The sequence below is a fragment of the Schistocerca gregaria genome, chromosome 6 (genome assembly GCF_023897955.1).
Source record: "Schistocerca gregaria isolate iqSchGreg1 chromosome 6, iqSchGreg1.2, whole genome shotgun sequence".
NCBI classification, from domain to species: Eukaryota; Metazoa; Arthropoda; class Insecta; order Orthoptera; family Acrididae; genus Schistocerca; species Schistocerca gregaria.
In genome coordinates, this window is record NC_064925.1 from 19,516,982 (window position 1) to 19,632,977 (window position 115,996).

At 26.6% G+C, this 115,996-nt stretch overlaps 2 long non-coding RNA genes across 2 annotated transcripts; one reads left to right on the forward strand and one right to left on the reverse strand.

Moving 5' to 3' along the window:
- Nucleotides 1–4,646: 4,646 nt before the first annotated feature.
- LOC126278647 (uncharacterized) lies at nucleotides 4,647–98,118 on the reverse strand. Its single transcript, XR_007550759.1, has 2 exons — nucleotides 97,872–98,118; nucleotides 4,647–4,860 (listed from the first exon to the last, which is right to left on the reverse strand). It is a non-coding gene; the product is annotated as an uncharacterized LOC126278647 (long non-coding RNA).
- On the forward strand, nucleotides 37,247–51,070 carry LOC126278642 (uncharacterized). Its single transcript, XR_007550750.1, has 2 exons — nucleotides 37,247–38,051; nucleotides 50,826–51,070. It is a non-coding gene; the product is annotated as an uncharacterized LOC126278642 (long non-coding RNA).
- Nucleotides 98,119–115,996: the final 17,878 nt, after the last annotated feature.

Below are 115,996 nucleotides of genomic sequence, written 5' to 3' on the forward strand. Positions count from 1 at the left end.
AACAGGTCAAATCTTAACAATTATTTACTTCACATATTTCTTAGTTAATGTCCATGTTGCAAACGCATGAGATAAATTAATTAAGGAATAAAGTTAATTAGCTTAGGAAAAGCATATGTTTTGAAAACATAAAATTAGAAGTTTAACTCTTCCATTAACTTTTCTCAAATAAATTTCACTAAACAAATGAGATAAATAAAATCTTTAAACCAACAAAGAAAATAAAAAAATTCAAAGATAAAGGTAAAAAACTTTTTCAAGCTAAGTACATTAATTTATCATAACGGAACCGTGGTAATGTTCCACGAACCCAAATAAAACCAAAAGATATAATAGCAAGCTTAATAAAAAATATAAAAGAATAAAAATCACCGCCCAAAAAAATTAAAGCCAATAACATTCTTATGAAGACAATTCTAGTATATTCAGCTAAAAAAATTAAAGTAAAACCACCCGCACCATACTCAATATTAAATCCTGAAACTAACTCAGATTCCCCTTCAGCAAAATCAAAAGGAGTACGATTAGTTTCAGCTAAGCAAGAAGCAAAACAAGCTAAAGCTAAAGGAAAAGAAATAATAATAAATCAACAATAAAGCTGATAGTTTATAAAATCAAACATATTAAAACTACCAATTAAAATAATTAAAGACAATAAAATTAAAGCTAAACTAACTTCATAAGAAATTGTTTGAGCAACAGAACGAAGAGAACCTAATAATGAATAATTTGAATTAGAAGATCAACCAGCAATTATAACAGTATAAACACCTAATCTAGTACAACATAAAAAAATAAAAATCCATAAGAAAAAGAACACATATAAGTTAAATAAGGAAAAATTACTCAAACGGCTAAAGAAATCATTAAATTAAAAACAGGGGAAAAATAATAAAGTAGGTAATTAGATATAATAGGAATTGGCTGCTCCTTACAAATTAACTTAATAGCATCTCTAAATGGCTGAGGAATTCCAACAAAACCTACCTTATTTGGACCCTTTCGAATCTGAATATAACCTAAAACCTTACGCTCTAATAAAGTTAAAAAGGCAACACTAATTAAAACACAAATAACCAATAAAATAAAATTCAAAATAAATATAAATAAATCATAAAGTATCAATACTATTTGTAGAAAAAATCTACATAAATGAATTCTAAATTCAACACATTAATCTGTCAAAATAGTAAATAAATTAATATTAATCAATATAACAAAAAATATTTTAACCATATGGTCCTTTCGTACTAATATGGATTAACAATCTTAGGATAAAAACCGACCTGGCTCACGCCGGTCTGAACTCAGATCATGTAAGAATTTAAAGGTCGAACAGACCTAATCATTGGGCTCCTGCACCCAAAATTTTTCTTAATCCAACATCGAGGTCGCAATCTGCTTTGTCGATATGAGCTCTCAAAAACAATTACGCTGTTATCCCTAAGGTAACTTAATCTTACGATCATAAATTATGGATCAAAATAACAAACATAAATAAATGATATAATAATGAGGAGTTTATCTATTCTTCATGTCACCCCAACAAAACATCATCATTAAATATAGAAAGACAAACAAAAAACTATATAAAAGTAAAATGTCAAGCTGTATAGGGTCTTCTCGTCCTAAAGAAGAATTTAAGCCTTTTGACTCAAAAGTTAAATTCAAAAATTTATTAAGAGACAGTTGATTTCTCGTCAAGCCATTCATTCCAGCCACTAATTAAGAGACTAATGATTATGCTACCTTTGCACGGTCAAAATACTGCGGCTCTTTAAAAATACGCTCAGTGAGCAGGCCAGACCTCAAAATATAAACAAGAGGACATGTTTTTGATAAACAGGCGGAAATCAATTTTGCCTAGTTCCTTATAATAAGTTCACAAGGTAAAAATTTCATACAAATAAATATACTAATTCTATCATTATTACAAAAATTTTAAAATTAAATTAATAATCTTAATAAAAAACCTAAAATATTTATAAAATCAAAATAAAAAATAATGAACTAAAACGTAATGTTAAAGATAGCTGGTTTAAAGCTTACTATTATATTTCTATAAAATAAATTAATGGTTATTAACTTCAAAGCTTATCCCTTAAAGAATAAATAAGTTAATATTTTTACTTAAAAAATTAAATAAAAACAAATAACTTTAAAAAATTAAATTTTTTCTTAAGAAACTAGATATCTTGGGAAACGATTAACATCTCATTTCTATAAATAATTTAATAATAATTATGATACATTAACTATAAATTATTTATAAATCAACCCAAATCGAGACAAGTAAAATAAATACTAAAATTTTGATAAACCCTGATACAAAAGGTACAATAAATAAAATCTACTTAAAAAAAATTAAAATAATATTTCATAAAACACTTACAATACACCAATAAACTATAATTTAAAAAATCAATTCTATAAAATATACTAAGACAAAAATACAATAAAATTATTTATATTAAATAATTAAATAAACAAAAAATAAATATAATAAAATAAATAATCAAGATATCCTGATTTGCACAGAAAAATTTTCAGTGTAAATGAAACACTTTACTAATAAGTTATATCTTGAAACTCTTCCTAGATACACTTTCCAGTACATCTACTATGTTACGACTTATCTCATCTAAATTGAAGCTACTTTAAAATAAAATAGAATAATCAATAATGAGAGTGATGGGCGATGTGTACACATCTCAGAGCCAATATCAGTTAAATTAAATAAATTAAATTACTATCAAATCCACCTTCATTAACAGTATTTCACTATCAAATCCGTTATAAACAAAAATCTACTGTAACCCACCTCCTCTTAACTATAAGCTGCACCTTGACCTGAAATATTTTATAATTATAAATCTTGAGAATTATTACTCTAAAAAGATTCTCTGATAACGGAGATATACAAACAAATAAATTAAGTAGAGTAAATCGTGTATTATCAATCATGGGGTAGGTTCCTCTGAATGGAATGAGATACCGCCAAATTCTTTGGGTTTAAAGACCTTAACTAATAGTACCCTGGTAAATATAATTAACATTTAAAATAATAGGGTATCTAATCCTAGTTTATTATTTAAATTTCACAGATTCATAAAAAGGGCCACAAATATATTTTAACATTTCACCTTACAAATTTATATTTCAACCCTAATAATATAAACAACTGTTTTAACCAATAATATTCACTTGTATCAATCGTATAACCGCGGCTGCTGGCACGAATTATGCCGATACTAAATCAATTGCTAAATCCAAAATCACTTGATAATTAAATCAAATTACTACAAAAAGAACATTTAGTCTAACAAAACTTACATATAATACAAAGAGAAAGTGAATAAAACAAGCAAGAATAAACTTTTTAAAAATAAAAAATAAGAAAATTTTAAATCTATTAATTCAGGAAAAATAAAAGATTCAAATATTTAAAGAAAAAAAGAAAAAAACCACAGACATTAACAAAAAAAAAGAACGCCCCTATGTATGACCACAACAACTTCTCTATTATATATAATTAAAGATTAATATGGAACATGTATAGCAATAAATGTATTATATTCTTTCTTATTTAATCTTTCTTTTCACTAATAAATAAAAAAGATTAAATAATATAATAAATATATTTTATATAATTATGTAATTTAATATAATTTGTTATTAAAATGAATTCTTTTTTTATATTAAGTTAACTTTCATATATATTAGTTAAATAATCTAATTATAGATAATTTACATAATTATATTATTATAATTAATATAATTATTTATATTAATTATAATATTTTATATTTAAATTAATAATTTTATTTATTATATCCAATTATAATAATATTAAATATTAAATTACATATTATTATAAATATTATATTATAATAACCTATTTTAAGCTAAAAACATAAGTAGCTATAATCCTAGGTAAATAATTGCATTAAAATAATCAATTGATAATGGTAAGATGAACTTATAATACTTTAATTTCAATTAAATGTAATATATTAATATAAATTATTTATTATATATATATATATAAAAAAAATAAAATGAGCAGGATAAATTAATCCTAATTAAACAAAATAATACATAAAAGAATTTCAAAAAAAAACTTTCGATTTATATATTAAAATAAATGAAGTGCCTGATTAAAGGGTTACCTTGATAGGGTAAATAAAGTAAATAAAATTACCTCATTAAAATTACATAAGATAGAATTAAACTACCTCCTTTAGTATCAAAAACTAATGTGCATCATACACCTTAATGTAAAAAGGTAAGCTAAACAAGCTAATGGGTTCATACCCCATTTATAGAGGTATCAATCCTCTCCTTTTTAATGACCAACAACTCTACAAAACTTCTCTTCCTATCAACATTAATGATAGGAACGATCCTGTCCATTTTCATCAAATTCCTGATTTGGGGTTTGAATAGGACTTGAGATCAACTTACTTTCATTTATTCCGCTCCTAACAAGAAATAAAAATATAATAATAAATGAATCATCAATTAAATATTTTATTGTCCAAGCAATAGCATCGACAATATTATTATTTTCAATTTTGCTGATTCAAATAAAAATATCCCATGGGATGGGAAACAGAATTTATCCCGTCAATAATAATTAGATCTAGTACTATTATTAAAGATTGGAGCTGCACCTTTCCATTTCTGATTTCCAGAAGTTATAGGAGCATCAAGATGAAATAATTGTTTAACATTAATAACATGACAAAAAATCGCCCCAATAATGGTCTTATCTTATTGTATTCAATTAAGAACTTTTATTTGAACAATTATTATCTTAAGAATTATTATTGGGGTAATAGGAGGTTTAAATCAAACATCCTTACGACAACTTTTAGCATATTCATCAATCAGACATCTAGGTTGAATAATTAGTTCATTAACAGTCAGAGAAAACATCTGAGAACTATACTTCATTATTTACTCACTATTAAGATTAATTATAGTTTTATTATTTAAGCAAATAAATTTATTTTTCATAAATCAAATTTATTCAGCCAGAAATATAAAAACCGAAATTAAATTCATAATATTCTAATCTTTAGGTGGACTACCACCATTCCTTGGATTCTTACCAAAATGAATTGTAATACAATCATTAATAGAAAACAATATAACAACCATTATAACTATTATAGTTGTATTAACTACAATTACACTCTACTACTATATACGTATTAGATTCTCAGCTCTAATTATATCATACACAGAAAATTCGTGATCTATAAAGATAAAGTCCCAAAAATCAAGAATCATTCTTCCTATAACAGTAATAATTTCAACAATAGGATTGATTTCAACATCAACCTTAATTTCATTATACTAAGGACTTAAGTTAATCAAACTAATAACCTTCAAAGTTATAATTAAAAGAATAATCTTTTAGGCCTTAGTAAAATTTTACACCTCTAGAATTGCAGTCTAGAATCATAATTGAATATAAGACCTAAATATGATAAGAGAGAAAACATCTCATAAGTAGATTTACAGTCTACCACCTAAAATTCAGCCATCTTACCGCAAAAATGATTATTCTCAACAAAGCATAAGGACATTGGTACTTTATACTTCATATTTGGAGCATGAGCAGGAATAGTAGGAACATCAATGAAGAATACTTATTCGTGCTGAACTTGGCCAACCCGGATCTCTAATTGGGGGATGACCAGATTTATAATGTTATTATTACAGCTCACGCATTCATAATAATTTTCTTTATAGTAATACCTATTATAATTGGTGGATTTGGTAATTGACTTGTTCCACTAATAATTGGTGCACCAGATATAGCATTTCCACGAATAAATAATATAAGTTTTTGATTACTACCACCTTCACTAACCCTTCTTCTTACATCTTCTATAGTAGATAATGGTGCTGGTACAGGATGAACAGTTTACCCTCCTCTAGCAGGAGCTATTGCACACGGGGGTGCATCTGTAGATCTAGCTATTTTTTCACTGCACTTAGCAGGTGTATCATCTATTCTTGGTGCAGTGAATTTCATTACAACAGCCAATTAATATACGATCAGAAAGTATAACTTTAGATCAAACACCTTTATTTGTATGATCTGTAGCTATTACAGCATTACTTCTCCTTCCTTTCACTTCCAGTTTTAGCAGGAGCTATTACTATATTATTAACAGATCGAAATTTAAATACATCATTCTTTGACCCTGCAGGAGGGGGTGACCCAATTCTATATCAACATCTATTTTGATTCTTTGGACACCCAGAAGTTTATATTTTAATTCTACCGGGGTTCGGAATTATTTCACATATTGTACTGTCAAGAAAGAGGAAAAATTGAATCATTTGGAACATTAGGTATAATTTATGCTATACTATCAATTGGACTAATAGGATTTATTGTATGAGCACATCATATATTTACAGTAGGAATGGATGTTGACACACGAGCATATTTTACATCAGCAACAATAATTATTGCTGTACCTACAGGAATTAAGGTATTTAGATGATTAGCTACATTATATGGAACCTAAATTCAAGTTCAATCCACCATTATTATGAGCTCTAGGATTTATTTTCCTATTTACAATTGGTGGATTAACAGGATTAGTATTAGCAAATTCATCATTTGATATTGTATTACATGATACATATTATGTAGTAGCCCACTTTCATTATGTATTATCTATAGGAGCAGTATTTGCAATTATAGGAGGTGTCATTCAATGATATCCACTATTTACAGGATTAACTATAAATAATACATGATTAAAAATCCAATTTACAATATATTCATTGGAGTAAATTTAACATTCTTTCCTCAACACTTCCTAGCATTAGCAGGAATACCTCGACGATACTCTGACTACCCAGACGCAGTATACATCATGAAACGTAGTATCAAGAATTGGGTCTACAATTTCTATTGTAGGAAATCATTATATTCATTGTAATTATATGAGAAAGAATGATTACAAACCGAGCAATTATATTTAGAGCTAACATAAGAAGATCAACAGAATGACTACAATATACCCTCCTGCAGAACATAGTTACTCAGAATTACCATTAATCTCTAGATTCTAATATGGCAGATTAGTGCAGTAGATTTAAGCTCTACAAATAAAGGTTTGACCTTTTATTAGAAAATATTTATTAATGGCAACATGATCAAATTTATCTCTTCACGATGGAGCTTCACCATTAATGGAGGCAATTATCATTCTTTCATGATCATACTATGGTCGTATTATTATTAATTACAGTAATTGTAGGTTATGCCCTAAGTTATATATTATTTATTGCCTATACTAACCGTAATATACTTCATGGACATTTAATTGAAACAATCTGAACAGCTTTACCAGCAATTACATTAATTTTTATTGCCCTTCCATCATTACGACTATTATATTTACTTGATGATTCAGTAGATGCAATAATTACAATTAAAACCATTGGACGACAATGATATTGAAGATATGAATATTCAGACTTCATAGACGTAGAATTTGACACTTATATAACACCAGAACAAGACCTAGAAAATGATGGATTCCGACTACTAGATGTAGATAAGCGAACAATCCTACCAATAAATACAGAAGTACGAGTAATAACAAGAGCATCAGATGTTCTACACTCATGAGCAGTTCCTGCTTTAGGGGTTAAAATTGATGCAACGCCAGGTCGGTTAAAATCAAGGAACATTCACAATAATCGACCTGGATTATTCTTTGGACAATGCTCAGAAATCTGTGGAGCAAACCACAGATTTATACCAATTGTAATTGAAAGAACTTCAGTAAATTTATTTATTAAGTGATTATCTAAGATAATTTAAGGAGTTAGTTAAAATAAATAACATTAGAGTGTCAATCTAAAGTAACTAAAAAAAATTAGTACACCTTGAAATTCATCAGATGACTGAAAGTAAGTAATGGTCTCTTAAACCAAAATAATAGTAAATTAACGACTACTTCTGATGGGGGAAATGATATCCAAATCCCTCAAATATCCCCTCTTATATGATTCTCACTATTCATTATATTTTCAGCTACATTAATCTTGTTTAATCAAATAAACTTCTTCTCATTTAAACCTAACCTTATTAAAAGAGCAGAAAAAGGAACAATTGAAATAAAAAACTTAAATTGAAAATGATAACAAATCTATTCTCAACATTTGACCCATCAACTAACATCTTTAATTTATCATTCAATTGAACTAGAACATTTCTAGGACTATTATTAATCCCATCACTATTTTGACTTTACACATCACGAATTAACATTATCTGAAATAAACTAAATTTAACCTTACATAATGATTTTAAAACACTTCTTGGACCAAAATCATTTAATCGAACAACATTCATTTTCATCTCAATTTTTTATTATAATATTATTTAACAATTTCATAGGATTATTCCCTTATATTTTTACTAGAACATCACATTTAGCATTAACATTTGCAATTGCCCTACCTATATGGCTAAGATTTATATTATTTGGATAAATTAACCATACTAATCATATATTTACACACCTTGTACCACAAGGTACACCGCCTGCATTAATATCATTTATAGTACTAATTGAAACAATTAGTAATGTTATTCGACCAGGTACATTAGCAGTACGGTTGGCAGCAAATATAATTGCAGGACACTTATTATTAACCTTATTAGGAAACACAGGACCATCTATAGCAATAAACTTAATCTCATTACTAATTATTGGACAAATACTTCTATTAATTCTAGAATCAGCAGTAGCAATAATTCAAGCCTATGTTTTCTCAATTCTAAGAACTCTATATTCTAGAGAAGTATATTAAACCTATGTTAACAACTCACTCAAACCACCCATTCCACTTAGTAGACTATAGACCTTGACCATTAACAGGAGCAATTGGAGCAATAGTCCTAGTATCAGGACTAGCAAAATGATTCCACCTATTTAATATTAACTTATTCATAATTGGATTTGGAATTACCCTACTAACTATTATTCAATGATGACGAGATGTAGTACGAGAAGGAACATATCAAGGATTACATACAGGATTTGTATCAATTGGATTACGATGAGGAATAATTTTATTTATTGCATCAGAGGTATTATTTTTCGTTTCTTTTTTTTGAGCATTCTTTAGAAGAAGATTAGCACCAACAATTGAACTAGGAATACTATGACCTCCCATATGAATTCAACCCTTTAACCCTATACAAATTCCATTACTTAATACAGCTATTCTTTTAGCATCAGGAGTAACAGTAACTTGAGCACATCATAGTTTAATGGAATCTAGTCATACTCAAGCACTACAAGGATTATTCTTCGCAGTGTTATTAGGACTATACTTTACAATACTTCAAGCATATGAATATTGAGAAGCACCTTTTACCATTGCAGATGCAGTTTATGGATCAACATTCTTTGTTGCAACAGGATTCCATGGTTTACACGTAATTATTGGAACAATCTTTTTATCAACATGTCTACTTCGACACTCAATAAATCAATTTTCACCAAGACATCACTTTGGATTTGAAGCAGCAGCATGATACTGACACTTCGTAGACGTAGTATGATTATTCTTATATATCTCTATTTATTGATGAGGTAGATAATTGTTTTTCTAGTATAAATAGTACATTTGACTTCCAATCAGAAAACTTGATATAAATCAAGAAAAACAATTCTAATTCTATCAACAAGAGTTTTCATTAGATTTATTATTCCAATAATTGTTATAATCCTGGCAACAACACTATCAAAAAAATTAATTAATGATCGAGAAAAAAGATCACCAGTTGAATGTGGGTTTGATCCAAAAAGATCAGCACGAATACCATTCTCAATACGATTCTTCCTAATTGCAGTACTCTTTTTAATTTTTGATGTAGAAATTGCACTAATTCTACCAATTGTAATTATTTTTAAAACTTCAGACATTATAATCTGAACAGTATCAACAATATTTTTTATTCTAGTTCTATTAGGAGGACTATACCATGAATGAAACCAAGGAGCATTACAATGAGCAGAATAAAGGGTTGTAGTTAAATATAACATTTGGGTTGCATTCAAAAAGTATTGATATTATCAATCAACCTTAAATAGAATAAGAAGCGAAATATTGCAGTCAGTTTCGACCTGGAAGATTGGTATGTACTACCCTTATTCTTATTAATTGAAGCCAAAAAGAGGCGTATTACTGTTAATAATATAATTGAACTATAATAGTTCCAATTAAGGAAATGTAAAGCCAATATGAAAGCTGCTAACTTTTTATATTAGCGGTTAAACTCCGTTAACATTTCTAGAATTTATATAGTTTAAATAAAACATTACATTTTCACTGTAAAAATAATATATCTATATTTATAAATACTTAAAAGTAAAAATACTTCCTTAACATCTTCAGTGTCACGCTCTAATTATAAGCTATTTAAGTAAACGAAAAACAATATTACCAAAATAAATATTCAAAAAATAAAAGTTAAAAGATAAATCTTGAAATTAGAATCATATCAACCTTGAATATAACCAATTAAATAAATAAATAATCTATATAAACCTTGACCACCAAGTAATTCACCTCAACCATAATCAAATGACTTAGATGAATAATAACCTATTTTTAAAGGAATATATCTAATAAACTTAGTTGAAAGAAAAGGTATAAATCATATAGAACCAGCAAATCTAACAAAAGAAAGTATACTTAAAGAAAATAAATTATGAGAAAAATCAAAATTAGAAATAAGATAACCTAAATAAGCACCTAAAATAACAACTGTAATAGTTAAAAACTTTAAATAATAAGGTAAAGCAATCACATGAGGAATAGGAAAAATTAATCAAGATAAAAGACTACCACCAAAAACAGCAACAAACAATAGACCAATTATTCCAAATGAAATATAATAACCCTTATCATCAAAAGAAAATCTAGAATAAAAATTATTATCACCAGATATTGAATAATAAAACAAACGAAAAGAATAAGAAGCAGTTAAACCAGTAGAAAAAAATAAAGAAAAAAATTAAACAATTAATTCATCTTAAACAAACCATCTCAAGAATTAAATCCTTTGAATAAAATCCCGCTAAAAAAGGTATTCCACACAAAGATAAACTAGAAACTGAAGTTAAAGGTATGAAATTAACAATTGATCCTATAAAACGAATATCCTGAGAATCCTTCAAATTATGAATTATTGAACCTGCACATATAAATAATAATGCCTTAAATAAAGCATGAGCCAATAAATGAAAAAATGCAAGCTTTGGATAACCTATAGTCAAAATTCTTATTATTAAACCAAGTTGTCTTAAAGTAGAAAGAGCAATAATCTTCTTTAAATCAAACTCAAAATTAGCGCCCAATCCAGCCATAAATATAGTTATACAACCAATTAAAAGTAAAAATCAACCACAATTATAAGTATCCAATATTGGTCTAAAACGAATTAATAAATAAACACCAGCAGTAACAAGAGTAGAAGAATGAACTAAAGCAGAAACAGGAGTAGGAGCTGCTATAGCAGCAGGAAGTCATGAAGAGAAAGGAATCTGAGCTCTCTTAGTTATAGCTGCTAAAACAATTAATATAGTAATGAGCTTTATTTCAAAAGAATTAGAAATAAAATCATAATAATAAATATAATTTCAACCACCAAAATTTAACATTCATGCAATAGAAATTAAAATAGCAACATCACCAATACGATTAGAAAGTGCAGTTAATATACCAGCACTATAAGATTTTACATTTTGATAATAAATAACTAAACAATAAGAAATTAAACCTAAACCATCTCAACCTAATAAAATTCTAATTAAATTAGGACTAATAATTAAAAAACCTATAGAAAGAATAAATATTAAAACAATAATAATAAAACGATTTATATTCTTTTCACCAGATATATAATCCTCTCTATAATAAATAACCAAAGAAGAAATATATATAACAAAAGATATAAAAATAAGAGATATTCAATCCAAAATTAAAGTTATAACAACTATAGAACCATTTAATTTGAAAAGCTCTCACTCAACAAAAACTCTATAATCAATTATTAAATAATAAATACCTAAAATAAAAATTATAGTTCTCGAAATAAACAAAGAAAAAAAAACTCAAAGATACAAATAGAAAATAAATTCACGGCCTAAAGATGAAAAACTTCATATCATTGATTCCACAAAACAATATTAACACGCGATCTAGTGTCAAACTAAACAAAGAAATATTCACCCTTTAAACAGAGAATATTTAAAGGCAATCAATGTAAAAGTAAAAGATGATATTCACGAAAATAACCAAGAGAACAAGTATAAACACCAGAATAATAATTCCCATGCTGAGAATAAGAATATATATACAAAGTATAAACAGCTCAAAAAAAAGATAAAAAAATCAAAGCAAAGAATCTAAAAGAAGATCAAGATATAATTCTATTTAATAATCTAATTTCACCTACCAAATTTAAAGAAGGAGGAGCAGCCATATTTGATGATCTTAAAAGAAATCATCATAAAGCCATTCTTGGCATCAAATTAATTATACCCTTGTTAATTAATAATCTTCGTCTACCTAAACGTTCATAAATAATATTAGATAAACAAAATAAACCAGAAGAACATAAACCATGACCAACCATTAGAGAAAGAGAACCTACACAACCTCATCAATTCATAGTCATCAATCCACCAATAACCATTCTTTTATGAGCAACAGAAGAATATGCAATTAAAGACTTTAAATCAACCTGACGAAAACAAATAAATCTTACAATAACACCCCCAGATAAACCTAAAGACAATCAAAAATAATTAAACTTTAAACCCAAATAAGAAATAACCTTTATAACACGAAAAATACCATAACCACCTAACTTTAATAAAACACCAGCAAGAATGATTCTACCTGAAATAGGGGCCTCTACATGAGCCTTAGGAAGTCATAAATGAACCAAAAACATAGGTATCTCAACTAAAAAAGCGCAAATTATAAATACATAAAACATAAAATAATAAGAACCAAAATCAACCAATAAAGGAAAATATAAAGTATTAGAAAAATCATAAACCTTAAATAAAACTAATAATAAAGGTAATCTAGCAACCAAAGGATAAAAAATTAAATAAACACCAGCCTGCAAACGCTCAGGTTGATAACCCCAACCCAAAATTAAAAGTAAAGTAGGAACTAATCTAGCCACAAAAAAAAATATAAAAAGAAAGAAGACTTAATCTAGCAAATGAACAATAAAGCATAATTATTAAAATCAAAACCATAAAAACAAAAAATTAGAATGATATGAACTTAAATAAACTGAACCTCTAGCAGTGATTATTAAAGAACAAATCCAAAAACTAAATAAAATTAAACTAAAAGAAAAATAATCAATACCAAAATAATATCTAATTATATTCAAATCAGCATATGAATAAACACAAATTATAAAAACAAAACCCGACAGAAACATTAAAGAATGAACCAACCATCAACAATTATTTAATAAACAAAGAGGGATCAAAAAAATAGTTATAAATAAATACTTTAACATAAAGATAAACCAAAAGAATTAAAAAAATCATTACCATGAGAACGAATTATTGAAACTAAAATAGAAAGACCTAAAGCACCCTCACAAACAGAAAAAACTAAAAAAAAAACAGGAAAAAAATAATCATAATCAAACTCAATAAGAAAAACAATAAGTAACATAAATAAAGAAAGAACAATATATTCTAATCTCAAAAGAACCATTAATAAATGTTTACGTTTAGAAGAAAAAACACAAACACCAACAAAATAAATCAATAAAGAAGTAAAAATAGAGAATATAATCATTAGTTTTAATAGTTTAAAAAAAAACGCCGGTCTTGTAAACCGGAAATAAGTCCAGCCCCCACTTTTAAAACTTCAGAGGTGGCAAAAGCTTCCATCATCGGTCCCCAAAACCGGTATTTTAAATAAACTAACCCCTGAAATGATCAAAATAATAATTATATCATTATCAAATGTAATAAATATTAATTTTATTAATTTAAGACACCCAATATCAATAATGCTTTTTAGTATCCTTCAAACCTTCCTAGTTGGATTAATAACAGGAACAATAATAGAAAGATATTGATTATCATATATTTTATTTTTAACATTTCTTGGTGGTATACTAGTATTATTTATTTACATTACAAGAATTGCATCAAACGAAATATTTCAGCCTAAATCAATCACTATAATTATTACATTAATAATGTGAGTATTTATCATATTAATATTAATTATTCTAGATATATCTATATTTATAGACTTTTTCAAAAACACCGAAACTATAAATATAGATAATTCAATCAATTATCAAGAAATAACAATATCTTTAGAAAAATTATATAATAGACCAACATTCATTATTACAATAATAATAATAATTTATTTATTTTTAGCACTACTAGCAGTTGTTAAAATCACCAATATTAATCAGGGACCTATTCGTAAAATAAGATAATTACTAATGAATAAACCCTTACGATTAAGACATCCTTTAATTAAAATTATTAATAACTCTTTAATTGACTTACCTGCCCCAACAAATATTTCATTTTGATGAAATTTTTGATCCCTATTAGGGTTATGTTTGGTAATTCAAATCGTAACTGGACTATTTTTAGCTATACATTATACATCAAATATTGAAATAGCATTCAGTAGTGTAGTACACATCTGCCGAGACGTAAATAATGGTTGAATTATCCGAACCTTACACGCAAATGGAGCATCTATATTTTTTATTTGTATTTACTTACATGTAGGACGGGGAATTTACTATGGATCTTATATATATATATATATACATACCTGAATAATTGGTACAGTGATTTTATTTTTAGTTATAGCAACTGCATTTATAGGATATGTCTTACCCTGAGGCCAAATATCTTTTTGAGGTGCAACAGTAATTACTAATTTATTATCAGCAATCCCATACTTAGGAACAGATTTAGTCCAATGAGTATGAGGAGGATTCGCTGTTGATAATGCAACATTAAATCGATTCTTCACATTCCATTTTGTATTACCATTTATTATTGCTGCTATAGCAGCAATTCATTTATTTTTTCTTCACCAAACAGGAACTAATAATCCTCTTGGACTAAATGGAGATATTGAAAAAATTCCATTCCATCCATACTTTACCTTTAAGGATTCTATTACATTTGTAATAATAACATCATTATTAATTATACTATGTTTAATTAATCCTTACCTATTAGGAGATCCAGATAACTTTGTACCTGCCAACCCATTAGTAACACCAGTTCACATTCAACCAGAATGATATTTCCTATTTGCATATGCAATTCTACGATCTATCCCTAATAAGTTAGGAGGTGTTATTGCATTATTTTTATCAATTAGAATCTTAATAATTTTACCATTTTATAATAAAACACCATTCCGAGGCATTCAATTTTACCCTATTAATCAAATTTTATTCTGAATTATAGTAGTTGTTGTATGCTTACTAACGTGAATTGGTAAACGACCTGTTGAAGAACCTTATATTATAACAGGTCAAATCTTAACAATTATTTACTTCACATATTTCTTAATTAATGTCCATGTCGCAAACGCATGAGATAAATTAATTAAGGAATAAAGTTAATTAGCTTAGGAAAAGCATATGTTTTGAAAACATAAAATTAGAAGTTTAACTCTTCTATTAACTTTTCTCAAAAAATTTCACTAAACAAATGAGATAAATAAAATCTTTAAACCAACAAAGAAAATAAAAAAATTCAAAGATAAAGGTAAAAAACTTTTTCAAGCTAAGTACATTAATTTATCATAACGGAACCGTGGTAATGTTCCACGAACCCAAATAAAACCAAAAGATATAATAGCAAGCTTAATAAAAAATATAAAAGAATAAAAATCACTGCCCAAAAAAATTAAAGCCAATAACATTCTTATGAAGACAATTCTAGTATATTCAGCTAAAAATATTAAAGTAAAACCACCCACACCATACTCAATATTAAATCCTGAAACTAACTCAGATTCCCTTTCAGCAAAATCAAAAGGAGTACGATTAGTTTCAGCTAAGCAAGAAGCAAAACAAGCTAAAGCTAAAGGAAAAGAAATAATAATAAATCCACAATAAAGCTGATAGTTTATAAAATCAAACATATTAAAACTACCAATTAAAATAATTAAAGACAATAAAATTAAAGCTAAACTAACTTCATAAGAAATTGTTTGAGCAACAGAACGAAGAGAACCTAATAAAGAATAATTTGAATTAGAAGATCAACCAGCAATTATAACAGTATAAACACCTAATCTAGTACAACATAAAAAAAATAAAAATCCATAAGAAAAAGAACACATATAAGTTAAATAAGGAAAAATTACTCAAACGGCTAAAGAAATCATTAAATTAAAAACAGGGGAAAAATAATAAAGTAGGTAATTAGATATAATAGGAATTGGCTGCTCCTTACAAATTAACTTAATAGCATCTCTAAATGGCTGAGGAATTCCAACAAAACCTACCTTATTTGGACCCTTTCGAATCTGAATATAACCTAAAACCTTACGCTCTAATAAAGTTAAAAAGGCAACACTAATTAAAACACAAATAACCAATAAAAGAAAATTCAAAATAAATATAAATAAATCATAAGGTATCAATACTATTTGTAGAAAAAATCTACATAAATGAATTCTAAATTCAACACATTAATCTGTCAAAATAGTAAATAAATTAATATTAATCAATATAACAAGAAATATTTTAACCATATGGTCCTTTCGTACTAATATGGATTAACAATCTTAGGATAGAAACCGACCTGGCTCACGCCGGTCTGAACTCAGATCATGTAAGAATTTAAAGGTCGAACAGACCTAATCATTGGGCTCCTGCACCCAAAATTTTTCTTAATCCAACATCGAGGTCGCAATCTGCTTTGTCGATATGAGCTCTCAAAAACAATTACGCTGTTATCCCTAAGGTAACTTAATCTTATGATCATAAATTATGGATCAAAATAACAAACATAAATAAATTATATAATAATGAAGAGTTTATCTATTCTTCATGTCACCCCAACAAAACATCATCATTAAATATAGAAAGACAAACAAAAAACTATATAAAAGTAAAATGTCAAGCTCTATAGGGTCTTCTCGTCCTAAAGAAGAATTTAAGCCTTTTGACTCAAAAGTTAAATTCAAAAATTTATTAAGAGACAGTTGATTTCTCGTCAAGCCATTCATTCCAGCCACTAATTAAGAGACTAATGATTATGCTACCTTTGCACGGTCAAAATACCGCGGCTCTTTAAAAATACGCTCAGTGAGCAGGCCAGACCTCAAACTATAAACAAGAGGACATGTTTTTGATAAACAGGCGGAAATCAATTTTGCCTAGTTCCTTATAATAAGTTCACAAGGTAAAAATTTCATACAAATAAATATACTAATTCTATCATTATTACAAAAATTTTAAAATTAAATTAATAATCTTAATAAAAAACCTAAAATATTTATAAAATCAAAATAAAAAATAATGAACTAAAACGTAATCTTAAAGATAGCTGGTTTAAAGCTTACTATTATATTTCTATAAAATAAATTATAGGTTATTAACTTCAAAGCTTATCCCTTAAAGAATAAATAAGTTAATATTTTTACTTAAAAAATTAAATAAAAACAAATAACTTTAAAAAATTAAATTTTTTCTTAAGAAACTAGATATCTTGGGAAACGATTAACATCTCATTTCTATAAATAATTTAATAATAATTATGATACATTAACTATAAATTATTTATAAATCAACCCAAATCGAGACAAGTAAAATAAATACTAAAATTTTGATAAACCCTGATACAAAAGGTACAATAAATAAAATCTACTTAAAAAAATTTAAAATAATATTTCATAAAACACTTACATTACCAATAAACTATAATTTAAAAAATCAATTCTATAAAATATACTAAGACAAAAATACAATAAAATTATTTATATTAAATAATTAAATAAACAAAAAATAAATATAATAAAATAAATAATCAAGATATCCTGATTTGCACAGAAAAATTTTCAGTGTAAATGAAACACTTTACTAATAAGTTATATCTTGAAACTCTTCCTAGATACACTTTCCAGTACATCTACTATGTTACGACTTATCTCATCTAAATTGAAGCTACTTTAAAATAAAATAGAATAATCAATAATGAGAGCGACGGGCGATGTGTACACATCTCAGAGCCAATATCAGTTAAATTAAATAAATTAAATTACTATCAAATCCACCTTCATTAACAGTATTTCACTATCAAATCCGTTATAAACAAAAATCTATTGTAACCCACCTCCTCTTAACTATAAGCTGCACCTTGACCTGAAATATTTTATAATTATAAATCTTGAGAATTATAACTCTAAAAAGATTCTCTGATAACGGAGATATACAAACAAATAAATTAAGTAGAGTAAATCGTGTATTATCAATCATGGGGTAGGTTCCTCTGAATGGAATGAGATACCGCCAAATTCTTTGGGTTTAAAGACCTTAACTAATAGTACCCTGGTAAATATAATTAACATTTAAAATAATAGGGTATCTAATCCTAGTTTATTATTTAAATTTCACAGATTCATAAAAAGGGCCACAAATAAATTTTAACATTTCACCTTACAAATTTATATTTCAACCCTAATAATATAAACAACTGTTTTAACCAATAATATTCACTTGTATCAATCGTATAACCGCGGCTGCTGGCACGAATTATGCCGATACTAAATCAATTGCTAAATCCAGAATCACTTGATAATTAAATCAAATTACTGCAAAAAGAACATTTAGTCTAACAAAACTTACATATAATACAAAGAAAAACTGAATAAACAAGCAAGAATAAAACTTTTAAAAATAAAAAATAAGAAAATTTTAAATCTATCAATTCAGGAAAAAATAAAAGATTCAAATATTTAAAGAAAAAAAAAGAAAAAAACCACAAACATTAACAAAAAAAAAGGAACGCCCCTATGTATGACCACAACAACTTCTCTATTATATATAATTAAAGATTAATATGTAACATGTATAGCAATAAATGTATTATATTCTTTCTTATTTAATCTTTCTTTTCACTAATAAATAAAGAAAGATTAAATAATATAATAAATATATTTTATACAATTATGTAATTTAATATAATATGTTATTAATATGAATTCTTTTTTATATTAAGTTAACTTTCATATATATTAGTTAAATAATCTAATTATAGATAATTTACATAATTATATTATTATAATTAATATAATTATTTAAATTAATTATAATATTTTATATTTAAATTAATAATTTTATTTATTATATCCAATTATAATAATATTAAATATTAAATTACATATTATTATATATATTATATTATAATAACCTATTTTAAGCTAAAAACATAAGTAGCTATAATCCTAGGTAAATAATTGCATTAAAATAATCAATTGATAATGGTAAGATGAACTTATAATACTTTAATTTCAATTAAATGTAATATATTAATATAAATTATTTATTATATATATATATAAAAAAAAATGAGCAGGATAAATTAATCCTAATTGAACAAAATAATACATAAAAGAATTTCAAAAAAAAACTTTCGATTTATATATTAAATAAATGAAGTGCCTGATTAAAGGGTTACCTTGATAGGGTAAATAAAGTAAATAAAATTACCTTCATTAAAATTACATAAGATAGAATTAAACTACCTCCTTTAGTATCAAAAACTAACGTGCATCATACACTTTAATGTAAAAAGGTAAGCTAAACAAGCTAATGGGTTCATACCCCATTTATAGAGGTATCAATCCTCTCCTTTTTAATGACCAACAACTCTACAAAACTTCTCTTCCTATCAACATTAATGATAGGAACGATCCTGTCCATTTCATCAAATTCCTGATTTGGGGTTTGAATAGGACTTGAGATCAACTTACTTTCATTTATTCCGCTCCTAACAAGAAATAAAAATATAATAATAAATGAATCATCAATTAAATATTTTATTGTCCAAGCAATAGCATCGACAATATTATTATTTTCAATTTTGCTGATTCAAATAAAATATCCCATGGGATGGGAAACAGAATTTATCCCATCAATAATAATTAGATCTAGACTATTATTAAAGATTGGAGCTGCACCTTTCCATTTCTGATTTCCAGAAGTTATAGGAGCATCAAGATGAAATAATTGTTTAACATTAATAACATGACAAAAAATCGCCCCAATAATGGTCTTATCTTATTGTATTCAATTAAGAACTTATATTTGAACAATTATTATCTTAAGAATTATTATTGGGGCAATAGGAGGTTTAAATCAAACATCCTTACGACAACTTTTAGCATATTCATCAGTCAGACAACTAGGTTGAATAATTAGATCATTAACAGTCAGAGAAAACATCTGAGAACTATACTTCATTATTTACTCACTATTAAGATTAATTATAGTTTTATTATTTAAGCAAATAAATTTATTTTTCATAAATCAAATTTATTCAGCCAGAAATATAAGAACCGAAATTAAATTCATAATATTCTTATCTTTATTATCTTTAGGTGGACTACCACCATTCCTTGGATTCTTACCAAAATGAATTGTAATACAATCATTAATAGAAAACAATATAACAACCATTATAACTATTATAGTTGTATTAACTACAATTACACTCTACTACTATATACGTATTAGATTCTCAGCTCTAATTATATCATACACAGAAAATTCGTGATCTATAAAGATAAAGTCCCAAAAATCAAGAATCATTCTTCCTATAACAGTAATAATTTCAACAATAGGATTGATTTCAACATCAACCTTAATTTCATTATACTAAGGACTTAAGTTAATCAAACTAATAACCTTCAAAGTTATAATTAAAAGAATAATCTTTTAGGCCTTAGTAAAATTTTACACCTCTAGAATTGCAGTCTAGAATCATAATTGAATATAAGACCTAAATATGATAAGAGAGAAAACATCTCATAAGTAGATTTACAGTCTACCACCTAAAATTCAGCCATCTTACCGCAAAAATGATTATTCTCAACAAACCATAAGGACATTGGTACTTTATACTTCATACTTGGAGCATGAGCAGGAATAGTAGGAACATCAATAAGAATACTTATTCGTGCTGAACTTGGCCAACCCGGATCTCTAATTGGGGATGACCAGATTTATAATGTTATTATTACAGCTCACGCATTCGTAATAATTTTCTTTATAGTAATACCTATTATAATTGGTGGATTTGGTAATTGACTTGTTCCACTAATAATTGGTGCACCAGATATAGCATTTCCACGAATAAATAATATAAGTTTTTGATTACTACCACCTTCACTAACCCTTCTTCTTACATCTTCTATAGTAGATAATGGTGCTGGTACAGGATGAACAGTTTACCCTCCTCTAGCAGGAGCTATTGCACACGGGGGTGCATCTGTAGATCTAGCTATTTTTTCACTGCACTTAGCAGGTGTATCATCTATTCTTGGTGCAGTGAATTTCATTACAACAGCAATTAATATACGATCAGAAAGTATAACTTTAGATCAAACACCTTTATTTGTATGATCTGTAGCTATTACAGCATTACTTCTCCTTCTTTCACTTCCAGTTTTAGCAGAAGCTATTACTATATTATTAACAGATCGAAATTTAAATACATCATTCTTTGACCCTGCAGGAGGGGGTGACCCAATTCTATATCAACATCTATTTTGATTCTTTGGACACCCAGAAGTTTATATTTTAATTCTACCGGGGTTCGGAATTATTTCACATATTGTATGTCAAGAAAGAGGAAAAATTGAATCATTTGGAACATTAGGTATAATTTATGCTATACTATCAATTGGACTAATAGGATTTATTGTATGAGCACATCATATATTTACAGTAGGAATGGATGTTGACACACGAGCATATTTTACATCAGCAACAATAATTATTGCTGTACCTACAGGAATTAAGGTATTTAGATGATTAGCTACATTATATGGAACTAAATTCAAGTTCAATCCACCATTATTATGAGCTCTAGGATTTATTTTCCTATTTACAATTGGTGGATTAACAGGATTAGTATTAGCAAATTCATCATTTGATATTGATTACATGATACATATTATGTAGTAGCCCACTTTCATTATGTATTATCTATAGGAGCAGTATTTGCAATTATAGGAGGTGTCATTCAATGATATCCACTATTTACAGGATTAACTATAAATAATACATGATTAAAAATCCAATTTACAATTATATTCATTGGAGTAAATTTAACATTCTTTCCTCAACACTTCCTAGCATTAGCAGGAATACCTCGACGATACTCTGACTACCCAGACGCATATACATCATGAAACGTAGTATCAAGAATTGGGTCTACAATTTCTATTGTAGGAATCATTATATTCATTGTAATTATATGAGAAAGAATGATTACAAACCGAGCAATTATATTTAGAGCTAACATAAGAAGATCAACAGAATGACTACAAAATAACCCTCCTGCAGAACATAGTTACTCAGAATTACCATTAATCTCTAGATTCTAATATGGCAGATTAGTGCAGTAGATTTAAGCTCTACAAATAAAGGTTTGACCTTTTATTAGAAAATATTTATTAATGGCAACATGATCAAATTTATCTCTTCAAGAGGGAGCTTCACCATTAATGGAGCAATTATCATTCTTTCATGATCATACTATGGTCGTATTATTATTAATTACAGTAATTGTAGGTTATGCCCTAAGTTATATATTATTTATTGCCTATACTAACCGTAATATACTTCATGGACATTTAATTGAAACAATCTGAACAGCTTTACCAGCAATTACATTAATTTTTATTGCCCTTCCATCATTACGACTATTATATTTACTTGATGATTCAGTAGATGCAATAATTACAATTAAAACCATTGGACGACAATGATATTGAAGATATGAATATTCAGACTTCATAGACGTAGAATTTGACACTTATATAACACCAGAACAAGACCTAGAAAATGATGGATTCCGACTACTAGATGTAGATAACCGAACAATCCTACCAATAAATACAGAAGTACGAGTATTAACAAGAGCATCAGATGTTCTACACTCATGAGCAGTTCCTGCTTTAGGGGTTAAAATTGATGCAACGCCAGGTCGGTTAAATCAAGGAACATTCACAATAAATCGACCTGGATTATTCTTTGGACAATGCTCAGAAATCTGTGGAGCAAACCACAGATTTATACCAATTGTAATTGAAAGAACTTCAGTAAATTTATTTATTAAGTGATTATCTAAGATAATTTAAGGAGTTAGTTAAAATAAATAACATTAGAGTGTCAATCTAAAGTAACTAAAAAAAATTAGTACACCTTGAAATTCATCAGATGACTGAAAGTAAGTAATGGTCTCTTAAACCAAATAATAGTAAATTAACGACTACTTCTGATGGGGAAATTATATCCAAATCCCTCAAATATCCCCTCTTATATGATTCTCACTATTCATTATATTTTCAGCTACATTAATCTTGTTTAATCAAATAAACTTCTTCTCATTTAAACCTAACCTTATTAAAAGAGCAGAAAAAGGAACAATTGAAATAAAAAACTTAAATTGAAAATGATAACAAATCTATTCTCAACATTTGACCCATCAACTAACATCTTTAATTTATCATTCAATTGAACTAGAACATTTCTAGGACTATTATTAATCCCATCACTATTTTGACTTACACCATCACGAATTAACATTATCTGAAATAAACTAAATTTAACCTTACATAATGATTTTAAAACACTTCTTGGACCAAAATCATTTAATCGAACAACATTCATTTTCATCTCAATTTTTATTATAATATTATTTAACAATTTCATAGGATTATTCCCTTATATTTTTACTAGAACAAGACATTTAGCATTAACATTTGCAATTGCCCTACCTATATGGCTAAGATTTATATTATTTGGATAAATTAACCATACTAATCATATATTTACACACCTTGTACCACAAGGTACACCGCCTGCATTAATATCATTTATAGTACTAATTGAAACAATTAGTAATGTTATTCGACCAGGTACATTAGCAGTACGGTTGGCAGCAAATATAATTGCAGGACACTTATTATTAACCTTATTAGGAAACACAGGACCATCTATAGCAATAAACTTAATCTCATTACTAATTATTGGACAAATACTTCTATTAATTCTAGAATCAGCAGTAGCAATAATTCAAGCCTATGTTTTCTCAATTCTAAGAACTCTATATTCTAGAGAAGTATATTAAACCTATGTTAACAACTCACTCAAACCACCCATTCCACTTAGTAGACTATAGACCTTGACCATTAACAGGAGCAATTGGAGCAATAGTCCTAGTATCAGGACTAGCAAAATGATTCCACCTATTTAATATTAACTTATTCATAATTGGATTTGGAATTACCCTACTAACTATTATTCAATGATGACGAGATGTAGTACGAGAAGGAACATATCAAGGATTACATACAGGATTTGTATCAATTGGATTACGATGAGGAATAATTTTATTTATTGCATCAGAGGTATTATTTTTCGTTTCTTTTTTTTGAGCATTCTTTAGAAGAAGATTAGCACCAACAATTGAACTAGGAATACTATGACCTCCCATATGAATTCAACCCTTTAACCCTATACAAATTCCATTACTTAATACAGCTATTCTTTTAGCATCAGGAGTAACAGTAACTTGAGCACATCATAGTTTAATGGAATCTAGTCATACTCAAGCACTACAAGGATTATTCTTCGCAGTGTTATTAGGACTATACTTTACAATACTTCAAGCATATGAATATTGAGAAGCACCTTTTACCATTGCAGATGCAGTTTATGGATCAACATTCTTTGTTGCAACAGGATTCCATGGTTTACACGTAATTATTGGAACAATCTTTTTATCAACATGTCTACTTCGACACTCAATAAATCAATTTTCACCAAGACATCACTTTGGATTTGAAGCAGCAGCATGATACTGACACTTCGTAGACGTAGTATGATTATTCTTATATATCTCTATTTATTGATGAGGTAGATAATTGTTTTTCTAGTATAAATAGTACATTTGACTTCCAATCAGAAAACTTGATATAAATCAAGAAAAACAATTCTAATTCTATCAACAAGAGTTTTCATTAGATTTATTATTCCAATAATTGTTATAATCCTGGCAACAACACTATCAAAAAAATTAATTAATGATCGAGAAAAAAGATCACCAGTTGAATGTGGGTTTGATCCAAAAAGATCAGCACGAATACCATTCTCAATACGATTCTTCCTAATTGCAGTACTCTTTTTAATTTTTGATGTAGAAATTGCACTAATTCTACCAATTGTAATTATTTTTAAAACTTCAGACATTATAATCTGAACAGTATCAACAATATTTTTTATTCTAGTTCTATTAGGAGGACTATACCATGAATGAAACCAAGGAGCATTACAATGAGCAGAATAAAGGGTTGTAGTTAAATATAACATTTGGGTTGCATTCAAAAAGTATTGATATTATCAATCAACCTTAAATAGAATAAGAAGCGAAATATTGCAGTCAGTTTCGACCTGGAAGATTGGTATGTACTACCCTTATTCTTATTAATTGAAGCCAAAAAGAGGCGTATTACTGTTAATAATATAATTGAACTATAATAGTTCCAATTAAGGAAATGTAAAGCCAATATGAAAGCTGCTAACTTTTTATATTAGCGGTTAAACTCCGTTAACATTTCTAGAATTTATATAGTTTAAATAAAACATTACATTTTCACTGTAAAAATAATATATCTATATTTATAAATACTTAAAAGTAAAAATACTTCCTTAACATCTTCAGTGTCACGCTCTAATTATAAGCTATTTAAGTAAACGAAAAACAATATTACCAAAATAAATATTCAAAAAATAAAAGTTAAAAGATAAATCTTGAAATTAGAATCATATCAACCTTGAATATAACCAATTAAATAAATAAATAATCTATATAAACCTTGACCACCAAGTAATTCACCTCAACCATAATCAAATGACTTAGATGAATAATAACCTATTTTTAAAGGAATATATCTAATAAACTTAGTTGAAAGAAAAGGTATAAATCATATAGAACCAGCAAATCTAACAAAAGAAAGTATACTTAAAGAAAATAAATTATGAGAAAAATCAAAATTAGAAATAAGATAACCTAAATAAGCACCTAAAATAACAACTGTAATAGTTAAAAACTTTAAATAATAAGGTAAAGCAATCACATGAGGAATAGGAAAAATTAATCAAGATAAAAGACTACCACCAAAAACAGCAACAAACAATAGACCAATTATTCCAAATGAAATATAATAACCCTTATCATCAAAAGAAAATCTAGAATAAAAATTATTATCACCAGATATTGAATAATAAAACAAACGAAAAGAATAAGAAGCAGTTAAACCAGTAGAAAAAAATAAAGAAAAAATTAAACAATTAATTCATCTTAAACAAACCATCTCAAGAATTAAATCCTTTGAATAAAATCCCGCTAAAAAAGGTATTCCACACAAAGATAAACTAGAAACTGAAGTTAAAGGTATGAAATTAACAATTGATCCTATAAAACGAATATCCTGAGAATCCTTCAAATTATGAATTATTGAACCTGCACATATAAATAATAATGCCTTAAATAAAGCATGAGCCAATAAATGAAAAAATGCAAGCTTTGGATAACCTATAGTCAAAATTCTTATTATTAAACCAAGTTGTCTTAAAGTAGAAAGAGCAATAATCTTCTTTAAATCAAACTCAAAATTAGCGCCCAATCCAGCCATAAATATAGTTATACAACCAATTAAAAGTAAAAATCAACCACAATTATAAGTATCCAATATTGGTCTAAAACGAATTAATAAATAAACACCAGCAGTAACAAGAGTAGAAGAATGAACTAAAGCAGAAACAGGAGTAGGAGCTGCTATAGCAGCAGGAAGTCATGAAGAGAAAGGAATCTGAGCTCTCTTAGTTATAGCTGCTAAAACAATTAATATAGTAATGAGCTTTATTTCAAAAGAATTAGAAATAAAATCATAATAATAAATATAATTTCAACCACCAAAATTTAACATTCATGCAATAGAAATTAAAATAGCAACATCACCAATACGATTAGAAAGTGCAGTTAATATACCAGCACTATAAGATTTTACATTTTGATAATAAATAACTAAACAATAAGAAATTAAACCTAAACCATCTCAACCTAATAAAATTCTAATTAAATTAGGACTAATAATTAAAAAACCTATAGAAAGAATAAATATTAAAACAATAATAATAAAACGATTTATATTCTTTTCACCAGATATATAATCCTCTCTATAATAAATAACCAAAGAAGAAATATATATAACAAAAGATATAAAAATAAGAGATATTCAATCCAAAATTAAAGTTATAACAACTATAGAACCATTTAATTTGAAAAGCTCTCACTCAACAAAAACTCTATAATCAATTATTAAATAATAAATACCTAAAATAAAAATTATAGTTCTCGAAATAAACAAAGAAAAAAAAACTCAAAGAACAAATAGAAAATAAATTCACGGCCTAAGATGAAAAACTTCATATCATTGATTCCACAAAACAATATTTTTAATTAAAATACTTAAGCAAACTAAACAAAGAAATATTCACCCTTTAAACAGAGAATATTTAAAGGCAATCAATGTAAAAGTAAAAGATGATATTCACGAAAATAACCAAGAGAACAAGTATAAACACCAGAATAATAATTCCCATGCTGAGAATAAGAATATATATACAAAGTATAAACAGCTCTAAAAAAAGATAAAAAAATCAAAGCAAAGAATCTAAAAGAAGATCAAGATATAATTCTATTTAATAATCTAATTTCACCTACCAAATTTAAAGAAGGAGGAGCAGCCATATTTGATGATCTTAAAAGAAATCATCATAAAGCCATTCTTGGCATCAAATTAATTATACCCTTGTTAATTAATAATCTTCGTCTACCTAAACGTTCATAAATAATATTAGATAAACAAAATAAACCAGAAGAACATAAACCATGACCAACCATTAGAGAAAGAGAACCTACACAACCTCATCAATTCATAGTCATCAATCCACCAATAACCATTCTTATATGAGCAACAGAAGAATATGCAATTAAAGACTTTAAATCAACCTGACGAAAACAAATAAATCTTACAATAACACCCCCAGATAAACCTAAAGACAATCAAAAATAATTAAACTTTAAACCCAAATAAGAAATAACCTTTATAACACGAAAAATACCATAACCACCTAACTTTAATAAAACACCAGCAAGAATGATTCTACCTGAAATAGGGGCCTCTACATGAGCCTTAGGAAGTCATAAATGAACCAAAAACATAGGTATCTCAACTAAAAAAGCGCAAATTATAAATACATAAAACATAAAATAATAAGAACCAAAATCAACCAATAAAGGAAAATATAAAGTATTAGAAAAATCATAAACCTTAAATAAAACTAATAATAAAGGTAATCTAGCAACCAAAGGATAAAAAATTAAATAAACACCAGCCTGCAAACGCTCAGGTTGATAACCCCAACCCAAAATTAAAAGTAAAGTAGGAACTAATCTAGCCTCAAAAAAAATATAAAAAGAAAGAAGACTTAATCTAGCAAATGAACAATAAAGCATAATTATTAAAATCAAAACCATAAAAACAAAAAAATTAGAATGATATGAACTTAAATAAACTGAACCTCTAGCAGTGATTATTAAAGAACAAATCCAAAAACTAAATAAAATTAAACTAAAAGAAAAATAATCAATACCAAAATAATATCTAATTATATTCAAATCAGCATATGAATAAACACAAATTATAAAAACAAAACCCGACAGAAACATTAAAGAATGAACCAACCATCAACAATTATTTAATAAACAAAGAGGGATCAAAAAAATAGTTATAAATAAATACTTTAACATAAAGATAAACCAAAAGAATTAAAAAAATCATTACCATGAGAACGAATTATTGAAACTAAAATAGAAAGACCTAAAGCACCCTCACAAACAGAAAAAACTAAAAAAAAAACAGGAAAAAAATAATCATAATCAAACTCAATAAGAAAAACAATAAGTAACATAAATAAAGAAAGAACAATATATTCTAATCTCAAAAGAACCATTAATAAATGTTTACGTTTAGAAGAAAAAACACAAACACCAACAAAATAAATCAATAAAGAAGTAAAAATAGAGAATATAATCATTAGTTTTAATAGTTTAAAAAAAAACGCCGGTCTTGTAAACCGGAAATAAGTCCAGCCCCCACTTTTAAAACTTCAGAGGTGGCAAAAGCTTCCATCATCGGTCCCCAAAACCGGTATTTTAAATAAACTAACCCCTGAAATGATCAAAATAATAATTATATCATTATCAAATGTAATAAATATTAATTTTATTAATTTAAGACACCCAATATCAATAATGCTTTTTAGTATCCTTCAAACCTTCCTAGTTGGATTAATAACAGGAACAATAATAGAAAGATATTGATTATCATATATTTTATTTTTAACATTTCTTGGTGGTATACTAGTATTATTTATTTACATTACAAGAATTGCATCAAACGAAATATTTCAGCCTAAATCAATCACTATAATTATTACATTAATAATGTGAGTATTTATCATATTAATATTAATTATTCTAGATATATCTATATTTATAGACTTTTTCAAAAACACCGAAACTATAAATATAGATAATTCAATCAATTATCAAGAAATAACAATATCTTTAGAAAAATTATATAATAGACCAACATTCATTATTACAATAATAATAATAATTTATTTATTTTTAGCACTACTAGCAGTTGTTAAAATCACCAATATTAATCAGGGACCTATTCGTAAAATAAGATAATTACTAATGAATAAACCCTTACGATTAAGACATCCTTTAATTAAAATTATTAATAACTCTTTAATTGACTTACCTGCCCCAACAAATATTTCATTTTGATGAAATTTTTGATCCCTATTAGGGTTATGTTTGGTAATTCAAATCGTAACTGGACTATTTTTAGCTATACATTATACATCAAATATTGAAATAGCATTCAGTAGTGTAGTACACATCTGCCGAGACGTAAATAATGGTTGAATTATCCGAACCTTACACGCAAATGGAGCATCTATATTTTTTATTTGTATTTACTTACATGTAGGACGGGGAATTTACTATGGATCTTATATATATATATATATACATACCTGAATAATTGGTACAGTGATTTTATTTTTAGTTATAGCAACTGCATTTATAGGATATGTCTTACCCTGAGGCCAAATATCTTTTTGAGGTGCAACAGTAATTACTAATTTATTATCAGCAATCCCATACTTAGGAACAGATTTAGTCCAATGAGTATGAGGAGGATTCGCTGTTGATAATGCAACATTAAATCGATTCTTCACATTCCATTTTGTATTACCATTTATTATTGCTGCTATAGCAGCAATTCATTTATTTTTTCTTCACCAAACAGGAACTAATAATCCTCTTGGACTAAATGGAGATATTGAAAAAATTCCATTCCATCCATACTTTACCTTTAAGGATTCTATTACATTTGTAATAATAACATCATTATTAATTATACTATGTTTAATTAATCCTTACCTATTAGGAGATCCAGATAACTTTGTACCTGCCAACCCATTAGTAACACCAGTTCACATTCAACCAGAATGATATTTCCTATTTGCATATGCAATTCTACGATCTATCCCTAATAAGTTAGGAGGTGTTATTGCATTATTTTTATCAATTAGAATCTTAATAATTTTACCATTTTATAATAAAACACCATTCCGAGGCATTCAATTTTACCCTATTAATCAAATTTTATTCTGAATTATAGTAGTTGTTGTATGCTTACTAACGTGAATTGGTAAACGACCTGTTGAAGAACCTTATATTATAACAGGTCAAATCTTAACAATTATTTACTTCACATATTTCTTAATTAATGTCCATGTCGCAAATGCATGAGATAAATTAATTAAGGAATAAAGTTAATTAGCTTAGGAAAAGCATATGTTTTGAAAACATAAAATTAGAAGTTTAACTCTTCTATTAACTTTTCTCAAAAAATTTCACTAAACAAATGAGATAAATAAAATCTTTAAACCAACAAAGAAAATAAAAAAATTCAAAGATAAAGGTAAAAAACTTTTTCAAGCTAAGTACATTAATTTATCATAACGGAACCGTGGTAATGTTCCACGAACCCAAATAAAACCAAAAGATATAATAGCAAGCTTAATAAAAAATATAAAAGAATAAAAATCACCGCCCAAAAAAATTAAAGCCAATAACATTCTTATGAAGACAATTCTAGTATATTCAGCTAAAAATATTAAAGTAAAACCACCCACACCATACTCAATATTAAATCCTGAAACTAACTCAGATTCCCTTTCAGCAAAATCAAAAGGAGTACGATTAGTTTCAGCTAAGCAAGAAGCAAAACAAGCTAAAGCTAAAGGAAAAGAAATAATAATAAATCCACAATAAAGCTGATAGTTTATAAAATCAAACATATTAAAACTACCAATTAAAATAATTAAAGACAATAAAATTAAAGCTAAACTAACTTCATAAGAAATTGTTTGAGCAACAGAACGAAGAGAACCTAATAAAGAATAATTTGAATTAGAAGATCAACCAGCAATTATAACAGTATAAACACCTAATCTAGTACAACATAAAAAAAATAAAAATCCATAAGAAAAAGAACACATATAAGTTAAATAAGGAAAAATTACTCAAACGGCTAAAGAAATCATTAAATTAAAAACAGGGGAAAAATAATAAAGTAGGTAATTAGATATAATAGGAATTGGCTGCTCCTTACAAATTAACTTAATAGCATCTCTAAATGGCTGAGGAATTCCAACAAAACCTACCTTATTTGGACCCTTTCGAATCTGAATATAACCTAAAACCTTACGCTCTAATAAAGTTAAAAAGGCAACACTAATTAAAACACAAATAACCAATAAAAGAAAATTCAAAATAAATATAAATAAATCATAAGGTATCAATACTATTTGTAGAAAAAATCTACATAAATGAATTCTAAATTCAACACATTAATCTGTCAAAATAGTAAATAAATTAATATTAATCAATATAACAAGAAATATTTTAACCATATGGTCCTTTCGTACTAATATGGATTAACAATCTTAGGATAGAAACCGACCTGGCTCACGCCGGTCTGAACTCAGATCATGTAAGAATTTAAAGGTCGAACAGACCTAATCATTGGGCTCCTGCACCCAAAATTTTTCTTAATCCAACATCGAGGTCGCAATCTGCTTTGTCGATATGAGCTCTCAAAAACAATTACGCTGTTATCCCTAAGGTAACTTAATCTTATGATCATAAATTATGGATCAAAATAACAAACATAAATAAATGATATAATAATGAAGAGTTTATCTATTCTTCATGTCACCCCAACAAAACATCATCATTAAATATAGAAAGACAAACAAAAAACTATATAAAAGTAAAATGTCAAGCTCTATAGGGTCTTCTCGTCCTAAAGAAGAATTTAAGCCTTTTGACTCAAAAGTTAAATTCAAAAATTTATTAAGAGACAGTTGATTTCTCGTCAAGCCATTCATTCCAGCCACTAATTAAGAGACTAATGATTATGCTACCTTTGCACGGTCAAAATACCGCGGCTCTTTAAAAATACGCTCAGTGAGCAGGCCAGACCTCAAAATATAAACAAGAGGACATGTTTTTGATAAACAGGCGGAAATCAATTTTGCCTAGTTCCTTATAATAAGTTCACAAGGTAAAAATTTCATACAAATAAATATACTAATTCTATCATTATTACAAAAATTTTAAAATTAAATTAATAATCTTAATAAAAAACCTAAAATATTTATAAAATCAAAATAAAAAATAATGAACTAAAACGTAATCTTAAAGATAGCTGGTTTAAAGCTTACTATTATATTTCTATAAAATAAATTATAGGTTATTAACTTCAAAGCTTATCCCTTAAAGAATAAATAAGTTAATATTTTTACTTAAAAAATTAAATAAAAACAAATAACTTTAAAAAATTAAATTTTTTCTTAAGAAACTAGATATCTTGGGAAACGATTAACATCTCATTTCTATAAATAATTTAATAATAATTATGATACATTAACCATAAATTATTTATAAATCAACCCAAATCGAGACAAGTAAAATAAATACTAAAATTTTGATAAACCCTGATACAAAAGGTACAATAAATAAAATCTACTAAAAAAATTTAAAATAATATTTCATAAAACACTTACATTACCAATAAACTATAATTTAAAAAATCAATTCTATAAAATATACTAAGACAAAAATACAATAAAATTATTTATATTAAATAATTAAATAAACAAAAAATAAATATAATAAAATAAATAATCAAGATATCCTGATTTGCACAGAAAAATTTTCAGTGTAAATGAAACACTTTACTAATAAGTTATATCTTGAAACTCTTCCTAGATACACTTTCCAGTACATCTACTATGTTACGACTTATCTCATCTAAATTGAAGCTACTTTAAAATAAAATAGAATAATCAATAATGAGAGCGACGGGCGATGTGTACACATCTCAGAGCCAATATCAGTTAAATTAAATAAATTAAATTACTATCAAATCCACCTTCATTAACAGTATTTCACTATCAAATCCGTTATAAACAAAAATCTATTGTAACCCACCTCCTCTTAACTATAAGCTGCACCTTGACCTGAAATATTTTATAATTATAAATCTTGAGAATTATAACTCTAAAAAGATTCTCTGATAACGGAGATATACAAACAAATAAATTAAGTAGAGTAAATCGTGTATTATCAATCATGGGGTAGGTTCCTCTGAATGGAATGAGATACCGCCAAATTCTTTGGGTTTAAAGACCTTAACTAATAGTACCCTGGTAAATATAATTAACATTTAAAATAATAGGGTATCTAATCCTAGTTTATTATTTAAATTTCACAGATTCATAAAAAGGGCCACAAATAAATTTTAACATTTCACCTTACAAATTTATATTTCAACCCTAATAATATAAACAACTGTTTTAACCAATAATATTCACTTGTATCAATCGTATAACCGCGGCTGCTGGCACGAATTATGCCGATACTAAATCAATTGCTAAATCCAGAATCACTTGATAATTAAATCAAATTACTGCAAAAAGAACATTTAGTCTAACAAAACTTACATATAATACAAAGAAAAACTGAATAAACAAGCAAGAATAAAACTTTTAAAAATAAAAAATAAGAAAATTTTAAATCTATCAATTCAGGAAAAAATAAAAGATTCAAATATTTAAAGAAAAAAAAAGAAAAAAACCACAAACATTAACAAAAAAAAAGGAACGCCCCTATGTATGACCACAACAACTTCTCTATTATATATAATTAAAGATTAATATGGAACATGTATAGCAATAAATGTATTATATTCTTTCTTATTTAATCTTTCTTTTCACTAATAAATAAAGAAAGATTAAATAATATAATAAATATATTTTATACAATTATGTAATTTAATATAATATGTTATTAATATTAATTCTTTTTTATATTAAGTTAACTTTCATATATATTAGTTAAATAATCTAATTATAGATAATTTACATAATTATATTATTATAATTAATATAATTATTTAAATTAATTATAATATTTTATATTTAAATTAATACTTTTATTTATTATATCCAATTATAATAATATTAAATATTAAATTACATATTATTATATATATTATATTATAATAACCTATTTTAAGCTAAAAACATAAGTAGCTATAATCCTAGGTAAATAATTGCATTAAAATAATCAATTGATAATGGTAAGATGAACTTATAATACTTTAATTTCAATTAAATGTAATATATTAATATAAATTATTTATTATATATATATATAAAAAAAAATGAGCAGGATAAATTAATCCTAATTGAACAAAATAATACATAAAAGAATTTCAAAAAAAAACTTTCGATTTATATATTAAATAAATGAAGTGCCTGATTAAAGGGTTACCTTGATAGGGTAAATAAAGTAAATAAAATTACCTTCATTAAAATTACATAAGATAGAATTAAACTACCTCCTTTAGTATCAAAAACTAACGTGCATCATACACTTTAATGTAAAAAGGTAAGCTAAACAAGCTAATGGGTTCATACCCCATTTATAGAGGTATCAATCCTCTCCTTTTTAATGACCAACAACTCTACAAAACTTCTCTTCCTATCAACATTAATGATAGGAACGATCCTGTCCATTTCATCAAATTCCTGATTTGGGGTTTGAATAGGACTTGAGATCAACTTACTTTCATTTATTCCGCTCCTAACAAGAAATAAAAATATAATAATAAATGAATCATCAATTAAATATTTTATTGTCCAAGCAATAGCATCGACAATATTATTATTTTCAATTTTGCTGATTCAAATAAAATATCCCATGGGATGGGAAACAGAATTTATCCCATCAATAATAATTAGATCTAGACTATTATTAAAGATTGGAGCTGCACCTTTCCATTTCTGATTTCCAGAAGTTATAGGAGCATCAAGATGAAATAATTGTTTAACATTAATAACATGACAAAAAATCGCCCCAATAATGGTCTTATCTTATTGTATTCAATTAAGAACTTATATTTGAACAATTATTATCTTAAGAATTATTATTGGGGCAATAGGAGGTTTAAATCAAACATCCTTACGACAACTTTTAGCATATTCATCAGTCAGACAACTAGGTTGAATAATTAGATCATTAACAGTCAGAGAAAACATCTGAGAACTATACTTCATTATTTACTCACTATTAAGATTAATTATAGTTTTATTATTTAAGCAAATAAATTTATTTTTCATAAATCAAATTTATTCAGCCAGAAATATAAGAACCGAAATTAAATTCATAATATTCTTATCTTTATTATCTTTAGGTGGACTACCACCATTCCTTGGATTCTTACCAAAATGAATTGTAATACAATCATTAATAGAAAACAATATAACAACTATTATAACTATTATAGTTGTATTAACTACAATTACACTCTACTACTATATACATATTAGATTCTCAGCTCTAATTATATCATACACAGAAAATTCGTGATCTATAAAGATAAAGTCCCAAAAATCAAGAATCATTCTTCCTATAACAGTAATAATTTCAACAATAGGATTGATTTCAACATCAACCTTAATTTCATTATACTAAGGACTTAAGTTAATCAAACTAATAACCTTCAAAGTTATAATTAAAAGAATAATCTTTTAGGCCTTAGTAAAATTTTACACCTCTAGAATTGCAGTCTAGAATCATAATTGAATATAAGACCTAAATATGATAAGAGAGAAAACATCTCATAAGTAGATTTACAGTCTACCACCTAAAATTCAGCCATCTTACCGCAAAAATGATTATTCTCAACAAACCATAAGGACATTGGTACTTTATACTTCATATTTGGAGCATGAGCAGGAATAGTAGGAACATCAATAAGAATACTTATTCGTGCTGAACTTGGCCAACCCGGATCTCTAATTGGGGATGACCAGATTTATAATGTTATTATTACAGCTCACGCATTCGTAATAATTTTCTTTATAGTAATACCTATTATAATTGGTGGATTTGGTAATTGACTTGTTCCACTAATAATTGGTGCACCAGATATAGCATTTCCACGAATAAATAATATAAGTTTTTGATTACTACCACCTTCACTAACCCTTCTTCTTACATCTTCTATAGTAGATAATGGTGCTGGTACAGGATGAACAGTTTACCCTCCTCTAGCAGGAGCTATTGCACACGGGGGTGCATCTGTAGATCTAGCTATTTTTTCACTGCACTTAGCAGGTGTATCATCTATTCTTGGTGCAGTGAATTTCATTACAACAGCAATTAATATACGATCAGAAAGTATAACTTTAGATCAAACACCTTTATTTGTATGATCTGTAGCTATTACAGCATTACTTCTCCTTCTTTCACTTCCAGTTTTAGCAGGAGCTATTACTATATTATTAACAGATCGAAATTTAAATACATCATTCTTTGACCCTGCAGGAGGGGGTGACCCAATTCTATATCAACATCTATTTTGATTCTTTGGACACCCAGAAGTTTATATTTTAATTCTACCGGGGTTCGGAATTATTTCACATATTGTATGTCAAGAAAGAGGAAAAATTGAATCATTTGGAACATTAGGTATAATTTATGCTATACTATCAATTGGACTAATAGGATTTATTGTATGAGCACATCATATATTTACAGTAGGAATGGATGTTGACATACGAGCATATTTTACATCAGCAACAATAATTATTGCTGTACCTACAGGAATTAAGGTATTTAGATGATTAGCTACATTATATGGAACTAAATTCAAGTTCAATCCACCATTATTATGAGCTCTAGGATTTATTTTCCTATTTACAATTGGTGGATTAACAGGATTAGTATTAGCAAATTCATCACTTGATATTGTATTACATGATACATATTATGTAGTAGCCCACTTTCATTATGTATTATCTATAGGAGCAGTATTTGCAATTATAGGAGGTGTCATTCAATGATATCCACTATTTACAGGATTAACTATAAATAATACATGATTAAAAATCCAATTTACAATTATATTCATTGGAGTAAATTTAACATTCTTTCCTCAACACTTCCTAGGTTTAGCAGGAATACCTCGACGATACTCTGACTACCCAGACGCATATACATCATGAAACGTAGTATCAAGAATTGGGTCTACAATTTCTATTGTAGGAATCATTTTATTCATTGTAATTATATGAGAAAGAATGATTACAAACCGAGCAATTATATTTAGAGCTAACATAAGAAGATCAACAGAATGACTACAAAATAACCCTCCTGCAGAACATAGTTACTCAGAATTACCATTAATCTCTAGATTCTAATATGGCAGATTAGTGCAGTAGATTTAAGCTCTACAAATAAAGGTTTGACCTTTTATTAGAAAATATTTATTAATGGCAACATGATCAAATTTATCTCTTCAAGATGGAGCTTCACCATTAATGGAGCAATTATCATTCTTTCATGATCATACTATGGTCGTATTATTATTAATTACAGTAATTGTAGGTTATGCCCTAAGTTATATATTATTTATTGCCTATACTAACCGTAATATACTTCATGGACATTTAATTGAAACAATCTGAACAGCTTTACCAGCAATTACATTACATTACCTCTGATGCAATAAATAAAATTATTCCTCATCGTAATCCAATTGATACAAATCCTGTATGTAATCCTTGATATGTTCCTTCTCGTACTACATCTCGTCATCATTGAATTATAGTTAGTAGGGTAATTCCAAATCCAATTATGAATAAGTTAATATTAAATAGGTGGAATCATTTTGCTAGTCCTGATACTAGTACTATTGCTCCAATTGCTCCTGTTAATGGTCAAGGTCTATAGTCTACTAAGTGGAATGGGTGGTTTGAGTGAGTTGTTAACATAGGTTTAATATACTTCTCTAGAATATAGAGTTCTTAGAATTGAGAAAACATAGGCTTGAATTATTGCTACTGCTGATTCTAGAATTAATAGAAGTATTTGTCCAATAATTAGTAATGAGATTAAGTTTATTGCTATAGATGGTCCTGTGTTCCCTAATAAGGTTAATAATAAGTGTCCTGCAATTATATTTGCTGCCAACCGTACTGCTAATGTACCTGGTCGAATAACATTACTAATTGTTTCAATTAGTACTATAAATGATATTAATGCAGGCGGTGTACCTTGTGGTACAAGGTGTGTAAATATATGATTAGTATGGTTAATTCATCCAAATAATATAAATCTTAGCCATATAGGTAGGGCAATTGCAAATGTTAATGCTAAATGTCTTGTTCTAGTAAAAATATAAGGGAATAATCCTATGAAATTGTTAAATAATATTATAATAAAAATTGAGATGAAAATGAATGTTGTTCCATTAAATGATTTTGGTCCAAGAAGTGTTTTAAATTCATTATGTAAGGTTAAATTTAGTTTATTTCAGATAATGTTAATTCGTGATGGTGTAAGTCAAAATAGTGATGGGATTAATAATAGTCCTAGAAATGTTCTAGTTCAATTTAATGATAAATTAAAGATGTTAGTTGATGGGTCAAATGTTGAGAATAGATTTGTTATCATTTTCAATTTAAGTTTTTTATTTCAATTGTTCCTTTTTCTGCTCTTTTAATAAGGTTAGGTTTAAATGAGAAGAAGTTTATTTGATTAAACAAGATTAATGTAGCTGAAAATATAATGAATAGTGAGAATCATATAAGAGGGGATATTTGAGGGATTTGGATATAATTTCCCCATCAGAAGTAGTCGTTAATTTACTATTATTTGGTTTAAGAGACCATTACTTACTTTCAGTCATCTGATGAATTTCAAGGTGTACTAATTTTTTTTAGTTACTTTAGATTGACACTCTAATGTTATTTATTTTAACTAACTCCTTAAATTATCTTAGATAATCTCCTTAATAAATAAATTTACTGAAGTTCTTTCAATTACAATTGGTATAAATCTGTGGTTTGCTCCACAGATTTCTGAGCATTGTCCAAAGAATAATCCAGGTCGATTTATTGTGAATGTTCCTTGATTTAACCGACCTGGCGTTGCATCAATTTTAACCCCTAATGCAGGAACTGCTCATGAGTGTAGAACATCTGATGCTCTTGTTAATACTCGTACTTCTGTATTTATTGGTAGGATTGTTCGGTTATCTACATCTAGTAGTCGGAATCCATCATTTTCTAGGTCTTGTTCTGGTGTTATATAAGTGTCAAATTCTACGTCTATGAAGTCTGAATATTCATATCTTCAATATCATTGTCGTCCAATGGTTTTAATTGTAATTATTGCATCTACTGAATCATCAAGTAAATATAATAGTCGTAATGATGGAAGGGCAATAAAAATTAATGTAATTGCTGGTAAAGCTGTTCAGATTGTTTCAATTAAATGTCCATGAAGTATATTACGGTTAGTATAGGCAATAAATAATATATAACTTAGGGCATAACCTACAATTACTGTAATTAATAATAATACGACCATAGTATGATCATGAAAGAATGATAATTGCTCCATTAATGGTGAAGCTCCATCTTGAAGAGATAAATTTGATCATGTTGCCATTAATAAATATTTTCTAATAAAAGGTCAAACCTTTATTTGTAGAGCTTAAATCTACTGCACTAATCTGCCATATTAGAATCTAGAGATTAATGGTAATTCTGAGTAACTATGTTCTGCAGGAGGGTTATTTTGTAATCATTCTGTTGATCTTCTTATGTTAGCTCTAAATATAATTGCTCGGTTTGTAATCATTCTTTCTCATATAATTACAATGAATATAATGATTCCTACAATAGAAATTGTAGACCCAATTATTGATACTACGTTTCATGATGTATATGCGTCTGGGTAGTCAGAGTATCGTCGTGGTATTCCTGCTAATCCTAGGAAGTGTTGAGGAAAGAATGTTAAATTTACTCCAATGAATATAATTGTAAATTGGATTTTTAATCATGTATTATTTATAGTTAATCCTGTAAATAGTGGATATCATTGCATGACACCTCCTATAATTGCAAATACTGCTCCTATAGATAATACATAATGAAAGTGGGCTACTACATAATATGTATCATGTAACACAATATCAAGTGATGAATTTGCTAATACTAATCCTGTTAATCCACCAATTGTAAATAGGAAAATAAATCCTAGAGCTCATAATAATGGTGGATTGAACTTGAATTTAGTTCCATATAATGTAGCTAATCATCTAAATACCTTAATTCCTGTAGGTACAGCAATAATTATTGTTGCTGATGTAAAATATGCTCGTGTGTCAACATCCATTCCTACTGTAAATATATGATGTGCTCATACAATAAATCCTATTAGTCCAATTGATAGTATAGCATAAATTATACCTAATGTTCCAAATGATTCAATTTTTCCTCTTTCTTGACATACAATATGTGAAATAATTCCGAACCCCGGTAGAATTAAAATATAAACTTCTGGGTGTCCAAAGAATCAAAATAGATGTTGATATAGAATTGGGTCACCCCCTCCTGCAGGGTCAAAGAATGATGTATTTAAATTTCGATCTGTTAATAATATAGTAATAGCTCCTGCTAAAACTGGAAGTGAAAGAAGGAGAAGTAATGCTGTAATAGCTACAGATCATACAAATAAAGGTGTTTGATCTAAAGTTATACTTTCTGATCGTATATTAATTGCTGTTGTAATGAAATTCACTGCACCAAGAATAGATGATACACCTGCTAAGTGCAGTGAAAAAATAGCTAGATCTACAGATGCACCCCCGTGTGCAATAGCTCCTGCTAGAGGAGGGTAAACTGTTCATCCTGTACCAGCACCATTATCTACTATAGAAGATGTAAGAAGAAGGGTTAGTGAAGGTGGTAGTAATCAAAAACTTATATTATTTATTCGTGGAAATGCTATATCTGGTGTACCAATTATTAGTGGAACAAGTCAATTACCAAATCCACCAATTATAATAGGTATTACTATAAAGAAAATTATTACGAATGCGTGAGCTGTAATAATAACATTATAAATCTGGTCATCCCCAATTAGAGATCCGGGTTGGCCAAGTTCAGCACGAATAAGTATTCTTATTGATGTTCCTACTATTCCTGCTCATGCTCCAAATATGAAGTATAAAGTACCAATGTCCTTATGGTTTGTTGAGAATAATCATTTTTGCGGTAAGATGGCTGAATTTTAGGTGGTAGACTGTAAATCTACTTATGAGATGTTTTCTCTCTTATCATATTTAGGTCTTATATTCAATTATGATTCTAGACTGCAATTCTAGAGGTGTAAAATTTTACTAAGGCCTAAAAGATTATTATTTTAATTATAACTTTGAAGGTTATTAGTTTGATTAACTTAAGTCCTTAGTATAATGAAATTAAGGTTGATGTTGAAATCAATCCTATTGTTGAAATTATTACTGTTATAGGAAGAATGATTCTTGATTTTTGGGACTTTATCTTTATAGATCACGAATTTTCTGTGTATGATATAATTAGAGCTGAGAATCTAATACGTATATAGTAGTAGAGTGTAATTGTAGTTAATACAACTATAATAGTTATAATAGTTGTTATATTGTTTTCTATTAATGATTGTATTACAATTCATTTTGGTAAGAATCCAAGGAATGGTGGTAGTCCACCTAAAGATAATAAAGATAAGAATATTATGAATTTAATTTCGGTTTTTATATTTCTGGCTGAATAAATTTGATTTATGAAAAATAAATTTATTTGCTTAAATAATAAAACTATAATTAATCTTAATAGTGAGTAAATAATGAAGTATAGTTCTCAGATGTTTTCTCTGACTGTTAATGATCTAATTATTCAACCTAGATGTCTGATTGATGAATATGCTAAAAGTTGTCGTAAGGATGTTTGATTTAAACCTCCTATTGCCCCAATAATAATTCTTAAGATAATAATTGTTCAAATAAAAGTTCTTAATTGAATACAATAAGATAAGACCATTATTGGGGCGATTTTTTGTCATGTTATTAATGTTAAACAATTATTTCATCTTGATGCTCCTATAACTTCTGGAAATCTGAAATGGAAAGGTGCAGCTCCAATCTTTAATAATAGTCTAGATCTAATTATTATTGATGGGATAAATTCTGTTTCCCATCCCATGGGATATTTTATTTGAATCAGCAAAATTGAAAATAATAATATTGTCGATGCTATTGCTTGGACAATAAAATATTTAATTGATGATTCATTTATTATTATATTTTTATTTCTTGTTAGGAGCGGAATAAATGAAAGTAAGTTGATCTCAAGTCCTATTCAAACCCCAAATCAGGAATTTGATGAAATGGACAGGATCGTTCCTATCATTAATGTTGATAGGAAGAGAAGTTTTGTAGAGTTGTTGGTCATTAAAAAGGAGAGGATTGATACCTCTATAAATGGGGTATGAACCCATTAGCTTGTTTAGCTTACCTTTTTACATTAAGGTGTATGATGCACGTTAGTTTTTGATACTAAAGGAGGTAGTTTAATTCTATCTTATGTAATTTTAATGAAGGTAATTTTATTTACTTTATTTACCCTATCAAGGTAACCCTTTAATCAGGCACTTCATTTATTTAATATATAAATCGAAAGTTTTTTTTGAAATTCTTTTATGTATTATTTTGTTTAATTAGGATTAATTTATCATGCTCATTTTATTTTTTATATATATATATATATATATAATAATTTATATTAATATATTACATTTAATTGAAATTAAAGTATTATAAGTTCATCTTACCATTATCAATTGATTATTTTAATGCAATTATTTACCTAGGATTATAGCTACTTATGTTTTTAGCTTAAAATAGGTTATTATAATATAATATATATAATAATATGTAATTTAATATTTAATATTATTATAATTGGATATAATAAATAAAATTATTAATTTAAATATATAATATTATAATTAATATCAATAATTATATTAATTATAATAATATAATTATGTAAATTATCTATAATTAGTTTATTTAACTAATATATATGAAAGTTAACTTAATATAAAAAAAGAATTCATATTAATAACATATTATATTAAATTACATAATTGTATAAAATATATTTATTATATTATTTAATCTTTCTTTATTTATTAGTGAAAAGAAAGATTAAATAAGAAAGAATATAATACATTTATTGCTATACATGTTCCATATTAATCTTTAATTATATATAATAGAGAAGTTGTTGTGGTCATACATAGGGGCGTTTCTTTTTTTTGTTAATGTTTGTGGTTTTTTCTTTTTTTTTCTTTAAATATTTGAATCTTTTATTTTTTCCTGAATTAATAGATTTAAAATTTTCTTATTTTTTATTTTTAAAAGTTTTATTCTTGCTTGTTTATTCACTTTTTCTTTGTATTATATGTAAGTTTTGTTAGACTAAATGTTCTTTTTGCAGTAATTTGATTTAATTATCAAGTGATTTTGGATTTAGCAATTGATTTAGTATCGGCATAATTCGTGCCAGCAGCCGCGGTTATACGATTGATACAAGTGAATATTATTGGTTAAAACAGTTGTTTATATTATTAGGGTTGAAATATAAATTTGTAAGGTGAAATGTTAAAATTTATTTGTGGCCCTTTTTATGAATCTGTGAAATTTAAATAATAAACTAGGATTAGATACCCTATTATTTTAAATGTTAATTATATTTACCAGGGTACTATTAGTTAAGGTCTTTAAACCCAAAGAATTTGGCGGTATCTCATTCCATTCAGAGGAACCTACCCCATGATTGATAATACACGATTTACTCTACTTAATTTATTTGTTTGTATACCTCCGTTATCAGAGAATCTTTTTAGAGTTATAATTCTCAAGATTTATAATTATAAAATATTTCAGGTCAAGGTGCAGCTTATAGTTAAGAGGAGGTGGGTTACAATAGATTTTTGTTTATAACGGATTTGATAGTGAAATACTGTTAATGAAGGTGGATTTGATAGTAATTTAATTTATTTAATTTAACTGATATTGGCTCTGAGATGTGTACACATCGCCCGTCGCTCTCATTATTGATTATTCTATTTTATTTTAAAGTAGCTTCAATTTAGATGAGATAAGTCGTAACATAGTAGATGTACTGGAAAGTGTATCTAGGAAGAGTTTCAAGATATAACTTATTAGTAAAGTGTTTCATTTACACTGAAAATTTTTCTGTGCAAATCAGGATATCTTGATTATTTATTTTATTATATTTATTTTTTGTTTATTTAATTATTTAATATAAATAATTTTATTGTATTTTTGTCTTAGTATATTTTATAGAATTGATTTTTTAAATTATAGTTTATTGGTAATGTAAGTGTTTTATGAAATATTATTTTAAATTTTTTTAAGTAGATTTTATTTATTGTACCTATTGTATCAGGGTTTATCAAAATTTTAGTATTTATTTTACTTGTCTCGAATTGGGTTGATTTATAAATAATTTATAGTTAATGTATCATAATTATTATTAAATTATTTATAGAAATGAGATGTTAATCGTTTCCCAAGATATCTAGTTTCTTAAGAAAAAATTTAATTTTTTAAAGTTATTTGTTTTTATTTAATTTTTTAAGTAAAAATATTAACTTATTTATTCTTTAAGGGATAAGCTTTGAAGTTAATAACCTATAATTTATTTTATAGAAATATAATAGTAAGCTTTAAACCAGCTATCTTTAAGATTACGTTTTAGTTCATTATTTTTTATTTTGATTTTATAAATATTTTAGGTTTTTTATTAAGATTATTAATTTAATTTTAAAATTTTTGTAATAATGATAGAATTAGTATATTTATTTGTATGAAATTTTTACCTTGTGAACTTATTATAAGGAACTAGGCAAAATTGATTTCCGCCTGTTTATCAAAAACATGTCCTCTTGTTTATATTTTGAGGTCTGGCCTGCTCACTGAGCGTATTTTTAAAGAGCCGCGGTATTTTGACCGTGCAAAGGTAGCATAATCATTAGTCTCTTAATTAGTGGCTGGAATGAATGGCTTGACGAGAAATCAACTGTCTCTTAATAAACTTTTGAATTTAACTTTTGAGTCAAAAGGCTTAAATTCTTCTTTAGAACGAGAAGACCCTATAGAGCTTGACATTTTACTTTTATATAGTTTTTTGTTGTCTTTCTATATTTAATGATGATGTTTTGTTGGGGTGACATGAAGAATAGATAAACTCTTCATTATTATATCATTTATTTATGTTTGTTATTTTGATCCATAATTTATGATCATAAGATTAAGTTACCTTAGGGATAACAGCGTAATTGTTTTTGAGAGCTCATATCGACAAAGCAGATTAAGAAAAATTTTGGGTGCAGGAGCCCAATGATTAGGTCTGTTCGACCTTTAATTTCTTACATGATCTGAGTTCAGACCGGCGTGAGCCAGGTCGGTTTCTATCCTAAGATTGTTAATCCATATTAGTACGAAAGGACCATATGGTTAAAATATTTTTTGTTATATTGATTAATATTAATTTATTTACTATTTTGACAGATTAATGTGTTGAATTTAGAATTCATTTATGTAGATTTTTTCTACAAATAGTATTGATACTTTATGATTTATTTATATTTATTTTGAATTTTCTTTTATTGGTTATTTGTGTTTTAATTAGTGTTGCCTTTTTAACTTTATTAGAGCGTAAGGTTTTAGGTTATATTCAGATTCGAAAGGGTCCAAATAAGGTAGGTTTTGTTGGAATTCCTCAGCCATTTAGAGATGCTATTAAGTTAATTTGTAAGGAGCAGCCAATTCCTATTATATCTAATTACCTACTTTATTATTTTTCCCCTGTTTTTAATTTAATGATTTCTTTAGCCGTTTGAGTAATTTTTCCTTATTTAACTTATATGTGTTCTTTTTCTTATGGATTTTTATTTTTTTATGTTGTACTAGATTAGGTGTTTATACTGTTATAATTGCTGGTTGATCTTCTAATTCAAATTATTCATTATTAGGTTCTCTTCGTTCTGTTGCTCAAACAATTTCTTATGAAGTTAGTTTAGCTTTAATTTTATTGTCTTTAATTATTTTAATTGGTAGTTTTAATATGTTTGATTTTATAAACTATCAGCTTTATTGTTGATTTATTATTATTTCTTTTCCTTTAGCTGTAGCTTGTTTTGCTTCTTGCTTAGCTGAAACTAATCGTACTCCTTTTGATTTTGCTGAAGGGGAATCTGAGTTAGTTTCAGGATTTAATATTGAGTATGGTGCGGGTGGTTTTACTTTAATTTTTTTAGCTGAATATACTAGAATTGTCTTCATAAGAATGTTATTGGCTTTAATTTTTTTGGGCGGTGATTTTTATTCTTTTATATTTTTTATTAAGCTTGCTATTATATCTTTTGGTTTTATTTGGGTTCGTGGAACATTACCACGGTTCCGTTATGATAAATTAATGTACTTAGCTTGAAAAAGTTTTTTACCTTTATCTTTGAATTTTTTTATTTTCTTTGTTGGTTTAAAGATTTTATTTATCTCATTTGTTTAATGAAATTTTTTGAGAAAAGTTAATAGAAGAGTTAAACTTCTAATTTTATGTTTTCAAAACATATGCTTTTCCTAAGCTAATTAACTTTATTCCTTAATTAATTTATCTCATGCGTTTGCGACATGGACATTAATTAAGAAATATGTGAAGTAAATAATTGTTAAGATTTGACCTGTTATAATATAAGGTTCTTCAACAGGTCGTTTACCAATTCACGTTAGTAAGCATACAACAACTACTATAATTCAGAATAAAATTTGATTAATAGGGTAAAATTGAATGCCTCGGAATGGTGTTTTATTATAAAATGGTAAAATTATTAAGATTCTAATTGATAAAAATAATGCAATAACACCTCCTAACTTATTAGGGATAGATCGTAGAATTGCATATGCAAATAGGAAATATCATTCTGGTTGAATGTGAACTGGTGTTACTAATGGGTTGGCAGGTACAAAGTTATCTGGATCTCCTAATAGGTAAGGATTAATTAAACATAGTATAATTAATAATGATGTTATTATTACAAATGTAATAGAATCCTTAAAGGTAAAGTATGGATGGAATGGAATTTTTTCAATATCTCCATTTAGTCCAAGAGGATTATTAGATCCTGTTTGGTGAAGAAAACATAAATGAATTGCTGCTATAGCAGCAATAATAAATGGTAATACAAAATGGAATGTGAAGAATCGATTTAATGTTGCATTATCAACAGCGAATCCTCCTCATACTCATTGGACTAAATCTGTTCCTAAGTATGGGATTGCTGATAATAAATTAGTAATTACTGTTGCACCTCAAAAAGATATTTGGCCTCAGGGTAAGACATATCCTATAAATGCAGTTGCTATAACTATAAATAAAATCACTGTACCAATTATTCAGGTATGTATATATATATAAGATCCATAGTAAATTCCCCGTCCTACATGTAAGTAAATACAAATAAAAAATATAGATGCTCCATTTGCGTGTAAGGTTCGGATAATTCAACCATTATTTACGTCTCGGCAGATGTGTACTACACTACTGAATGCTATTTCAATATTTGATGTATAATGTATAGCTAAAAATAGTCCAGTTACGATTTGAATTACCAAACATAACCCTAATAGGGATCCAAAATTTCATCAAAATGAAATATTTGTTGGGGCAGGTAAGTCAATTAAAGAGTTATTAATAATTTTAATTAAAGGATGTCTTAATCATAAGGGTTTATTCATTAGTAATTATCTTATTTTACGAATAGGTCCCTGATTAATATTGGTGATTTTAACGACTGCTAGTAGTGCTAAAAATAAATAAATTATTATTATTATTGTAATAATGAATGTTGGTCTATTATATAATTTTTCTAAAGATATTGTTATTTCTTGATAATTGATTGAATTATCAATATTTATAGTTTCAGTGTTTTTGAAAAAGTCTATAAATATAGATATATCTAGAATAATTAATATTAATATGATAAATACTCACATTATTAATGTAATAATTATAGTGATTGATTTAGGCTGAAATATTTAGTTTGATGCAATTCTTGTAATGTAAATAAATAATACTAGTATACCACCAAGAAATGTTAAAAATAAAATATACTATAATCAATATCTTTCTATTATTGTTCCTGTTATTAATCCAACTAGGAAGGTTTGAAGGATAATAAAAAGCATTATTGATATTGGGTGTCTTAATTTAATAAAATTAATATTTATTACATTTGATAATGATATAATTATTATTTTGATCATTTCAGGGGTTAGTTTATTTAAAATACCGGTTTTGGGGACCGATGATGGAAGCTTTTCCACCTCTGAAGTTTTAAAAGTGGGGGCTGGACTTATTTCCGGTTTACAAGACCGGCGTTTTTTTTAAACTATTAAAACTAATGTTTATATTCTCTAATTTTACTTCTCTATTGATTTATTTTGCTGGTGTTTATGTTTTTTCTTCTAAACGTAAACATTTATTAATGGTTCTTTTGAGATTAGAATATATTGTTCTTTCTTTATTTATGTTAGTTATTGTTTTTCTTATTGAGTTTGATTATGATTAATTTTTTCCTGTTATTTTTTTAGTTTTTTCTGTTTGTGAGGGTGCTTTAGGTCTTTCTATTTTAGTTTCAATAATTCGTTCTCATGGTAATGATTTTTTTAATTCTTTTGGTTTATCTTTATGTTAAAGTATTTATTTATAACTATTTTTTTGATCCCTCTTTGTTTATTAAATAATTGTTGATGGTTGGTTCATTCTTTAATGTTTCTGTCGGGTTTTGTTTTTATAATTTGTGTTTATTCATATGCTGATTTGAATATAATTAGATATTATTTTGGTATTGATTATTTTTCTTTTAGTTTAATTTTACTTAGTTTTTGGATTTGTTCTTTAATAATCACTGCTAGAGGTTCAGTTTATTTAAGTTCATATCATTCTAATTTTTTTGTTTTTATGGTTTTGATTTTAATAATTATGCTTTATTGTTCATTTGCTAGATTAAGTCTTCTTTCTTTTTATATTTTTTTTGAGGCTAGATTAGTTCCTACTTTACTTTTAATTTTGGGTTGGGGTTATCAACCTGAGCGTTTGCAGGCTGGTGTTTATTTAATTTTTTTACTTTGGTTGCTAGATTACCTTTATTATTAGTTTTATTTAAGGTTTATGATTTTTCTAATACTTTATATTTTCCTTTATTGGTTGATTTTGGTTCTTATTATTTTATGTTTTATGTATTTATAATTTTGGCTTTTTTAGTTAAGATACCTATGTTTTTGGTTCATTTATGACTTCCTAAGGCTCATGTAGAGGCCCCTATTTCAGGTAGAATAATTCTTGCTGGTGTTTTATTAAAGTTAGGTGGTTATGGTATTTTTCGTGTTATAAAGGTTATTTCTTATTTGCGTTTAAAGTTTAATTATTTTTGATTGTCTTTAGGTTTATCTGGGGGTGTTATTGTAAGATTTATTTGTTTTCGTCAGGTTGATTAAAGTCTTTAATTCAATATTCTTCTGTTGCTCATATAAGAATGGTTATTGGTGGATTGATGACTATGAATTGATGAGGTTGTGTAGGTTCTCTTTCTCTAATGGTTGGTCATGGTTTATGTTCTTCTGGTTTATTTTGTTTATCTAATATTATGTATTATCTATAGGAGCAGTATTTGCAATTATAGGAGGTGTCATTCAATGATATCCACTATTTACAGGATTAACTATAAATAATACATGATTAAAAATCCAATTAACAATTATATTCATTGGAGTAAATTTAACATTCTTTCCTCAACACTTCCTAGGATTAGCAGGAATACCTCGACGATACTCTGACTACCCAGACGCATATACATCATGAAACGTAGTATCAAGAATTGGGTCTACAATTTCTATTAAGGAATCATTATATTCATTGTAATTATATGAGAAAGAATGATTACAAACCGAGCAATTATATTTAGAGCTAACATAAGAAGATCAACAGAATGATTACAAAATAACCCTCCTGCAGAACATAGTTACTCAGAATTACCATTAATCTCTAGATTCTAATATGGCAGATTAGTGCAGTAGATTTAAGCTCTACAAATAAAGGTTTGACCTTTTATTAGAAAATATTTATTAATGGCAACATGATCAAATTTATCTCTTCAAGATGGAGCTTCACCATTAATGGAGCAATTATCATTCTTTCATGATCATACTATGGTCGTATTATTATTAATTACAGTAATTGTAGGTTATGCCCTAAGTTATATATTATTTATTGCCTATACTAACCGTAATATACTTCATGGACATTTAATTGAAACAATCTGAACAGCTTTACCAGCAATTACATTAATTTTTATTGCCCTTCCATCATTACGACTATTATATTTACTTGATGATTCAGTAGATGCAATAATTACAATTAAAACCATTGGACGACAATGATATTGAAGATATGAATATTCAGACTTCATAGACGTAGAATTTGACACTTATATAACACCAGAACAAGACCTAGAAAATGATGGATTCCGACTACTAGATGTAGATAACCGAACAATCCTACCAATAAATACAGAAGTACGAGTATTAACAAGAGCATCAGATGTTCTACACTCATGAGCAGTTCCTGCATTAGGGGTTAAAATTGATGCAACGCCAGGTCGGTTAAATCAAGGAACATTCACAATAAATCGACCTGGATTATTCTTTGGACAATGCTCAGAAATCTGTGGAGCAAACCACAGATTTATACCAATTGTAATTGAAAGAACTTCAGTAAATTTATTTATTAAGTGATTATCTAAGATAATTTAAGGAGTTAGTTAAAATAAATAACATGAGAGTGTCAATCTAAAGTAACTAAAAAAAATTAGTACACCTTGAAATTCATCAGATGACTGAAAGTAAGTAATGGTCTCTTAAACCAAATAATAGTAAATTAACGACTACTTCTGATGGGGAAATTATATCCAAATCCCTCAAATATCCCCTCTTATATGATTCTCACTATTCATTATATTTTCAGCTACATTAATCTTGTTTAATCAAATAAACTTCTTCTCATTCAAACCTAACCTTATTAAAAGAGCAGAAAAAGGAACAATTGAAATAAAAAACTTAAATTGAAAATGATAACAAATCTATTCTCAACATTTCACCCATCAACTAACATCTTTAATTTATCATTAAATTGAACTAGAACATTTCTAGGACTATTATTAATCCCATCACTATTTTGACTTACACCATCACGAATTAACATTATCTGAAATAAACTAAATTTAACCTTACATAATGAATTTAAAACACTTCTTGGACCAAAATCATTTAATGGAACAACATTCATTTTCATCTCAATTTTTATTATAATATTATTTAACAATTTCATAGGATTATTCCCTTATATTTTTACTAGAACAAGACATTTAGCATTAACATTTGCAATTGCCCTACCTATATGGCTAAGATTTATATTATTTGGATGAATTAACCATACTAATCATATATTTACACACCTTGTACCACAAGGTACACCGCCTGCATTAATATCATTTATAGTACTAATTGAAACAATTAGTAATGTTATTCGACCAGGTACATTAGCAGTACGGTTGGCAGCAAATATAATTGCAGGACACTTATTATTAGCCTTATTAGGAAACACAGGACCATCTATAGCAATAAACTTAATCTCATTACTAATTATTGGACAAATACTTCTATTAATTCTAGAATCAGCAGTAGCAATAATTCAAGCCTATGTTTTCTCAATTCTAAGAACTCTATATTCTAGAGAAGTATATTAAACCTATGTTAACAACTCACTCAAACCACCCATTCCACTTAGTAGACTATAGACCTTGACCATTAACAGGAGCAATTGGAGCAATAGTCCTAGTATCAGGACTAGCAAAATGATTCCACCTATTTAATATTAACTTATTCATAATTGGATTTGGAATTACCCTACTAACTATAATTCAATGATGACGAAATGTAGTACGAGAAGGAACATATCAAGGATTACATACAGGATTTGTATCAATCGTATTACGATGAGGAATAATTTTATTTATTGCATCAGAGGTATTATTTTTCGTTTCTTTTTTTTGAGCATTCTTTAGAAGAAGATTAGCACCAACAATTGAACTAGGAATACTATGACCTCCAATAGGAATTCAACCCTTTAACCCTATACAAATTCCATTACTTAATACAGCTATTCTTTTAGCATCAGGAGTAACAGTAACATGAGCACATCATAGTTTAATGGAATCTAATCATACTCAAGCACTACAAGGATTATTCTTCACAGTGTTATTAGGACTATACTTTACAATACTTCAAGCATATGAATATTGAGAAGCACCTTTTACCATTGCAGATGCAGTTTATGGATCAACATTCTTTGTTGCAACAGGATTCCATGGTTTACACGTAATTATTGGAACAATCTTTTTATCAACATGTCTACTTCGACACTCAATAAATCAATTTTCACCAAGACATCACTTTGGATTTGAAGCAGCAGCATGATACTGACACTTCGTAGACGTAGTATGATTATTCTTATATATCTCTATTAATTGATGAGGTAGATAATTGTTTTTCTAGTATAAATAGTACATTTGACTTCCAATCAGAAAGCTTGATATAAATCAAGAAAAACAATTCTAATTCTATCAACAAGAGTTTTCATTAGATTTATTATTCCAATAATTGTTATAATCCTGGCAACAACACTATCAAAAAAATTAATTAATGATCGAGAAAAAAGATCACCATTTGAATGTGGGTTTGATCCAAAAAGATCAGCACGAATACCATTCTCAATACGATTCTTCCTAATCGCAGTAATCTTTTTAATTTTTGATGTAGAAATTGCACTAATTCTACCAATTGTAATTATTTTTAAAACTTCAGACATTATAATCTGAACAGTATCAACAATATTTTTTATGTTCTATTAGGAGGACTATACCATGAATGAAACCAAGGAGCATTACAATGAGCAGAATAAAGGGTTGTAGTTAAATATAACATTTGGGTTGCATTCAAAAAGTATTGATATTATCAATCAACCTTAAATAGAATAAGAAGCGAAATATTGCAGTCAGTTTCGACCTGGAAGATTGGTATGTACTACCCTTATTCTTATTAATTGAAGCCAAAAAGAGGCGTATTACTGTTAATAATATAATTGAACTATAATAGTTCCAATTAAGGAAATGTAAAGCCAATATGAAAGCTGCTAACTTTTTATATTAGCGGTTAAACTCCGTTAACATTTCTAAAATTTATATAGTTTAAATAAAACATTACATTTTCACTGTAAAAATAATATATCTATATTTATAAATACTTAAAAGTAAAAATACTTCCTTAACATCTTCAGTGTCACGCTCTAATTATAAGCTATTTAAGTAAACGAAAAACAATATTACCAAAATAAATATTCAAAAAATAAAAGTTAAAAGATAAATCTTGAAATTAGAATCATATCAACCTTGAATATAACCAATTAAATAAATAAATAATCTATATAAACCTTGACCACCAAGTAATTCACCTCAACCATAATCAAATGACTTAGATGAATAATAACCTATTTTTAAAGGAATATATCTAATAAACTTAGTTGAAAGAAAAGGTATAAATCATATAGAACCAGCAAATCTAACAAAAGAAAGTATACTTAAAGAAAATAAATTATGAGAAAAATCAAAATTAGAAATAAGATAACCTAAATAAGCACCTAAAATAACAACTGTAATAGTTAAAAACGTTAAATAATAAGGTAAAGCAATCACATGAGGAATAGGAAAAATTAATCAAGATAAAAGACTACCACCAACAACAGCAACAAGCAATAGACCAATTATTCCAAATGAAATATAATAACCCTTATCATCAAAAGAAAATCTAGAATAAAAATTATTATCACCAGATATTGAATAATAAAACAAACGAAAAGAATAAGAAGCAGTTAAACCAGTAGAAAAAAATAAAGAAAAAAATTAAACAATTAATTCATCTTAAACAAACCATCTCAAGAATTAAATCCTTTGAATAAAATCCCGCTAAAAAAGGTATTCCACACAAAGATAAACTAGAAACATTAAAACAAACTGAAGTTAAAGGTATGAAATTAACAATTGATCCTATAAAACGAATATCCTGAGAATCCTTCAAATTATGAATAATTGAACCTGCACATATAAATAATAATGCCTTAAATAAAGCATGAGCCAATAAATGAAAAAATGCAAGCTTTGGATAACCTATAGCCAAAATTCTTATTATTAAACCAAGTTGTCTTAAAGTAGAAAGAGCAATAATCTTCTTTAAATCAAACTCAAAATTAGCGCCCAATCCAGCCATAAATATAGTTATACAACCAATTAAAAGTAAAAATCAACCACGATTATAAGTATCCAATATTGGTCTAAAACCAATTAATAAATAAACACCAGCAGTAACAAGAGTAGAAGAATGAACTAAAGCAGAAACAGGAGTAGGAGCTGCTATAGCAGCAGGAAGTCATGAAGAGAAAGGAATCTGAGCTCTCTTAGTTATAGCTGCTAAAACAATTAATATAGTAATGAGCTTTATTTCAAAAGAATTAGAAATAAAATCATAATAATAAATATAATTTCAACCACCAAAATTTAACATTCATGCAATAGAAATTAAAATAGCAACATCACCAATACGATTAGAAAGTGCAGTTAATATACCAGCACTATAAGATTTTACATTTTGATAATAAATAACTAAACAATAAGAAACTAAACCTAAACCATCTCAACCTAATAAAATTTTAATTAAATTAGGACTAATAATTAAAAAACCTATAGAAAGAATAAATATTAAAACAATAATAATAAAACGATTTATATTCTTTTCACCAGATATATAATCCTCTCTATAATAAATAACCAAAGAAGAAATATATATAACATAAGATATAAAAATAAGAGATATTCAATCCAAAATTAAAGTTATAACAACTATAGAACCATTTAAATTGAAAAGCTCACACTCAACAAAAACTCTATAATCAATTATTAAATAATAAATACCTAAAATAAAAATTATAGTTCTCGAAATAAACAAAGAAAAAAACTCAAAGAACAAATAGAAAATAAATTCACGGCCTAAGATGAAAAACTTCATATCATTGATTCCACAAAACAATATTTTTAATTAAAATACTTAAGCAAACTAAACAAAGAAATATTCACCCTTTAAACAGAGAATATTTAAAGGCAATCAATGTAAAAGTAAAAGATGATATTCACGAAAATAACCAAGAGAACAAGTATAAACACCAGAATAATAATTCCCATGCTGAGAATAAGAATATATATACAAAGTATAAACAGCTCTAAAAAAAGATAAAAAAATCAAAGCAAAGAATCTAAAAGAAGATCAAGATATAATTCTATTTAATAATCTAATTTCACCTACCAAATTTAAAGAAGGAGGAGCAGCCATATTTGATGATCTTAAAAGAAATCATCATAAAGCCATTCTTGGCATCAAATTAATTATACCCTTGTTAATTAATAATCTTCGTCTACCTAAACGTTCATAAATAATATTAGATAAACAAAATAAACCAGAAGAACATAAACCATGACCAACCATTAGAGAAAGAGAACCTACTCAACCTCATCAATTCATAGTCATCAATCCACCAATAACCATTCTTATATGAGCAACAGAAAAATATGCAATTAAAGACTTTAAATCAACCTGACGAAAACAAATAAATCTTACAATAACACCTGCAGATAAACCTAAAGACAATCAAAAATAATTAAACTTTAAACGCAAATAAGAAATAACCTTTATAACACGAAAAATACCATAACCACCTAACTTTAATAAAACACCAGCAAGAATTATTCTACCTGAAATAGGGGCCTCTACATGAGCCTTAGGAAGGCATAAATGAACCAAAAACATAGGTATCTTAACTAAAAAAGCCAAAATTATAAATACATAAAACATAAAATAATAAGAACCAAAATCAACCAATAAAGGAAAATATAAAGTATTAGAAAAATCATAAACCTTAAATAAAACTAATAATAAAGGTAATCTAGCAACCAAAGTAATAAAAATTAAATAAACACCAGCCTGCAAACGCTCAGGTTGATAACCCCAACCCAAAATTAAAAGTAAAGTAGGAACTAATCTAGCCTCAAAAAAAATATAAAAAGAAAGAAGACTTAATCTAGCAAATGAACAATAAAGCATAATTATTAAAATCAAAACCATAAAAACAAAAAAATTAGAATGATATGAACTTAAATAAACTGAACCTCTAGCAGTGATTATTAAAGAACAAATCCAAAAACTAAGTAAAATTAAACTAAAAGAAAAATAATCAATACCAAAATAATATCTAATTATATTCAAATCAGCATATGAATAAACACAAATTATAAAAACAAAACCCGACAGAAACATTAAAGAATGAACCAACCATCAACAATTATTTAATAAACAAAGAGGGATCAAAAAAATAGTTATAAATAAATACTCTAACATAAAGATAAACCAAAAGAATTAAAAAAATCATTACCATGAGAACGAATTATTGAAACTAAAATAGAAAGACCTAAAGCACCCTCACAAACAGAAAAAACTAAAAAAATAACAGGAAAAAAATAATCATAATCAAACTCAATAAGAAAAACAATAACTAACATAAATAAAGAAAGAACAATATATTCTAATCTCAAAAGAACCATTAATAAATGTTTATGTTTAGAAGAAAAAACATAAACACCAGCAAAATAAATCAATAAAGAAGTAAAAATAGAGAATATAAACATTAGTTTTAATAGTTAAAAAAAACGCCGGTCTTGTAAACCGGAAATAAGTCCAGCCCCCACTTTTAAAACTTCAGAGGTGGAAAAGCTTCCATCATCGGTCCCCAAAACCGGTATTTTAAATAAACTAACCCCTGAAATGATCAAAATAATAATTATATCATTATCAAATGTAAAAAATATTAATTTTATTAAATTAAGACACCCAATATCAATAATGCTTTTTATTATCCTTCAAACCTTCCTAGTTGGATTAATAACAGGAACAATAATAGAAAGATATTGATTATCATATATTTTATTTTTAACATTTCTTGGTGGTATACTAGTATTATTTATTTACATTACAAGAATTGCATCAAACTAAATATTTCAGCCTAAATCAATCACTATAATTATTACATTAATAATGTGAGTATTTATCATATTAATATTAATTATTCTAGATATATCTATATTTATAGACTTTTTCAAAAACACCGAAACTATAAATATTGATAATTCAATCAATTATCAAGAAATAACAATATCTTTAGAAAAATTATATAATAGACCAACATTCATTATTACAATAATAATAATAATTTATTTATTTTTAGCACTACTAGCAGTTGTTAAAATCACCAATATTAATCAGGGACCTATTCGTAAAATAAGATAATTACTAATGAATAAACCCTTACGATTAAGACATCCTTTAATTAAAATTATTAATAACTCTTTAATTGACTTACCTGCCCCAACAAATATTTCATTTTGATGAAATTTTGGATCCCTATTAGGGTTATGTTTGGTAATTCAAATCGTAACTGGACTATTTTTAGCTATACATTATACATCAAATATTGAAATAGCATTCAGTAGTGTAGTACACATCTGCCGAGACGTAAATAATGGTTGAATTATCCGAACCTTACACGCAAATGGAGCATCTATATTTTTTATTTGTATTTACTTACATGTAGGACGGGGAATTTACTATGGATCTTATATATATATACATACCTGAATAATTGGTACAGTGATTTTATTTTTAGTTATAGCAACTGCATTTATAGGATATGTCTTACCCTGAGGCCAAATATCTTTTTGAGGTGCAACAGTAATTACTAATTTATTATCAGCAATCCCATACTTAGGAACAGATTTAGTCCAATGAGTATGAGGAGGATTCGCTGTTGATAATGCAACATTAAATCGATTCTTCACATTCCATTTTGTATTACCATTTATTATTGCTGCTATAGCAGCAATTCATTTATTTTTTCTTCACCAAACAGGATCTAATAATCCTCTTGGAGTAAATGGAGATATTGAAAAAATTCCATTCCATCCATACTTCACCTTTAAGGATTCTATTACATTTGTAATAATAACATCATTATTAATTATACTATGTTTAATTAATCCTTACCTATTAGGAGATCCAGATAACTTTGTACCTGCCAACCCATTAGTAACACCAGTTCACATTCAACCAGAATGATATTTCCTATTTGCATATGCAATTCTACGATCTATCCCTAATAAGTTAGGAGGTGTTATTGCATTATTTTTATCAATTAGAATCTTAATAATTTTACCATTTTATAATAAAACACCATTCCGAGGCATTCAATTTTACCCTATTAATCAAATTTTATTCTGAATTATAGTAGTTGTTGTATGCTTACTAACGTGAATTGGTAAACGACCTGTTGAAGAACCTTATATTATAACAGGTCAAATCTTAACAATTATTTACTTCACATATTTCTTAATTAATGTCCATGTCGCAAACGCATGAGATAAATTAATTAAGGAATAAAGTTAATTAGCTTAGGAAAAACATATGTTTTGAAAACATAAAATTAGAAGTTTAACTCTTCTATTAACTTTTCTCAAAAAATTTCACTAAACAAATGAGATAAATAAAATCTTTAAACCAACAAAGAAAATAAAAAAAATTCAAAGATAAAGGTAAAAACTTTTTCAAGCTAAGTACATTAATTTATCATAACGGAATCGTGGTAATGTTCCACGAACCCAAATAAAACCAAAAGATATGATAGCAAGCTTAATAAAAAATATAAAAGAATAAAAATCACCGCCCAAAAAAATTAAAGCCAATAACATTCTTATGAAGTCAATTCTAGTATATTCAGCTAAAAAAATTAAAGTAAAACCACCCGCACCATACTCAATATTAAATCCTGAAACTAACTCAGATTCCCCTTCAGCAAAATCAAAAGGAGTACGATTAGTTTCAGCTAAGCAAGAAGCAAAACAAGCTAAAGCTAAAGGAAAAGAAATAATAATAAATCAACAATAAAGCTGATAGTTTATAAAATCAAACATATTAAAACTACCAATTAAAATAATTAAAGACAATAAAATTAAAGCTAAACTAACTTCATAAGAAATTGTTTGAGCAACAGAACGAAGAGAACCTAATAATGAATAATTTGAATTAGAAGATCAACCAGCAATTATAACAGTATAAACACCTAATCTAGTACAACATAAAAAAAAATAAAAATCCATAAGAAAAAGAACACATATAAGTTAAATAAGGAAAAATTACTCAAACGGCTAAAGAAATCATTAAATTAAAAACAGGGGAAAAATAATAAAGTAGGTAATTAGATATAATAGGAATTGGCTGCTCCTTACAAATTAACTTAATAGCATCTCTAAATGGCTGAGGAATTCCAACAAAACCTACCTTATTTGGACCCTTTCGAATCTGAATATAACCTAAAACCTTACGCTCCAATAAAGTTAAAAAGGCAACACTAATTAAAACACAAATAACCAATAAAAGAAAATTCAAAATAAATATAAATAAATCATAAAGTATCAATACTATTTGTAGAAAAAATCTACATAAATGAATTCTAAATTCAACACATTAATCTGTCAAAATAGTAAATAAATTAATATTAATCAATATAACAAAAAATATTTTAACCATATGGTCCTTTCGTACTAATATGGATTAACAATCTTAGGATAGAAACCGACCTGGCTCACGCCGGTCTGAACTCAGATCATGTAAGAATTTAAAGGTCGAACAGACCTAATCATTGGGCTCCTGCACCCAAAATTTTTCTTAATCCAACATCGAGGTCGCAATCTGCTTTGTCGATATGAGCTCTCAAAAACAATTACGCTGTTATCCCTAAGGTAACTTAATCTTATGATCATAAATTATGGATCAAAATAACAAACATAAATAAATGATATAATAATGAAGAGTTTATCTATTCTTCATGTCACCCCAACAAAACATCATCATTAAATATAGAAAGACAAACAAAAAACTATATAAAAGTAAAATGTCAAGCTCTATAGGGTCTTCTCGTCCTAAAGAAGAATTTAAGCCTTTTGACTCAAAAGTTAAATTCAAAAATTTATTAAGAGACAGTTGATTTCTCGTCAAGCCATTCATTCCAGCCACTAATTAAGAGACTAATGATTATGCTACCTTTGCACGGTCAAAATACCGCGGCTCTTTAAAAATACGCTCAGTGAGCAGGCCAGACCTCAAAATATAAACAAGAGGACATGTTTTTGATAAACAGGCGGAAATCAATTTTGCCTAGTTCCTTATAATAAGTTCACAAGGTAAAAATTTCATACAAATAAATATACTAATTCTATCATTATTACAAAAATTTTAAAATTAAATTAATAATCTTAATAAAAAACCTAAAATATTTATAAAATCAAAATAAAAAATAATGAACTAAAACGTAATCTTAAAGATAGCTGGTTTAAAGCTTACTATTATATTTCTATAAAATAAATTATAGGTTATTAACTTCAAAGCTTATCCCTTAAAGAATAAATAAGTTAATATTTTTACTTAAAAATTAAATAAAAACAAATAACTTTAAAAAATTAAATTTTTTCTTAAGAAACTAGATATCTTGGGAAACGATTAACATCTCATTTCTATAAATAATTTAATAATAATTATGATACATTAACTATAAATTATTTATAAATCAACCCAATTCGAGACAAGTAAAATAAAATACTAAAATTTTGATAAACCCTGATACAAAAGGTACAATAAATAAAATCTACTTAAAAAAATTTAAAATAATATTTCATAAAACACTTACATTACCAATAAACTATAATTTAAAAAATCAATTCTATAAAATATACTAAGACAAAAATACAATAAAATTATTTATATTAAATAATTAAATAAACAAAAAATAAATATAATAAAATAAATAATCAAGATATCCTGATTTGCACAGAAAAATTTTCAGTGTAAATGAAACACTTTACTAATAAGTTATATCTTGAAACTCTTCCTAGATACACTTTCCAGTACATCTACTATGTTACGACTTATCTCATCTAAATTGAAGCTACTTTAAAATAAAATAGAATAATCAATAATGAGAGCGACGGGCGATGTGTACACATCTCAGAGCCAATATCAGTTAAATTAAATAAATTAAATTACTATCAAATCCACCTTCATTAACAGTATTTCACTATCAAATCCGTTATAAACAAAAATCTATTGTAACCCACCTCCTCTTAACTATAAGCTGCACCTTGACCTGAAATATTTTATAATTATAAATCTTAAGAATTATAACTCTAAAAAGATTCTCTGATAACGGAGATATACAAACAAATAAATTAAGTAGAGTAAATCGTGTATTATCAATCATGGGGTAGGTTCCTCTGAATGGAATGAGATACCGCCAAATTCTTTGGGTTTAAAGACCTTAACTAATAGTACCCTGGTAAATATAATTAACATTTAAAATAATAGGGTATCTAATCCTAGTTTATTATTTAAATTTCACAGATTCATAAAAAGGGCCACAAATAAATTTTAACATTTCACCTTACAAATTTATATTTCAACCCTAATAATATAAACAACTGTTTTAACCAATAATATTCACTTGTATCAATCGTATAACCGCGGCTGCTGGCACGAATTATGCCGATACTAAATCAATTGCTAAATCCAAAATCACTTGATAATTAAATCATATTACTGCAAAAAGAACATTTAGTCTAACAAAACTTACATATAATACAAAGAAAAAGTGAATAAACAAGCAAGAATAAAACTTTTAAAAATAAAAAATAAGAAAATTTTAAATCTATTAATTCAGGAAAAAATAAAAGATTCAAATATTTAAAGAAAAAAAAGAAAAAAACCACAAACATTAACAAAAAAAAAAAGAAACGCCCCTATGTATGACCACAACAACTTCTCTATTATATATAATTAAAGATTAATATGGAACATGTATAGCAATAAATGTATTATATTCTTTCTTATTTAATCTTTCTTTTCACTAATAAATAAAGAAAGATTAAATAATATAATAAATATATGATTAGCATGGTTAATTCATCCAAATAATATAAATCTTAGCCATATAGGTAGGGCAATTGCAAATGTTAATGCTAAATGTCTTGTTCTAGTAAAAATATAAGGGAATAATCCTATGAAATTGTTAAATAATATTATAATAAAAATTGAGATGAAAATGAATGTTGTTCCATTAAATGATTTTGGTCCAAGAAGTGTTTTAAATTCATTATGTAAGGTTAAATTTAGTTTATTTCAGATAATGTTAATTCGTGATGGTGTAAGTCAAAATAGTGATGGGATTAATAATAGTCCTAGAAATGTTCTAGTTCAATTTAATGATAAATTAAGGATGTTAGTTGATGGGTCAAATGTTGAGAATAGATTTGTTATCATTTTCAATTTAAGTTTTTTATTTCAATTGTTCCTTTTTCTGCTCTTTTAACAAGGTTAGGTTTAAATGAGAAGAAGTTTATTTGATTAAACAAGATTAATGTAGCTGAAAATATAATGAATAGTGAGAATCATATAAGAGGGGATATTTGAGGGATTTGGATATAATTTCCCCATCAGAAGTAGTCGTTAATTTACTATTATTTGGTTTAAGAGACCATTACTTACTTTCAGTCATCTGATGAATTTCAAGGTGTACTAATTTTTTTAGTTACTTTAGATTGACACTCTAATGTTATTTATTTTAACTAACTCCTTAAATTATCTTAGATAATCACTTAATAAATAAATTTACTGAAGTTCTTTCAATTACAATTGGTATAAATCTGTGGTTTGCTCCACAGATTTCTGAGCATTGTCCAAAGAATAATCCAGGTCGATTTATTGTGAATGTTCCTTGATTTAACCGACCTGGCGTTGCATCAATTTTAACCCCTAATGCAGGAACTGCTCATGAGTGTAGAACATCTGATGCTCTTGTTAATACTCGTACTTCTGTATTTATTGGTAGGATTGTTCGGTTATCTACATCTAGTAGTCGGAATCCATCATTTTCTAGGTCTTGTTCTGGTGTTATATAAGTGTCAAATTCTACGTCTCTGAAGTCTGAATATTCATATCTTCAATATCATTGTCGTCCAATGGTTTTAATTGTAATTATTGCATCTATTGAATCATCAAGTAAATATAATAGTCGTAATGATGGTTTGATGGTTTGTTTAAGATGAATTAATTGTTTAATTTTTTTTCTTTATTTTTTTTCTACTGGTTTAACTGCTTCTTATTCTTTTCGTTTGTTTTATTATTCAATATCTGGTGATAATAATTTTTATTCTAGATTTTCTTTTGATGATAAGGGTTATTATATTTCATTTGGAATAATTGGTCTATTGTTTGTTGCTGTTTTTGGTGGTAGTCTTTTATCTTGATTAATTTTTCCTATTCCTCATGTGATTGCTTTACCTTATTATTTAAAGTTTTTAACTATTACAGTTGTTATTTTAGGTGCTTATTTAGGTTATCTTATTTCTAATTTTGATTTTTTTCATAATTTATTTTCTTTAAGTATACTTTCTTTTGTTAGATTTGCTGGTTCTATATGATTTATACCTTTTCTTTCAACTAAGTTTATTAGATATATTCCTTTAAAAATAGGTTATTATTCATCTAAGTCATTTGATTATGGTTGAGGTGAATTACTTGGTGGTCAAGGTTTATATAGATTATTTATTTATTTAATTGGTTATATTCAAGGTTGATATGATTCTAATTTCAAGATTTATCTTTTAACTTTTATTTTTTGAATATTTATTTTGGTAATATTGTTTTTCGTTTACTTAAATAGCTTATAATTAGAGCGTGACACTGAAGATGTTAAGGAAGTATTTTTACTTTTAAGTATTTATAAATATAGATATATTATTTTTACAGTGAAAATGTAATGTTTTATTTAAACTATATAAATTTTAGAAATGTTAACGGAGTTTAACCGCTAATATAAAAAGTTAGCAGCTTTCATATTGGCTTTACATTTCCTTAATTGGAACTATTATAGTTCAATTATATTATTAACAGTAATACGCCTCTTTTTGGCTTCAATTAATAAGAATAAGGGTAGTACATACCAATCTTCCAGGTCGAAACTGACTGCAATATTTCGCTTCTTATTCTATTTAAGGTTGATTGATAATATCAATACTTTTTGAATGCAACCCAAATGTTATATTTAACTACAACCCTTTATTCTGCTCATTGTAATGCTCCTTGGTTTCATTCATGGTATAGTCCTCCTAATAGAACTAGAATAAAAAATATTGTTGATACTGTTCAGATTATAATGTCTGAAGTTTTAAAAATAATTACAATTGGTAGAATTAGTGCAATTTCTACATCAAAAATTAAAAAGATTACTGCGATTAGGAAGAATCGTATTGAGAATGGTATTCGTGCTGATCTTTTTGGATCAAACCCACATTCAAATGGTGATCTTTTTTCTCGATCATTAATTAATTTTTTTGATAGTGTTGTTGCCAGGATTATAACAATTATTGGAATAATAAATCTAATGAAAACTCTTGTTGATAGAATTAGAATTGTTTTTCTTGATTTATATCAAGCTTTCTGATTGGAAGTCAAATGTACTATTTATACTAGAAAAACAATTATCTACCTCATCAATTAATAGAGATATATAAGAATAATCATACTACGTCTACGAAGTGTCAGTATCATGCTGCTGCTTCAAATCCAAAGTGATGTCTTGGTGAAAATTGATTTATTGAGTGTCGAAGTAGACATGTTGATAAAAAGATTGTTCCAATAATTACGTGTAAACCATGGAATCCTGTTGCAACAAAGAATGTTGATCCATAAACTGCATCTGCAATGGTAAAAGGTGCTTCTCAATATTCATATGCTTGAAGTATTGTAAAGTATAGTCCTAATAACACTGTGAAGAATAATCCTTGTAGTGCTTGAGTATGATTAGATTCCATTAAACTATGATGTGCTCATGTTACTGTTACTCCTGATGCTAAAAGAATAGCTGTATTAAGTAATGGAATTTGTATAGGGTTAAAGGGTTGAATTCCTATTGGAGGTCATAGTATTCCTAGTTCAATTGTTGGTGCTAATCTTCTTCTAAAGAATGCTCAAAAAAAAAGAAACGAAAAATAATACCTCTGATGCAATAAATAAAATTATTCCTCATCGTAATCCAATTGATACAAATCCTGTATGTAATCCTTGATATGTTCCTTCTCGTACTACATCTCGTCATCATTGAATTATAGTTAGTAGGGTAATTCCAAATCCAATTATGAATAAGTTAATATTAAATAGGTGGAATCATTTTGCTAGTCCTGATACTAGGACTATTGCTCCAATTGCTCCTGTTAATGGTCAAGGTCTATAGTCTACTAAGTGGAATGGGTGGTTTGAGTGAGTTGTTAACATAGGTTTAATATACTTCTCTAGAATATAGAGTTCTTAGAATTGAGAAAACATAGGCTTGAATTATTGCTACTGCTGATTCTAGAATTAATAGAAGTATTTGTCCAATAATTAGTAATGAGATTAAGTTTATTGCTATAGATGGTCCTGTGTTTCCTAATAAGGTTAATAATAAGTGTCCTGCAATTATATTTGCTGCCAACCGTACTGCTAATGTACCTGGTCGAATAACATTACTAATTGTTTCAATTAGTACTATAAATGATATTAATGCAGGCGGTGTACCTTGTGGTACAAGGTGTGTAAATATATGATTAGTATGGTTAATTCATCCAAATAATATAAATATTAGCCATATAGGTAGGGCAATTGCAAATGTTAATGCTAAATGTCTTGTTCTAGTAAAAATATAAGGGAATAATCCTATGAAATTGTTAAATAATATTATAATAAAAATTAAGATGAAAATGAATGTTGTTCCATTAAATGATTTTGGTCCAAGAAGTGTTTTAAATTCATTATGTAAGGTTAAATTTAGTTTATTTCAGATAATGTTAATTCGTGATGGTGTAAGTCAAAATAGTGATGGGATTAATAATAGTCCTAGAAATGTTCTAGTTCAATTTAATGATAAATTAAAGATGTTAGTTGATGGGTCAAATGTTGAGAATAGATTTGTTATCATTTTCAATTTAAGTTTTTTATTTCAATTGTTCCTTTTTCTGCTCTTTTAATAAGGTTAGGTTTAAATGAGAAGAAGTTTATTTGATTAAACAAGATTAATGTAGCTGAAAATATAATGAATAGTGAGAATCATATAAGAGGGGATATTTGAGGGATTTGGATATAATTTCCCCATCAGAAGTAGTCGTTAATTTACTATTATTTGGTTTAAGAAACCATTACTTACTTTCAGTCATCTGATGAATTTCAAGGTGTACTAATTTTTTTTAGTTACTTTAGATTGACACTCTAATGTTATTTATTTTAACTAACTCCTTAAATTATCTTAGATAATCACTTAATAAATAAATTTACTGAAGTTCTTTCAATTACAATTGGTATAAATCTGTGGTTTGCTCCACAGATTTCTGAGCATTGTCCAAAGAATAATCCAGGTCGATTTATTGTGAATGTTCCTTGATTTAACCGACCTGGCGTTGCATCAATTTTAACCCCTAATGCAGGAACTGCTCATGAGTGTAGAACATCTGATGCTCTTGTTAATACTCGTACTTCTGTATTTATTGGTAGGATTGTTCGGTTATCTACATCTAGTAGTCGGAATCCATCATTTTCTAGGTCTTGTTCTGGTGTTATATAAGTGTCAAATTCTACGTCTATGAAGTCTGAATATTCATATCTTCAATATCATTGTCGTCCAATGGTTTTAATTGTAATTATTGCATCTACTGAATCATCAAGTAAATATAATAGTCGTAATGATGGAAGGGCAATAAAAATTAATGTAATTGCTGGTAAAGCTGTTCAGATTGTTGCAATTAAATGTCCATGAAGTATATTACGGTTAGTATAGGCAATAAATAATATATAACTTAGGGCATAACCTACAATTACTGTAATTAATAATAATACGACCATAGTATGATCATGAAAGAATGATAATTGCTCCATTAATGGTGAAGCTCCATCTTGAAGAGATAAATTTGATCATGTTGCCATTAATAAATATTTTCTAATAAAAGGTCAAACCTTTATTTGTAGAGCTTAAATCTACTGCACTAATCTGCCATATTAGAATCTAGAGATTAATGGTAATTCTGAGTAACTATGTTCTGCAGGAGGGTTATTTTGTAGTCATTCTGTTGATCTTCTTATGTTAGCTCTAAATATAATTGCTCGGTTTGTAATCATTCTTTCTCATATAATTACAATGAATATAATGATTCCTACAATAGAAATTGTAGACCCAATTCTTGATACTACGTTTCATGATGTATATGCGTCTGGGTAGTCAGAGTATCGTCGAGGTATTCCTGCTAATCCTAGGAAGTGTTGAGGAAAGAATGTTAAATTTACTCCAATGAATATAATTGTAAATTGGATTTTTAATCATGTATTATTCATAGTTAATCCTGTAAATAGTGGATATCATTGAATGACACCTCCTATAATTGCAAATACTGCTCCTATAGATAATACATAATGAAAGTGGGCTACTACATAATATGTATCATGTAATACAATATCAAGTGATGAATTTGCTAATACTAATCCTGTTAATCCACCAATTGTAAATAGGAAAATAAATCCTAGAGCTCATAATAATGGTGGATTGAACTTGAATTTAGTTCCATATAATGTAGCTAATCATCTAAATACCTTAATTCCTGTAGGTACAGCAATAATTATTGTTGCTGATGTAAAATATGCTCGTGTGTCAACATCCATTCCTACTGTAAATATATGATGTGCTCATACAATAAATCCTATTAGTCCAATTGATAGTATAGCATAAATTATACCTAATGTTCCAAATGATTCAATTTTTCCTCTTTCTTGACATACAATATGTGAAATAATTCCGAACCCCGGTAGAATTAAAATATAAACTTCTGGGTGTCCAAAGAATCAAAATAGATGTTGATATAGAATTGGGTCACCCCCTCCTGCAGGGTCAAAGAATGATGTATTTAAATTTCGATCTGTTAATAATATAGTAATAGCTCCTGCTAAAACTGGAAGTGAAAGAAGGAGAAGTAATGCTGTAATAGCTACAGATCATACAAATAAAGGTGTTTGATCTAAAGTTATACTTTCTGATCGTATATTAATTGCTGTTGTAATGAAATTCACTGCACCAAGAATAGATGATACACCTGCTAAGTGCAGTGAAAAAATAGCTAGATCTACAGATGCACCCCCGTGTGCAATAGCTCCTGCTAGAGGAGGGTAAACTGTTCATCCTGTACCAGTACCATTATCTACTATAGAAGATGTAAGAAGAAGGGTTAGTGAAGGTGGTAGTAATCAAAAACTTATATTATTTATTCGTGGAAATGCTATATCTGGTGCACCAATTATTAGTGGAACAAGTCAATTACCAAATCCACCAATTATAATAGGTATTACTATAAAGAAAATTATTACGAATGCGTGAGCTGTAATAATAACATTATAAATCTGGTCATCCCCAATTAGAGATCCGGGTTGGCCAAGTTCAGCACGAATAAGTATTCTTATTGATGTTCCTACTATTCCTGCTCATGCTCCAAATATGAAGTATAAAGTACCAATGTCCTTATGGTTTGTTGAGAATAATCATTTTTGCGGTAAGATGGCTGAATTTTAGGTGGTAGACTGTAAATCTACTTATGAGATGTTTTCTCTCTTATCATATTTAGGTCTTATATTCAATTATGATTCTAGACTGCAATTCTAGAGGTGTAAAATTTTACTAAGGCCTAAAAGATTATTCTTTTAATTATAACTTTGAAGGTTATTAGTTTGATTAACTTAAGTCCTTAGTATAATGAAATTAAGGTTGATGTTGAAATCAATCCTATTGTTGAAATTATTACTGTTATAGGAAGAATGATTCTTGATTTTTGGGACTTTATCTTTATAGATCACGAATTTTCTGTGTATGATATAATTAGAGCTGAGAATCTAATATGTATATAGTAGTAGAGTGTAATTGTAGTTAATACAACTATAATAGTTATAATGGTTGTTATATTGTTTTCTATTAATGATTGTATTACAATTCATTTTGGTAAGAATCCAAGGAATGGTGGTAGTCCACCTAAAGATAAGAATATTATGAATTTAATTTCGGTTTTTATATTTCTGGCTGAATAAATTTGATTTATGAAAAATAAATTTATTTCCTTAAATAATAAAACTATAATTAATCTTAGTAGTGAGTAAATAATGAAGTATAGTTCTCAGATGTTTTCTCTGAATGTTAATGATCTAATTATTCAACCTAGATGTCTGATTGATGAATATGCTAAAATTTGTCGTAAGGATGTTTGATTTAAACCTCCTATTGCCCCAATAATAATTCTTAAGATAATAATTGTTCAAATAAAAGTTCTTAATTGAATACAATAAGATAAGACCATTATTGGGGCGATTTTTTGTCATGTTATTAATGTTAAACAATTATTTCATCTTGATGCTCCTATAACTTCTGGAAATCAGAAATGGAAAGGTGCAGCTCCAATCTTTAATAATAGTCTAGATCTAATTATTATTGATGGGATAAATTCTGTTTCCCATCCCATGGGATATTTTATTTGAATCAGCAAAATTGAAAATAATAATATTGTCGATGCTATTGCTTGGACAATAAAATATTTAATTGATGATTCATTTATTATTATATTTTTATTTCTTGTTAGGAGCGGAATAAATGAAAGTAAGTTGATCTCAAGTCCTATTCAAACCCCAAATCAGGAATTTGATGAAATGGACAGGATCGTTCCTATCATTAATGTTGATAGGAAGAGAAGTTTTGTAGAGTTGTTGGTCATTAAAAAGGAGAGGATTGATACCTCTATAAATGGGGTATGAACCCATTAGCTTGTTTAGCTTACCTTTTTACATTAAGGTGTATGATGCACGTTAGTTTTTGATACTAAAGGAGGTAGTTTAATTCTATCTTATGTAATTTTAATGAAGGTAATTTTATTTACTTTATTTACCCAATCAAGGTAACCCTTTAATCTGGCACTTCATTTATTTAATATATAAATCGAAAGTTTTTTTTTGAAATTCTTTTATGTATTATTTTGTTTAATTAGGATTAATTTATCCTGCTCATTTTATTTTTATATATATATATATAATAAATAATTTATATTAAAATATTACATTTAATTGAAATTAAAGTATTATAAGTTCATCTTACCATTATCAATTGATTATTTTAATGCAATTATTTACCTAGGATTATAGCTACTTATGTTTTTAGCTTAAAATAGGTTATTATAATATAATATATATAATAATATGTATTTTAATATTTAATATTATTATAATTGGATATAATAAATAAAATTATTAATTTAAATATAAAATATTATAATTAATATAATTATTTATATCCAATAGGAATTCAACCCTTTAACCCTATACAAATTCCATTACTTAATACAGCTATTCTTTTAGCATCAGGAGTAACAGTAACATGAGCACATCATAGTTTAATGGAATCTAATCATACTCAAGCACTACAAGGATTATTCTTCACAGTGTTATTAGGACTATACTTTACAATACTTCAAGCATATGAATATTGAGAAGCACCTTTTACCATTGCAGATGCAGTTTATGGATCAACATTCTTTGTTGCAACAGGATTCCATGGTTTACACGTAATTATTGGAACAATCTTTTTATCAACATGTCTACTTCGACACTCAATAAATCAATTTTCACCAAGACATCACTTTGGATTTGAAGCAGCAGCATGATACTGACACTTTGTAGACGTAGTATGATTATTCTTATATATCTCTATTAATTGATGAGGTAGATAATTGTTTTTCTAGTATAAATAGTACATTTGACTTCCAATCAGAAAGCTTGATATAAATCAAGAAAAACAATTCTAATTCTATCAACAAGAGTTTTCATTAGATTTATTATTCCAATAATTGTTATAATCCTGGCAACAACACTATCAAAAAAATTAATTAATGATCGAGAAAAAAGATCACCATTTGAATGTGGGTTTGATCCAAAAAGATCAGCATGAATACCATTCTCAATACGATTCTTCCTAATCGCAGTAATCTTTTTAATTTTTGATGTAGAAATTGCACTAATTCTACCAATTATAATTATTTTTAAAACTTCAGACATTATAATCTGAACTGTATCAACAATATTTTTTATTCTAGTTCTATTAGGAGGACTATACCATGAATGAAACCAAGGAGCATTACAATGAGCAGAATAAAGGGTTGTAGTTAAATATAACATTTGGGTTGCATTCAAAAAGTATTGATATTATCAATCAACCTTAAATAGAATAAGAAGCGAAATATTGCAGTCAGTTTCGACCTGGAAGATTGGTATGTACTACCCTTATTCTTATTAATTGAAGCCAAAAAGAGGCGTATTACTGTTAATAATATAATTGAACTATAATAGTTCCAATTAAGGAAATGTAAAGCCAATATGAAAGCTGCTAACTTTTTATATTAGCGGTTAAACTACGTTAACATTTCTAAAATTTATATAGTTTAAATAAAACATTACATTTTCACTGTAAAAATAATATATCTATATTTATAAATACTTAAAAGTAAAAATACTTCATTAACATCTTCAGTGTCACGCTCTAATTATAAGCTATTTAAGTAAACGACAAAACAATATTACCAAAATAAATATTCAAAAAATAAAAGTTAAAAGATAAATCTTGAAATCATATCAACCTTGAATATAACCAATTAAATAAATAAATAATCTATATAAACCTTGACCACCAAGTAATTCACCTCAACCATAATCAAATGACTTAGATGAATAATAACCTATTTTTAAAGGAATATATCTAATAAACTTAGTTGAAAGAAAAGGTATAAATCATATAGAACCAGCAAATCTAACAAAAGAAAGTATACTTAAAGAAAATAAATTATGAGAAAAATCAAAATTAGAAATAAGATAACCTAAATAAGCACCTAAAATAACAACTGTAATAGTTAAAAACTTTAAATAATAAGGTAAAGCAATCACATGAGGAATAGGAAAAATTAATCAAGATAAAAGACTACCACCAACAACAGCAACAAACAATAGACCAATTATTCCAAATGAAATATAATAACCCTTATCATCAAAAGAAAATCTAGAATAAAAATTATTATCACCAGATATTGAATAATAAAACAAACGAAAAGAATAAGAAGCAGTTAAACCAGTAGAAAAAAAATAAAGAAAAAATTAAACAATTAATTCATCTTAAACAAACCATCTCAAGAATTAAATCCTTTGAATAAAATCCCGCTAAAAAAGGTATTCCACACAAAGATAAACTAGAAACATTAAAACAAACTGAAGTTAAAGGTATGAAATTAACAATTGATCCTATAAAACGAATATCCTGAGAATCCTTCAAATTATGAATTATTGAACCTGCACATATAAATAATAATGCCTTAAATAAAGCATGAGCCAATAAATGAAAAAATGCAAGCTTTGGATAACCTATAGCCAAAATTCTTATTATTAAACCAAGTTGTCTTAAAGTAGAAAGAGCAATAATCCTCTTTAAATCAAACTCAAAATTAGCGCCCAATCCAACCATAAATATAGTTATACAACCAATTAAAAGTAAAAATCAACCACAATTATAAGTATCCAATATTGGTCTAAAACGAATTAATAAATAAACACCAGCAGTAACAAGAGTAGAAGAATGAACTAAAGCAGAAACAGGAGTAGGAGCTGCTATAGCAGCAGGAAGTCATGAAGAGAAAGGAATCTGAGCTCTCTTAGTTATAGCTGCTAAAACAATTAATATAGTAATGAGCTTTATTTCAAAAGAATTAGAAATAAAATCATAATAATAAATATAATTTCAACCACCAAAATTTAACATTCATGCAATAGAAATTAAAATAGCAACATCACCAATACGATTAGAAAGTGCAGTTAATATACCAGCACTATAAGATTTTACATTTTGATAATAAATAACTAAACAATAAGAAACTAAACCTAAACCATCTCAACCTAATAAAATTCTAATTAAATTAGGACTAATAATTAAAAACCTATAGAAAGAATAAATATTAAAACAATAATAATAAAACGATTTATATTCTTTTCACCAGATATATAATCCTCTCTATAATAAATAACCAAAGAAGAAATATATATAACAAAAGATATAAAAATAAGAGATATTCAATCCAAAATTAAAGTTATTACAACTATAGAACCATTTAAATTGAAAAGCTCTCACTCAACAAAAACTCTATAATCAATTATTAAATAATAAATACCTAAAATAAAAATTATAGTTCTCGAAATGAAGATGAAAAACTTCATATCATTGATTCCACAAAACAATATTTTTAATTAAAATACTTAAGCAAACTAAACAAAGAAATATTCATCCTTTAAACAGAGAATATTTAAAGGCAATCAATGTAAAAGTAAAAGATGATATTCACGAAAATAACCAAGAGATCAAGTATAAACACCAGAATAATAATTCCCATGCTGAGAATAAGAATATATATACAAAGTATAAACAGCTCTAAAAAAAGATAAAAAAATCAAAGCAAAGAATCTAAAAGAAGATCAAGATATAATTCTATTTAATAATCTAATTTCACCTACCAAATTTAAAGAAGGAGGAGCAGCCATATTTGATGATCTTAAAAGAAATCATCATAAAGCCATTCTTGGCATCAAATTAATTATACCCTTGTTAATTAATAATCTTCGTCTACCTAAACGTTCATAAATAATATTAGATAAACAAAATAAACCAGAAGAACATAAACCATGACCAACCATTAGAGAAAGAGAACCTACACAACCTCATCAATTCATAGTCATCAATCCACCAATAACCATTCTTATATGAGCAACAGAAGAATATGCAATTAAAGACTTTAAATCAACCTGACGAAAACAAATAAATCTTACAATAACACCCGCAGATAAACCTAAAGACAATCAAAAATAATTAAACTTTAAACGCAAATAAGAAATAACCTTTATAACACGAAAAATACCATAACCACCTAACTTTAATAAAACACCAGCAAGAATTATTCTACCTGAAATAGGGGCCTCTACATGAGCCTTAGGAAGTCATAAATGAACCAAAAACATAGGTATCTTAACTAAAAAAGCCAAAATTATAAATACATAAAACATAAAATAATAAGAACCAAAATCAACCAATAAAGGAAAATATAAAGTATTAGAAAAATCATAAACCTTAAATAAAACTAATAATAAAGGTAATCTAGCAACCAAAGTATAAAAAATTAAATAAACACCAGCCTGCAAACGCTCAGGTTGATAACCCCAACCCAAAATTAAAAGTAAAGTAGGAACTAATCTAGCCTCAAAAAAAATATAAAAAGAAAGAAGCCTTAATCTAGCAAATGAACAATAAAGCATAATTATTAAAATCAAAACCATAAAAACAAAAAAATTAGAATGATATGAACTTAAATAAACTGAACCTCTAGCAGTGATTATTAAAGAACAAATTCAAAAACTAAGTAAAATTAAACTAAAAGAAAAATAATCAATACCAAAATAATATCTAATTATATTCAAATCAGCATATGAATAAACACAAATTATAAAAACAAAACCCGACAGAAACATTAAAGAATGAACCAACCATCAACAATTATTTAATAAACAAAGAGGGATCAAAAAATAGTTATAAATAAATACTTTAACATAAAGATAAACCAAAAGAATTAAAAAAATCATTACCATGAGAACGAATTATTGAAACTAAAATAGAAAGACCTAAAGCACCCTCACAAACAGAAAAAACTAAAAAAATAACAGGAAAAAAATAATCATAATCAAACTCAATAAGAAAAACAATAACTAACATAAATAAAGAAAGAACAATATATTCTAATCTCAAAAGAACCATTAATAAATGTTTACGTTTAGAAGAAAAAACATAAACACCAGCAAAATAAATCAATAAAGAAGTAAAAATAAAGAATATAAACATTAGTTTTAATAGTTTAAAAAAAACGCCGGTCTTGTAAACCGGAAATATGTCCAGCCCCCACTTTTAAAACTTCAGAGGTGGAAAAGCTTCCATCATCGGTCCCCAAAACCGGTATTTTAAATACACTAACCCCTGAAATGATCAAAATAATAATTATATCATTATCAAATGTAATAAATATTAATTTTATTAAATTAAGTCACCCAATATCAATAATTTTTTTTATTATCCTTCAAACCTTCCTAGTTGGATTAATAACAGGAACAATAATAGAAAGATATTGATTATAGTATATTTTATTTTTAACATTTCTTGGTGGTATACTAGTATTATTTATTTACATTACAAGAATTGCATCAAAAGAAATATTTCAGCCTAAATTAATCACTATAATTATTACATTAATAATGTGAGTATTTATCATATTAATATTAATTATTCTAGATATATCTATATTTATAGACTTTTTCAAAAACACCGAAACTATAAATATTGATAATTCAATCAATTATCAAGAAATAACAATATCTTTAGAAAAATTATATAATAGACCAACATTCATTATTACAATAATAATAATAATTTATTTATTTTTAGCACTACTAGCAGTTGTTAAAATCACCAATATTAATCAGGGACCTATTAGTAAAATAAGATAATTACTAATGAATAAACCCTTACGATTAAGACATCCTTTCATTAAAATTATTAATAACTCTTTAATTGACTTACCTGCCCCAACAAATATTTCATTTTGATGAAATTTTGGATCCCTATTAGGGTTATTTTTGGTAATTCAAATCGTAACTGGACTATTTTTAGCTATACATTATACATCAAATATTGAAATAGCATTCAGTAGTGTAGTACACATCTGCCGAGACGTAAATAATGGTTGAATTATCCGAACCTTACACGCAAATGGAGCATCTATATTTTTTATTTGTATTTACTTACATGTAGGACGGGGAATTTACTATGGATCTTATATATATATACATACCTGAATAATTGGTACAGTGATTTTATTTTTAGTTATAGCAACTGCATTTATAGGATATGTCTTACCCTGAGGCCAAATATCTTTTTGAGGTGCAACAGTAATTACTAATTTATTATCAGCAATCCCATACTTAGGAACAGATTTAGTCCAATGAGTATGAGGAGGATTCGCTGTTGATAATGCAACATTAAATCGATTCTTCACATTCCATTTTGTATTACCATTTATTATTGTTGCTATAGCAGCAATTCATTTATTTTTTCTTCACCAAACAGGATCTAATAATCCTCTTGGACTAAATGGAGATATTGAAAAAATTCCATTCCATCCATACTTTAGCTTTAAGGATTCTATTACATTTGTAATAATAACATCATTATTAATTATACTATGTTTAATTAATCCTTACCTATTAGGAGATCCAGATAACTTTGTACCTGCCAACCCATTAGTAACACCAGTTCACATTCAACCAGAATGATATTTCCTATTTGCATATGCAATTCTACGATCTATCCCTAATAAGTTAGGAGGTGTTATTGCATTATTTTTATCAATTAGAATCTTAATAATTTTACCATTTTATAATAAAACACCATTCCGAGGCATTCAATTTTACCCTATTAATCAAATTTTATTCTGAATTATAGTAGTTGTTGTATGCTTACTAACGTGAATTGGTAAACGACCTGTTGAAGAACCTTATATTATAACAGGTCAAATCTTAACAATTATTTACTTCACATATTTCTTAATTAATGTCCATGTCGCAAACGCATGAGATAAATTAATTAAGGAATAAAGTTAATTAGCTTAGGAAAAGCATATGTTTTGAAAACATAAAATTAGAAGTTTAACTCTTCTATTAACTTTTCTCAAAAAATTTCACTAAACAAATGAGATAAATAAAATCTTTAAACCAACAAAGAAAATAAAAAAATTCAAAGATAAAGGTAAAAAACTTTTTCAAGCTAAGTACATTAATTTATCATAACGGAACCGTGGTAATGTTCCACGAACCCAAATAAAACCAAAAGATATAATAGCAAGCTTAATAAAAAATATAAAAGAATAAAAATCACCGCCCAAAAAAATTAAAGCCAATAACATTCTTATGAAGACAATTCTAGTATATTCAGCTAAAAAAATTAAAGTAAAACCACCCGCACCATACTCAATATTAAATCCTGAAACTAACTCAGATTCCCCTTCAGCAAAATCAAAAGGAGTACGATTAGTTTCAGCTAAGCAAGAAGCAAAACAAGCTAAAGCTAAAGGAAAAGAAATAATAATAAATCAACAATAAAGCTGATAGTTTATAAAATCAAAAAATTAAAACTACCAATTAAAATAATTAAAGACAATAAAATTAAAGCTAAACTAACTTCATAAGAAATTGTTTGAGCAACAGAACGAAGAGAACCTAATAATGAATAATTTGAATTAGAAGATCAACCAGCAATTATAACAGTATAAACACCTAATCTAGTACAACAAAAAAGAATAAAAATCCATAAGAAAAAGAACACATATAAGTTAAATAAGGAAAAATTACTCAAACGGCTAAAGAAATCATTAAATTAAAAACAGGGGAAAAATAATAAAGTAGGTAATTAGATATAATAGGAATTAGCTGCTCCTTACAAATTAACTTAATAGCATCTCTAAATGGCTGAGGAATTCCAACAAAACCTACCTTATTTGGACCCTTTCGAATCTGAATATAACCTAAAACCTTACGCTCTAATAAAGTTAAAAAGGCAACACTAATTAAAACACAAATAACCAATAAAAGAAAATTCAAAATAAATATAAATAAATCATAAAGTATCAATACTATTTGTAGAAAAAATCTACATAAATGAATTCTAAATTCAACACATTAATCTGTCAAAATAGTAAATAAATTAATATTAATCAATATAACAAAAAATATTTTAACCATATGGTCCTTTCGTACTAATATGGATTAACAATCTTAGGATAGAAACCGACCTGGCTCACGCCGGTCTGAACTCAGATCATGTAAGAATTTAAAGGTCGAACAGACCTAATCATTGGGCTCCTGCACCCAAAATTTTTCTTAATCCAACATCGAGGTCGCAATCTGCTTTGTCGATATGAGCTCTCAAAAACAATTACGCTGTTATCCCTAAGGTAACTTAATCTTATGATCATAAATTATGGATCAAAATAACAAACATAAATAAATGATATAATAATGAAGAGTTTATCTATTCTTCATGTCACCCCAACAAAACATCATCATTAAATATAGAAAGACAAACAAAAAACTATATAAAAGTAAAATGTCAAGCTCTATAGGGTCTTCTCGTCCTAAAGAAGAATTTAAGCCTTTTGACTCAAAAGTTAAATTCAAAAATTTATTAAGAGACAGTTGATTTCTCGTCAAGCCATTCATTCCAGCCACTAATTAAGAGACTAATGATTATGCTACCTTTGCACGGTCAAAATACCGCGGCTCTTTAAAAATACGCTCAGTGAGCAGGCCAGACCTCAAAATATAAACAAGAGGACATTTTTTTGATAAACAGGCGGAAATCAATTTTGCCTAGTTCCTTATAATAAGTTCACAAGGTAAAAATTTCATACAAATAAATATACTAATTCTATCATTATTACAAAAATTTTAAAATTAAATTAATAATCTTAATAAAAAACCTAAAATATTTATAAAATCAAAATAAAAAATAATGAACTAAAACGTAATCTTAAAGATAGCTGGTTTAAAGCTTACTATTATATTTCTATAAAATAAATTATAGGTTATTAACTTCAAAGCTTATCCCTTAAAGAATAAATAAGTTAATATTTTTACTTAAAAAATTAAATAAAAACAAATAACTTTAAAAAATTAAATTTTTTCTTAAGAAACTAGATATCTTGGGAAACGATTAACATCTCAATTCTATAAATAATTTAATAATAATTATGATACATTAACTATAAATTATTTATAAATCAACCCAAATCGAGACAAGTAAAATAAATACTAAAATTTTGATAAACCCTGATACAAAAGGTACAATAAATAAAATCTACTTAAAAAAATTTAAAATAATATTTCATAAAACACTTACATTACACCAATAAACTATAATTTAAAAAATCAATTCTATAAAATATACTAAGACAAAAATACAATAAAATTATTTATATTAAATAATTAAATAAACAAAAAATAAATATAATAAAATAAATAATCAAGATATCCTGATTTGCACAGAAAAATTTTCAGTGTAAATGAAACACTTTACTAAGAAGTTATATCTAGAAACTCTTCCTAGATACACTTTCCAGTACATCTACTATGTTACGACTTATCTCATCTAAATTGCAGCTACTTTAAAATAAAATAGAATAATCAATAATGAGAGCGACGGGCGATGTGTACACATCTCAGAGCCAATATCAGTTAAATTAAATAAATTAAATTACTATCAAATCCACCTTCATTAACAGTATTTCACTATCAAATCCGTTATAAACAAATATCTATTGTAACCCACCTCCTCTTAACTATAAGCTGCACCTTGACCTGAAATATTTTATAATTATAAATCTTGAGAATTATAACTCTAAAAAGATTCTCTGATAACGGAGATATACAAACAAATAAATTAAGTAGAGTAAATCGTGTATTATCAATCATGGGGTAGGTTCCTCTGAATGGAATGAGATACCGCCAAATTCTTTGGGTTTAAAGACCTTAACTAATAGTACCCTGGTAAATATAATTAACATTTAAAATAATAGGGTATCTAATCCTAGTTTATTATTTAAATTTCACAGATTCATAAAAAGGGCCACAAATAAATTTTAACATTTCACCTTACAAATTTATATTTCAACCCTAATAATATAAACAACTGTTTTAACCAATAATATTCACTTGTATCAATCGTATAACCGCGGCTGCTGGCACGAATTATGCCGATACTAAATCAATTGCTAAATCCAAAATCACTTGATAATTAAAACAAATTACTGCAAAAAGAACATTTAGTCTAACAAAACTTACATATAATACAAAGAAAAAGTGAATAAACAAGCAAGAATAAAACTTTTAAAAATAAAAAATAAGAAAATTTTAAATCTATTAATTCAGGAAAAAATAAAAGATTCAAATATTTAAAGAAAAAAAAGAAAAAACCACAAACATTAACAAAAAAAAAAGAAACGCCCCTATGTATGACCACAACAACTTCTCTATTATATATAATTAAAGATTAATATGGAACATGTATAGCAATAAATGTATTATATTCTTTCTTATTTAATCTTTCTTTTCACTAATAAATAAAGAAAGATTAAATAATATAATAAATATATTTTATACAATTATGTAATTTAATATAATATGTTATTAATATGAATTCTTTTTTTATATTAAGTTAACTTTCATATATATTAGTTAAATAATCTAATTATAGATAATTTACATAATTATATTATTATAATTAATATAATTATTTATATTAATTATAATATTTTATATTTAAATTAATAATTTTATTTATTATATCCAATTATAATAATATTAAATATTAAATTACATATTATTATATATATTATATTATAATAACCTATTTTAAGCTAAAAACATAAGTAGCTATAATCCTAGGTAAATAATTGCATTAAAATAATCAATTTATAATGGTAAGATGAACTTATAATACTTTAATTTCAATTAAATGTAATATATTAATATAAATTATTTATTATATATATATATATAAAAAATAAAATGAGCAGGATAAATTAATCCTAATTAAACAAAATAATACATAAAAGAATATCAAAAAAAACTTTCGATTTATATATTAAATAAATGATGTGCCTGATTAAAGGGTTACCTTGATAGGGTAAATAAAGTAAATAAAATTACCTTCATTAAAATTACATAAGATAGAATGAAACTACCTCCTTTAGTATCAAAAACTAACATGAATCATACACCTTAATGTAAAAAGGTAAGCTAAACAAGCTAATGGGTTCATACCCCATTTATAGAGGTATCAATCCTCTCCTTTTTAATGACCAACAACTCTACAAAACTTCTCTTCCTATCAACATTAATGATAGGAACGATCCTGTCCATTTCATCAAATTCCTGATTTGGGGTTTGAATAGGACTTGAGATCAACTTACTTTCATTTATTCCGCTCCTAACAAGAAATAAAAATATAATAATAAATGAATCATCAATTAAATATTTTATTGTCCAAGCAATAGCATCGACAATATTATTATTTTCAATTTTGCTGATTCAAATAAAATATCCCATGGGATGGGAAACAGAATTTATCCCATCAATAATAATTAGATCTAGACTATTATTAAAGATTGGAGCTGCACCTTTCCATTTCTGATTTCCAGAAGTTATAGGAGCATCAAGATGAAATAATTGTTTAACATTAATAACATGACAAAAAATCGCCCCAATAATGGTCTTATCTTATTGTATTCAATTAAGAACTTTTATTTGAACAATTATTATCTTAAGAATTATTATTGGGGCAATAGGAGGTTTAAATCAAACATCCTTACGACAACTTTTAGCATATTCATCAATCAGACATCTAGGTTGAATAATTAGATCATTAACAGTCAGAGAAAACATCTGAGAACTATACTTCATTATTTACTCACTATTAAGATTAATTATAGTTTTATTATTTAAGCAAATAAATTTATTTTTCATAAATCAAATTTATTCAGCCAGAAATATAAAAACCGAAATTAAATTCATAATATTCTTATCTTTATTATCTTTAGGTGGACTACCACCATTCCTTGGATTCTTACCAAAATGAATTGTAATACAATCATTAATAGAAAACAATATAACAACTATTATAACTATTATAGTTGTATTAACTACAATTACACTCTACTACTATATACGTATTAGATTCTCAGCTCTAATTATATCATACACAGAAAATTCGTGATCTATAAAGATAAAGTCCCAAAAATCAAGAATCATTCTTCCTATAACAGTAATAATTTCAACAATAGGATTGATTTCAACATCAACCTTAATTTCATTATACTAAGGACTTAAGTTAATCAAACTAATAACCTTCAAAGTTATAATTAAAAGAATAATCTTTTAGGCCTTAGTAAAATTTTACACCTCTAGAATTGCAGTCTAGAATCATAATTGAATATAAGACCTAAATATGATAAGAGAGAAAACATCTCATAAGTAGATTTACAGTCTACCACCTAAAATTCAGCCATCTTACCGCTAAAATGATTATTCTCAACAAACCATAAGGACATTGGTACTTTATACTTCATATTTGGAGCATGAGCAGGAATAGTATTAACATCAATAAGAATACTTATTCGTGCTGAACTTGGCCAACCCGGATCTCTAATTGGGGATGACCAGATTTATAATGTTATTATTACAGCTCACGCATTCGTAATAATTTTCTTTATAGTAATACCTATTATAATTGGTGGATTTGGTAATTGACTTGTTCCACTAATAATTGGTGCACCAGATATAGCATTTCCATGAATAAATAATATAAGTTTTTGATTACTACCACCTTCACTAGCCCTTCTTCTTACATCTTCTATAGTAGATAATGGTGCTGGTACAGGATGAACAGTTTACCCTCCTCTAGCAGGAGCTATTGCACACGGGGGTGCATCTGTAGATCTAGCTATTTTTTCACTGCACTTAGCAGGTGTATCATCTATTCTTGGTGCAGTGAATTTCATTACAACAGCAATTAATATACGATCAGAAAGTATAACTTTAGATCAAACACCTTTATTTGTATGATCTGTAGCTATTACAGCATTACTTCTCCTTCTTTCACTTCCAGTTTTAGCAGGAGCTATTACTATATTATTAACAGATCGAAATTTAAATACATCATTCTTTGACCTCGACGATACTCTGACTACCCAGACGCATATACATCATGAAACGTAGTATCAAGAATTGGGTCTACAATTTCTATTGTAGGAATCATTATATTCATTGTAATTATATGAGAAAGAATGATTACAAACCGAGCAATTATATTTAGAGCTAACATAAGAAGATCAACAGAATGACTACAAAATAACCCTCCTGCAGAACATAGTTACTCAGAATTACCATTAATCTCTAGATTCTAATATGGCAGATTAGTGCAGTAGATTTAAGCTCTACAAATAAAGGTTTGACCTTTTATTAGAAAATATTTATTAATGGCAACATGATCAAATTTATCTCTTCAAGATGGAGCTTCACCATTAATGGAGCAATTATCATTCTTTCATGATCATACTATGGTCGTATTATTATTAATTACAGTAATTGTAGGTTATGCCCTAAGTTATATATTATTTATTGCCTATACTAACCGTAATATACTTCATGGGCATTTAATTGAAACAATCTGAACAGCTTTACCAGCAATTACATTAATTTTTATTGCCCTTCCATCATTACGACTATTATATTTGCTTGATGATTCAGTAGATGCAATAATTACAAGTAAAACCATTGGACGACAATGATATTGAAGATATGAATATTCAGACTTCATAGACGTTGAATTTGACACTTATATAACACCAGAACCAGACCTAGAAAATGATGGATTCCGACTACTAGATGTAGATAACCGAACAATCCTACCAATAAATACAGAAGTACGAGTATTAACAAGAGCATCAGATGTTCTACACTCATGAGCAGTTCCTGCATTAGGGGTTAAAATTGATGCAACGCCAGGTCGGTTAAATCAAGGAACATTCACAATAAATCGACCTGGATTATTCTTTGGACAATGCTCAGAAATCTGTGGAGCAAACCACAGATTTATACCAATTGTAATTGAAAGAACTTCAGTAAATTTATTTATTAAGTGATTATCTAAGATAATTTAAGGAGTCAGTTAAAATAAATAACATTAGAGTGTCAATCTAAAGTAACTAAAAAAAATTAGTACACCTTGAAATTCATCAGATGACTGAAAGTAAGTAATGGTCTCTTAAACCAAATAATAGTAAATTAACGACTACTTCTGATGGGGAAATTATATCCAAATCCCTCAAATATCCCCTCTTATATGATTCTCACTATTCATTATATTTTCTGCTACATTAATCTTGTTTAATCAAATAAACTTCTTCTCATTTAAACCTAACCTTATTAAAAGAGTAGAAAAAGGAACAATTGAAATAAAAAACTTAAATTGAAAATGATAACAAATCTATTCTCAACATTTGACCCATCAACTAACATCTTTAATTTATCATTAAATTGAACTAGAACATTTCTAGGACTATTATTAATCCCATCACTATTTTGACTTACACCATCACGAATTAACATTATCTGAAATAAACTAAATTTAACCTTACATAATGAATTTAAAACACTTCTTGGACCAAAATCATTTAATGGAACAACATTCATTTTCACCTCAATTTTTATTATAATATTATTTAACAATTTCATAGGATTATTCCCTTATATTTTTACTAGAACAAGACATTTAGCATTAACATTTGCAATTGCCCTACCTATATGGCTAAGATTTATATTATTTGGATGAATTAACCATACTAATCATATATTTACACACCTTGTACCACAAGGTACACCGCCTGCATTAATATCATTTATAGTACTAATTGAAACAATTAGTAATGTTATTCGACCAGGTACATTAGCAGTATGGTTGGCAGCAAATATAATTGCAGGACACTTATTATTAACCTTATTAGGAAACACAGGACCATCTATAGCAATAAACTTAATCTCATTACTAATTATTGGACAAATACTTCTATTAATTCTAGAGTCAGCAGTAGCAATAATTCAAGCCTATGTTTTCTCAATTCTAAGAACTCTATATTCTAGAGAAGTATATTAAACCTATGTTAACAACTCACTCAAACCACCCATTCCACTTAGTAGACTATAGACCTTGACCATTAACAGGAGCAATTGGAGCAATAGTCCTAGTATCAGGACTAGCAAAATGATTCCACCTATTTAATATTAACTTATTCATAATTGGATTTGGAATTACCCTACTAACTATAATTCAATGATGACGAGATGTAGTACGAGAAGGAACATATCAAGGATTACATACAGGATTTGTATCAATTGGATTACGATGAGGAATAATTTTATTTATGGCATCAGAGGTATTATTTTTCGTTTCTTTTTTTTGAGCATTCTTTGGAAGAAGATTAGCACCAACAATTGAACTAGGAATACTATGACCTCCAATAGGAATTCAACCCTTTAACCCTATACAAATTCCATTACTTAATACAGCTATTCTTTTAGCATCAGGAGTAACAGTAACATGAGCACATCATAGCTTAATGGAATCTAATCATACTCAAGCACTACAAGGATTATTCTTCACAGTGTTATTAGGACTATACTTTACAATACTTCAAGCATATGAATATTGAGAAGCACCTTTTACCATTGCAGATGCAGTTTATGGATCAACATTCTTTGTTGCAACAGGATTCCATGGTTTACACGTAATTATTGGAACAATCTTTTTATCAACATGTCTACTTCGACACTCAATAAATCAATTTTCACCCAGACATCACTTTGGATTTGAAGCAGCAGCATGATACTGACATTTTGTAGACGTAGTATGATTATTCTTATATATCTCTATTTATTGATGAGGTAGATAATTGTTTTTCTAGTATAAATAGTACATTTGACTTCCAATCAGAAAGCTTGATATAAATCAAGAAAAACAATTCTAATTCTATCAACAAGAGTTTTCATTAGATTTATTATTCCAATAATTGTTATAATCCTGGCAACAACACTATCAAAAAAATTAATTAATGATCGAGAAAAAAGATCACCATTTGAATGTGGGTTTGATCCAAAAAGATCAGCACGAATACCATTCTCAATACGATTCTTCCTAATCGCAGTAATCTTTTTAATTTTTGATGTAGAAATTGCACTAATTCTACCAATTGTAATTATTTTTAAAACTTCAGACATTATAATCTGAACAGTATCAACAATATTTTTTATTCTAGTTCTATTAGGAGGACTATACCATGAATGAAACCAAGGAGCATTACAATGAGCAGAATAAAGGGTTGTAGTTAAATATAACATTTGGGTTGCATTCAAAAAGTATTGATATTATCAATCAACCTTAAATAGAATAAGAAGCGAAATATTGCAGTCAGTTTCGACCTGGAAGATTGGTATGTACTACCCTTATTCTTATTAATTGAAGCCAAAAAGAGGCGTATTACTGTTAATAATATAATTGAACTATAATAGTTCCAATTAAGGAAATGTAAAGCCAATATGAAAGCTGCTAACTTTTTATATTAGCGGTTAAACTCCGTTAACATTTCTAAAATTTATATAGTTTAAATAAAACATTACATTTTCACTGTAAAAATAATATATCTATATTTATAAATACTTAAAAGTAAAAATACTTCCTTAACATCTTCAGTGTCACGCTCTAATTATAAGCTATTTAAGTAAACGAAAAACAATATTACCAAAATAAATATTCAAAAAATAAAAGTTAAAAGATAAATCTTGAAATTAGAATCATATCAACCTTGAATATAACCAATTAAATAAATAAATAATCTATATAAACCTTGACCACCAAGTAATTCACCTCAACCATAATCAAATGACTTAGATGAATAATAACCTATTTTTAAAGGAATATATCTAATAAACTTAGTTGAAAGAAAAGGTATAAATCATATAGAACCAGCAAATCTAACAAAAGAAAGTATACTTAAAGAAAATAAATTATGAGAAAAATCAAAATTAGAAATAAGATAACCTAAATAAGCACCTAAAATAACAACTGTAATAGTTAAAAACTTTAAATAATAAGGTAAAGCAATCACATGAGGAATAGGAAAAATTAATCAAGATAAAAGACTACCACCAACAACAGCAACAAACAATAGACCAATTATTCCAAATGAAATATAATAACCCTTATCATCAAAAGAAAATCTAGAATAAAAATTATTATCACCAGATATTGAATAATAAAACAAACGAAAAGAATAAGAAGCAGTTAAACCAGTAGAAAAAAAATAAAGAAAAAAAATTAAACAATTAATTCATCTTAAACAAACCATCTCAAGAATTAAATCCTTTGAATAAAATCCCGCTAAAAAAGGTATTCCGCACAAAGATAAACTAGAAACATTAAAACAAACTGAAGTTAAAGGTATGAAATTAACAATTGATCCTATAAAACGAATATCCTGAGAATCCTTCAAATTATGAATTATTGAACCTGCACATATAAATAATAATGCCTTAAATAAAGCATGAGCCAATAAATGAAAAAATGCAAGCTTTGGATAACCTATAGCCAAAATTCTTATTATTAAACCAAGTTGTCTTAAAGTAGAAAGAGCAATAATCTTCTTTAAATCAAACTCAAAATTAGCGCCCAATCCAGCCATAAATATAGTTATACAACCAATTAAAAGTAAAAATCAACCACAATTATAAGTATCCAATATTGGTCTAAAACGAATTAATAAATAAACACCAGCAGTAACAAGAGTAGAAGAATGAACTAAAGCAGAAACAGGAGTAGGAGCTGCTATAGCAGCAGGAAGGCATGAAGAGAAAGGAATCTGAGCTCTCTTAGTTATAGCTGCTAAAACAATTAATATAGTAATGAGATTTATTTCAAAAGAATTAGAAATAAAATCATAATAATAAATATAATTTCAACCACCAAAATTTAACATTCATGCAATAGAAATTAAAATAGCAACATCACCAATACGATTAGAAAGTGCAGTTAATATACCAGCACTATAAGATTTTACATTTTGATAATAAATAACTAAACAATAAGAAACTAAACCTAAACCATCTCAACCTAATAAAATTCTAATTAAATTAGGACTAATAATTAAAAAACCTATAGAAAAATAAATATTAAAACAATAATAATAAAACGATTTATATTCTTTTCACCAGATATATAATCCTCTCTATAATAAATAACCAAAGAAGAAATATATATAACAAAAGATATAAAAATAAGAGATATTCAATCCAAAATTAAAGTTATTCAACTATAGAACCATTTAAATTGAAAAGCTCTCAATCAACAAAAACTCTATAATCAATTATTAAATAATAAATACCTAAAATAAAAATTATAGTTCTCGAAATAAACAAAGAAAAAAACTCAAAGAACAAATAGAAAATAAATTCACGGCCTAAGATGAAAAACTTCATATCATTGATTCCACAAAACAATATTTTTAATTAAAATACTTAAGCAAACTAAACAAAGAAATATTCATCCTTTAAACAGAGAATATTTAAAGGCAATCAATGTAAAAGTAAAAGATGATATTCACGAAAATAACCAAGAGAACAAGTATAAATACCAGAATAATAATTCCCATGCTGAGAATAAGAATATATATACAAAGTATAAACAGCTCTAAAAAAAGATAAAAAAATCAAAGCAAAGAATCTAAAAGAAGATCAAGATATAATTCTATTTAATAATCTAATTTCACCTACCAAATTTAAAGAAGGAGGAGCAGCCATATTTGATGATCTTAAAAGAAATCATCATAAAGCCATTCTTGGCATCAAATTAATTATACCCTTGTTAATTAATAATCTTCGTCTACCTAAACGTTCATAAATAATATTAGATTAACAAAATAAACCAGAAGAACATAAACCATGACCAACCATTAGAGAAAGAGAACCTACACAACCTCATCAATTCATAGTCATCAATCCACCAATAACCATTCTTATATGAGCAACAGAAGAATATGCAATTAAAGACTTTAAATCAACCTGACGAAAACAAATAAATCTTACAATAACACCCGCAGATAAACCTAAAGACAATCAAAAATAATTAAACTTTAAACGCAAATAAGAAATAACCTTTATAACACGAAAAATACCATAACCACCTAACTTTAATAAAACACCAGCAAGAATTATTCTACCTGAAATAGGGGCCTCTACATGAGCCTTAGGAAGTCATAAATGAACCAAAAACATAGGTATCTTAACTAAAAAAGCCAAAATTATAAATACATAAAACATAAAATAATAAGAACCAAAATCAACCAATAAAGGAAAATATAAAGTATTAGAAAAATCATAAACCTTAAATAAAACTAATAATAAAGGTAATCTAGCAACCAAAGTATAAAAAATTAAATAAACACCAGCCTGCAAACGCTCAGGTTGATAACCCCAACCCAAAATTAAAAGTAAAGTAGGAACTAATCTAGCCTCAAAAAAAATATAAAAAGAAAGAAGACATAATCTAGCAAATGAACAATAAAGCATAATTATTAAAATCAAAACCATAAAAACAAAAAAATTAGAATGATATGAACTTAAATAAACTGAACCTCTAGCAGTGATTATTAAAGAACAAATCCAAAAACTAAGTAAAATTAAACTAAAAGAAAAATAATCAATACCAAAATAATATCTAATTATATTCAAATCAGCATATGAATAAACACAAATTATAAAAACAAAACCCGACAGAAACATTAAAGAATGAACCAACCATCAACAATTATTTAATAAACAAAGAGGGATCAAAAAAATAGTTATAAATAAATACTTTAACATAAAGATAAACCAAAAGAATTAAAAAAATCATTACCATGAGAACGAATTATTGAAACTAAAATAGAAAGACCTAAAGCACCCTCACAAACAGAAAAAACTAAAAAAATAACAGGAAAAAAATAATCATAATCAAACTCAATAAGAAAAACAATAACTAACATAAATAAAGAAAGAACAATATATTCTAATCTCAAAAGAACCATTAATAAATGTTTACGTTTAGAAGAAAAAATATAAACACTAGCAAAATAAATCAATAAAGAAGTAAAAATAGAGAATATAAACATTAGTTTTAATAGTTTAAAAAAAAACGCCGGTCTTGTAAACCGGAAATAAGTCCAGCCCCCACTTTTAAAACTTCAGAGGTGGAAAAGCTTCCATCATCGGTCCCCAAAACCGGTATTTTAAATAAACTAACCCCTGAAATGATCAAAATAATAATTATATCATTATCAAATGTAATAAATATTAATTTTATTAAATTAAGACACCCAATATCAATAATGCTTTTTATTATCCTTCAAACCTTCCTAGTTGGATTAATAACAGGAACAATAATAGAAAGATATTGATTATCATATATTTTATTTTTAACATTTCTTGGTGGTATACTAGTATTAATTATTTACATTACAAGAATTGCATCAAACGAAATATTTCAGCCTAAATCAATCACTATAATTATTACATTAATAATGTGAGTATTTATCATATTAATATTAATTATTCTAGATATATCTATATTTATAGACTTGTTCAAAAACACCGAAACTATAAATATTGATAATTCAATCAATTATCAAGAAATAACAATATCTTTAGAAAAATTATATAATAGACCAACATTCCATATTACAATAATAATAATAATTTATTTATTTTTAGCACTACTAGCAGTTGTTAAAATCACCAATATTAATCAGGGACCTATTCATAAAATAAGATAATTACTAATGAATAAACCCTTACGATTAAGACATCCTTTAATTAAAATTATTAATAACTCTTTAATTGACTTACCTGCCCCAACAAATATTTCATTTTGATGAAATTTTGGATCCCTATTAGGGTTATGTTTGGTAATTCAAATCGTAACTGGACTATTTTTAGCTATACATTATACATCAAATATTGAAATAGCATTCAGTAGTGTAGTACACATCTGCCGAGACGTAAATAATGGTTGAATTATCCGAACCTTACACGCAAATGGAGCATCTATATTTTTTATTTGTATTTACTTACATGTAGGACGGGGAATTTACTATGGATCTTATATATATATACATACCTGAATAATTGGTACAGTGATTTTATTTTTAGTTATAGCAACTGCATTTATAGGATATGTCTTACCCTGAGGCCAAATATCTTTTTGAGGTGCAACAGTAATTACTAATTTATTATCAGCAATCCCATACTTAGGAACAGATTTAGTCCAATGAGTATGAGGAGGATTCGCTGTTGATAATGCAACATTAAATCGATTCTTCACATTCCATTTAGTATTACCATTTATTATTGCTGCTATAGCAGCAATTCATTTATTTTTTCTTCACCAAACAGGATCTAATAATCCTCTTGGACTAAATGGAGATATTGAAAAAATTCCATTCCATCCATACTTCACCTTTAAGGATTCTATTACATTTGTAATAATAACATCATTATTAATTATACTATGTTTAATTAATCCTTACCTATTAGGAGATCCAGATAACTTTGTACCTGCCAACCCATTAGTAACACCAGTTCACATTCAACCAGAATGATATTTCCTATTTGCATATGCAATTCTACGATCTATCCCTAATAAGTTAGGAGGTGTTATTGCATTATTTTTATCAATTAGAATCTTAATAATTTTACCATTTTATAATAAAACACCATTCCGAGGCATTCAATTTTACCCTATTAATCAAATTTTACTCTGAATTATAGTAGTTGTTGTATGCTTACTAACGTGAATTGGTAAACGACCTGTTGAAGAACCTTATATTATAACAGGTCAAATCTTAACAATTATTTACTTCACATATTTCTTAATTAATGTCCATGTCGCAAACGCATGAGATAAATTAATTAAGGAATAAAGTTAATTAGCTTAGGAAAAGCATATGTTTTGAAAACATAAAATTAGAAGTTTAACTCTTCTATTAACTTTTCTCAAAAAATTTCACTAAACAAATGAGATAAATAAAATCTTTAAACCAACAAAGAAAATAAAAAAATTCAAAGATAAAGGTAAAAAACTTTTTCAAGCTAAGTACATTAATTTATCATAACGGAACCGTGGTAATGTTCCACGAACCCAAATAAAACCAAAAGATATAATAGCAAGCTAATAAAAAATATAAAAGAATAAAAATCACCGCCCAAAAAAATTAAAGCCAATAACATTCTTATGAAGACAATTCTAGTATATTCAGCTAAAAAAATTAAAGTAAAACCACCCGCACCATACTCAATATTAAATCCTGAAACTAAATCAGATTCCCCTTCAGCAAAATCAAAAGGAGTACGATTAGTTTCAGCTAAGCAAGAAGCAAAACAAGCTAAAGCTAAAGGAAAAGAAATAATAATAAATCAACAATAAAGCTGATAGTTTATAAAATCAAACATATTAAAACTACCAATTAAAATAATTAAAGACAATAAAATTAAAGCTAAACTAACTTCATAAAAAATTGTTTGAGCAACAGAACGAAGAGAACCTAATAATGAATAATTTGAATTAGAAGATCAACCAGCAATTATAACAGTATAAACACCTAATCTAGTACAACATAAAAAAATAAAAATCCATAAGAAAAAGAACACATATAAGTTAAATAAGGAAAAATTACTCAAACGGCTAAAGAAATCATTAAATTAAAAACAGGGGAAAAATAATAAAGTAGGTAATTAGATATAATAGGAATTGGCTGCTCCTTACAAATTAACTTAATAGCATCTCTAAATGGCTGAGGAATTCCAACAAAACCTACCTTATTTGGACCCTTTCGAATCTGAATATAACCTAAAACCTTACGCTCTAATAAAGTTAAAAAGGCAACACTAATTAAAACACAAATAACCAATAAAAGAAAATTCAAAATAAATATAAAGAAATCATAAAGTATCAATACTATTTGTAGAAAAAATCTACATAAATGAATTCTAAATTCAACACATTAATCAGTCAAAATAGTAAATAAATGAATATTAATCAATATAACAAAAAATATTTTAACCATATGGTCCTTTCGTACTAATATGGATTAACAATCTTAGGATAGAAACCGACCTGGCTCACGCCGGTCTGAACTCAGATCATGTAAGAATTTAAAGGTCGAACAGACCTAATCATTGGGCTCCTGCACCCAAAATTTTTCTTAATCCAACATCGAGGTCGCAATCTGCTTTGTCGATATGAGCTCTCAAAAACAATTACGCTGTTATCCCTAAGGTAACTTAATCTTATGATCATAAATTATGGATCAAAATAACAAACATAAATAAATGATATAATAATGAAGAGTTTATCTATTCTTCATGTCACCCCAACAAAACATCATCATTAAATATAGAAAGACAAACAAAAAACTATATAAAAGTAAAATGTCAAGCTCTATAGGGTCTTCTCGTCCTAAAGAAGAATTTAAGCCTTTTGACTCAAAAGTTAAATTCAAAAATTTATTAAGAGACAGTTGATTTCTCGTCAAGCCATTCATTCCAGCCACTAATTAAGAGACTAATGATTATGCTACCTTTGCACGGTCAAAATACCGCGGCTCTTTAAAAATACGCTCAGTGAGCAGGCCAGACCTCAAAATATAAACAAGAGGACATGTTTTTGATAAACAGGCGGAAATCAATTTTGCCTAGTTCCTTATAATAAGTTCACAAGGTAAAAATTTCATACAAATAAATATACTAATTCTATCATTATTACAAAAATTTTAAAATTAAATTAATAATCTTAATAAAAAACCTAAAATATTTATAAAATCAAAATAAAAAATAATGAACTAAAACGTAATCTTAAAGATAGCTGGTTTAAAGCTTACTATTATATTTCTATAAAATAAATTATAGGTTATTAACTTCAAAGCTTATCCCTTAAAGAATAAATAAGTTAATATTTTTAGTTAAAAAATTAAATAAAAACAAATAACTTTAAAAAATTAAATTTTTTCTTAAGAAACTAGATATCTTGGGAAACGATTAACATCTCATTTCTATAAATAATTTAATAATAATTATGATACATTAACTATAAATTATTTATAAATCAACCCAAATCGAGACAAGTAAAATAAATACTAAAATTTTGATAAACCCTGATACAAAAGGTACAATAAATAAAATCTACTTAAAAAAATTTAAAATAATATTTCATAAAACACTTACATTACCAATAAACTATAATTTAAAAAATCAATTCTATAAAATATACTAAGACAAAAATACAATAAAATTATTTATATTAAATAATTAAATAAACAAAAAATAAATATAATAAAATAAATAATCAAGATATCCTGATTTGCACAGAAAAATTTTCAGTGTAAATGAAACACTTTACTAATAAGTTATATCTTGAAACTCTTCCTAGATACACTTTCCAGTACATCTACTATGTTACAACTTATCTCATCTAAATTGAAGCTACTTTAAAATAAAATAGAATAATCAATAATGAGAGCGACGGGCGATGTGTACACATCTCAGAGCCAATATCAGATAAATTAAATAAATTAAATTACTATCAAATCCACCTTCATTAACAGTATTTCACTATCAAATCCGTTATAAACAAAAATCTATTGTAACCCACCTCCTCTTAACTATAAGCTGCACCTTGACCTGAAATATTTTATAATTATAAATCTTGAGAATTATAACTCTAAAAAGATTCTCTGATAACGGAGATATACAAACAAATAAATTAAGTAGAGTAAATCGTGTATTATCAATCATGGGGTAGGTTCCTCTGAATGGAATGAGATACCGCCAAATTCTTTGGGTTTAAAGACCTTAACTAATAGTACCCTGGTAAATATAATTAACATTTAAAATAATAGGGTATCTAATCCTAGTTTATTATTTAAATTTCACAGATTCATAAAAAGGGCCACAAATAAATTTTAACATTTCACCTTACAAATTTATATTTCAACCCTAATAATATAAACAACTGTTTTAACCAATAATATTCACTTGTATCAATCGTATAACCGCGGCTGCTGGCACGAATTATGCCGATACTAAATTAATTGCTAAATCCAAAATCACTTGATAATTAAATCAAATTACTGCAAAAAGAACATTTAGTCTAACAAAACTTACATATAATACAAAGAAAAAGTGAATAAACAAGCAAGAATAAAACTTTTAACAATAAAAAATAAGAAAATTTTAAATCTATTAATTCAGGAAAAAATAAAAGATTCAAATATTTAAAGAAAAAAAAAGAAAAAAACCACAAACATTAACAAAAAAAAAAGAAACGCCCCTATGTATGACCACAACAACTTCTCTATTATATATAATTAAAGATTAATATGGAACATGTATAGCAATAAATGTATTATATTCTTTCTTATTTAATCTTTGTTTTCACTAATAAATAAAAAAAGATTAAATAATATAATAAATATATTTTATACAATTATGTATTTTAATATAATATGTTATTAATATGAATTCTTTTTTATATTAAGTTAACTTTCATATATATTAGTTAAATAATCTAATTATAGATAATTTACATAATTATATTATTATAATTAATATAATTATTTATATTAATTATAATATTTTATATTTAAATTAATAATTTTATTTATTATATCCAATTATAATAATATAAAATATTAAATTACATATTATTATATATATTATATTATAATAACCTATTTTAAGCTAAAAACATAAGTAGCTATAATCCTAGGTAAATAATTGCATTAAAATAATCAATTGATAATGGTAAGATGAACTTATAATACTTTAATTTCAATTAAATGTAATATATTAATATAAATTATTTATTATATATATATATATATATATATATATATATATATATATATATATATATATATATATATATAAAATGAGCAGGATAAATTAATCCTAATTAAACAAAATAATACATAAAAGAATTTCAAAAAAAAACTTTCGATTTATATATTAAATAAATGAAGTGCCTGATTAAAGGGTTACCTTGATAGGGTAAATAAAGTAAATAAAATTACCTTCATTAAAATTACATAAGATAGAATTAAACTACCTCCTTTAGTATCAAAAACTAACGTGCATCATACACCTTAATGTAAAAAGGTAAGCTAAACAAGCTAATGGGTTCATACCCCATTTATAGAGGTATCAATCCTCTCCTTTTTAATGACCAACAACTCTACAAAACTTCTCTTCCTATCAACATTAATGATAGGAACGATCCTGTCCATTTCATCAAATTCCTGATTTGGGGTTTGAATAGGACTTGAGATCAACTTACTTTCATTTATTCCGCTCCTAACAAGAAATAAAAATATAATAATAAATGAATCATCAATTAAATATTTTATTGTCCAAGCAATAGCATCGACAATATTATTATTTTCAATTTTGCTGATTCAAATAAAATATCCCATGGGATGGGAAACAGAATTTATCCCATCAATAATAATTAGATCTAGACTATTATTAAAGATTGGAGCTGCACCTTTCCATTTCTGATTTCCAGAAGTTATAGGAGCATCAAGATGAAATAATTGTTTAACATTAATAACATGACAAAAAATCGCCCCAATAATGGTCTTATCTTATTGTATTCAATTAAGAACTTTTATTTGAACAATTATTATCTTAAGAGTTATTATTGGGGCAATAGGAGGTTTAAATCAAACAACCTTACGACAACTTTTAGCATATTCATCAATCAGACATCTAGGTTGAATAATTAGATCATTAACAGTCAGAGAAAACATCTGAGAACTATACTTCATTATTTACTCACTATTAAGATTAATTATAGTTTTATTATTTAAGCAAATAAATTTATTTTTCATAAATCAAATTTATTCAGCCAGAAATATAAAAACCGAAATTAAATTCATAATATTCTTATCTTTATTATCTTTAGGTGGACTACCACCATTCCTTGGATTCTTACCAAAATGAATTGTAATACAATCATTAATAGAAAACAATATAACAACTATTATAACTATTATAGTTGTATTAACTACAATTACACTCTACTACTATATACGTATTAGATTCTCAGCTCTAATTATATCATACACAGAAAATTCGTGATCTATAAAGATAAAGTCCCAAAAATCAAGAATCATTCTTCCTATAACAGTAATAATTTCAACAATAGGATTGATTTCAACATCAACCTTAATTTCATTATACTAAGGACTTTAGACGTAGAATTTGACACTTATATAACACCAGAACAAGACCTAGAAAATGATGGATTCCGACTACTAGATGTAGATAACCGAACAATCCTACCAATAAATACAGAAGTACGAGTATTAACAAGAGCATCAGATGTTCTACACTCATGAGCAATTCCTGCATTAGGGGTTAAAATTGATGCAACGCCAGGTCGGTTAAATCAAGGAACATTCACAATAAATCGACCTGGATTATTCTTTGGACAATGCTCAGAAATCTGTGGAGCAAACCACAGATTTATACCAATTGTAATTGAAAGAACTTCAGTAAATTTATTTATTAAGTGATTATCTAAGATAATTTAAGGAGTTAGTTAAAATAAATAACATTAGAGTGTCAATCTAAAGTAACTAAAAAAAATTAGTACACCTTGAAATTCATCAGATGACTGAAAGTAAGTAATGGTCTCTTAAACCAAATAAAAGTAAATTAACGACTACTTCTGATGGGGAAATTATATCCAAATCCCTCAAATATCCCCTCTTATATGATTCTCACTATTCATTATATTTTCAGCTACATTAATCTTGTTTAATCAAATAAACTTCTTCTCATTTAAACCTAACCTTATTAAAAGAGCAGAAAAAGGAACAATTGAAATAAAAAACTTAAATTGAAAATGATAACAAATCTATTCTCAACATTTGACCCATCAACTAACAACTTTAATTTATCATTAAATTGAACTAGAACATTTCTAGGACTATTATTAATCCCATCACTATTTTGACTTACACCATCACGAATTAACATTATCTGAAATAAACTAAATTTAACCTTACATAATGAATTTAAAACACTTCTTGGACCAAAATCATTTAATGGAACAACATTCATTTTCATCTCAATTTTTATTATAATATTATTTAACAATTTCATAGGATTATTCCCTTATATTTTTACTAGAACAAGACATTTAGCATTAACATTTGCAATTGCCCTACCTATATGGCTAAGATTTATATTATTTGGATGAATTAACCATACTAATCATATATTTACACACCTTGTACCACAAGGTACACCGCCTGCATTAATATCATTTATAGTACTAATTGAAACAATTAGTAATGTTATTCGACCAGGTACATTAGCAGTACGGTTGGCAGCAAATATAATTGCAGGACACTTATTATTAACCTTATTAGGAAACACAGGACCATCTATAGCAATAAACTTAATCTCATTACTAATTATTGGACAAATACTTCTATTAATTCTAGAATCAGCAGTAGCAATAATTCAAGCCTATGTTTTCTCAATTCTAAGAACTCTATATTCTAGAGAAGTATATTAAACCTATGTTAACAACTCACTCAAACCACCCATTCCACTTAGTAGACTATAGACCTTGACCATTAACAGGAGCAATTGGAGCAATAGTCCTAGTATCAGGACTAGCAAAATGATTCCACCTATTTAATATTAACTTATTCATAATTGGATTTGGAATTACCCTACTAACTATAATTCAATGATGACGAGATGTAGTACGAGAAGGAACATATCAAGGATTACATACAGGATTTGTATCAATTGGATTACGATGAGGAATAATTTTATTTATTGCATCAGAGGTATTATTTTTCGTTTCTTTTTTTTGAGCATTCTTTAGAAGAAGATTAGCACCAACAATTGAACTAGGAATACTATGACCTCCAATAGGAATTCAACCCTTTAACCCTATACAACTTCCATTACTTAATACAGCTATTCTTTTAGCATCAGGAGTAACAGTAACATGAGCACATCATAGTTTAATGGAATCTAATCATACTCAAGCACTACAAGGATTATTCTTCACAGTGTTATTAGGACTATACTTTACAATACTTCAAGCATATGAATATTGAGAAGCACCTTTTACCATTGCAGATGCAGTTTATGGATCAACATTCTTTGTTGCAACAGGATTCCATGGTTTACACGTAATTATTGGAACAATCTTTTTATCAACATGTCTACTTCGACACTCAATAAATCAATTTTCACCAAGACATCACTTTGGATTTGAAGCAGCAGCATGATACTGACACTTCGTAGACGTAGTATGATTATTCTTATATATCTCTATTTATTGATGAGGTAGATAATTGTTTTTCTAGTATAAATAGTACATTTGACTTCCAATCAGAAAGCTTGATATAAATCAAGAAAAACAATTCTAATTCTATCAACAAGAGTTTTCATTAGATTTATTATTCCAATAATTGTTATAATCCTGGCAACAACACTATCAAAAAAATTAATTAATGATCGAGAAAAAAGATCACCATTTGAATGTGGGTTTGATCCAAAAAGATCAGCACGAATACCATTCTCAATACGATTCTTAATAATCGCAGTAATCTTTTTAATTTTTGATGTAGAAATTGCACTAATTCTACCAATTGTAATTATTTTTAAAACTTCAGACATTATAATCTGAACAGTATCAACAATATTTTTTATTCTAGTTCTATTAGGAGGACTATACCATGAATGAAACCAAGGAGCATTACAATGAGCAGAATAAAGGGTTGTAGTTAAATATAACATTTGGGTTTCATTCAAAAAGTATTGATATTATCAATCAATTTAAATAGAATAAGAAGCGAAATATTGCAGTCAGTTTCGACCTGGAAGATTGGTATGTTCTACCCTTATTCTTATTAATTGAAGCCAAAAAGAGGCATATTACTGTTAATAATATAATTGAACTATAATAGTTCCAATTAAGGAAATGTAAAGCCAATATGAAAGCTGCTAACTTTTTATATTAGCGGTTAAACTCCGTTAACATTTCTAAAATTTATATAGTTTAAATAAAACATTACATTTTCACTGTAAAAATAATATATCTATATTTATAAATACTTAAAAGTAAAAATACTTCCTTAACATCTTCAGTGTCACGCTCTAATTATAAGCTATTTAAGTAAACGAAAAACAATATTACCAAAATAAATATTCAAAAAATAAAAGTTAAAAGATAAATCTTGAAATTAGAATCATATCAACCTTGAATATAACCAATTAAATAAATAAATAATCTATATAAACCTTGACCACCAAGTAATTCACCTCAACCATAATCAAATGACTTAGATGAATAATAACCTATTTTTAAAGGAATATATCTAATAAACTTAGTTGAAAGAAAAGGTATAAATCATATAGAACCAGCAAATCTAACAAAAGAAAGTATACTTAAAGAAAATAAATTATGAGAAAAATCAAAATTAGAAATAAGATAACCTAAATAAGCACCTAAAATAACAACTGTAATAGTTAAAAACTTTAAATAATAAGGTAAAGCAATCACATGAGGAATAGGAAAAATTAATCAAGATAAAAGACTACCACCAAAAACAGCAACAAACATTAGACCAATTATTCCAAATGAAAAATAATAACCCTTATCATCAAAAGAAAATCTAGAATAAAAATTGTTATCACCAGATATTGAATAATAAAACAAACGAAAAGAATTGGAAGCAGTTAAACCAGTAGAAAAAAAAATAAAGAAAAAAAATTAAACAATTAATTCATCTTAAACAAACCATCTCAAGAATTAAATCCTTTGAATAAAATCCCGCTAAAAAAGGTATTCCACACAAAGATAAACTAGAAACATTAAAACAAACTGAAGTTAAAGGTATGAAATTAACAATTGATCCTATAAAACGAATATCCTGAGAATCCTTCAAATTATGAATTATTGAACCTGCACATATAAATAATAATGCCTTAAATAAAGCATGAGCCAATAAATGAAAAAATGCAAGCTTTGGATAACCTATAGCCAAAATTCTTATTATTAAACCAAGTTGTCTTTAATTATATTGTACCTAATCTAGTACAACATAAAAAAATAAAAATCCATAAGAAAAAGAACACATATAAGTTAAATAAGGAAAAATTACTCAAACGGCTAAAGAAATCATTAAATTAAAAACAGGGGAAAAATAATAAAGTAGGTAATTAGATATAATAGGAATTGGCTGCTCCTTACAAATTAACTTAATAGCATCTCTAAATGGCTGAGGAATTCCAACAAAACCTACCTTATTTGGACCCTTTCGAATCTGAATATAACCTAAAACCTTACGCTCTAATAAAGTTAAAAAGGCAACACTAATTAAAACACAAATAACCAATAAAAGAAAATTCAAAATAAATATAAAGAAATCATAAAGTATCAATACTATTTGTAGAAAAAATCTACATAAATGAATTCTAAATTCAACACATTAATCTGTCAAAATAGTAAATAAAATAATATTAATCAATATAACAAAAAATATTTTAACCATATGGTCCTTTCGTACTAATATGGATTAACAATCTTAGGATAGAAACCGACCTGGCTCACGCCGGTCTGAACTCAGATCATGTAAGAATTTAAAGGTCGAACAGACCTAATCATTGGGCTCCTGCACCCAAAATTTTTCTTAATCCAACATCGAGGTCGCAATCTGCTTTGTCGATATGAGCTCTCAAAAACAATTACGCTGTTATCCCTAAGGTGACTTAATCTTATGATCATAAATTATGGATCAAAATAACAAACATAAATAAATGATATAATAATGAAGAGTTTATCTATTCTTCATGTCACCCCAACAAAACATCATCATTAAATATAGAAAGACAAACAAAAAACTATATAAAAGTAAAATGTCAAGCTCTATAGGGTCTTCTCGTCCTAAAGAAGAATTTAAGCCTTTTGACTCAAAAGTTAAATTCAAAAATTTATTAAGAGACAGTTGATTTCTCGTCAAGCCATTCATTCCAGCCACTAATTAAGAGACTAATGATTATGCTACCTTTGCACGGTCAAAATACCGCGGCTCTTTAAAAATACGCTCAGTGAGCAGGCCAGACCTCAATATATAAACAAGAGGACATGTTTTTGATAAACAGGCGGAAATCAATTTTGCCTAGTTCCTTATAATAAGTTCACAAGGTAAAAATTTCATACAAATAAATATACTAATTCTATCATTATTACAAAAATTTTAAAATTAAATTAATAATCTTAATAAAAAACCTAAAATATTTATAAAATCAAAATAAAAAATAATGAACTAAAACGTAATCTTAAAGATAGCTGGTTAAAAGCTTACTATTATATTTCTATAAAATAAATTATAGGTTATTAACTTCAAAGCTTATCCCTTAAAGAATAAATAAGTTAATATTTTTACTTAAAAAATTAAATAAAAACAAATAACTTTAAAAAATTAAATTTTTTCTTAAGAAACTAGATATCTTGGGAAACGATTAACATCTCATTTCTATAAATAATTTAATAATAATTATGATAAATTAGCTATAAATTATTTATAAATCAACCCAAATCGAGACAAGTAAAATAAATACTAAAATTTTGATAAACCCTGATACAAAAGGTACAATAAATAAAATCTACTTAAAAAAATTTAAAATAATATTTCATAAAACACTTACATTACCAATAAACTATAATTTAAAAAATCAATTCTATAAAATATACTAAGACAAAAATACAATAAAATTATTTATAATAAATAATTAAATAAACAAAAAATAAATATAATAAAATAAATAATCAAGATCACTTGATAATTAAATCAAATTACTGCAAAAAGAACATTTAGTCTAACAAAACTTACATATAATACAAAGAAAAAGTGAATAAACAAGCAAGAATAAAACTTTTAAAAATAAAAAATAAGAAAATTTTAAATCTATTAATTCAGGAAAAAATAAAAGATTCCAATATTTAAAGAAAAAAAAGAAAAAAAAACAAACATTAACAAAAAAAAAAGAAACGCCCCTATGTATGACCACAACAACTTCCCTATTATATATAATTAAAGATTAATATGGAACATGTATAGCAATAAATGTATTATATTCTTTCTTATTTAATCTTTCTTTTCACTAATAAATAAATAAAGATTAAATAATATAATAAATATATTTTATATAATTATTTAATTTAATATAATATGTTATTAATATGAATTCTTTTTTATATATTAAGTTAACTTTCATATATATTAGTTAAATAATCTAATTATAGATAATTTACATAATTATATTATTATAATTAATATAATTATTTATATTAATTATAATATTTTATATTTAAATTAATAATTTTATTTATTATATCCAATTATAATAATATTAAATATTAAATTACATATTATTATATATATTATATTATAATAACCTATTTTAAGCTAAAAACATAAGTAGCTATAATCCTAGGTAAATAATTGCATTAAAATAATCAATTGATAATGGTAAGATGAACTTATAATACTTTAATTTCAATTAAATGTAATATTTTAATATAAATTATTTATTATATATATATATATATATATATATATATATATATATAAATAAAATGAGCAGGATAAATTAATCCTAATTAAACAAAATAATACATAAAAGAATTTCAAAAAAAAACTTTCGATTTATATATTAAATAAATGAAGTGCCAGATTAAAGGGTTACCTTGATTGGGTAAATAAAGTAAATAAAATTACCTTCATTAAAATTACATAAGATAGAATTAAACTACCTCCTTTAGTATCAAAAACTAACGTGCATCATACACCTTAATGTAAAAAGGTAAGCTAAACAAGCTAATGGGTTCATACCCCATTTATAGAGGTATCAATCCTCTCCTTTTTAATGACCAACAACTCTACAAAACTTCTCTTCCTATCAACATTAATGATAGGAACGATCCTGTCCATTTCATCAAATTCCTGATTTGGGGTTTGAATAGGACTTGAGATCAACTTACTTTCATTTATTCCGCTCCTAACAAGAAATAAAAATATAATAATAAATGAATCATCAATTAAATATTTTATTGTCCAAGCAATAGCATCGACAATATTATTATTTTCAATTTTGCTGATTCAAATAAAATATCCCATGGGATGGGAAACAGAATTTATCCCATCAATAATAATTAGATCTAGACTATTATTAAAGATTGGAGCTGCACCTTTCCATTTCTGATTTCCTGAAGTTATAGGAGCATCAAGATGAAATAATTGTTAAACATTAATAACATGACAAAAATCGCCCCAATAATGGTCTTATCTTATTGTATTCAATTAAGAACTTTTATTTGAACAATTATTATCTTAAGAATTATTATTGGGGCAATAGGAGGTTTAAATCAAACATCCTTACGACAACTTTTAGCATATTCATCAATCAGACATCTAGGTTGAATAATTAGATCATTAACAGTCAGAGAAAACATCTGAGAACTATACTTCATTATTTACTCACTATTAAGATTAATTATAGTTTTATTATTTAAGCTAATAAATTTATTTTTCATAAATCAAATTTATTCAGCCAGAAATATAAAAACCGAAATTAAATTCATAATATTCTTATCTTTATTATCTTTAGGTGGACTACCACCATTCCTTGGATTCTTACCAAAATGAATTGTAATACAATCATTAATAGAAAACAATATAACAACTATTATAACTATTATAGTTGTATTAACTACAATTACACTCTACTACTATATACGTATTAGATTCTCAGCTCTAATTATATCATACACAGAAAATTCGTGATCTATAAAGATAAAGTCCCAAAAATCAAGAATCATTCTTCCTATAACAGTAATAATTTCAACAATAGGATTGATTTCAACATCAACCTTAATTTCATTATACTAAGGACTTAAGTTAATCAAACTAATAACCTTCAAAGTTATAATTAAAAGAATAATCTTTTAGGCCTTAGTAAAATTTTACACCTCTAGAATTGCAGTCTAGAATCATAATTGAATATAAGACCTAAATATGATAAGAGAGAAAACATCTCATAAGTAGATTTACAGTCTACCACCTAAAATTCAGCCATCTTACCGCAAAAATGATTATTCTCAACAAACCATAAGGACATTGGTACTTTATACTTCATATTTGGAGCATGAGCAGGAATAGTAGGAACATCAATAAGAATACTTATTCGTGCTGAACTTGGCCAACCCGGATCTCTAATTGGGGATGACCAGATTTATAATGTTATTATTACAGCTCACGCATTCGTAATAATTTTCTTTATAGTAATACCTATTATAATTGGTGGATTTGGTAATTGACTTGTTCCACTAATAATTGGTGCACCAGATATAGCATTTCCACGAATAAATAATATAAGTTTTTGATTACTACCACCTTCACTAACCCTTCTTCTTACATCTTCTATAGTAGATAATGGTGCTGGTACAGGATGAACAGTTTACCCTCCTCTAGCAGGAGCTATTGCACACGGGGGTGCATCTGTAGATCTAGCTATTTTTTCACTGCACTTAGCAGGTGTATCATCTATTCTTGGTGCAGTGAATTTCATTACAACAGCAATTAATATACGATCAGAAAGTATAACTTTAGATCAAACACCTTTATTTGTATGATCTGTAGCTATTACAGCATTACTTCTCCTTCTTTCACTTCCAGTTTTAGCAGGAGCTATTACTATATTATTAACAGATCGAAATTTAAATACATCATTCTTTGACCCTGCAGGAGGGGGTGACCCAATTCTATATCAACATCTATTTTGATTCTTTGGACACCCAGAAGTTTATATTTTAATTCTACCGGGGTTCGGAATTATTTCACATATTGTATGTCAAGAAAGAGGAAAAATTGAATCATTTGGAACATTAGGTATAATTTATGCTATACTATCAATTGGACTAATAGGATTTATTGTATGAGCACATCATATATTTACAGTAGGAATGGATGTTGACACACGAGCATATTTTACATCAGCAACAATAATTATTGCTGTACCTACAGGAATTAAGGTATTTAGATGATTAGCTACATTATATGGAACTAAATTCAAGTTCAATCCACCATTATTATGAGCTCTAGGATTTATTTTCCTATTTACAATTGGTGGATTAACAGGATTAGTATTAGCAAATTCATCACTTGATATTGTATTACATGATACATATTATGTAGTAGTCCACTTTCATTATGTATTATCTATAGGAGCAGTATTTGCAATTATAGGAGGTGTCATTCAATGATATCCACTATTTACAGGATTAACTATAAATAATACATGATTAAAAATCCAATTTACAATTATATTCATTGGAGTAAATTTAACATTCTTTCCTCAACACTTCCTAGGATTAGCAGGAATACCTCGACAATACTCTGACTACCCAGACGCATATACATCATGAAACGTAGTATCAAGAATTGGGTCTACAATTTCTATTGTAGGAATAATTATATTCATTGTAATTATATGAGAAAGAATGATTACAAACCGAGCAATTATATTTAGAGCTAACATAAGAAGATCAACAGAATGACTACAAAATAACCCTCCTGCAGAACATAGTTACTCAGAATTACCATTAATCTCTAGATTCTAATATGGCAGATTAGTGCAGTAGATTTAAGCTCTACAAATAAAGGTTTGACCTTTTATTAGAAAATATTTATTAATGGCAACATGATCAAATTTATCTCTTCAAGATGGAGCTTCACCATTAATGGAGCAATTATCATTCTTTCATGATCATACTATGGTCGTATTATTATTAATTACAGTAATTGTAGGTTATGCCCTAAGTTATATATTATTTATTGCCTATACTAACCGTAATATACTTCATGGACATTTAATTGAAACAATCTGAACAGCTTTACCAGCAATTACATTAATTTTTATTGCCCTTCCATCATTACGACTATTATATTTACTTGATGATTCAGTAGATGCAATAATTACAATTAAAACCATTGGACGACAATGATATTGAAGATATGAATATTCAGACTTCATAGACGTAGAATTTGACACTTATATAACACCAGAACAAGACCTAGAAAATGATGGATTCCGACTACTAGATGTAGATAACCGAACAATCCTACCAATAAATACAGAAGTACGAGTATTAACAAGAGCATCAGATGTTCTACACTCATGAGCAGTTCCTGCATTAGGGGTTAAAATTGATGCAACGCCAGGTCGGTTAAATCAAGGAACATTCACAATAAATCGACCTGGATTATTCTTTGGACAATGCTCAGAAATCTGTGGAGCAAACCACAGATTTATACCAATTGTAATTGAAAGAACTTCAGTAAATTTATTTATTAAGTGATTATCTAAGATAATTTAAGGAGTTAGTTAAAATAAATAACATTAGAGTGTCAATCTAAAGTAACTAAAAAAAATTAGTACACCTTGAAATTCATCAGATGACTGAAAGTAAGTAATGGTCTCTTAAACCAAATAATAGTAAATTAACGACTACTTCTGATGGGGAAATTATATCCAAATCCCTCAAATATCCCCTCTTATATGATTCTCACTATTCATTATATTTTCAGCTACATTAATCTTGTTTAATCAAATAAACTTCTTCTCATTTAAACCTAACCTTATTAAAAGAGCAGAAAAAGGAACAATTGAAATAAAAAACTTAAATTGAAAATGATAACAAATCTATTCTCAACATTTGACCCATCAACTAACATCTTTAATTTATCATTAAATTGAACTAGAACATTTCTAGGACTATTATTAATCCCATCACTATTTTGACTTACACCATCACGAATTAACATTATCTGAAATAAACTAAATTTAACCTTACATAATGAATTTAAAACACTTCTTGGACCAAAATCATTTAATGGAACAACATTCATTTTCATCTCAATTTCTATTATAATATTATTTAACAATTTCATAGGATTATTCCCTTATATTTTTACTAGAACAAGACATTTAGCATTAACATTTGCAATTGCCCTACCTATATGGCTAAGATTTATATTATTTGGATGAATTAACCATACTAATCATATATTTACACACCTTGTACCACAAGGTACACCGCCTGCATTAATATCATTTATAGTACTAATTGAAACAATTAGTAATGTTATTCGACCAGGTACATTAGCAGTACGGTTGGCAGCAAATATAATTGCAGGACACTTATTATTAACCTTATTAGGAAACACAGGACCATCTATAGCAATAAACTTAATCTCATTACTAATTATTGGACAAATACTTCTATTAATTCTAGAATCAGCAGTAGCAATAATTCAAGCCTATGTTTTCTCAATTCTAAGAACTCTATATTCTAGAGAAGTATATTAAACCTATGTTAACAACTCACTCAAACCACCCATTCCACTTAGTAGACTATAGACCTTGACCATTAACAGGAGCAATTGGAGCAATAGTCCTAGTATCAGGACTAGCAAAATGATTCCACCTATTTAATATACCATGAATGAAACCAAGGAGCATTACAATGAGCAGAATAAAGGGTTGTAGTTAAATATAACATTTGGGTTGCATTCAAAAAGTATTGATATTATCAATCAACCTTAAATAGAATAAGAAGCGAAATATTGCAGTCAGTTTCGACCTGGAAGATTGGTATGTACTACCCTTATTCTTATTAATTGAAGCCAAAAAGAGGCGTATTACTGTTAATAATATAATTGAACTATAATAGTTCCAATTAAGGAAATGTAAAGCCAATATGAAAGCTGCTAACTTTTTATATTAGCGGTTAAACTCCGTTAACATTTCTAAAATTTATATAGTTTAAATAAAACATTACATTTTCACTGTAAAAATAATATATCTATATTTATAAATACTTAAAAGTAAAAATACTTCCTTAACATCTTCAGTGTCACGCTCTAATTATAAGCTATTTAAGTAAACGAAAAACAATATTACCAAAATAAATATTCAAAAAATAAAAGTTAAAAGATAAATCTTGAAATTAGAATCATATCAACCTTGAATATAACCAATTAAATAAATAAATAATCTATATAAACCTTGACCACCAAGTAATTCACCTCAACCATAATCAAATGACTTAGATGAATAATAACCTATTTTTAAAGGAATATATCTAATAAACTTAGTTGAAAGAAAAGGTATAAATCATATAGAACCAGCAAATCTAACAAAAGAAAGTATACTTAAAGAAAATAAATTATGAGAAAAATCAAAATTAGAAATAAGATAACCTAAATAAGCACCTAAAATAACAACTGTAATAGTTAAAAACTTTAAATAATAAGGTAAAGCAATCACATGAGGAATAGGAAAAATTAATCAAGATAAAAGACTACCACCAACAACAGCAACGAACAATAGACCAATTATTCCAAATGAAATATAATAACCCTTATCATCAAAAGAAAATCTAGAATAAAAATTATTATCACCAGATATTGAATAATAAAACAAACGAAAAGAATAAGAAGCAGTTAAACCAGTAGAAAAAAAAATAAAGAAAAAAATTAAACAATTAATTCATCTTAAACAAACCATCTCAAGAATTAAATCCTTTGAATAAAATCCCGCTAAAAAAGGTGTTCCACACAAAGATAAACTAGAAACATTAAAACAAACTGAAGTTAAAGGTATGAAATTAACAATTGATCCTATAAAACGAATATCCTGAGAATCCTTAAATTATGAATTATTGAACCTGCACATATAAATAATAATGCCTTAAATAAAGCATGAGCCAATAAATGAAAAAATGCAAGCTTTGGATAACCTATAGCCAAAATTCTTATTATTAAACCAAGTTGTCTTAAAGTAGAAAGAGCAATAATCTTCTTTAAATCAAACTCAAAATTAGCGCCCAATCCAGCCATAAATATAGTTATACAACCAATTAAAAGTAAAAATCAACCACAATTATAAGTATCCAATATTGGTCTAAATCGAATTAATAAATAAACAACAGCAGTAACAAGAGTAGAAGAATGAACTAAAGCAGAAACAGGAGTAGGAGCTGCTATAGCAGCAGGAAGTCATGAAGAGAAAGGAATCTGAGCTCTCTTAGTTATAGCTGCTAAAACAATTAATATAGTAATGAGCTTTATTTCAAAAGAATTAGAAATAAAATCATAATAATAAATATAATTTCAACCACCAAAATTTAACATTCATGCAATAGAAATTAAAATAGCAACATCACCAATACGATTAGAAAGTGCAGTTAATATACCAGCACTATAAGATTTTACATTTTGATAATAAATAACTAAACAAAAAGAAACTAAACCTAAACCATCTCAACCTAATAAAATTCTAATTAAATTAGGACTAATAATTAAAAAACCTATAGAAAGAATAAATATTAAAACAATAATAATAAAACGATTTATATTCTTTTCACCAGATATATAATCCTCTCTATAATAAATAACCAAAGAAGAAATATATATAACAAAAGATATAAAAATAAGAGATATTCAATCCAAAATTAAAGTTATAACAACTATAGAACCATTTAAATTGAAAAGCTCTCACTCAACAAAAACTCTATAATCAATTATTAAATAATAAATACCTAAAATAAAAATTATAGTTCTCGAAATAAACAAAGAAAAAAAACTCAAAGAACAAATAGAAAATAAATTCACGGCCTAAGATGAAAAACTTCATATCATTGATTCCACAAAACAATATTTTTAATTAAAATACTTAAGCAAATTAAACAAAGAAATATTCACCCTTTAAACAGAGAATATTTAAAGGCAATCAATGTAAAAGTAAAAGATGATATTCACGAAAATAACCAAGAGAACAAGTATAAACACCAGAATAATATTTCCCATGCTGAGAATAAGAATATATATACAAAGTATAAACAGCTCTAAAAAAAGATAAAAAAATCAAAGCAAAGAATCTAAAAGAAGATCAAGATATAATTCTATTTAATAATCTAATTTCACCTACCAAATTTAAAGAAGGAGGAGCAGCCATATTTGATGATCTTAAAAGAAATCATCATAAAGCCATTCTTGGTATCAAATTAATTATACCCTTGTTTATTAATAATCTTTGTCTACCTAAACGTTCATAAATAATATTAGATAAACAAAATAAACCAGAAGAACATAAACCATGACCAACCATTAGAGAAAGAGAACCTACACAACCTCATCAATTCATAGTCATCAATCCACCAATAACCACTCTTATATGAGCAACAGAAGAATATGTTATTAAAGACTTTAAATCAACCTGACGAAAACAAATAAATCTTACAATAACACCCCCAGATAAACATAAAGACAATCAAAAATAATTAAACTTTAAACCCAAATAAGAAATAACCTTTATAACACGAAAAATACCATAACCACCTAACTTTAATAAAACACCAGCAAGAATTATTCTACCTGAAATAGGGGCCTCTACATGAGCCTTAGGAAGTCATAAATGAACCAAAAACATAGGTATCTTAACTAAAAAAGCCAAAATTATAAATACATAAAACATAAAATAATAAGAACCAAAATCAACCAATAAAGGAAAATATAAAGTATTAGAAAAATCATAAACCTTAAATAAAACTAATAATAAAGGTAATCTAGCAACCAAAGTTTAAAAAATTAAATAAACACCAGCCTGCAAACGCTCAGGTTGATAACCCCAACCCAAAATTAAAAGTAAAGTAGGAACTAATCTAGCCTCAAAAAAAATATAAAAAGAAAGAAGAATTAATCTAGCAAATGAACAATAAAGCATAATTATTAAAATCAAAACCATAAAAACAAAAAAATTAGAATGATATGAACTTAAATAAACTGAACCTCTAGCAGTGATTATTAAAGAACAAATCCAAAAACTAAGTAAAATAAAACTAAAAGAAAAATAATCAATACCAAAATAATATCTAATTATATTCAAATCAGCATATGAATAAACACAAATTATAAAAACAAAACCCGACAGAAACATTAAAGAATGAACCAACCATCAACAATTATTTAATAAACAAAGAGGGATCAAAAAAATAGTTATAAATAAATACTTTAACATAAAGATAAACCAAAAGAATTAAAAAAATCATTACCATGAGAACGAATTATTGAAACTAAAATAGAAAGACCTAAAGCACCCTCACAAACAGAAAAAACTAAAAAAATAACAGGAAAAAAATAATCATAATCAAACTCAATAAGAAAAACAATAACTAACATAAATAAAGAAAGAACAATATATTCTAATCTCAAAAGAACCATTAATAAATGTTTACGTTTAGAAGAAAAAACATAAACACCAGCAAAATAAATCAATAAAGAAGTAAAAATAGAGAATATAAACATTAGTTTTAATAGTTTAAAAAAAACGCCGGTCTTGTAAACCGGAAATAAGTCCAGCCCCCACTTTTAAAACTTCAGAGGTGGAAAAGCTTCCATCATCGGTCCCCAAAACCGGTATTTTAAATAAACTAACCCTTGAAATGATCAAAATAATAATTATATCATTTTCAAATGTAATAAATATTAATTTTATTAAATTAAGACACCCAATATCAATAATGCTTTTTATTATCCTTCAAACCTTCCTAGTTGGATTAATAACAGGAATGGGGTATGAACCCATTAGCTTGTTTAGCTTACCTTTTTACATTAAGGTGTATGATGCACGTTAGTTTTTGATACTAAAGGAGGTAGTTTAATTCTATCTTATGTAATTTTAATGAAGGTAATTTTATTTACTTTATTTACCCTATCAAGGTAACCCTTTAATCAGGCACTTCATTTATTTAATATATAAATCGAAAGTTTTTTTTTGAAATTCTTTTATGTATTATTTTGTTTAATTAGGATTAATTTATCCTGCTCATTTTATTTTTTTAATATATATATATATAATAAATAATTTATATTAATATATTACATTTAATTGAAATTAAAGTATTATAAGTTCATCTTACCATTATCAATTGACTATTTTAATGCAATTATTTACCTAGGATTATAGCTACTTATTTTTTTAGCTTAAAATAGGTTATTATAATATAATATATATAATAATATGTAATTTAATATTTAATATTATTATAATTGGATATAATAAATAAAATTATTAATTTAAATATAAAATATTATAATTAATATAAATAATTATATTAATTATAATATAATTATGTAAATTATCTATAATTAGATTATTTAACTAATATATATGAAAGTTAACTTAATAAAAAAAAAGAATTCATATTAATAACATATTATATTAAATTACATAATTGTATAAAATATATTTATTATATTATTTAATCTTTCTTTATTTATTAGTGAAAAGAAAGATTAAATAAGAAAGAATATAATACATTTATTGCTATACATGTTCCATATTAATCTTTAATTATATATAATAGAGAAGTTGTTGTGGTCATACATAGGGGCGTTTCTTTTTTTTTGTTAATGTTTGTGGTTTTTTTCTTTTTTTTCTTTAAATATTTGAATCTTTTATTTTTTCCTGAATTAATAGATTTAAAATTTTCTTAATTTTTTATTTTTAAAAGTTTTATTCTTGCTTGTTTATTCACTTTTTCTTTGTATTATATGTAAGTTTTGTTAGACTAAATGTTCTTTTTGCAGTAATTTGATTTAATTATCAAGTGATTTTGGATTTAGCAATTGATTTAGTATCGGCATAATTCGTGCCAGCAGCCGCGGTTATACGATTGATACAAGTGAATATTATTGGTTAAAACAGTTGTTTATATTATTAGGGTTGAAATATAAATTTGTAAGGTGAAATGTTAAAATTTATTTGTGACCCTTTTTATGAATCTGTGAAATTTAAATAATAAACTAGGATTAGATACCCTATTATTTTAAATGTTAATTATATTTACCAGGGTACTATTAGTTAAGGTCTTTAAACCCAAAGAATTTGGCGGTATCTCATTCCATTCAGAGGAACCTACCCCATGATTGATAATACACGATTTACTCTACTTAATTTATTTGTTTGTATATCTCCGTTATCAGAGAATCTTTTTAGAGTTATAATTCTCAAGATTTATAATTATAAAATATTTCAGGTCAAGGTGCAGCTTATAGTTAAGAGGAGGTGGGTTACAATAGATTTTTGTTTATAACGGATTTGATAGTGAAATACTGTTAATGAAGGTGGATTTGATAGTAATTTAATTTATATAATTTAACTGATATTGGCTCTGAGATGTGTACACATCGCCCGTCGCTCTCATTATTGATTATTCTATTTTATTTTAAAGTAGCTTCAATTTAGATGAGATAAGTCGTAACATAGTAGATGTACTGGAAAGTGTATCTAGGAAGAGTTTCAAGATATAACTTATTAGTAAAGTGTTTCATTTACACTGAAAATTTTTCTGTGCAAATCAGGATATCTTGATTATTTATTTTATTATATTTATTTTTTGTTTATTTAATTATTTAATATAAATAATTTTATTGTATTTTTGTCTTAGTATATTTTATAGAATTGATTTTTTAAATTATAGTTTATTGGTGTAATGTAAGTGTTTTATGAAATATTATTTTAAATTTTTTTAAGTAGATTTTATTTATTGTACCTTTTGTATCAGGGTTTATCAAAATTTTAGTATTTATTTTACTAGTCTCGATTTGGGTTGATTTATAAATAATTTATAGTTAATGTATCATAATTATTATTAAATTATTTATAGAAATGAGAAGTTAATCGTTTCCCAAGATATCTA